The 144,179-nt window shown below is 45.2% G+C and overlaps 1 long non-coding RNA gene across 1 annotated transcript in view; it reads left to right on the top strand.

Annotated features, from left to right (window-relative positions):
- LOC142929157 (uncharacterized) overlaps nt 1-676 on the top strand; it is a 3,647-nt gene extending 2,971 nt beyond the window's left edge. Inside the window, exon 4 of the long non-coding RNA XR_012945371.1 lies at nt 53-676. This is a non-coding gene — a long non-coding RNA (uncharacterized LOC142929157). The remainder of the gene's footprint in view (nt 1-52) is intronic.
- The last annotated feature ends 143,503 nt before the right edge of the window (nt 677-144,179 follow it).

Raw genomic sequence — 144,179 nt, 5'->3', positions numbered from 1 at the left:
CCTTGATAATAAGTCAACCAAGTAATTTTCTCTCAATCGTGTCTCTTCTCAGGGCCGTGTACCACCTGTCGCATCTGAAAGAGCTGGTTGACACCATCAAGGAGAACAAGGATGGCTGACTACCCGTGATGTAGAAAGCCCGAAAGCATTTTATGGCGGTGGTCGAGGTTTCTACTCAGAAGGATACGTTCGCTTGGTCCTGCTAATTCATGGTTGTTAAACATCAATGGTACTTCAGGTGCTGTGGTGTGAATCGCAATTACTTGTGAACTTGTGGGGCCCATGGGGCACAGTAATTGCCCTGTTAATGGAAGTGCCACAACAAAGTATTGGAAAAATGTGATAAAGTTCGTTCAGGGTTGGAGTTATTGAATGGTTGCAGCAGTATTTTGCACAGCAAATCCATACAGACTCAAATGTCACTTGAAATAGAACGGATATGTGAACAATATTGTGAGCACAACTAAACTAATTTTGGTTTTAGCCATTTTGGAAGGAGACTACTTTATTGGGAACATACATGCTAGTATTTGTGTAGTTATAAACATTTGGGAAATCACTGTAAAAGTACATTTGCTTATTTAGATTGCACTATACCTGTATTGTAAAATTTCAGAACCTTTTATGTAATTTGTAATCAATAAACCAAAGTTGCATATTGTATGCAACCCATGACTTGGATTGTTTTTATCATGTCTTGTTTAGCATGGTTGGTTATGTACAGTGTGAAAGAAATTCAACATACATTAAATATTTTCTGATATTTGAATGTTTATATTGTACATGTATATTTATTTTACAATAAATCTGAGACAAAGGCTTATACACATGGAATTGAAAATATTCAGCTATGATTTGTATTTCTCAAGTATTTTAAGAAAAGTCAGCGAGTCTCGTGACATGTCTTCACATTTGGGAGTGATGATTGTGATGGATATACAGGCATTAACCTGCTTACATTCCTAGAGTATGTAAGGTGAATTTGGGCATTCTGGGTGATTGGGTTTTAGGCCAAACACAGGCAGATGGTGGGGGATAGATGTTTTCAAGCATCTATTATTCATCGGCATGTACTATCTTACTATGATGTAAAGTTAAAAAACATGGTTCATGAAGGGAATGGAATAAAAACTCAACTGTGCACAAGTATGGAGGAATTAATACTTGGAATTCAATGCAAAGATCTGGCCATATGGCGTTTACTGGGCACCAGGGTTGCCAAACAACACGTGAAAGATGTGTATCAGGCACAGCCTCTGCATTATGAAAAAAATATCACTTCCTGAAGAAGTGCATTTTGCTTCTCCTGTCTTAGGTCACCATCAAAATAAATTAGAGCAAATGTGACTCGACTGACACAGGCAGCATTTATACTTGTGAAGTGTTCTCCTTCCGACGTGTGGTGTGTGTCGCACACACTGTCGGAGACGAGGTAGTTGCAGGAGACATCGTCTCTTTATTATCTTGTTCACACCAACTCCGGCCTCACTCTCTCGACCACGTTGCCATAGAGCCCGGCCTAGACACGACCCTGTCCGTGTTGCACCGACGGCGTCGACCGAGAAGGCCAACGACTGTCTGGCCACGCAATGATTGGGCGAATGCGGTGGCAACGACAGCGACGTCGAGACGAGTCCACTCCCAGAACCGGCAGCCCGGAGCTGTCGCTCTCCGCTGCTTATATTATATTCTATATTCTACTCGGTGCGGCTTGGCTCTGCCCTATCCACGCCTCCCTTCTCGAACCGACCAGAGGGTTCCAGAGGCTTCCCTATGAGGTCTTCCATGACCCTTGCCCCAATTCCTCTGCCCGGCCGGCACACCCGTATATATGCTCAACGGCGTGTGCGCAAACTTTCCACTGCAGTTGCCGCTGCTGGACAGCAGTCAGCGCTGTGTCACTACACTTGTATGAACACAAGAATTACATAATCACATCTACACTTATATGTAATGGGCTGAGATAGGCGCACACAACTTCTTGGGAGGCAACACTATTTATTAACACCAACACATTACACTTAACATAAATTTCGATTTAAAGCTTTCGTGACTGCGGGCTAACACCAATCCCGAATATCCGCCCCCACAGCCCTTTAAATAACCTCCCATACAGCCCCCCAATCGGCTATGCGTGTATGAGTGACGTCCCTGCCCTCTAACCCCCGACCCCCCCGTCCCGCGCGTGCGATTGGTGTGTCGCTCTAAAACCGACTCCAAATCCCCGCCCCGCAGCCCTTTAAACAATCTCCATTGCCCGGCATCGGCGGCAACGCGTGTGCGAAGGACGTCATTGCCCTCTGACCCCTGACCCCCCGTTTAGTTCGTGTGAGTGGTGCGCGGGGTTGTGTGAGCGGAGACGTCGCGTTTGAGTGGCTGAGAAGCGACGGATTGATTCCAGGCAGCCACGTGCCAGCCCCGAGCTATGCCCCACAAACAGGACCCGCGGACCCGAGGGGCTGCGCCGTGAGGAGAGTAGCCGGAGAGCGGCAGCCCTCTCACCGCGAGCGAGGAGTCGAGTAGCGGCTGCTCTCACTCGAGCGAGGAGTCCGGAGCCCGCAGCCCTCTCGAGATCAGCCCTCCCCCAGGGGGGGAGCCGGGGGCCCGCATCCCCCACAACTGACAACCTGTGTACCAACTGGCCGAGCGAGAGTTTGTGTGTATTTGAGCGCGATCGTGCCAGTGTTTAGCTGTACCAGGGAGTTTGATGCAGCAGATTGTTTCGGTGTAGCAGGGTGTCCGGATTGTGCCGGCACACTATCCTTCTATCTGTAATGTCGTAGGGTGAGCTCCATTAAAAGTTTACTCGGACCCCAACCTGTCAAAGCGCCTAATCTCGGAACGTGGTTCTCAACCTCGTACCTCACCCATGCTACGTACCTTTGAGACGTCCTGCTTTTACAAATGTTGATGAACTGGAGGGCAAAGGTCTGGAGGACCCCACATGGAGTCTGGTTTCTCACACCCGAGCCTCCTGTGACATTTCTGGAGGCTTCTCTGGAATCTTTGTCCCATTTATTGAGTGCAGATTTGGCTTACTTCTAGCTTCATCCCAAGACGTCATCCAGTTTGGAAATACCCGAAGGTTGTGGGAGTCGCCCCGTGCTTCAGTTTCTTTCCAACCCTCGTAATGGCCGGATGCTCACCAGCCGGAAGTCTTTTGCTGCTTACACCACGACCGAGGTGTTGAGAGCAACCATCTCGTGGCTGGTCGGCAATGGAGATGGTATTGTCGATTTGGGGAGCGTGAGTCTGTGGCGTTCGTGGTGCTGCTGTCACGGAGGCGACACGAGTTTAGGAAATTCAGTTTTGTGGGTTTCCTGTAGCGAGCACTGAAAGATCCTCTCTTCCTCTTTCTCCACCCTTGTCTCTGCTGTCTCCATGTCCCCGTTCAACTCTTTCTACACCGCTTTCCTTGAATGTGCAGCTGCCTTTACGGCCTCCCCTCTCCCCTTCTCTCCACCTCCAACCCATCTCCGTCGTAATCTCCTCCCCTTTGTTCAGGCTCTTCCCTTTCTTCCTCAGTCTATGGATGGGGTTATTGTTTATCGGGCTCTTATACAAAAAATGGAGCTTATTTTAGCCTTTGAATAGGATTTTCTGTTTTCCTTCGGTAGCGTGTTGCGCACATAGGGAAGATCGAGCCACGCCACCGGTTCCCATGATCAAAATCTTTGTCAACTTGTCTCCCTCGGTAGGAATGCCTTTCCTTCTGCAGCAAGCAATTGTCTTCTCTCTCTCCTCCGGTATTTCTTCCGATGCGCTTTCTTAATCTCGCTTGCTGTGTGTATCGACTCTATCATTCAACAAGGGCAAATAAAAAAAAAATGCTTTTTTTTCCTCCACTGTTTTACCACTATACCTCCTGAGTGGGTACTCGGAGTTTCATCTAATGTACTATTTGATGAGTCGCTTCCACACAGCACAAAGGCGGTAGCTATCCGAACTGTAAATTTTTCTTCCAATTTCGATAGATTCTCGAATTATTCTTGGGCAGTAGTAGCTAGTTTTGCACAGAACTTCAACATTAGAATCAACTGAGTGTCCTTGTTGGCACGTGTGTTCTGCTACTGCTGAACACGGGTGCCAACAAATAATACATTATTTAAATGCATGCCTATAAAGGGCAGCATACTTCAATAGGGATTACCATTGGTACGGCTATTTTAATACACAATAGACAGGAAGGACAAGATCAAAGGGCTCTCATAATGCACATGCATAATGTACGTTGACTCGGTAATCTCCCCCCCCCACTTTGCGCGAGAGTGCCACAAATCTGGCTGTCGCCTGATGAAGCTAGTTGTAATTACTGGCAAAACGTCGTACTCCAATTGTAAATGTTGTGGCTTGGCTCTCCAAAGTACCAGTGACGAATTGGCTTGTTCTGTTTCCGTGACAACCCTTACTAGTTGGCTGTGTCGAGTGGTGGCGGGTTTTAACTACACGTTTATATATGTATGCGATCTAATCCAAAAAACACCTCTATGGATGATATTGGGCGCGAAAGCCTACATGTTAAACCAAAATTTAAAATATATACAAAATAACAATAATTTCTAGTTTTCCTCATTCACATCGTGATTCGTATGAACAGACATGAGATGATTGAGACATGTTAAATCATAAACGTATTTATTAATATATATATACAGATAGTCCTCGACTGCAATGTCCTTGTCCACGTGCAAACAGAGTTAGGATAGCAGCCTCCTTTAAAAGCCAGAGTAGATTTATACGCTGTAGAAGACAGTTGACGAATCCTCGTTGCTTGATTCCTCCTCGGATCCCTTCAGCAGTGAGTCGTCACCAGTCTTCTCTGCCTGCTCATTCTCCATGTGGCACGGCTGGGGTGGGTGCAATACGCCAGGAGACTCCTTATGCAGCGAGCAGCGAAGCAGGCCCATCTCTGCCTGCTCATCCTCAACGTGGAATTGAGGAGATGGCGGTGAGCTGGGGGCATCGGTGAGGAGGGTGTTACGGAGACGGCCCAGCTCTGCCTGCTGCAGAATCGTCTGTACGACGAAGCGCTCGCGGCGCCTGCAGGCGCGCACATGGGATGGCGTGTCCGGGATGATGTATGCAATGCAGGCCTTCGTGAGTAACACCACGTGCTGCACACGTCCACACACAGGTAAAGGATTTTCAGTTTCAGGATTTGCATGTAAAGGGTGCTTACTAAATATAATATGGCAGCATCTTAAAGTGCTTTACATCTCAGGTCAACTATTCCGGGGACCTGAAGCCCAGGGATATTATATTGTTACGTCGTTTTTCCCAATTAAATTAAGTCATTTGAGTAATTTTTGAACATTTGGCAAATTATACCGAGACACTTTTTTTGAATTACTTAATGGGTTTTTTACGTTCACTATGCAGCAGGCAACATTTATGATGTGCAGTTAATGCACCCACAGTATTCACCTGGGCAGCCGCAAATTACCGCAACAATCAGCAAACACTTACACTCGGCCATGTCACCACTACAAAGATTCCCTGTGTAGCCTTTCACAGACTGAGACAAGTGCATCTATGAAGGGTGGCACAGTGCCTGTGGGGGTGGTGTGCACCTTTATCTCGCCAGTGATGATTTTCACACACTTCATCAAGTACTCATTTTAAGACAGAATCAACTTAAGGGAAGCTCAACACTGGTTCTAATATTTTCCACTGTTGTTGGCTGTGGCCAGAAATAGTACTCCGGTCACACAGGATTGGTAGCGCAGTTCACAAACAACTACGCAGCCGCTCCCCTTCCCACACGCACACATGCTTACGTGTGACAAATTGCATCAACAACATGAATCGTCTGCTGCATGATGAAAGTGAGTATTGTATTACCACTATTATTTGTGATCTCAGAAATACTGTGCAATTGTGAGGTGTAATAGCATTACTGGCATTATCTGTAATGACCCATTGACAATGATCACGGTTTGCTCTGCTGACCTTAACAACTGCTCACAGATGAGTCTATACGATGGTGCAGTAGTGTAAGGCTTTGCACACTAGACTTGCAATCCAGAGGTCACGGGTGTGAATTGATCTTTGATCGTGGGAGTGTAAACAACGGTGAAAGGTTTTTTTTTACATTCCACTGCCTCTATCCACCAAGCAGTGTAAGTGGAATACATCCAGTCAATTGGTCGGCTGAGTTTGGTGCTGTTCAGTGCGGGAACTCCCAGCTCTTCCCAAGACGTCTGTCCAGTGTGGAAGAGCAGTTCAAATACATCTTAAGGGTCTCTCTTGAGCTCCCTATAGCAGGAGCCCTTTTGCCATCAGTGACATGAGCAAGTAATTGGAGGGCTGTACCTTTATCTTTCAATGGGTTTATGAATGTGTGTGTGTGTGCATGTTGATGTGTACCTGCATGGCAATGACGAAGGCCAGCTTTGCCGTCAGTACTTTCCAGTACTGCTTGGTGACGGAGTAGGCTTGGGGATGATCCGGCGGGTAGCGATGACCTGGATACCTACACACATACAACCACAAGCACGCATGGACTATATTGAGCAAAGTGCCTAGAAAGTAGAGTTGGCGCTAAATTGAACAAGTATGGTTGTGCACAAACGGTATATGCGTTCACAGCCCTTTAAAAAATCCGCTTCTGAAAGAGGGCCTTCCCACAACGTGCAGCTTGTGGGGGCTCTATTGACCATGGTTCACGCTGGTCCGTACCAGGTTGGTGAAGGTAGGGAGTACAGATAATGGGAGAACAATATAGCACAACTATTAATTTTTCTGATCTACCCACTGCTGACAACCTAGCTCCAAAGTCGCCTACTGCACCTGCATTGTGCATGGTGTTCATCAATCTAAGCACGAACAAGGCTCAAGCCTGCTTGACTTCTGGAATCTAAGATTAGCTGTATTCGTGGTGATTTGGTCATAGTCAAGTAAGGTTATATTAAATATCGATCAATATGGTTATATTGATTATAGTTGTGTATGCCAGCAATTCAAAAACGTTACAGAAAAGGGTTGGTAGATCGCATCAATTTCCTAACTAACTGTGCTGTGAGGTGACCAGAAGATGGCTGTAGAGCAAGTGGTTTCATGTCTGTGTGGACCTTTAAGCTTCATTTCATTATCATGGGTTCTCCAGGACCTCTTATTGCATCCCACATGCATAAGACCACCTTAAACTGGAATCCCAATGCACGGTCTTCCTGAAAAGGGAGCTTGAGACTCAATTAAGCAGTCGTGGATCGATAGATAAATAAATAACATTACTCTTTAGCAAGGAAACAATGAGCTGTAATTTATATCAATCTATTATTATATTTCTCTAAGTGGGACTTTGGTTGTGAAGCCATCCCACCCGTACCCACTGCTCCCCCCCTCCAATTCCCCCCCCACCCCCTTTACTGTCCCCACCCACCATGCACACTCTTCCCCCAACCCTACCACAACCCCTTACTACCCAACTAAGCCAAACCCTGTGTCCACGGTAAGGGGCAGGGCATAAACAGAGGTGGGGCCTAGGGGAAGTGTGGGTCTTAAAAGGAAAGTCACGGAGTGAAAAGAGGAAGAAAACGAGCCTAATCAGGAAGGGGCGGAGCCAGGAAGACGCCACACCCAGACATCAGTGCATCACATTCGCAGGGACGGCACCCCCGATAGCTGGGCATGACACTGAATGGCACAAACCTGCAGGTTGTGTGGATTGCCGGATCAAACCAGGCTGGCAGGATGTTGGGATAATTTTGCTCCTTGAAGTTGCTGATCTTGAAAATTGAAAAGCTGTCCTCCGTGTACCCATGCATTGTAGGCGAACCTGTGCCATACTCTGCTGAGTATCCATAATAATACACCAGGCGTGGGATGATGTCCGTTGTGAATGCCAAGATGCATGACTGTGGAATTAGCATACGGAGGCACAGCGATAGCGGTCACTTAGCATGCAATGATTTGACCAAGGCTTCTGAACATCTTACCTTGGCAATGACATTAATTTTCACAAATACAATTTGGGGGGTTGCTGCCAGAGTGAAATGGTTACCATATAAGGACTTGCAATCTGGCAGTCGTCAGTTCATTCTCCTGACACAACAGTTGAAGCAATGGATCATTTTCTTAAATCTCCCCCACCTCTGTCCAATTAGCAATATAAATGGGTTCATCACTGTTTTAGCGCAGGTAATTCCACATCTTACAACATGTCTGGTCATCATGGAAGAGTAGGCCAAATACCGTGTAGAGGGGTTCTCTAGAGCTACCTTTAGTTGAGGCCCTTCTGCCAGCAGTGACATGAGCAAGCAATTGCAAGGCTTTACCTTTTGCGATTTTGGGAGAGAGTGGATAGGAGCGGTGGTGCAGTGATTCGTGCACTGCACTTTGAATTCAGCACACATGCAATTGACTTCCAGCTACGACTAACATCAGTGACGAGTGATACCCGAACCGCTCCTGGTCCCCCACTACACCTCTTCTCAAACCTGCCAGGACCAGAATGGTGAAGTATGGTAAAAAGAACCCACACGGCTAACATGACATGTTATGTCACTCATAAGATGGGATATTGAGCGAGAAAGCGAGCGGACAATCTGGCGACTTACATTGGTGATTACAGAGAGGGTGGCAACGATACTCAGAATGTCGGCCCAGGCTCCAATTCCTCTTGCTCGTGAAACCACAGGCCTCCTCATCTTTGTTACGAGCTTCCACGCGTCGACCCGCACTTCGATGATGTTGTTGAGCAGTGCGAGCAATGGCGCAAGTGGAAATGATGCCACGAAGAGAGTGACAAACCCGAATTGGATAACTGGGGTATATTTTGAGAATGGGTAGGGGGGCAAGGATAGGATAATGAGTGAAACAGGATATAGACATACACTCTTAATGCTGTTATGTTGTGATTACTTTAAGCAAACAAAACATGTTTTCAATGCATTGAATGTGTTTTAGTCAAAGGAGACCCCAAAATATGGTCACATTTTCGTGTCATTTGTTCACAAAATTATCGTGTCCATTACATTGGCCACTGACATGCGACCAGCCACTACCATCTTTAATGTTCAGCTCTGGTTCACCTGGGTTTCTTTTGCACCATTTTCCACCACTAGGTGGCTATAATAACTAGATCACATCCTGTATTGAGGACTCCATTAACCGTACCACACATTTTTAGGCATATGCACTGTGGCTGAAATGCCAACAAATCACAGCAGTTAACCACAGTGGACATGATGCACAAGAGTTTTAAATAAATAGTAAGGGGGAAAACCGTCAATCCAAGCTGACCAATGTAGCTGCATTGGTTAGCAGACAAGAGGAGCAAATATGTGCTCCTATTGTTTCTAAAACTTAACTCCGTACATATGCACATACGCGCATGCTCAAAGACAATTGTGTTACAGTATATCCATAGATTGGTGCCTATGGCCAAATCACCCAGTATGCGTCAGATTTAATCAGATCCCAGAAGTTAAGGAGAGCTGAGCCTGAAAATTGGTTGGATGGGTGACCATGCAATAGTTATTGTGGGGTTGTGAGCAGCAGAGGACAGTGCAGCAAATTACATTGTTGTATTGTACATCTAAGCTCTTACATCTGTGCTCCCTGCCTTCAACAACCCGAAGTGTGGGTAATTTCCCTCCCACAACAATGTCCGACAGATACACAGGGGCCGTACACACGTGCCTATATAGTCAAATGATACCCAATTGTGTGTGTTTTTTTTATAATAAAGTAAAACGCGTTGACTCCGTAGTGTGATCCTCTGAGCTCATTGTACCCATCTCGAGGTATTCATCAAAGAGTCCAAGTGGGCTCTGGGGCTGTAGGTTCAAGTGTTTGCTGGAAGAAGTGTTTGGTAACTGGATAAGACCATCAATGAGAAGCCAGTTTAATCGTGGTTCGGTGACAGAAAACCCAGAGTTTCACGGTTTAACCCAACATCCGAGCAGCACCACATCAGATCTCTAGACTCCTCAGCGCAGGCATACAGATATGGTCAACATATGCGTACATTAACTAATTTGTGAAATTATGAATTACATCCAAATGAAATGTAGTGTGTGCATTACTAGGACGTACCTAAAGGTGCCAGGTTGGGTTCATCCACCTTGGGGATGCTCTGCTCCACGCAGCCTCCTGCTTCCGTGCAGTCCATCCTCTTGATGTCCGAATTCTGGCTGTTGCTACTGCTGCAATTGGTGACACTGGTGGTGGTCTTCTTTCTTTTAATGGACTTAGGTCTACTTCGCTTTTCCTTCTTATTCTGCTGCAAGGTCATCAACACTTTCATGCTCGTAATAGGATCGAGAGCAGCGTATGGTTTATTCTCACTGACTGGTGAAGCAGTTTCTTGACGTGGAACTAGGCCAAAGCATTCAAGAAATTTGGATTTCATGTCATTTATCTTAATGCCGCTATCTTTTGTCGAAGTGTAATCATGTTCAGGCTTCGGTCTGAACAAGAACTGTGCGTGAAGACTTTCATGAGTTTTCAGGATTTCAATAGGACTTAAAAATCCGCAGACTGAGCACATCTCATAGGGCGATGGTGGATTCAACACCGCATTGGCAAAACTGCCGTTATTCACCAAACCTGGTGCACCCTTTATCATATAATCCTTTTCATGGGTCTTCATGTGCCTTTTAATTTTCCTGGCTGATTAAACCTTTGTCCACATATGCCGCACCATTGCTCACGGGTCTCCTTATGCGTTCTTACGTGGGCTTCTAGGCACCATGCCAGTTGGAATTTTTTTCCCACAGACGTCACAAGAGATAAGTTTTTTCGCTCTTGTAACTCTACCGGATTGAGGTGGGGTTGAGACGGGTGCTGGTGAAGTGCCATCGATGGTGAAGGCAATTCTCCCAGCACCACCATGACTCGCAGCGGAGTTGCTCTCGCACATCTGAAACAAAAGACAAAGGTCACGCACATGACACCCGTGTCACGAGTGTACTCACAAAGGCATACTTAAGGTGACATAAGATTCATATATACTACAACTCATTATACCAGAACTCCACAATATTGCAGTTCCTATCATGTACGATTTTACCCTCTTATCCACCCAATTAATATTTTGTTTCTAAACAACAATGACTAACTACCTCCAATTACCTAATGTTACCCACCCAATAGGCCTTTCTGTATATACACACCAACAATATAATGATGGCACCACACGTTCACTCCACTATTCACAACACTCTGACTGGCAATCTCCATATAAGATTGTAATATAATTTCTGTACGAGGGCCGGTCAAAAAGTTTTGAGAATGGACACTTTTTTACAAAAAACTACGCAAAATAGTCTTCATTAAAAGTACAGTATAGTACTATTAATGGCACTTATAAGTGAACGTCATTATCTCTCATGCTAATATTACAATGTTAACTAGTTACCCAGGAAAGCTTCATTGAGTCTAAGTACTGCATTTTCAGAAAGGTCCCATTGCATTGAGATGTTTGTGTGAGTGGAACCCAGAGAGACCCCACCTTGCATATTGGGAAATAACACAACTCCACACAGATGGATTCAACCCACAAGCTCAAAGCATTCCCTGTTCAACAAAGTACTCAGTGTAATGTTTAATATAATTTATTTGGTAACATATAGTATCGTAATTGTATAGTGAATCTACAGCAGTGTGGTATACAGTAGGGTTGGTAAAATAATACATAGTGTAATATTACAAGTCTAATATTATTATAATCTAACGTATAGGGTAGTGTATAGTAACTCAGTGTATAATTCAGTGTTGTGGTCTGTCTATGCCAGTTTATAATAAAAAATATTATTTGGAGGCATATTATAATATTTTTTGCGACATAGAAGTGTAATGTATAATAACTTATTGTTAGTAGCTCAGCTTAGTGGAGAATATATTGAGTACATTTATTAAATTGATGTAGTTTATATTTAGTTCTTTCACATCGGTTTGTTGTATGATAGTTGGGTAGTTGCAGTTCTTTAGCGTCAATATACTAAATGCCTCTGTTGATATGTAAACTCTGACTTTAACATAGCTACTTCCGTGACCAGTTACATGCTAATTCCTCACATTAACATCATGCTAATCTCCCAGTTACATGCTAATTTCTGACTTTAACATCCTACTAATATCTCACATTAACACAGCTACTTCAATGCTAAATTATTCTGTTGATATGTAAACTCTTTTGGCAAGGCGCTCTGCTCCTCCCACCCAGCTTAAAATACGCTGCCAAACTTAGCAGTGTTCATTGGAGCGCTGTCTTTCCGACAGTTCTGTTTCTTCACCTGAGGACGGCTGCTTGTGTTGTGGCCGAAACGTCGTGAGAATTTTATTTTATTATGTTTTATTTTAATATTTCCCTTCTATGTGACTTCACCGAAAGAACCAAGAAGATGAATCTCTGCAGTCACGAAAGCTTTAAATCGAAATTTATTCAAATCAAGTTGTTTTCTTTTTACCACAGTACTTTATGGAATCCTCAAGAATAAATGCATTTTTAGAAGTATTAAACTACACTTGAAGATGTGTGAGAATGTAATTCTGCAGATGCAAGCACAGGCAAACTCGTATCTGCAAATACAAGTTTCTGGGCCTCCTCACTTCACCAAACCCGCATTGACCGGCATGGTGAAGTATGGTTAAACAACTCCCACGAACGACATGGTGTGGGGGAGGCCTCTATCAAAACGCTGGATCGACAAAGGGCTGATACATGTCACGGCATTGTACGTTAAGATCGTTCTCTAGTCAGCACAAGCCGTCTATGTGGACAATAGAGGGCACGACACACGTGTACACGATGTTTGTGTGCGTATATTCAGCGTGTGTATCACGTCATAATTATATAAGGTCGCGATTATGCTCAAAACGAACCAAATGTATAACATCACGAATAACTTTGGAAGTCTCCAGAGCCTGAACAATATTTGAAGTAGACACTGACCCAGTTACTATTAATAGCTCAGATGTGTAGGCTTTGACTTTAACATATCCATTTCTGTGACCAGTCACAAGCTAATCACTCAGTTATTTCAATGCTAAATTCTCCTAGTTATTTCAATGCTAAATTTTCCTGTTTGATTTTTACTAGGTGCCTCTGTGAATGTGTATGCTTTGACTTTAACATAGCTATTTCTGTGACCAGTCACAAGCTAATCACTCAGCTATTTCAATGCTAAATTCTATGCTAATTCCTTTGTCAAGGGGTGCCTCTGTGGATGTGTATGCTTTGACTTTAACATAGCCATATCTGTGACCAGTCACAAGCTAATCACTCAGCCATTTCAATGCTAAATTCAATGCTAATTCCTTTGTCAAGGCGCTTTGTTCCTTCTCACACAGCTTAAAGGTCTCGATCTGAGCTTGGCTTTGTTCGCTCCAGCGCTGTCCTCCAGACAGTCTCGTCCCTTCACCTGATGAAGGCCGCTTGTGTTGTGGCCGAAACGTCGTGAGAATTTTATTGTGTTATTTTATTTTTCCAATTTATTATTTTATTCTCATGCTACGTGACTTTACCGAAAGAACCAAAGAAGATGAACCAAGAATATGGCGTGTAGATGCTGCCATCTGCCGGCCACCAATGTGGCGTGTAGATTCTGCAAATTGAAAAATTAAAATAATAAATTGAAAATAATAAGCAAAAATCCAGATTCATATTCTTGGTTCTTTCGGTAAAGTCACGTAGATTTAAAAATAATGAAATTAATTAAATAAAAAAATAATCGTAAATAATAAAATTACTTTTATTTGTAATTTTGAAATTGACATAATCTACACGCCATAATCTTGGTTCTTTCGGTAAAGTCACGTAGATTTGAAAATAAAAAGAAAATAATTAAACGAAAATCATGAATTGTTATTATTATATTTTGATTTAAAGCTTTCGTGACTGCAGTGATTCATATTATTGGTTCTTTCAGTAAAGTCACGTAGAAGGGAAACAATAAAATAAAATAAATATTTTTTAAAATATTATTTACATTTTAACTTTTCTTTTATTATTTATATTTTCTATCTACGTGACTTTACCCAAAGAACTAAGAATATAGCGTGTAGATTCTGCCAATTTAAAAATACAAAAAAATAAATGGAAAATAATAAAAGTTTTTATTATTTTCAATTTATTATTTTAAAATAAAAATTTTGTTTCATTTCTTTAATCTCTGTGACTTTACCGAAAGAACCAAGAATATGAATGTGGGTTTTTGCTTTTATTATTTTCCATTTCACACTTTTTATTTGATTTGATTTGATAATTTTTTTTATTTTCTATCGACGTGACTTTACCGATAGAACCAAGAATATGACGTGTAGATGCTGCCAATTTAAAAATTAAAATAGATTGAAAATAATAATCAAAATCCAGATTCATATTCTTGGTTATTTCGGTAAAGCCATGTAGGTTGAAAATAAAAATAATAAAATTAAATAAATAAAAATACAAAAGATAAATGGAAAATAATGAAAGCTTTTATTATTTTAAATTTATTATTTTAATTTGTAATTTTTTTTAAAATTGGCAGAATCTACACGCCATATTCTTGGTTCTTTCGGTAAAGTAACGTAGATTTGAAAATGAAAATAATAGAATTAAATGAAAAAATACTAAATCATGATTTTTTTTACTTTTCTTTATTATTTATATTTTACCCAAAGAACCAAGAATCTGGCGTGTAGATGCTGCCACCTGCCAACGTTGTTGGCCACCAGATGGCAGCATCTACACGCCATATTATTGCTTCCTTCGGTAAAGTCACGTAGATAGAAAATTATTTGTATTTTTAAATTAAATTATATTATTTTTATTTTAAAATCTACGTGACTTTAACGAAAAAAACAAGAATTCGGCGTGTAAATGTTGCCACCTGCCGGCCACCAACGTGGCGTGTAGATTCTGCCAATTTAAAAATTAAAATAATAAATTGAATATAACAAAAGCGTAAATAATATTAAAAGCTTTTATTCAATCGATTATTTTAAAATTGTATTTTTTTTTATCTCCGTGACTTTACCGAAAGAACCAAGAATATGAATGTGGGTTTTTTGTTTTTATTATTTAAAATTTCACATTTTTATTTGATTTGATATTTTTTTATTTTGTATGGACGTGACTTTACCGAAAGAACCAAGAATATGAATTCCTGAAGTCACGAAAGTTTTAAGTCACAATCTACACCCAACAATTGTGGCCAGCAGATGGCAGCATCTACACGCCAGATTATTGCTTCCTTCGGTAAAGTCATAATACTGGTAGGAACCAAGTTGTAAACTGAGTGTACCAGCCTGCAATAGATTAATGTGTCCGTCCGTGCCCTTTCAATACTTTAACGAAGTGAAATCTCGTGCTGTTGGGTGTAAAATCAGCAATAGGCAGTGCAGAGACTTGCCCTACCAGCCCACCCTCCAGGGACCTGTTAATAAAATTAAAATAATAAATTGAAAATAATAAAAGCTTTTATTTTCAATTTATTATAAAATAATAAAAGCTTTTATTATTTTCAATTTATTATTTGTATTTTATTTTTTTGTATTTTAAAATTTCAAATAATAAATTTAAAATAATCAAGCTTTTATTAGTTTAAATATTATTATTTATATTTTTAAATTAAATTTAATTATTTTTATTTTCAAATCTACGTGACTTTACCTGAAGAACCAAGAATATGGCGTGTAGATTCTGCCAATTTAAAAATTAAATAATACATTTTTTATAATAAAAGCTTACATTATTTCTAAAAAATTTGTATTTTTAATTTAAAAAGCTTTTAGTATAGCTTTTATTATAATATCATAATATTATAATCAAAGCTTTTATTATAATAAAAGCTTTTATTATTTTAGGATTCTCCTCCACGGCGGCCTTTGTCTCCCCCAGTAGCGATGTTTACGACACACCGCACCAGGTACTCATCTGAGGCTGAGTCGACCTCACACTCTCTTACTGTCTCAAAACAACAACCGCCATGCGCCACTAAGTGGCGGTGACGTCACCACGACGCTTATGCCAGGCTATGTGCACCTTGAGGCTACGTGAAGTGTCGATCGCCGGCTGGCAGGAGGTCACGGGGCAGACCCAGGTGCCACTGGTCGACTGACTGAGATGACTGAGATTACTGGCTGATGCACCACCTGTGCCCCCTACTGTGCCAACCTGCTGAGCTTTAGCCACCTGACGCTCCGCTCGTTTTTCTGAGCGTCGCTCCTCCGCCCTCCGTTGTTGTTGGAGGGCGACTGCCTCCAACTGCCCAGTAGAGACATCGCTGGTACCAGTCATTGGCAAGTCCACTCAGCTCCACATCTTCCTGTACCACATCACTCCATCTCTTCTCTAGTCCGTGCCACGCCCGTTTAGCTCCCTCGATCCGGCCAAACAAAAGCTGTTTGGGCATGCGGTGATTGGGCATGCGGGCTACATGGCCCAGCCAACGCAGCCTTGCCTGCTGGAGGAGCTCACCGATGGGACTTTGTCCAGATCTTTCGAGGATTTGTGAGCTCCTCACACAATCCAGCCTGGTTAAACCCAGGATTGATCGTCGGCAGGCCAGCCTAAATGTTTCTAACCGGTGAAGATGCTGCATTAGGGGGGTCCACGTTTTGCAAGCGTAGAGAAGGGAGGGAATGACTGTGGCCGAGAAGAACCGAAGCTTCATGCGGAGCGACAGACCAGGCAGCTTCCACACAACGTTACACAACCGATGAAAAGATAATGCCGCTCGACTAATTCGGAGTGAGACCTCTGCTGTTAAACCGGAGCCGATCATGAGCACACTGCCCAGGTATGGAAAACTCTCCACTCTCTCCCCAACTGCCCCATCACCGATTAGAAGTTGTGGGGGTAGAGTGCCCGATGGCACAAAATACCCAGGCAGGTGCTTCGTTTTGGTGGGGCTGATGGTAAGGCCCCACCTCTTAGTGGCACACTCCAGTTTCAGCAGCAGCGCCTCCAACTCCTCCTCTGAATGAGCAGCAATTACCAGGTCGTCGGCATACATAATGTGGTTGACCAATAGGGAGACATCCCTTGACCGCACCTGGGCATCGATCAGCCTCCCATTGTATCTGTACCAGACGTAAATTCCTCTGGTACAGCTACTGAAGGCTTCACGAACTATGTGGTCGAAATAGATGTTAAATAATGTTGGAGCCAGAGGACATCCCTGTCGCAGGGAATGGCTCTGACTCCCGGCTATGTAGTTTTACTCGGGTCTGCTCACCATCATGAAGGTCCTTAATGAGTGTGAGCAGAGGGTCAGGGACTCTGAAAGCACGAAGAACAACCCAGAGCCCAGGCCTACTGATGGTATCATAGGCCTTAACCAGGTCAATAAAGCAGAGATGTAGGTCTAGTTGGAATTCCCTCCACCTCTGCTGTAGCAGACGAACAGAAAATATGACATTTTTGCAGGACCGCCCTTTCTTGAAACCGCATTGGGACTCCGCAAGCCTCTCCTTAGCGTACCTAGCAAGGCGATGTGGAATAATCCTTGCCAGGACCTTTCCCGGCACACTGAGGAGTTAGATGCCCCTGTAGTTGTTACAGTCTGTGCGGTCCCCCTTCTTAAAGAGGGGGACCGCCAGGGCATCCTTCCAATCCTGCAGAACCCGTCCAGTGGCCCAGACTGTTGTTATGATGTCATGTAGGGCAGTCTGCGCACAAACGCAACCCTCCCTCAGCATTTCGCTTTGGAGATCATCTCTGCTCGGTGCCTTTCCTGTTCTCGGACTCTGGATCGCCCTCAGTACTTCCTCAACGGATGGTACCTCAGCCAGCCACTCACAGAGGGTGACTTCCTCCAATATTTGAGGCACCGCATCCTCAGCAGGGTCATCCCCACTTTGTCCCATGATGTTTTCCAGGCTGAGGGATTCCCCCTCCCCCAAGACCTCACAGAAATGCTCAGCAAATCTGCAAACCTGTCGCTGGGGGTCGGAGATTGGATCACCCTTCGTTCCCCTAATGATGGTGTAGTGGGTATAAATTGACGAATAAACTTCTGATGAGGCAACACGATATTTACTGTCTTGGCCCCTTTTTGGGCCATGGACATTAGCCCTGGCGTGATAGCGCTTCCGCCCCCTATTGACGATAAGGGGAAGCTACCAGCCCACAGAGTGGTGAGTGACGATTACCTCTACAATGGTAATAGGTGTGGCGCTGTAGGTTACTTTTTTAATGGAGTTAAATAGGGATTTGTGATCGCGGGCCATTGAGGCAGACTCCATCTCCCAGCAACCCGCGACCACCACCCATCCTTGCAGCGCCTCACGTCTCTCCGAACCTCCGAGCGAAGGCTGCGGTAAGCCTCCTCATTCTCTGACGTGGGATGCTGTAGACGATTAGAATGGGCCTGTTGCTTTTTCTCAACAATCCTGAACACCTCCTTTGTCAGCCAGGGTATCTGGGGAGGTCTGGACCGCGTACACAAAGCAGCCATTGCAGCTGCATGAGTCACAGGCCTAAACCTCGCCCATTTACCCTCGACATCAGGAGGAGTGGGGGACGATGCTGTCTCACTCACACTCACTCACAGCGCGAGGACGACTCATTACATCTCGCGGAGGATCGCGCTGCCGAACAAAAAAAGTTCCGTGGTTTCAGTTTGCAAGCGCGAGTTCGCGTTTTAAGGCGATGGGGGCCGTCCATAAATGACATCACGCACCTGGGGAGGGGGGGGTCAGACATTTGTGACGAGGGGGGGGGTTGAGAAATGTGACGTCACATCGAAATGCGCAACTTAAAATAAATATAGACAACACGTTCTATTTAGTTAAATAGACTTTTTAATTAATGTTTTCTCCTACAACATCAGAGTGCAGCGCCACATAAAATACAATGACAATAGTTTAAAGCGATTTGAAGCATGTTTTATTTTCAAAATGGAAATGTGGTTTTGGGGGGGGGGGCAGAGCTTTGTGACGTCAGCGAGCTCCGCGGCGGGAGCGAGCTCCGTAACGGGAGCGAGCTCCGCGGCGGGAGCGAGCTCCTAGCGGGAGCGAGCTCCGTGACGGGAGCGAGCTCCGTAACGGGAGCGAGCTCCGCGGCGGGAGCGAGCTCCTAGCGGGAGCGAGCTCCGTGGCGGGAGCGAGCTCCGTGGCGGGAGCGAGCTCCGCGGCGGGAGCGAGCTCCGCACCCGAACGCGTTGGCACGGCCATCTTTTGGATCGCTAACACGGCTGCTTTTGTCACACGTGGACATGCTACCACCGGCATGACTGCATCGACTTGCTCATCTCTCATTGCCTTCAACATGATATTCTCATTGACTTCGTTCATGTACTTTTACATGCTTTTCTCTTTAACTTTAACATGCCACTCTTGGTTACACATAGACTGACATTAACTTACTAATTTTTTCATTAACTTTTACATGCTTCTCTCATTAAAACACATTCTCTCTCTCTCCCGCCAGCCGTTCTTATGCTAAGTTCATTAACTTTAACATACCACGCTATTTATTACACGTAGACTGACATCGACTTGCTCATCTCTCATTGACTTTAACATGATATTCTCATTAACTTCGCTCATTGACTTTGACATACTTTTCTCATCAACTTTAACATGCTATTCTTGGTTACACATAGACTGACATTAACTTGCTATTTTTTTCACTAACTTTTACATGCATCTCTTATCAAAATACATATGCTAATCCTACATGCTAATCTGAACTCTTATGCGCTACGGAAGCAAATTGACTTTGCACTATAATCCAACATGCTCATCTAAGTTCATTTCCTTTAACATGGCACGCTATTTATTACCTTTACACTATAATACCCCATTAGCACTACTTTGGCTACCTTTGTTCTCAAAAACTTATATAAACTCTTGCTGGTAACAGCTTCTCTTCACAAGGCAGCAGACATCGTGCTGCTCGCAGCAGACATCGCGGCTGTCGCGATTTTCACCTGAAGACGGTGGCTTGTGTTGCTATCGAAACGTCGTGATTTATTTTGTTTTATTTCTACCAAAGTGACTTTACCGAAAGAACCAAAGAGTAAGGATTCCTGCAGTCACAAAAGCTTCAAATCAAGATCGGTTTTAATTATTTATCGAGTGTGGTTAGAATCTGTGCAGAGTTGTGCTGTTTCCCCATGTGCAAGGTGGGGGTCTCTCTGGGTTCAACTCACACAGAGCCAAACGCTCATTAATATAATTGTCAAATATCTCATTGCAATGAGAAACTTCTGAAAAAAAATCAGTCTTTAGACTCAATGAGGCTTTCCTGGGTAAATCGTTAATATTGTAATAATTAACATGAGGAATAATGAAGTTCACTTATGAGTGCCACGAAGAGTACTATACTGGACTTTTAATTAAGAATATTTTACGTAGTTTTTTGGAAAAAGTGTCCATTCTCAACACTTTTTGACGGGCCCTCAAGCAGAAATTATATTGCAATCTTACATGAGGATTGGGAGTCAAGTGTGTCATGAATAGGGACTGAACGTATTGTGCTATAATTCGCTTGCTGTTGTGTATATACAGAAAGGATCTCTGGTGGGTAACATTTGGAAATTGGAGATAGTCATTGTTGTTCATATACAAAATCTTATTTGGGTGATGATTTGAAGCTTCTGTGACTGCAGAAATCCATACTCTTTGGTTCTTTTGGTAAAGTCACGTAGGTAGAAAAATTAAATAAAAAATAACATATAACGATGTTTCTATCGCAACACAAGCGGTCGTCCTCAGGTGGAAAAAATAATCCGCTGCATCTCCGACCAGCGCCACCTAGCCAGTGAACTGGAGCACATATGAAGTGGGTAAATAATCGGCGGAGAACTTCTTGCGAGGCAACACGATATTTATTAACACTATTTTACAGGGTCCCTAACACAAAGGGGTAGCGGCCCCTTCACCCGATACCTGGGGAGGTATGGCCTCCGGACTACACGGGCCCTAACACTGGGAACCCGTTAATTCCCTGTCCTCTGGCTGGGGGCCCTAGGGGAGGCTATGCTGACCCGACCGTGCCAGGGTCTTCGGGTCCTGACCACTGGCCTCACTGAGCTCCGACCCTTGGAAGGACGACGGAGCTTGGGGTCCAGGGTATTAACTTCAGCCCAGGTCTACAGTCTTCGGCTTGGAGATGCCTGAGCCGGACCCTTGAGAGGTCCGGCTTATATACTGGTTCGTGGCTTGCTCCGCCCTAGCCACGCCTCCCTTACAGAACTTTCTGGAAGGTGACATCATCCCCCAGTCCCCCCTCCCGGGGTCTGGGGAATGTGTCTCAGGATCCGCTTCCCAGGGATTGTCGTTGGCCCCTTGGGCCATAGTCATTAACAGTGGCGTGATAGCGCTTCCGCCCCCTGTTGACGAGAAAGGGGAAGCTACCCGCTAACAGGATGGGGAGTGCCGATTAATGCCTCTACACATACACCAAGCCCTCAAGATGAATGGATACTCAGACCGCACAATCCGCAAAGCTGTATCTCCAACCATGGGGAGACAACCTTCTGAGAATCCAATAAAAACAATCACCTTACTGTACATAGCACGTGTCACCAAAAATATTTCCAAAACCTTAAACAAACACAAGATCCAGGTCCAATTCAATACAGTACACAAAATCCGTGATTTGATCCCACCTGTGAAGGATTTCATTCCTGACATGCAATACCCTGGTGTCTACAAACTAAGTTGTGTCCTGCGGCAGCAGTTACATTGGGGAAACGAAACGACATGTCTCGGACTGTGTTCGCGAACACAAGGCAGATTTGAAACACGGCAGAACCAATACCTCTGCCGTGGATGATCATTGTTATAACGCAGTGGGCTCGCACGATATTATTTTACCGAGACCAAGGTACTCTGCAAACCTTCGGGCTACCATCAAAGATTTGTCCATGAAGCCATCCAGAAAAATAAACACGGAGACAATTTCAACCGAGAAGATGGGTATAAGCTGAGCAATCATTGGAAGGACGTTATTAACCAAGCAAAGTCGTAACTTGCTGTGGCGCTCCCATTCTTCCCTGCCGTTTGGCTGTTATCTCCGACTCTCTGAGTTGCATTGCCCTGTTAGGTGCCTCTGCATTAATGGGCTGGGGTCTCACTAACATGGCCACCTCTGCTCCCTTAGCCTCGATGTATCGATGGTTCTGGCTGTGTGATGGGCTGTGTGTCTCACTGCGGTGGTTCTCTTGCTTGGACGTGCTTGCTTCTCACAGCGCAGTTGGCAGCGCCGCAGCTTGTGTTACACATAGACATGACATTAACTTGCTAATCTCCCTAATCTCTCTGCCTAATCTCTCCCATCAACACAGTGCTGATCTCCCATTAACACTGCTCTTGTGCCCATATGCGAGGACGATACTCTTATGCGGCGACGGAAGCTCATTTCATGCTAATCTTCTCCCTAATCTCCCCCATTAACACAACTGACGTGCTTGCATCCGGGGATGGAATTCCTTTCCAGCTCAGACCCCACCTGGTTGCCCTTCACCACGTATATAACCTCTTGTTTTAACAGCTCTCTCGCTGGTTCAGCAGTTCTACCGCTGGATTATTTTTTCCGCCTGACGACGAACACTTGTGTTGCGATCGAAATGTCGTAATGTTGTTTTTTATTTTATTTTTCTACGTACGTGACGTTACTGAAAGAACCAAAGAGTACTTATTTGGGTGGATAAGGAGCAAAATAGTACATGATAGGATCTGCACTATTGAGGACTTCTGTTATAATGAATCTGTTATAATGAATCTTGTCACCTTATGTATGCCTTTGTGAGTCCACATATGACACAGGTGTAATGCGCTTGACCTTTGTCTTTTGTTTCAGATGTGTGAGAGCAACTCCGCTGCGAGTCATGGTGGTGCTGGGAGAATTGCCTTTACCATCGATGGCACTTCACCAGCACCCGTCTCAATCCGGTAGAGTTACAAGAGTGAAAAAACTCATCTCTTGTGACGTCTGTGGGAAAAAAATTCCAACTGGCATGGTGCCTAGAAGCCCACGTAAGAACGCACAAGGAGACCCGTGATCAATGTTGCGGCATATGCATACGAAGCTTTGATCAGCAAGGAAAATTCAAAAGGCATATGAAGACCCACGAAAAGGATTACATGATAAAGGGTGCACCAGGCTTGGTGAATAACGGCAGTTTTGCCAATGCGGTGTTGAATCCGATAGAGTCACTAGAATCTGATAGTATCACTAGAGTGAGAAAACGAATCTCTTGCGACGTCTGCAGGAAAACATTCCAACTGGCATGGTGCCTAGAGTCCCACATGAGAATGCACAAGACCGGTGGTCAAAGCTGCAACATCTGCGATCAAAGCTTTGATCAGCCCTACAAACTCAGAAGGCATATGGAGACCCACGGAAATAACTCAAGGGGCGCACGTGGCATGGTGAATGACGGCAATTTTGCCAATGCGGTGTTAAAGGTGTGTCAGAGCTACTCGGATGCGAGTCATGGTGCTGGAAGAATTGCCTTTGCCATGGATGGCACCAGCAGCTCCAGCAGCAGCAGCTTGTCGAGTCCTGGTGGTGAGGAGGCAGAGTTGCAGACAATGCCACCTTCTGCAAAGGGCGCACCTGCGTGCAACGAAGTTATTGCTATCACAGCAACCGTGCATGGAACGAAGGCGCCTGCTGGGAAACGCCACGCCTGACCAGCGCCCGTCTCGACTCCACCTCACTCCCATAGTCACTAGAGTGAGAAAACAAATGTCTTGCCAAGTCTGTGGGAAAGCATTCCAACTGCCATCATGCCTAGAGTCCCACATGAGAACGGACAAAGAAACCCCTGACCAATGGCATCTGCGGTCGAAACTTTGATCAGCCAGGCAAATTCAGAAGGCATATGGAAACCTACGAAAATGCCTATTGGATATTTCTTTGCTGTTCTATTGCTGAAGCTATCAACAGAAGGTGTGTACCGGATTAATTGCACTTGTGGCAAATGCTATGGATGGCAAACAGGACGAATGATCAGCACGAGACTAAAAGAACACCACAGAAATATGAAATGCTCACAAATACAACTGTCAGCAGCAGCAGAACACGCGTGCCCACAAGGACACTCAATTGATTTTGATAATGTTGAAGTTCTGTGCAAAACTAGTTACTACGGGCCAAGACTAATTACAGAATCTATCGAAATTTAAAGAAATAAAAATAATTGTAATCGTTTGGATAGCTACCGACTTAGTGCTGCATGGAAGAGAATCATCAAATTACCGTTTGTACGGCTGTTTTAGTACACACAATGGACACTAAGTACAAGATCAATGGGCTAGCATAATGTGCATGTATAATGTACGTTGATTCATTAATCCCCCCCCCAACTTTGCGGTCAAAGAGCGCACAAGTGTTGTCACCACATCTATGCCTCTATATAAGGAATTAAACAGGTGGACTTCTCCCAAATCTTGTGTTGCCTGATGAAGCTAGTTGTAATTACTGAAACGTCATACTCCGATGGTTAATGTTGTAGCTTGGCTCTCCAACACACCACACACCGGTGTGCTGTACTAGTGATGAATTGGCATGTTCTGTTTACGTGACAACCCTTACTAGTTGGCTGTCGGGTGGTGGCGGGTTTAACGACATATTTACTTGATCCAACCCATAAAACCTGTATTATGGATATTTGTCGCGAAAGCCTACGTGTTAAACTGCCATGTATTTTTACGTCTATTGCTGTATTTTCTTACGTGCAATATATTTAATAAACCATCTTAATTTATTCATATTTTTGTTCATAGTTATATCATTGTTGCGCGTGCGGTGTGGTCAGTGGATATTGTTCAGTGGATCAAACCGAGACAAATATTTTTGCAGCAGCTGTGGCTGCACATTGCAACAGCGCATTCCGAATGGTGTAGAACGCATCGCCCAGAATCTGTATCTGTGTGCAAACACCAGGTATGGTTGGTAAGAAACACGTTTGGTTTTAAATGAATAGAACTCGAGCTTCAGCCATATTGTTCATTATAGACCCCACTTTGTAAGAATTAATCACGCAAACCTTGCGCCTGATTCATTTGAGTCGCTGTGCTCATGAGCAACAGGGCATTTGTGGCAAGGTGTTAATGTACCACAGATTAGCACGGTTGGCTGCGTACACTGCGAAAGAAGTTCAACACATATTATTTGGGTCTTTCCGTAAAGTCACGTAGATAGAACAATAAAATAATAAAAATAAAGTGAATGAAAATTAAAATAAATCACGACGTTTCGATCACAGCACAAGCAATCGTCATCAGGAGAAAAATGATAACGATTGCTTGTGTTGCGATCGAAATGTCGTGATATTTTTATTATTATTTTGTATTCACTTTATTTTTATTATTTTACTGTTCTATCTACGTGACTTTATCGAAAGACCCAAAAAATATTAATTCCTGCAGTCACGAAAGCTTTAAGTCAAGATTCAAGCACAACACACTTTCATACATTGTGGAAAGCGAGTATCCTTGCACGTACAATGCACTGGACCGCATGTTCGTGTTAAGTGAGTCAGGGGCTTTGTCACTGCCTACCCCATGATATAAATAATCTCAGGGAATTCAATTGCAAGTGTGCAATCTCCCTTCCGGTGGGCATCGAGGATGAGTCATACCCTGGCTTGCCAGGAGGCAGTGGATCACAACTGTGGAATCCTTTCCATCTGCACGGGATAGAACGTTGCCCCCTTGCTCACATTCGTTCGTTTTCTGCGAGTGTACTGGTTTCCCCCCACATGTAAACACTCAGTAAGTGGCTGCAAATATCGGAATGTAAAGAGAACCGCAGATCTTGGGCGATTGTTGGGAGTGCCGGCTCACCGCCTGGCTGCTGTCTCCCCGCTCGTCTGTGGGAGACATATAGAGGTACTGAATTAGATTTATATTCTCTACATAACATGATTCCTATCTACACAAAGCACTCACAGCGTAGAGTACAGCAAGTGATATTCCACGAAATAAAAAATAAACGTACATGACCAGAACAGAAGCCAATGGGTACAGCTGTGCATACACATACACACATATACACGATTCCTACTGGTGGTTGGAACGATTCACCACTGCCGGAGAGTCAAGGAATTGTAATGATTCAGGATCATTAATGCAAACTGTCCCCGTTCTCAAACCTGTGTACGATTTAAAAGGTCATAGAACGCCATTGTCGGAAGCAATTACTTCCCCATGTCACTGCGATGGGCAGATTCATGCCGTTGCAGTCGGCTTACACATTGTCAGTAGACCCCCCATACGCAAGCGTACACATTTGGTTAACCCCTCCTCCCCCCTCCATGCATACATACTAAATGGATGCCCCCTAACAGCTACACCACCACTCCCCACACGAGACAAGCATGTGACTCTCGGTGTAAATGGAGACGGAGTGCGAATACACGTGCCGATGCCCCAAGTACAGTTGCCACCATTTCCACGACAGAGCAAACCCAGGCACATTTCTCAGCGAGCCCAGGTCTATTGTTAAAACTGTGCAGTTCACGGTGATAAAATCAACCATAGCCATACCCGGGGTACCAGATCTCGACACAAATCAATTCCTGCTGCCACCCGAACACTGTCCGGGGGTCAAACGCGGACAGGTGGCAGCCCCAGTCGCGAGGCCACATCTGCACCGACTCACGGTAAATGTGTGCAGGGCCAGCAGGAAGAGCCCCGGGATCTCGGAGCGCAGCCACTGGTTCCACGCGCTGTCTCGGTCCACGTCCTCGCGTGACGACGACGATACTTCAAAATCACCTGACCGGAAGGAGGGGGGAGGGAGAGTAAGAAGGTACGAAGGGGAACCTTCTAACTCTTTCACAGGGACGCTTTCTTCGCATGCGTCACCCTGCAGCCAACCTCTCTGCTCTCGTGTGTGAACGTGGGTCAGTTTGGTTTAATCGTTCAGAATGAATGGGGCATGACCCTGGCCCTTGTGCAACTTTTTATTTTCCATGAGATAATACCAAACACATCATTCATGTGTGAGTGTGTCTGTGGCCTGCAAGCAAAACCTACATTCTCTCGAGTCATATATCGGGAGCAGTCACAGGTGGGAAAGCATTGCCGAATTCCTTGAAAGGCTCAACTCTCTCCAACTTATGTTGAAAGCATTTACAGTGAGGGAAAAAGTATTTGATCCCCTGCTGATTTTGTACGTTTGCCCACTGACAAAGAAATGATCAGTCTATAATTTCAATGGTAGGTATATTTGAACAGTAAGAGAGACAGAATAACAACAAAATCCAGAAAAATGCATGTAAAAAATGTTCTAAATTGATTTGCATTTTAATTAGGGGAATAAGAACTTGACCCCTCTGCAAAACATGACTTAGTACTTGGTGAAAAAACCCTTGTTGTCAATCACAGAGGTCAAACGTTTTTTTGTAGTTGGCTACCAGGTTTGCACACATCTCAGGAGGGATTTTGTCCCACTCTTCTTTGCAGATCTTCTCCAAGTCATTAAGGTGTGGAGGCTGACGTTTGGCAACTCGAACCTTCAGCTCCCTCCACAGATTTTCTATGGGATTAAAGTCTGGAGACTGGCTAGGCCACTCTAGGACCTTAATGTGCTTCTTCTTGAGCCACTCCTTTGTTGCCTTGGCCGTGTGTTTTGGGTCATTGTCATGCTGGAATACCCATCCACGACCCATTTTCAATGCCCTGGCTGAGGGAAGGAGGTTATCACCCAAGATTTGACGGTACATGGCCCCGTCCATCGTCCCTTTGATGCGGTGAAGTTGTCCTGTCCCCTTAGCAGAAAAACACCCCCAAAGCATAATGTTTCCAACTCCATGTTTGACGGTGGGGATGGTGTTCTTGGGGTCATAGGCAGCATTCCTCCTCCTCCAAACACGGCGAGTTGAGTTTATGCCAAAGAGCTCCATTTTGGTCTCATCTGACCACAACACTTTCACCCAGTTGTCCTCTGATTCATTCAGATGTTCATTGGCAAACTTCAGACGGGCATGTATATGTGCTTTCTTGAGCAGGGGGACCTTGCGGGTGCTGCAGGATTTCAGTCCTTCAAGGTGTAGTGTGTCACCAATTGTTTTCTTGGTATGGTGCCAGCTGCCTTGAGATCATTGACAAGATCCTCCCGTATAGTTCTGGGCTGATTCCTCACCGTTCTCATGATCATTGCAACTCCACGAGGTGAGATCTTGCATGGAGCCCCAGGCAGAGGGAGATTGACAGTTATTTTGTGTTTCTTCCATTTGCGAATAATCGCACCAACTGTTGTCACCTTCTCCGCAAGCTGCTTGGCAATGGTCTTGTAGCCCATTCCAGCCTTGTGTAGGTCTACAATCTTGTCCCTGACATCCTTGGAGAGCTCTTTGGTCTTGGCCATGGTGGAGAGTTTGGAATCTGATTGATTGATTGCTTCTGTGGACAGGTGTCTTTTATACAGGTAACAAGCTGAGATTAGGAGCACTCCCTTTAAGAGTGTGCTCCTAATCTCAGCTCGTTAGCTGTATAAAAGACACATGGGAGCCAGAAATCTTTCTGATTGAGAGGGGGTCAAATACTTATTTCCCTCATTAAAATGCAAATCAATTTTTTACATTTTTGACATGCGTTTTTCTGGATTTTTTTGTTGTTATTCTGCCTCTCACTGTTCAAATAAACCTGCCATTAAAATTATAGACTAGTAATTTCTTTGTCAGTGGGCAAACGTACAAAATCAGCAGGGGATCAAATACTTTTTTCCCTCACTGTATGCATTAGTTCTGCCCGTACCTCTTTGTGCCTGTGTAGTGGGCAGGCAAGTGTGGTGGAGCAGCAGGTCCAGCACACGGGGTGTCCAGCAGAGGAGAGGAACTCCCCGTGGCCGTGGCCGGGGAAGCAGAGGTCGGCGGCGCTGGGAGCGGCGTCAGTTGCGCGGCGTCTGTGGGAGAAGGCACAGGCCTCTGCTGAAGATTATCATCCGCAGACACATCACACGGCTTGCCGGACACGTCACACACTCGGCCCTGTGATTGTGGAGGTGAGACAGGTTCGCGCGTGGCAACGAATGGCTTGTCGCTGGACAAACATCGACGGCAACATCGGGAGAACGCGGCACGAACTCGTGCAGAGTTTCTGGCACCATATGAATTTACACTCCTTGTAGGTATGTACGTTGAACCTCGTTCGCGCCATACGTCAGCCAGCCGTGCTAATCGGAGGTGCAGATGGATGCAATTGAAGGACGTGGAGCAGAGGTGTCAAAATGAAAAAAATAATTGATACAGAAATTACACAAGTCCAGGGGACTTCACCAAGGCCGTGTTATCCCAGACTCTGACAGAGCACAAAGGAAGATTGGCAATGACAAAAAATGGCTTCATAACTTTCATTGTCAGATGGCACACTTGCATCTTCAGTCTTCAGTCGGCGTCAGTAATTTAAGAATGCACGCATGATGCGTGACACCAACTAAAATGGCATCGATGCTGACTAATCACATCCTCTCCAAGATGTGGAACTCAAGAGACGAGGATAGCCTCTTCCAAACAGGACTACCCTTGACAATTGAGTTGTCGCCTGGGTAAAAATAAAATGAACTAGGAGATTTCAACTTGAAAATCCAAACCATCGCACCAACAGTAATGGACGGAATCCTATATGAGGCGCACACTGCAGTAGCTTCAGGTGGACTCTGGTACCTGCTTTAACGTCTGTGTGAGAAGCATCTTCTCCCACTGAAATTCAAACAAAGTTGACAGTTAGACAGGACATGTTTTAAAACATCCGCAGTAAAATTCAAGTATGTATACCATTAAAGTAAACTATTTTTTATTTACCAGGTTAGGCCGATTGAGAGCTATTAAGCTCTTTTTCAGAAGCGACCTGGCCACAAATTATAGCTTAACGAAGTAGCTTATCACGTGGAAATTTATAGCAGCCAAATACTCTAAACGCATTACTTACAAATAGCTCACAAAGTGGTTATCCTCCCACTACCCTTGGGTTACCTCCTGTCCCGGTCCAGCCGAGACAGTCTGTGAATTGGCATCTGTATTTGGGTGGCATGAATTAATTTGTACCGAGATCTGGTACCGGTACTGTGCTGAACTTTACTACTGCATGGTTGTTGACAGACCTAGACCGACTGAAACATAGGTCTGGGTTTGATCTCCATAGTGGAAAAGGTGGTAACCCGAAAAATAACCCAAACCCTTCCACATTCAACGATAAACACTTTCAAACCGAGTTCGCTCGGAAATGACCCCACTAAACCGCACGTATGTAAACGTTTGACTTCAGTGGTTCCTCCGCCGCGTGCGAACGATGAAGTGCACGGCCTCTCGTGATGATGACCTCACACCCACATGGCTGCATGAAAGGCGGTGCTGACGAGCATGAGGCAGGTGGAAGAGGCAAAACGAGGAGGCAAGATTAGAGTGCTGTAGTTGGTGGGGTATAGTGGGGCCTATTTCCGAATGATTGATTTATGTGGAAATGAAATTGGTCAAGAGTCCGTTACTTTGTAAACATTAGCATGTATCTACTTTAAAACCAAGTCTGCAGGGGTGGGGAAGATGAGGTCTGTTCATTCTGGTGGGCAAAGAGAATTTAGACACTCCAAGTTAAGTCTGGTGGCATACGAATGAAATGCACCTTACAAATGTAAATAATAATGATTATTAATCCATCTTCTTCTTCACTCCCACGGTGTTTCCAACCAGGGTTAGGCCGTGTAATGATCTGACGTGCTGTACACTTGTACAGTGTTACTGAATTATTGTATCATTATGAATTCAGTGCCCCTTCTGCGACCTTTCCCTAGATCCCCCTCTGGTGTATAACCTGGCCTGCTGACGTTAGGGCTGTAAGCCGCAGATCCCTTTCCCTGCCAGCAGCCAGCGCAATACTGTTACATTACCATTCTATGCCACTACACAGGGACTCCTCTACTTACGAACATTCGACTTACGAACATACAGAGATATGATCAAACCTGTCCGTATGTCCAGTTTCCTGTTTGGACCGAGAGTCGCAAGTTCATGGTGGCATCTACATCTGCAGAACGTGAAGAACCAGAGGCAACTTTTAAAGCCATTCCCCGTGTTTAGTGTACAAGCCGTAAAACGTGTTTGAAATCGACGGGAGAAAAGTTGGACTCACGAACAAATCGACTTACGAACAGACATCTGGAACCGAACTCGTTTGTACGTACAAGAGTCTGTATATGGTGGTCACTCTGAACAACACAGACCCAGCCTCTTTTTTACTTTTTTTGGTCCATTAGGACATTACCAGACCCATCTTTCTGTGCTAACGACCACACAATACACATTAGACGAGTCACAACAGGTCACGTTTAATAGTCTAAACTTGTCTGGAGTAAGTCGCATACGGAAGACATTTCTGCACATTTGCAGAATTACATGTCTATGATAAAGGAACCATGTGCATTGCATTACACAGGGGTGCTTGATCATGTGTGGATGCAGATTCCCGCAGCAATACAGGGAATAGGTTGTTCGCAGCGCCACTGATTAATCAGAATCAGAATCTTTTTCATATCCTGGAAGAATCCGATGAGCTATGAAGATCTTTTTCACATATGTCCAGTAGGGGTGGGTCAGCGAGCTATTTCCAAAACCGATGAGAGGCAAGACGGAGAAAATGTAAGCAAATTGCTAAAAATACAAAGTACATAGATTCTTGCCAATTTGTCAACAAATGAAAGCTTAGGCAAGGTCGCAACACAACAACCATAGCTCCAGACCACGACAAGACTCTACAAAGTTCCTCAATTGCATTGCATTAAAATTGAACGTTTAATGAGCGACATTTGAAATAGCGTTACCAAATGACAATATTCCCTTCGAATACCTGACTAATGAATGAGGCTAAGACGCTTGCAATAATGTTCAAATATGCATCACAAGCCATTCAGAAGTGGTAGGCCTCACGTGACCACAGGGCACCACAGTGGCTATATGTTAACTACCTCGCCTGGTACGCAGGAGGCCGTGGATTCAATACGGACCCTGTCGCCTGCTGTATATTTTGAGGTTGTATGTCTCTCTCACTACATTTAGAATAAACATCACGCGTTTAGAGTATTTGGCCTATATAAATTTCCACGGGATAAGCCACTTCGTTGAAGATAACATTTGTGATAGCCAGGTTGCTTCTGAAAAATAGCTCCATAGCTCAGTGGGGCCTCAAACTGATAAAATAAAAAATATAGTTTATATTCTTGGTTATTTCGGTAAAGTTACATAGAAGGGAAACAATAAAATAATAAACATATAAAACAATAAAATTCTCACGACGTTTCGACTGCAACACAAAGCAATCATCATCACCTGATGATCATCACCTGATGATGATTGCTTGTGTTGCAGTTGAAACGTCGTGAGAATTGTATTGTTTTATATTTTTATTATTTTATTGTTTCCCTTCTACGTGACTTTACCGAAAGAACCAAGAATATGAATCCCTGCAGTCACGAAAGCTTTAAATCAATATATAGTTTAGTTTAAAAGGTATAGTTTGAGAATGGCGGTCCGATGGGAGGGAGTGAAGGGGTATTGTGAGGAGGCGTCATCGGGAGTGGAAGCTGCTGGTTGGAGCATGGGAGGTGTGGGGAGTGTGAGGTGCATCGGCATTGTGGAGAGGGAAGGGGTGAGAGTGTTGTAAGCGATGGGGCTGGGGGAGGAGTGGTGGATATGACGATGTGGAAGCTGTGTCGGTGATGAGGTGTGTGCTTGAAGTGAGGATTACATGGGGAGCGGTGCCGAAGTGGTTAGCGCACCGAGCGACGGGATCCGGCGACCCGAGTTCTATTCCCACTCACGGCCAACATCGGTGACGAGTATCTGAACCAATCTCGGTCCCATCCCAGGTCTATTCTGCCTTAAAATGAGTATCCAGGTTCAGTGAATGAGAGGAGACAAAGGCGGCCAGGCGTGGTGCTGGCTACCCATCCCATCTCAGCGTGTCACCCCATGGCACCTGGGTAATGGAGGTGGTGATGAAGATGGTGACGACGGTGATGATGATGTTGATGACGATGGTGATGACGAGTCACTCACTTAGACTCACAGAGCCACACTCAGAGACTCACAGTCACTCACTTAGAATCACAGAGCCACACTCAAGAGACTCACAGCCACACTCAAGAGACTCACAGTCACTCACTCAGACTCACAGAGCCACAGACTCACAGCCACACTCAGAGACTCACAGTCACTCACTCAGACTCACAGAGCCACACTCAGAGACTCACAGAGTCACTCACTCAGACTCACAGAGCCACACTCAGAGACTCACAGAGCCACACTCAAGAGACTGACAGTCACTCCGAGAATCACAATCACTCACACAGACTCACACTCACTCAAGGAGACCCACAGACTCACTCACACAGACTCACAGAGTAACTCACACACAGACTCACACTCACATACTAGTTCTGACACACACACAGACTCGCAGAGTAACACGCACTCAGAGACTCACAGAGTCACGCTCAGTCACTCACTCAGGGACTCACAGTCACTCACTCAGAAACTCGCACGCACTCACAAAGCCACACTCAGAGATTCAGACACTCACTCAGAGACTCAGAGCCACACTCAGAGACTCACGCTCAGTCACTCACTCAGAGACTCACAGTCACTCACTCAGAGACTCACAAAGTCACTCACTCAGAGACTCAGAGCCACAGACTCACAGAGCCGCATTCAGAGACGCACGGAGTCACTCACTCAGAGACTCACAAAGTCACTCACTCAGAGATTCACAGAGTAACTCACTCACCCAGACACTCGGAGACTCACTCAGACTCACACAGACTCAGAGTAACTCACACACTCACAGACTTACACAGTAACTCACAGTCACTCACACACAACTCAGTCTCACCGGGTAACACACTCACACAGACTCGGAGTAACTCACATGAACTCACAAAGTAACTCACTCACACAGACTCACAGACTAACAAACAACAACAAAGATCCCCAGTGAACCCTTAATAGACTGTAGGGACAAGTGCTGTTAGCGAGCACCTACGAAGGCCGGCACGGCACACGAGGGGGTGGGTGGCCAGCACCACGCCCGGCCGCCTTTGTCTCCCCCATTGGCGATGTTTACACACCGCAACCAGGTACTCATTTGAGGCCGAGTCGACCTAGGGGAGGCCCAAGACCTGTTCAGATAATCGTCACCGGTGTTGGTGGCCGTGAGCGGGAATCGAACTCGGGTCGCCGGGTTCGTAGCGCAGCGTAGCGCTAACCGCTGCGCCACCGCTCCCCACACCCTCGCTCACAAACACAACGCAGGCAGCGTGGGCAGCCCTGGTCCATCCACTGCTGGATGAGGGCCTTGCCATGCCGTGCGAGTTATTTGACCAGAAGCGCAGTGCGTGTTGTTAACATTCCCGTGTGGTGGATAGAATCGGAGGGCTTTCCCCAGCCCTCACCCACCAGGAATGGTGAAGTATAGTCAAATACTTCCTGTGACCAACACGGCGTTAGGAGACATTCATACAACCCACAGATGGACTAATAATTATTGTAAGTACTGTGGTGTACTTAAAATAATGTGTGGAGGAGGAGGAGGAAGAAGTTCCAGAAGTCGCACTTCAGCAGCCACCACTGCCCCTTCGCAGTATCAACAACCACGCAGACAAATGCACTGCCACATCCTACAACACGCGTTTGTTCCTTCAAAGTAGTGAATTAGCGTCCCAACACGCTGGTTCACGAAGATGGAGCGGTCATATAATGAGCTGGACAGCGACAACAACTTAAATCAGCGGTAATAATGCGGCAGACACGCAGGAAGCAATACTTAGGTAGGCCGCGATGAGACCACGGGGCTCGGATGGCGACCCTGCCTGGGAAGGTGCACACAAACTCCTCACAGAGTGAGCACCACAATGTTGTCCTTACAACACACAGTGGTCTCGCTTTTCTTTCATATCCACGAGCACAGCAACATCCAGCAACACATATCTCCTCACATTGTGCCCAGGACTGCTTTAAATAAAGATTTTAAATAAACTTTCCCGCCAAAAAATGTAATTGAGGCGTGTGTGGGTATCGATGTGAAACTTGTGATCACATTGCTAAGAGCCGAAACACAAGGCACCCACCACCACACACATCCTACTACTGCTGCTGTTGTTGCTGCTGCCTTGTGAAGTCTATGATGATGATGAGCAGCAGCAGCGAGATAATGAGGAGGTTGAATGTGATGATGATAATGTGGAGTAGAGCCAGGGGGGTTATGCCCAAAGTTCTCTGTCCTCACCTCCCCACCACCGCCACGTCCCAACTCTGAACATCCACACATCATCATCATCGACCAGCAATGACCAACAGCAGCTCACAGCCCATTAAATACACCACCAGTAGGACAATTGTATGGAGGAGGCCAAACAAACATCTAAAACTAACAAAATAACAATTGCCACCGAGAACTGTTTCACATAACTCGTGCACTCAAAGTCCTCAGACAATTGCAGTTATATTTCGATTTAAAGCTTTCGTGACTGCAAGGATTCATCTTCTTTGGTACTTTCGGTAAAGTCACGTAGAATGAGAATAAAATAATAAATTGATAAAATTAAATAACACAATAATATTATCACGACGTTTCGGCCACAACACAAGCGGCCTTCATCAGGTGAAGGGACGAGACTGTCTGGTAGGACAGCGCTGGAGTGAAAAAAGCCACGTTCAGAACACGACCTTTAAGCTGTGTCAGAAGAAACAAAGCGCCTTGACAAAGGAATTAGCATATAATTTAGCATTGAAATGGCCGAGTGATTAGCTTGTGACTGGTCACAGAAATAGCTATGTTAAAGTTAAAGCATACACATCCGCAGAGGCACCCCTTGACAAAGGAATTAGCATAGAGTTTAGCATTGAAATAGCTAAGTTAAAGCATACACATCCGCAGAGGCACCCCTTGACAAAGGAATTAGCATAGAATTTAGCATTGAAATAGCTGAGTGATTAGCTTGTAACTGGTCACAGAAATAGCTATGTTTAAAGTCAGAGCATACACATTCACCGAGGCACCTAGTACAAATCAAACAGGACAATTTAGCATTGAAATAACTAGGCGAATTTAGCATTGAAATAACTGAGTGATTAGCTAGTGACTGGTCACAGAAATGGCTATGTTGAAGTCAAGGTCTACACATCTGAGCTATTCACAGTAACTGGGTATACAATACAATGTATAATGAATACTGCATAGTGAACCAATAAAAAACTAAAATATAAATTACCTTAATGTTATCAATAAACTCTATATTCTCCAATCAGCTTAGCTACCAACAATAAGTCATTATATATGACAATGCTATATGGCGAAAAAAATGGGTGGATTCTTACCCTCAACTTTAGCAACACGGAGAGCTACGGGTCCCGTTCAGACGGACGAGTTCATCCAAGGTCGGAACAGAGGAGGGGGAGAGAGACAGCTGCGAGGCGCTATTATACTCCATGTTGTAAACCATACCATTAACCGTGGTGTGAGAGGTATTAAGAGTCAATGCTGGTGAAAGAGCTGCGGTCTGAAGGTCATCGTAAAATACAATTAATTAAGAACGGAAATGGTTTAAAACATCTTTCCAATGGTTACTAAGCCAGAATCCATCTTCTCGGTTGAAATTGTCTCTGTGCTTGTATATGTGAATGGCCTCATGAACGAATCTCTCATGGTAGCCGGTTGGTTTGCAAAGAACCTCCGTCTTGGAGAAGTCAATGTCACGTGAGCCCACTGAATTATAACAGTGATCTGCCACGGCAGAGGAGTTCGTCCTACCGTGTTTCAAGTCTGCTTTATGTTCACGGATGCGGTCCGAGATATGTCGTTTGGTTTCTCCAATGTAGCTACTACCACAGAGGCACTTTAGTTTGTAAACGCCCGGGTACTGTATGTCTGGAACAGCATCTTTTACAGATGGAACTAGATCACGGATTTTATGTATTGTGTTGAATCGGACCTGGATGTTTGTTTGGCCTCCTCCATACAATTGTCCTACTGGTGGTGTATTTAATGGGCTGTGAGCTGCTATTGGTCATTGCTGGTCGATGATGATGATGTGTGGATGTTAAGAGTTGGGACGTGGCGGTGGTGGGGAGGTGAGGACAGAGAACTTTGGGCATAACCCCTCTGACTCTACTCCACATTATCATCATCACATTCAACCTCCTCATTATCTCGCTGCTGCTGCTCATCATCATCATCATAGACTTCACAAGGCAGCAGCAACAACAGCAGCAGTAGTAGGATGTGTGTGGTGGTGGGTGCCTTGTGTTTCGGCTCTTAGCAATGTGATCACAAGTTCCACATCGATATCCACACACGCCTCAATTACATTTTTTGGCGGGAAAGTTTATTTAAAATCTTTATTTAAAGCAGTCCTGGGCACAATGTGAGGAGATATGTGTTGCTGGATGTTGCTGTGCTCGTGGATATGAAAGAAAAGCGAGACCACTGTGTGTTGTAAGGACAACATTGTGGTGCTCACTCTGTGAGGAGTTTGTGTGCACCTTCGCAGGCAGGGTCGCCATCCGAGCCCCGTGGTCTCATCGCGGCCTACCTAAGTATTGCTTCCTGCGTGTCTGCCGCATTATTACCGCTGATTTAAGTTGTTGTCGCTGTCCAGCTCATTATATGACCGCTCCATCTTCGTGAACCAGCGTGTTGGGACGCCAATTCACTACTTTGAAGGAACAAACGCGTGTTGTAGGATGTGGCAGTGCATTTGTCTGCGTGGTTGTTGATACTGCGAAGGGGCAGTGGTGGCTGCTGAAGTGCGACTTCTGGAGTTTCTTCCTCCTCCTGCTCCACACATTATTTTAAGTACACCACAGTACTTACAATAATTATTAGTCCATGTGTGGGTTGTATGAATGTCTCCTAACGCCGTGTTGGTCACAGGAAGTATTTGACTATACTTCACCATTCCTGGTGGGTGAGGGCTGGGGAAAGCCCTCCGATTCTATCCACCACACGGGGAATGTTAACAACACGCACTGCGCTTCTGGTCAAATAACTCGCACGGCATGGCAAGGCCCTCATCCAGCAGTGGATGGACCAGGGCTGCCCACGCTGCCTGCGTTGTGTTTGTGAGCGAGGGTGTGGGGAGCGGTGGCGCAGCGGTTAGCGCTACGCTGCGCTACGAACCCGGCGACCCGAGTTCGATTCCCGCTCACGGCCACCAACACCGGTGACGATTATTTGAACAGGTCTTGGGCCTCCCCTAGGTCGACTCGGCCTCAAATGAGTACCTGGTTTCGGTGTGTAAACATCGCCAATGGGGGAGACAAAGGCGGCCGGGCGTGGTGCTGGCCACCCACCCCCTCGTGTGCCGTGCCGGCCTTCGTAGGTGCTCGCTAACAGCACTTGCCCCTACAGTCTATTAAGGGTTCACTGGGGATCTTTGTTTTTGTTTGTTAGTCTGTGAGTCTGTGTGAGTGAGTTACTTTGTGAGTTCATGTGAGTTACTCCGAGTCTGTGAGTGTGTTACCCGGTGAGACTGAGTTGAGTGGGAGTGACTGTGAGTTACTGTGTAAGTCTGTGAGTGTGTGAGTTACTCTGAGTCTGTGTGAGTGAGTGAGTCTCCGAGTGTCAGAGTGAGTGACTATGTGAGTCTCTGAGTGAGTGACTCCGTGTGTCTCTGTGGCTCTGTGAGTCTGTGTGAGTGAGTTACTTTGTGAGTTCATGTGAGTTACTCCGAGTCTGTGTGAGTGAGTTACTTTGTGAGTTCATGTGAGTTACTCCGAGTCTGTGAGTGTGTTACCCGGTGAGACTGAGTTCAGTGGCAGTGACTGTGAGTTACTGTGTAAGTCTGTGAGTGTATGAGTGAGTGACTTTGTGAGTCTCTGAGTGTGAGTGTGCGTCTCTGAGTGTGGCTCTGTGAGTCTGTGGTTCTGAGTCTGAGTGTGCGTCTCTGAGTGAGTGACTGTGAGTCCCTGAGTGTGGCTCTGAGTCTGTGAGTGTGGCTCTGTGAGTCTGTGGCTCTGCGTCTCTGAGTGAGTGACTCTGAGTCTCTGAGTGAGTGACTTTGCGAGTCTCTGAGTGTGGCTCTGATTCTCTGAGTGAGTGACTTTGTGAGTCTCTGAGTGAGTGACTGGATCTCTGAGTGTGGCTCTGTGAGTGCGTGCGAGTCTCTGAGTGAGTGGCTGTGAGTCCCTGAGTGAGTGACTGAGTGTGACTCTGTGAGTCTCTGAGTGCGTGTTACTCTGCGAGTCTGTGTGTGTCAGAATTAGTCTGTGAGTGTGAGTCTGTGTATGAGTTACTCTGTGAGTCTGTGTGAGTGAGTCTGTGAGTGAGTCTGTGGGTCTCCTTGAGTGAGTGTAAGTCTGTGTGAGTGACTGTGATTCTCTGAATGACTCAGTGAGTCTCTTGAGTGTGGCTCTGTGAGTCTGAGTGAGTGACTGTGAGTCTCTTGAGTGTGGCTGTGAGTCTCTTGAGTGTGGCTCTGTGATTTTGTGTGAGTGACTCTGTGAGTCGCTTGAGTGTGGCTCTGTGAGTCTGAGTGAGTGACTGTGAGTCTCTTGAGTGTGGCTGTGAGTCTCTTGAGTGTGGCTCTGTGAGTCTGAGTGAGTGACTGTGAGTCTCTTGAGTGTGGCTGTGAGTCTCTGAGTGTGGCTCTGTGAGTCTGAGTGCGTGACTCGTCATCACAATCGTCATCAACATCATCATCACCGTCGTCATCATCTTCATCACCACCTCCATTACCCAGGTGCCATGGGGTCGACTCGCTGAGATGGGATGGGTGGCCAGCACCACGCCTGGCCGCCTTTGTCTCCTCCCATTCACAAAACCTGAATACTCATTTTAAGGCAGAATAGACCTGGGATGGGACCGAGATTGGTTCAGATACTCGTCACCGATGTTGGCCGTGAGTGGGAATAGAACTCGGGTCGCCGGATCCCGTCGCTCGGTGCGCTAACCACTTCGGCACCGCTCCCCATGTAATCCTCACTTCAAGCACACACCTCATCACCGACACAGCTTCCACATCGTCATATCCACCACTCCTCCCCCAGCCCCATCGCTTACAACACTCTCACCCCTTCCCTCTCCACAATGCCGATGCACCTCACACTCCCCACACCTCTCATGCTCCCACCAGCAGCTTCCACTCCCGATGACGCCTCCTCACAATACCCCTTCACTCCCACCCATTGGACCGCCATTCTCAAACTATAACTTTTAAACTAAACTATATTTTGATTTAAAGCTTTCGTGACTGCAGGGATTCATATCCTTGGTTCTTTCGGTAAAGTCACGTAGAAGGGAAACAATAAAATAATAAAAATATAAGACAATTAAATTCTCCCGACGTTTCGACTGCAACACAAGCAATCATCAGGTGATGATGATCATCAGGTGATGTTGCAGTCGAAACGTCGTGAGAATTTTATTGTTTTATATTTTTATTATTTTATTGTTTCCCTTCTACGTGACTTTACCGAGAGAACCAAGAATATAAACTATATATTTTTTTATTTTACCAGTTTGAGGCCCCACTGAGCTATGGAGCTATTTTTCAGAAGCAACCTGGCTATCACAAATGTTATCTTCAACGAAGTGGCTTATCCCGTGGAAATTTATAGAGGCCAAATACTCTAAACGCGTGATGTTTATTCTAAATGTAGTGAGAGAGACATGCAACCTCAAAATATACAGCAGGCGACAGGGGCCGGATTGAATCCACGGCCTCCTGCGTACCAGGCGAGGTAGTTAACATATTGCCACTGTGGTGCCCTGTGGTCACGTGAGGCCTACCACTTCTGAATGGCTTGTGATGCATATTTGACCATTACTGCAAGCGTCTTAGCCTCATTCATTAGTCAGGTATTCGAAGGGAATATTGTCATTTGGTAATGCTATTTCAAATATCGCTCATTAAACGTTCAATTTTAATGCAATGCAATTGAAGAATTTTGTGGAGTCTTGTTGTGGGCGGGAGCTGTGGTTGTTGTGTTGCTACCTTGCCCAAGCTTGCATTTGTTGACAAATTGGCAGGAATGTATGTACTTTGTATTTTTAGCAATTTGCTTACATTTTCTCCATCTTGCCTCTCATCGGTTTTGTAAATAGCTCGGTGACCCGCCCCTACTGGACATATGTGAAAAAGATCTTCATAGCTCATCGTATTCCTCCAGGATATAAAAAAGATTCTGATTCTTATTAATCAGTGGCGCTGCGAACAACCTATTCCCTGTATTGCTGCGGGAATCTGCATCCACACATGATCAAGCACCCCTGTGTAATGCAATACACATGGTTCCTTTATCATAGACATGTAATTCTGCAAATGTGCAGAAATGTCTTCCGTATGCGACTTACTCCAGACAAGTTTAGACTATTAAACGTGACCTGTTATGACTCGTCTAATGTGTAGTGTGTGGTCGTTAGCACAGAAAGATGTGTCTGGTAATGTCCTAATGGACCAAAAAAAGTAAAAAGGAGGCTGGGTCTGTGTTGTTCAGAGTGACCACCATATACAGACTCTTGTACGTACAAACGAGTTCGGTTCCAGAGGTCTGTTCGTAAGTCGATTTGTTCGTGAGTCCAACTTTTCTCCCGTCGATTTCAAACACGTTTTACGGCTTGTACACTAAACACGGGGAATGGCTTTAAAAGTTGCCTCTGGTTCTTCACGTTCTGCAGATGTAGATGCCACCATGAACTTGCGACTCTCGGTCCAAACAGGAAACTGGACATACGGACAGGTTTGATCATATCTCTGTATGTTCGTAAGTCGAATGTTCGTAAGTAGAGGAGTCCCTGTGTAGTGGCATAGAATGGTAATGTAACAGTATTGCGCTGGCTGCTGGCAGGGAAAGGGATCTGCGGCTTACAGCCCTGACGTCAGCAGGCCAGGTTATACACCAGAGGGGGATCTAGGGAAAGGTCGCAGAAGGGGCACTGAATTCATAATGATACAATAATTCAGTAACACTGTACAAGTGTACAGCACGTCAGATCATTACATGGCCTAACCCTGGTTGGAAACACCGTGGGAGTGAAGAAGAAGATGGATTAATAATCATTATTATTTACATTTGTAAGGTGCATTTTATTTGTATGCCACCAGACTTAACTTGGAGTGTCTAAATTCTCTTTGCCCACCAGAATGAACAGACCTCATCTTCCCCACCCCTGCAGACTTGGTTTTAAAGTAGATACATGCTAATGTTTACAAAGTAACGGACTCTTGACCAATTTCATTTCCACATAAATCAATCATTCGGAAATAGGCCCCACTATACACCACCAACTACAGCACTCTAATCTTGCCTCCTCGTTTTGCCTCTTCCACCTGCCTCATGCTCGTCAGCACCGCCTTTCATGCAGCCATGTGGGTGTGAGGTCATCATCACGAGAGGCCGTGCACTTCATCGTTCGCACGCGGCGGAGGAACCACTGAAGTCAAACGTTTACATACGTGCGGTTTAATGGGGTCATTTCCGAGCGAACTCGGTTTGAAAGTGTTTATCGTTGAATGTGGAAGGGTTTGGGTTAGTTTTCGGGTTACCACCTTTTCCACTATGGAGATCAAACCCAGACCTATGTTTCAGTCGGTCTAGGTCTGTCAACAACCATGCAGTAGTAAAGTTCAGCACAGTACCGGTACCAGATCTCGGTACAAATTAATTCATGCCACCCAAATACAGATGCCAATTCACAGACTGTCTCGGCTGGACCGGGACAGGAGGTAACCCAAGGGTAGTGGGAGGATAACCGCTTTGTGAGCTATTTGTAAGTAATGCGTTTAGAGTATTTGGCTGCTATAAATTTCCACGTGATAAGCTACTTCGTTAAGCTATAATTTGTGGCCAGGTCGCTTCTGAAAAAGAGCTTAATAGCTCTCAATGGGCCTAACCTGGTAAATAAAAAATAGTTTACTTTAATGGTATACATACTTGAATTTTACTGCGGATGTTTTAAAACATGTCCTGTCTAACTGTCAACTTTGTTTGAATTTCAGTGGAAGAAGATGCTTCTCACACAGACGTTAAAGCAGGTACCAGAGTCCACCTGAAGCTACTGCAGTGTGCGCCTTATATAGGATTCCGTCCATTACTGTTGGTGCGATGGTTTGGATTTTCAAGTTGAAATCTCCTAGTTCATTTTATTTTTACCCAGGCGACAACTCAATTGTCAAGGGTAGTCCTGTTTGGAAGAGGCTATCCTCGTCTCTTGAGTTCCACATCTTGGAGAGGATGTGATTAGTCAGCATCGATGCCATTTTAGTTGGTGTCACGCATCATGCGTGCATTCTTAAATTACTGACGCCGACTGAAGACTGAAGATGCAAGTGTGCCATCTGACAATGAAAGTTATGAAGCCATTTTTTGTCATTGCCAATCTTCCTTTGTGCTCTGTCAGAGTCTGGGATAACACGGCCTTGGTGAAGTCCCCTGGACTTGTGTAATTTCTGTATCAATTATTTTTTTCATTTTGACACCTCTGCTCCACGTCCTTCAATTGCATCCATCTGCACCTCCGATTAGCACGGCTGGCTGACGTATGGCGCGAACGAGGTTCAACGTACATACCTACAAGGAGTGTAAATTCATATGGTGCCAGAAACTCTGCACGAGTTCGTGCCGCGTTCTCCCGATGTTGCCGTCGATGTTTGTCCAGCGACAAGCCATTCGTTGCCACGCGCGAACCTGTCTCACCTCCACAATCACAGGGCCGAGTGTGTGACGTGTCCGGCAAGCCGTATGATGTGTCTGCGGATGATAATCTTCAGAAGAGGCCTGTGCCTTCTCCCACTGACGCCGCGCAACTGACGCCGCTCCCAGCGCCGCCGACCTCTGCTTCCCCGGCCACGGCCACGGGGAGTTCCTCTCCTCTGCTGGACACCCCGTGTGCTGGACCTGCTGCTCCACCACACTTGCCTGCCCAATACACAGGCACAAAGAGGTACGGGCAGAACTAATGCATACAGTGAGGGAAAAAAGTATTTGATCCCCTGCTGATTTTGTACGTTTGCCCACTGACAAAGAAATTACTAGTCTATAATTTTAATGGCAGGTTTATTTGAACAGTGAGAGGCAGAATAACAACAAAAAAATCCAGAAAAACGCATGTCAAAAATGTAAAAAATTGATTTGCATTTTAATGAGGGAAATAAGTATTTGACCCCCTCTCAATCAGAAAGATTTCTGGCTCCCATGTGTCTTTTATACAGCTAACGAGCTGAGATTAGGAGCACACTCTTAAAGGGAGTGCTCCTAATCTCAGCTTGTTACCTGTATAAAAGGCACCTGTCCACAGAAGCAATCAATCAATCAGATTCCAAACTCTCCACCATGGCCAAGACCAAAGAGCTCTCCAAGGATGTCAGGGACAAGATTGTAGACCTACACAAGGCTGGAATGGGCTACAAGACCATTGCCAAGCAGCTTGCGGAGAAGGTGACAACAGTTGGTGCGATTATTCGCAAATGGAAGAAACACAAAATAACTGTCAATCTCCCTCTGCCTGGGGCTCCATGCAAGATCTCACCTCGTGGAGTTGCAATGATCATGAGAACAGTGAGGAATCAGCCCAGAACTATACGGGAGGATCTTTTCAATGATCTCAAGGCAGCTGGCACCATACCAAGAAAACAATTGGTGACACACTACACCTTGAAGGACTGAAATCCTGCAGCACCCGCAAGGTCCCCCTGCTCAAGAAAGCACATATACATGCCCGTCTGAAGTTTGCCAATGAACATCTGAATGAATCAGAGGACAACTGGGTGAAAGTGTTGTGGTCAGATGAGACCAAAATGGAGCTCTTTGGCATAAACTCAACTCGCCGTGTTTGGAGGAGGAGGAATGCTGCCTATGACCCCAAGAACACCATCCCCACCGTCAAACATGGAGTTGGAAACATTATGCTTTGGGGGTGTTTTTCTGCTAAGGGGACAGGACAACTTCACCGCATCAAAGGGACGATGGACGGGGCCATGTACCGTCAAATCTTGGGTGATAACCTCCTTCCCTCAGCCAGGGCATTGAAAATGGGTCGTGGATGGGTATTCCAGCATGACAATGACCCAAAACACACGGCCAAGGCAACAAAGGAGTGGCTCAAGAAGAAGCACATTAAGGTCCTAGATTGGCCTAGCCAGTCTCCAGACTTTAATCCCATAGAAAATCTGTGGAGGGAGCTGAAGGTTCGAGTTGCCAAACGTCAGCCTCCACACCTTAATGACTTGGAGAAGATCTGCAAAGAAGAGTGGGACAAAATCCCTCCTGAGATGTGTGCAAACCTGGTAGCCAACTACAAAAAAACGTTTGACCTCTGTGATTGACAACAAGGGTTTTTTCACCAAGTACTAAGTCATGTTTTGCAGAGGGGTCAAGTGCTTATTCCCCTAATTAAAATGCAAATCAATTTAGAACATTTTTTACATGCATTTTTCTGGATTTTGTTGTTATTCTGTCTCTCTTACTGTTCAAATATGCCTACCATTAAAATTATAGACTGATCATTTCTTTGTCAGTGGGCAAACGTACAAAATCAGCAGGGGATCAAATACTTTTTCCCTCACTGTAAATGCTTTCAACATAAGTTGGAGAGAGTTGAGCCTTTCAAGGAATTCGGCAATGCTTTCCCACCTGTGACTGCTCCCGATATATGACTCGAGAGAATGTAGGTTTTGCTTGCAGGCCACAGACACACTCACACATGAATGATGTGTTTGGTATTATCTCATGGAAAATAAAAAGTTGCACAAGGGCCAGGGTCATGCCCCATTCATTCTGAACGATTAAACCAAACTGACCCACGTTCACACACGAGAGCAGAGAGGTTGGCTGCAGGGTGACGCATGCGAAGAACGCGTCCCTGTGAAAGAGTTAGAAGGTTCCCCTTCGTACCTTCTTACTCTCCCTCCCCCCTCCTTCCGGTCAGGTGATTTTGAAGTATCGTCGTCGTCACGCGAGGACGTGGACCGAGACAGCGCGTGGAACCAGTGGCTGCGCTCCGAGATCCCGGGGCTCTTCCTGCTGGCCCTGCACACATTTACCGTGAGTCGGTGCAGATGTGGCCTCGCGACTGGGGCTGCCACCTGTCCGCGTTTGACCCCCGGACAGTGTTCGGGTGGCAGCAGGAATTGATTTGTGTCGAGATCTGGTACCCCGGGTATGGCTATGGTTGATTTTATCACCGTGAACTGCACAGTTTTAACAATAGACCTGGGCTCGCTGAGAAATGTGCCTGGGTTTGCTCTGTCGTGGAAATGGTGGCAACTGTACTTGGGGCATCGGCACGTGTATTCGCACTCCGTCTCCATTTACACCGAGAGTCACATGCTTGTCTCGTGTGGGGAGTGGTGGTGTAGCTGTTAGGGGGCATCCATTTAGTATGTATGCATGGAGGGGGGAGGAGGGGTTAACCAAATGTGTACGCTTGCGTATGGGGGGTCTACTGACAATGTGTAAGCCGACTGCAACGGCATGAATCTGCCCATCGCAGTGACATGGGGAAGTAATTGCTTCCGACAATGGCGTTCTATGACCTTTTAAATCGTACACAGGTTTGAGAACGGGGACAGTTTGCATTAATGATCCTGAATCATTACAATTCCTTGACTCTCCGGCAGTGGTGAATCGTTCCAACCACCAGTAGGAATCGTGTATATGTTGTGTACGTGTATGCACAGCTGTACCCATTGGCTTCTGTTGTGGTCATGTACGTTTATTTTTTATTTCGTGGAATATCACTTGCTGTACTCTACGCTGTGAGTGCTTTGTGTAGATAGGAATCATGTTATGTAGAGAATATAAATCTAAATTTTGATTTAAAGCTTTCGTGACTGCAGTAATTCATATTCTTAGTTTTTTCGGTAAAGTCACGTTGAAGAGAAACAACAAAATAACAAAATATATATAAAACAATAAAAAATTCTCACGACGTTTCGACCATAACTCAAACGGTCATTATCAGGTGTGTCGGTTTGCATAAATTTATTTTGAAAACGGCATATTTATTTATTTATATATATAAAAATAACGTTTGCGTCACGCGCAACGATTGGCTGTTTGCCAGGACTAGTCCATCTATTTTTTGAAAAGAGGAGGGGGGAGACGAAATTTGTTTTTATGTATGCTGTCTGAAAGGCACTGTAAGCGTGAGCAATCAATCAAGAACTGAAATGATTTATCAAATCTTTCCAATGATTGCTAAGATAGAATCCATCTTCTCGGTTGAAATTGTCTCTGTGTTTGTATATGTGGATAGCCTCATGAACGAATCTCTCATGGAAGCCAGATGGCTTACAAAGAACCTCAGTCTTGGAAAAGTCAATGGCATGTGAGCCTACTGAATTAGAACAATGATCTGCTACGGCCGAGGTGTTGGTCCTACCGTGTTTAAGGTCTGCTTTATGTTCACGAATGCGGTCCGAGATATGGCGTTTGGTTTCTCCAATGTAACTACTACCACAGAGGCAACTTAGTTTGTAGACACCAGGGTATTGTATGTCCGGAATCACATCTTTTACAGACGGAACCAGATCACGGATTTTATGTAATGTGTTGAAACGGACCTGGATCTTGTGTTTATTCAAGATTTTGGAGATCTTTTTTGTGATCCCAGCAATGTAGGGTAAAGTGATGGTTTTGAAAGGCTCCTCAAGAGGGTTTTTCTTCATGGTTTGAGTGATAGCTTTGCAGATTGTATAGTCGGAGTAACCATTAGCCCTAAGAGCTTGGTGTACGTGCTTGAGTTCACTGCTTATGTGTTCCTGGTCGGATATGCATTGGGCTCTATGATACAGAGTCTTGATGAGAGAATTCTTCTGTGATGGATGGTGGTGGGAATCCGGTTTCAGATAACCATCCGTATGGGTAGCTTTCCTGTAGACAGAGTGGCTCATTGAACCATCAGGTCTCTTTTTAATTAGGACATCCAAAAAAGGTATCTTGCCATCTATTTCGACTTCCATGGTAAATCTGATGGCTGGGTGTATGGAATTGATGTGGTCGAAGAATTGGTCTAGAGCAGGCCGGCCATGTGGCCAGATGACAAAAGTGTCATCCACGTACCTCTTCCATAAGGTTGGGCGCAGAGTGGCAGTCTGGATGGCGTCAGTCTCAAATTTCTCCATGAAAATGTTAGCTATAACTGGAGAAAGGGGGGAGCCCATTGGGGTGCCCTCAGTTTGTTTGTAGAAAGTTCCATTCCAAGTGAAGTATGTATTGGTTAAACAGTGTCTCACCAGGGGGGGTACCTCAGTGTTTAGTCCTTGATGAACCAAGTCTTCAATGATTGCAATGGTGTCAGGTACAGGAACCTTGGTGAATAAGGAAACTACATCAAAACTGACAAGCAGGTCGTCTGGGGACAGGGAAATACCCTTGATTGTTGATACCAGGTGAGTAGAATTTTGTACCGCAGAGGTGGTCTTTCCAGTGAAAGGATGCAGGATTTCAGACAAAAAACGAGCTAGTTTGTAGGTGGGGGAGCTGATAGTAGAGACTATGGGACGAAGAGGTGTATCAACTTTATGTATTTTTGGTAAGCCGTATAATCTTGGTGGCCTGGCAGCAGAAGGTTTCAACGAAAACTGTTTAGATTGATCAATTAATGCGGTTGAATCAGAAATTATTTTGTTGGTTTGTGTGACGAGGCTGTTGGTGGGATCTCTTTTTATTTTTGTATAACTACCATCGTCGAGTAATTCTTTAATTTTGTTGTTGTATTCTATTTTATCCATGATAACAGTAGCATTGCCTTTGTCAGCTGAGAGAACTACAATATCATTCCTCTTTTTTAATTTATATAATTCAAAACGCTCATCTTTGCTGAGGTTGCTAGCTGGCATCTTAGCGTTTTTGAGGGTTGCAGCGATTTCAGATCTTGCTACGTCTGCAGCGATGTGACCCAGGCCCCTGAGAGCAACGTCTACTTGGGCAATTATATCATTAACTGGTATGTGTTTAGGTGTGACTGCAAAGTTTAGACCTTTAGCTAAAACGGATTTCAGACCATCGGAAATAGAACTGTTACTGCGATTAATTACGACTTTATTAACGTCTAACTTTTTGGTGTGTGGGTCCGGTCTTTTGTTGAAGAGGAGGTTAAATTTGGAAATCAGGTTTTCCTTACATTTGGTCGACATAGTAGCAGCTGAAGAGGCAGTCATATTGTCTACATGTTCCCAATCCGATGTGGACATTATTGCCGTCAATGATAAGTGTGATTTGTAGAGTGTCTTGTCTAACTGATCTAGTTCTGTGCGTATAAGTCTGATTTTTTCTGAGATAAGAGCTAAGCTAGTTTTGAAAAGAATTCGTTTCGCATTAGAAGAAGTTACAGTAGCAGAGGTGAGTGTAAATGCGATTGGTATTACCCCAGAGTCGCGGCATCTCTTCAGGAAGGTGAGAGACTCGATCAGCTGAGCTTTCTTATCCCGGAGTTTGTTGAAGGATCTTAAAGTTATGGAAGTCGAAATAGATGGCAAGATACCTTTTTTGGATGTCCTAATTAAAAAGAGACCTGATGGTTCAATGAGCCACTCTGTCTACAGGAAAGCTACCCATACGGATGGTTATCTGAAACCGGATTCCCACCACCATCCATCACAGAAGAATTCTCTCATCAAGACTCTGTATCATAGAGCCCAATGCATATCCGACCAGGAACACATAAGCAGTGAACTCAAGCACGTACACCAAGCTCTTAGGGCTAATGGTTACTCCGACTATACAATCTGCAAAGCTATCACTCAAACCATGAAGAAAAACCCTCTTGAGGAGCCTTTCAAAACCATCACTTTACCCTACATTGCTGGGATCACAAAAAAGATCTCCAAAATCTTGAATAAACACAAGATCCAGGTCCGTTTCAACACATTACATAAAATCCGTGATCTGGTTCCGTCTGTAAAAGATGTGATTCCGGACATACAATACCCTGGTGTCTACAAACTAAGTTGCCTCTGTGGTAGTAGTTACATTGGAGAAACCAAACGCCATATCTCGGACCGCATTCGTGAACATAAAGCAGACCTTAAACACGGTAGGACCAACACCTCGGCCGTAGCAGATCATTGTTCTAATTCAGTAGGCTCACATGCCATTGACTTTTCCAAGACTGAGGTTCTTTGTAAGCCATCTGGCTTCCATGAGAGATTCGTTCATGAGGCTATCCACATATACAAACACAGAGACAATTTCAACCGAGAAGATGGATTCTATCTTAGCAATCATTGGAAAGATTTGATAAATCATTTCAGTTCTTGATTGATTGCTCACGCTTACAGTGCCTTTCAGACAGCATACATAAAAACAAATTTCGTCTCCCCCCTCCTCTTTTCAAAAAATAGATGGACTAGTCCTGGCAAACAGCCAATCGTTGCGCGTGACGCAAACGTTATTTTTATATAAATAAATAAATAAATATGCCGTTTTCAAAATAAATTTATGCAAACCGACACACCTGATGATGACCGTTTGAGTTATGGTCGAAACGTCGTGAGAATTTTTTATTGTTTTATATATATATTTTGTTATTTTGTTGTTTCTCTTCAACGTGACTTTACCGAAAAAACTAAGAATATGAATATAAATCTAATTCAGTACCTCTATATGTCTCCCACAGACGAGCGGGGAGACAGCAGCCAGGCGGTGAGCCGGCACTCCCAACAATCGCCCAAGCTCTGCGGTTCTCTTAACATTCCGATATTTGCAGCCACTTACTGAGTGTTTACATGTGGGGGGAAACCAGTACACTCGCAGAAAACGAACAAATGTGAGCAAGGGGGCAACGTTCTATCCCGTGCAGATGGAAAGGATTCCACAGTTGTGATCCACTGCCTCCTGGCAAGCCAGGGTATGACTCATCCTCGATGTCCACCGGAAGGGAGATTGCACACTTGCAATTGAATTCCCTGAGATTATTTATATCATGGGGTAGGCAGTGACAAAGCCCCCGACTCACTTAACACGAACATGCGGTCCAGTGTATTGTACGTGCAAGGATACTCGCTTTCCACAATGTATGAAAGTGTGTTGTGCTTGAATCTTGACTTAAAGCTTTCGTGACTGCAGGAATTAATATTTTTTGGGTCTTTCGGTAAAGTCACGTAGATAGAACAATAAAATAATAAAAATAAAGTGAATACAAAATAATAATAAAAATATCACGACGTTTTGATCACAACACAAGCAATCGTTATCATTTTTCTCCTGATGACGATTGCTTGTGTTGCGATCGAAACGTCGTGATATATTTTACTTTTTAATTTACTTTATTTTTATTATTTTATTGTTCTATCTACGTGACTTTACGGAAAGACCCAAATAATGTGTTGAACTTCTTTCGCAGTGTACGTAGCCAACCGTGCTAATCTGTGGTACATTAACACCTTGCCACAAATGCCCTGTTGCTCATGAGCACAGCGACTCAAATGAATCAGGCGCAAGGTTTGCGTGATTAATTCTTACAAAGTGGGGTCTATAATGAACAATATGGCTGAAGCTCGAGTTCTATTCATTTAAAACCAAACGTGTTTCTTACCAACCATACCTGGTGTTTGCACACAGATACAGATTATGGGCGATGCGTTCTACACCATTCGGAATGCGCTGTTGCAATGTGCAGCCACAGCTGCTGCAAAAATATTTGTCTCGGTTTGATCCACTGAACAATATCCACTGACCACACCGCACGCGCAACAATGATATAACTACGAACAAAAATATGAATAAATTAAGATGGTTTATTAAATATATTGCACGTAAGAAAATACAGCAATGGACGTAAAAATACATGGCAGTTTAACACGTAGGCTTTTGCGACAAATATCCATAATACAGGTTTTATGGGTTGGATGGCGTAAATATATAAATGTGTCATTATGAGACCTCCTTTGCCAGTCGCAAGATATAGTAATAGGTTTTTACCCTTTTATCTGGCACCAAAACTGACACCGTTATACAAGAGATCATGTTTGCAATAACCACAACACAAGCAGTCAAAATGCAAACAAAAAGAGACAACTCTGATAATGATATACACTGTCCTTGAAGTTGATTGGTCCACACCCGAGACAGCTTTTCTTAGAGCCTAGTCTCCACTGGTGTTGGACTAGATGACGCCAAAAGGCATACAACTCAAAAACAGCGCACTATCAGAGTATTGAGAGCTCGGGGTATGAATTTTCATTATGAGACCTCCTTTGCCAGTAGCAAGATATAGTAATATGTTTTTACTCTTTTATCTGGCACCTAAACTGACACATTTATACAAGGGATCATGTCTACATACAGGTGTCAGTTTTGGTGCCAGATAAAAGGGTAAAAACCTATTACTATATAAATGTGCCGTTAAACCCGCCACCACCCGACAGCCAACTAGTAAGGGTTGTCACGTAAACAGAACATGCCAATTCATCACTAGTACAGCACACCGGTGTGTGGTGTGTTGGAGAGCCAAGCCACAACATTTACCATCGGAGTACGACGTTTCAGTAATTACAACTAGCTTCATCAGGCAACAGCAAGATTTGGGAGAAGTCCACCTGTTTAATTCCTTGTATAGAGGCGTAGATGTGATGACAACACTTGTGCGCTCTTTGAGCGCAAAGTGGGGGGGGGGGGATTAATGAATCAACGTACATTATACATGCACATTATGCTAGCCCATTGATCTTGTACTTAGTGTCCATTGTGTGTACTAAAATAGCCGTACAAACGGTAATTTGATTATTCTCTTCCATGCAGCACTAAGTCGGTAGCTATCCAAACGATTACAATTATTTTTATTTATTTAAATTTCGATAGATTATGTAATTAGTCTTGGCTAGTAGTAACAAGTTTTGCACAGAACTTCAACATTATCAAAATCAATTGAGTGTCCTTGTGGGCACGCGTGTTCTGCTACTGCTGACAGTTGTATTTGTGAGCATTTCATATTTCTGTGGTGTTCTTTTAGTCTCGTGCTGATCATTCATCCTGTTTGCCCAACATAGCATTTGCCACAAGTGCAATTAATCTGGTACACAACTTCTGTTGATAACTTCAGTAATAGAACAGCAAAGAAATATCCAATAGTCCTTTTCGTAGGTTTCCATATGCCTTCTGAATTTGCCTGGCTGATCAAAGTTTCGACCGCAGATGCCATTGGTCAGGGGTCTCTTTGTCCGTTCTCATGTGGGACTCTAGGCATGATGGCAGTTGGAATGCTTTCCCACAGACTTGGCAAGACATTTGTTTTCTCACTCTAGTGACTATGGGAGTGAGGTGGAGTCGAGACGGGCGCTGGTCAGGCGTGGCGTTTCCCAGCAGGCGCCTTCGTTCCATGCGCGGTCGCTGTGATAGCAATAACTTCGTTGCACGCAGGTGCGCCCTTTGCAGAAGGTGGCATTGTCTGCAACTCTGCCTCCTCACCACCAGGACTCGACAAGCTGCTGCTGGAGCTGCTGGTGCCATCCATGGCAAAGGCAATTCTTCCAGCACCATGACTCGCGGCCGAGTATGTCTGACACACCTTCAACACCGCATTGGCAAAATTGCCGTCATTCACCATGCCACGTGCGCCCCTTGAGTTCTTTCCGTGGGTTACTCCATATGCCTTCTGAGTTTGTAGGGCCGATCAAAGCTTTTATCGCAGATGTTGCAGCTTTGACCACCGGTCTTGTGCATTCTCATGTGGGACTCTAGGCACCATGCCAGTTGGAATGTTTTCCTGCAGACGTCGCAAGAGATTCGTTTTCTCACTCTAGTGCAGTGGTTCTTAACCTTGTTGGAGGTACCGAACCCCACCAGTTTCATATGCGCATTCACCGAACCCCTCTTTAGTGAAAAATAAAATGTGATTTTTTTCAAATTCAAGACATAGATATGTTTTTTACTGGTACACAAAATGAGCCGTGCATGAACATTACCTTGTTCAAAGAATAAAACCAACACAATGCATAAACTCACAACAAATTACATACCTGGAAATCAATGTGACTTCTGCTGTTGCCTTTGAGAGATCAGTTCAGATATGCGTGGCTTCACCTTGGCAAGTGCCACTCTCATGTCATTTTCACAGCAAAGTCTGTTCCTTTTCTTCGTTTTTATGTCCAGCATCCTCGAAAAGGATTGCTCACAAAGATATGTTGTAACAAATGGTATAAAAAAATCCAGGGCTTTCTTAGCAATAACTGGATACTTGTTCATTTGTCGACACCAAAACGTTGAGAGCGTTGTTGTTCTGAAGAGTTGCTGTTGAACCTGGCTCTGCTGAATTTCAATGATTTCGTCGAGGAATTCATCATTGACATCTGCTGTTTCAACAGCAAACGTGAACGGCTGTCTCACCCATGCTGGATATGACTCTCTTGTAGGGAAATATCCGTCGAGAGACTTTGCAAGCTCATCTAAGTGCGTGGCAATTGTTTGCTTCAGTTCCGTGGATACAGAAATATCTCCGATTCCAGACACATCTTCGATCTTACTTGCACAGTCGTCCAGAAGCGGGAAGTTTGCGAAGTTATTGTTCTCTGTTCGTCGTTTCCATAACGGTAGCTTTTTTTGAAAAGCCTTCAGGTGTTCTTCCGCTTCCATGATATTGACTCCACCACCCTGTATCTGCTGATTGAGATGATTGAGAGCTGCGAATATATCAGCCATGTACGCTAAAATGAGAATGAACTCAGGATTTTTGAAGCAATCTGCATGGCAGTGTTGGTGCTCTTGCAAAAACAGGGCTAATTCCACACGCATGGCAAAAACACGATTCAGCACCTGTCCCCGGGATAACCACCGAATATTAGAATGGAGCAGAAGTACCTCAAATTCAGAGCCCATTTCTTTACACAGCTCACTGAAGATGCGGTGCCTCAGAGCACTTTTTCGCACATAGTTCACACATTCCACCACAGTTTTTAATACTTCTGCCATTTTTGGAGGTAAGGTTTTTGTTGCCAACGCATGCCTGTGCAGAATGCAATGCGTCACAATGATGTGTGGTGCATCGGCCTTTACTAGCGCACCAAAACCAGACTTTCTTCCCAGCATGACTGGAGCTCCGTCCGTACAAACTGCAGAAACCATATCCCATGAAAGATTGTTGTCTCTGAAGAAGTCATCCACAAGCTTCTTCACATCGGCTGCCTTCGTTGTTGTTGTAAGAGGCTTACAAAATAAAAACTCTTCTTTTATCATGTCGTCTTTCACATAGCGTACAAAAACAGCAAGCTGGCTTAGATCAGAAACGTCTGTGGTTTCGTCGAGTTGAAGGCTGAATTTTGCCGGGCTTGAAATCAGATCCGCGACTACTTGAGCCAAGATGTCTTTACTCATGTCTTCTATTCTGTCACTGATGGTGTCATTTGAAAGGGGAATTTGGGATAATTTACCTTCGTCCGCTGTTCCGAGTATCAGATTCGCCATCTTTAATGCAGCTGGTTTCACAAGTGTTTCACCAATGGTGTGTGGCTTGCCCTGCTTTGCGATCAGGTAAGCAACTTCGTACGATGCTGTCAGGATCGGTTTGTTAACAGGTACAAATCCAAGAGCAGGCAGAGTGGCCCTTTCATCGAATCTGGCTCTCTTCACCCTGAATTCAGCAAGTGTTGTGTTCTTGTATTCCCCGTCTCCATGCAGCTTCAAGAAGTGTTCCTTTAGTTTTGCCGGTGCAAGACTAGAGTTGCTCAACTTGGCGTTGCAAATCATGCAGATAGGACTCTCACTCCAATCACGTTCCGTGATACATGAGAATCCATGTTGTACATATTCGTCCGACCACTTTCTTTTTTTGCCCGACATAGTTAGTATGGATAAAATATTAAAGAAATCACACGACGTACGACAACAACAGTCACACGTTGAGTACTGAGTACACACTAAATTCCCCGCAGCGCTGATTGGCCAAGCAGTGTAGCATGATCATCTGCAGCCAGTGATGGCCAAGCGGGCCGTGTGTGTCATCACAAATTTACACAATAATTCAAGTGTGTCCGGACCTCCGTGGCGGGGGCTCTGCCGAACCCCTGAGATCGACTCACCGAACCCCTGGGGTTCGATCGAACCCAGGTTAAGAACCACTGCGTACAACTCAAAAACAGCGCACGATCAGAGTATTGAGGGCTCGGGGTGAGTATTAACATTATGAGACCTCCTTTGCCAGAAACAAGATATAGGAATAGGTTTTACCCTTTTAACTGGCACAAAAACTGACACCTTTATTCAAGGCATCATGTTTGCAATGACCACAACACAAGCAGTCAAAATGCAAACAAAAAAGACAACTCTGATAATAATATGCACTGTCCTTGAATTTGATTGGTCCACACCCGAAACAGCTTTTCTTAGATCCTAGTCTCCATTGGTATTGGACCAGAAGACGCCAAAAGGCGTACAACTCAAAAACAGCGCACTATCAGAGTATTGAGGGCTCGGGGTGAGCATTAACATTATGAGACCTCCTTTGCCAGAAACAAGATATAGGAATAGGTTTTACCCTTTTTAACTGGCACAAAAACTGACACCTTTATTCAAGGCATCATGTTTGCAATGACCACAACACAAGCAGTCAAAATGCAAACAAAAAAGACAACTCTGATAATAATATGTACTGTCCTTGAATTTGATTGGTCCACACCCGAAACAGCTTTTTTAAAGCTTAGTCTCCATTGGTGTTGGACCAGAAGACGCCAAAAGGCGTACAACTCAAAAACAGCGCACTATCAGAGTATTGAGGGCTCGGGGTGAGCATTAACATTATAAGCACTTTGCTCTGCCCTGATATGCCTCTCTTAATCATTTTCATTCCTCTTCCCATTCAACAACCGCCCTACGTGTCAATGCACTTCTGTGTTTTCAAGGCTGTGTCCCTGTTCTTTTTGCGTTCAGTTTGTCATTCCTCCGCACCTCCAATTAAAGCATGGTTGGCTGCGTACGGTGCGAAAGAAGTTCACCATGCAAACATACGCTGCGTTGAAAAATTATTCTACTGACTGCAGACCAATCCTGGACAGATTTCTCAATACGAGTGCAATATCGAAGGTACAGATCAATGCCACCTGAACACAGATGCTAATTCCCGGACGGGTGGCAACTCTAGCCATGCCCATGCAAACATAAACAACATCTTGACCATGAATCGCCTATGCGGCAGATTAAATGTCAAGCATTTAACATTGAATTCCGATCTACTTTTGTTCGTTTTGATTTATTTTGGCGCAGTTTCAAGTAAGTATGTTTGATAAAATTATTGTATTGTCATTTACTGTATAATTATGATAATAGACCACGCACTGAGACATTGCCCAGGAATGGTCTACAATCGAAAAGGTGGCAACCCCATAGCACACCCTAACGTGTTCCAGTGTTAACACATCGTATATTTGTATCTTGAACTTCTTTCGCACCGTACGTAGCCCACCGTGCTAATCGGAGGTATGAGGTAAGGACAAGAAACTAAACACAATAAGCAATTACTTAAGAAGAGTTTTCAATTGAGTATGGGATGGTTGCGAGTGCTGTCAATGTTGCTGTGTTGACAACAAGCATCCACTTGAAACGAACGCGCTTCCTAAAATCCGCGATTTTTCATTTCATGCCGATACGTGGAGATGAGCGGGTTCACCGCGGGTCTTAAACAGCCCTTCCCCAGCCAACATGCACTGGGGGAAATTCCATGAATATTCTCATTAATTATCTGCTTTGGAAGACGAAGAATAAAAAAGCTAATCCTGCAGGCATCGCGGATAATAAGATTAGATTTAAACTTCGCCCCACATCACGGCGGATACGCACGAATGTTGAACTTTTTGGGGCCGTTCATAAATGACGTCACGCACCTGGGGGGGGAGGGTTCAGACATTTGTGACGATGTGTGACGAGGGGGGGGGGGTTTGAGAAATGTGACGTCACATCATAATGCGCAATTTTAAATGAATATAAACAACACGTTCTACTTAATTAAATAGACTTTTTAATAAATGTTTTCTCCTACAACATCAGAGTGCAGCGCCACGTTAAATACGCACTACAATGACAATAGTTTAAAGCGATTTGAAGGATGTTTTATTTTTTTAGGGGGTGGGCAGAACTTTGTGACGTCACATTTGATGGGGGGTCTGACTTTTTGTGACGCCGCGTGACGATGGGGGGGGGGGGGTCAAAAAAGTCAGAAATCGCGTGACATCATTTATGGACGGCCCCATTGGCACCGTGCGTCGCCGAATCATTGCTCATCGGAGTGTCAGCTGTATGACAACGCGACGTGGCACGCAGTGCCAACGCACACCTGTCACCCCCTAACCATTGCCTCTCTTATTACAGACCAATTCAGACCTTATTGGTCACCCCGTGCCCCTTACAAATCTCAACGTTCATCCTACAAAGTCCCATCAAACAAAACATTGGTTTGCCCGTTTTGAAACGGCTGTAGTAAGCCGTATGGACCTGAAAACTCAATCTCCCTGTACACGAATACGGGGTAACCCGGTACGGGTTGACACGGCATGCCAACGTGATACTGGATCGCGCCTTCGGCTCTAAGAGATTCGTTTGTGACTGAACTGGAGATTAATGAATGATAAACCAGCCAGGGCTTCCCTCGCTGTACGCGGGTTCGGTTTGTTGCGCTATTTCACGCTGTGGAGGCGTCCATAAATGACGTCACGCGATTTTGGACGATTTTTGACCCCCCCTCCATCGTCACACGGCGTCACAAAAAGTCAGACCCCCCCCCGCAAATATGACGTCACAAAGCTGTGCCCCGCCCCTCCCCAAAAATATAAAACATGTTTCATATCGCTTTAAACTATCGTCATTGTAGTGCGTATTTAATGTGGCGCTGCACTCTGATGTTGTAGGAGAAACGATTTGTTAAAAAGCCTATTTAATTAAGTAGAACGTGTTGTCTATATTTAATTAAAGTTGCGCATTTTGAGGTGACGTCACATTTCTCAAACCCCCCCCCCCCCCCCTCGTCACACATCGTCACAAATGTCTGAACTCTCCCCCCCCCAGGTGCGTGACGTCATTTATGGACGGCCCCAGTGCAATGCGGCTACCTCTGACCCAAAAGTCGCTCTCTGGAGCTGCTGTGCGCGTGTGTGGTGGGGGGAGCGGTGGCGCAGCGTTTAGCGCACTGCGCTACGAACCCCGACTACACGAGGTCGATTCCCGCTCACCTCATACCTCCGATTAGCACGGTGGGCTACGTACGGTGCGAAAGAAGTTCAAGATACAAACATACGATGTGTTAACACTGGAACACGTTAGGGTGTGCTATGGGGTTGCCACCTTTTCGATTGTAGACCAACCCTGGGCAATGTCTCAGTGCTTGGTCTATTATCATAATTATACAGAAAATGACAATACAATAATTATATCAAAAATACTTACTTGAAACTGCGCCAAAATAAATCAAAACGAACAAAAGTAGATCGGAATTCAATGTTAAATGCTTGACATTTAATCTGCCGCATAGGCGATTCATGGTCAAGATGTTTTGTATGTTTTCATAGGCATGGCTAGAGTTGCCACCCGTCCGGGAATTAGCATCTGTGTTCAGGTGGTATTGATCTGTATCCTCGATATTGCACTCGTATTGAGAAATCTGTCCAGGATTGGTCTGCAGTCAGTAGAATCATTTTTCAACGCAGCGTATGTTTGCAGGGTGAACTTCTTTCGCACCGTACGCAGCCAACCATGCTTTAATGGAGGTGCGGGGGAATAACAAACTGAACGCAAAAAGAACAGGGACACAGCCTTGAAAACACAGAAGTGCATCTACACGTAGGGCAGTTGTTGAAGGGGAAGAGGGATGAAAATGATTAACGAGACATATCAGGGCAGAGCAAAGTGCTTATTGTTATCTTGACTTAATAATGAAACGTTAATAATGAAACGCTAATCACTCAGCTGTTTCAATGCTAAATTCTATGCTAATTCCTTTGTCAAGGCGCTCTGTTTCTTCTCACACAGCTTAAAGGTCGCGATATGAGCGTGGCTTTTTCGCTCCAGCGCTGTCCTCCAGACAGTCTCGTCCCGTCACCTGATGAAGGCCGCTTGTGTTGTGGCCGAAACGTCGTGAGAATTTTATTGTGTTATTTTATTTTATCAATTTATTATTTTATTCTCATTCTACGTGACTTTACCGAAAGAACCAAAGAATATTAATCCTTGCAGTCACGAAAGCTTTAAATCGAAATGAAACGTAACTGAGCCATATGCCTTAGGCAGAACGTTTTTTTTCAAACAGATGCATCACAAACGGAAAATAGAATCAATGTTTAGAAATGCACAAGGAAGCGTAGAGATGATGCACATCCTAAGAATTACACTGATACTGGAAGACGGACACGTCAATTGGACATCATATGCAAATTAAGGACGTAATTTTAGTTTAGAAAGGTGGGGTGAGGCAGGACACACAACTTGAAGTGATGAAGGCCGGTGGTCGAGACTAACGTGGGAATGGGAGCTAAGGAGGGAACACAACCGGCAGTGTCAACTGCGGAGATGGAGAGAATAAATCAACAGGATATGAATTTTGACATGTGAGAATTTTATTGTTTTATATCTTTATTATTTTATTGTTTCCCTTCTACGTGACTTTACCGAAAGAACCAAGAATATAGTATATGATTTAGATCATTTATTTATTTTGTTAACTTTACAATTAATCGTACATTTTAATTGTACTAGTTTAATGTCCTAAGGTTTAGTTTCTAAATCTCTAGGTTAAAACAAGTTATTTTTTCAAAAAGAATGACGTTAATTGGCGCATACATTGAAAGTGCATTTTTAAATTAACCGTGTCAGTCTTCAAATACTGTTCTGGTAATTCCCACCTTGTTGGTGTCCCTATTGTCTCCTGCACCCACTAACAACGGAGTTATTGTTGGGGTGGAGAGAAGCACAGCCAGCAGCCAGCCAGGAAACTCGAGACATAGAATATTTTAATAGCAGCGTGACTTACATTGCTACAGCAGCGATGTTGTCATGTAACTATTTGCATTCTCTGTGTCGCAAACATTAAACGGCAACTAATTTTTCTGTGGTAGGCTTGTCCCCACGATTTGAGGACAAATTCCTTAGCGAAGGATTAACTACTAATTGAAGGATAATACAAGTGAAATGTGAAGTGGTAAGATTGATCATAGACAATTGCAAGCCAATCCCAAATTCTGAGTGCGGAGTGACTCGGCAGGGCCGACGGCGTGAGCCTGGTACCTTGGGAGTTGTCACGGACAGGGACCAATGAGGCCGCGTTAACGGTTGTCTTAGTTTTGGGGAATTCTGTGTCCAGAACTCTGATCCACAGTAACGATGAAACAAACACAATGTAGAAAAAAGAACAGTTGCAACTGTTGCAGGAAATTGAAAGGCATTTTATTACAAAAAACAAACATCATTTACCATTCACACAAATAGTATAGTATTATAGTAGTTCGAAAATTAGACTGTGCAAAATAGTCATGTGTAATGATGAAAAATAATTGAAGATAACATTTATCATTATCTTATTGCAATATATGAACGTGTAATGGCAAATTAAACGAAGCGATACGATTTGACAATCCTTTACAGCGATACACTTAATCCAATGAAGGTGAATGTGAACGCTGAAACACGTAAATATTACTAAACATATCGTGAATAGAAGAAACTCATTTAACAAAATATCCACGCAATTAAAACATCAATAAAGTAGGCTGCTGGAATGGATGCTCCAGGCGCCACTCTACGCGTGAGTGGTGCCAGTGGACTGAGAGGCCGTGCCAGGAGTCGTTGTTGCTGGCTGCTCAATGACCACCACCCTCTCGGCCGCTGCAGGGAGGGCGCGGCGCTGAGCCTTGAACTTCAGCTTCCCGTCTTCAGTCAAGCAGCAGCTCACGCTCTGCGGGTCCACGTCCCTGGGCAGCTGCGTCTCCCTGTGGAACTCCTGGCAGCTGTGGCTGTAGCTGCCGCTGCTGACTTCTCCGCTCTTCACCTCGCGCCGTCCGGCCACCACCAGCTTGTCTCCAGACACCTTCACGGCCAGGTCCTGTGGGGAGAAGTCCTGCACGTCCAGGGACGCGACAAACCCGCCTCCCTGCTCCTGTGGATCTTCAATCTGGAACCCACTGCTCACGGCCGGCTGCTGCAGCAGTGCATCTCCGAGGCTGCCCGGGGCCCGCGTGTGGCTGCTGAGCTGATCGACTCCACGGAAGATTCTCTCCATCCTCTCGATCTCGCTCCTCATGTCTCGCTGCAGCTGCTGGAAGAGACTTTCACCGCGGGGGTTCCAGACCGGCCAGCCTGGCCAGACGCTCCTCTCCTTCACGTGCATCGCAGGGAAGTAAACACTCAGGGCCATGCTTGTTGATGTGCTAGTTTAGAGAAGGCGTCACACAGCTGAACCCCAGGTTTGAGTCACTGCTATTTGCTGTGGATGAGGGAAGCCCTACAACACTGTATTGTTTATAGAATTGTAATACAATACTAATTATTCACATCTGAGACACGAGTGACGCTCTAGATTCTGTGCGGATGGAGGAAGCCCCTGGGAGCAGCTGCGTCATTCTGGACGCTTCTGGCTCCCCTGGAATCTGCTCGTAGCTACTGCCAGGGCTATAAAAGCAACTCCTGTAGCTGCACTGGCAGAACATCGGCAGAGGAAGGAGCAGCGCTCACAGCTGAAGCGAGCCTCACTGTGAAGCACATCAACAAGCATGGCCCTCAGTGTTTACTTCCCTGCGATGCACGTCATGGAGAGGAGCGTCTGGCCAGGCTGGCCGGTCTGGAACCCCCGCGGTGAAAGTCTCTTCCAGCAGCTGCAGCGAGACATGAGGAGCGAGATCGAGAGGATGGAGAGAATCTTCCGTGGAGTCGATCAGCTCAGCAGCCACACGCGGGCTCTGGGCAGCCTCGGAGACGCACTGCTGCAGCAGCCGGCCGTGAGCAGTGGGTTCCAGATTGAAGATCCACAGGAGCAGGGAGGCGGGTTTGTCGCGTCCCTGGACGTGCAGGACTTCTCCCCACAGGACCTGGCCGTGAAGGTGTCTGGAGACAAGCTGGTGGTGGCCGGACGGCGCGAGGTGAAGAGCGGAGAAGTCAGCAGCGGCAGCTACAGCCACAGCTGCCAGGAGTTCCACAGGGAGACGCAGCTGCCCAGGGACGTGGACCCGCAGAGCGTGAGCTGCTGCTTGACTGAAGACGGGAAGCTGAAGTTCAAGGCTCAGCGCCGCGCCCTCCCTGCAGCGGCCGAGAGGGTGGTGGTCATTGAGCAGCCAGCGACAGCGACTCCTGGCACGGCCTCTCAGTCCACTGGCACCACTCACGCGTAGAGTGGCGCCTGGAGCAGCAACCTGCTGTATTGATGTTTCAATTGTATGGATATTTAGTTTGACCGACCCTCTGTGCTGCATATTATTGTTTCCAAACTTTACTAAATCTTGTTCAATTTGACGTGCTTCTCCATCTCTCTGTGTTTCCTCTCTCTTAAATTTAGCTATTCTATACCTGATGATGATTGCTTGCGTTGCAATCGAAACGTCGTATGCTATTCTGAAATTTTATTTTATTATTTCTTATTTCTACGTGACTTTACCGAAAAAACCAAAGAGCAGTTTCTTCTATCCACACTATGTTCAGTAATATTTACGTGTTTCAGCGTTCACATTCAACTTCTTTGGATTAAGTGTATCGCTGTAAAGGATTGACATTAAACTGGTACAATTAAAATGTACGATTAATTGTAAGGTTAGCAAAATAAATGATCTAATTCATATACTATATACTTGGTTCTTTCGGTAAAATCACGTAGAAGGGAAACAATAAAATAACAAAGATATAACACAATAAAATTATCACAAATCAAAATTCATATAACGTTGATTTATTCCCTCCGTCTCCGCACTTGACACTGCCGGTTGTGTTCCCTCCTTAGCTCCCATTCCCACGTTAGTCTCGACCACCGGCCGTCATCACTTCAAGTTGTGTGTCCTGCCTCACCCCACCTTTGTAAACTAAAATTACGTCCTTAATTTGCATATGATGTCCAATTGACGTGTCCGTCTTCCAGTATCAGTGTAATTCTTTGGATGTGCATCATCTCTACGCTTCCTTCTGCATTTCTAAACATTGGTTCTATTTTCCGTTTGTGATGCATCTGTTTGAAAAAAAAACGTTCTGCTTAAGGCATATGGCTCAGATATGTTTCATTATTAAGTTAAGATAACAATAAGCACTTTGCTCTGCCCTGATACGCCTCTCTTAATCATTTTCATTCCTCTTCCCATTCAACAACCGCCCTACGTGTCAATCCACTTCTGTGTTTTCAAGGCTGTGTCCCTTTTCTTTTTGCGTTCAGTTTGTCATTCCCCCGCACCTCCAATTAAAGCATGGTTGGCTGCGTACGGTGCGAAAGAAGTTCACCATGCAAACATACGCTGCGTTTGAAAAATTATTCTACTGACTGCAGACTAATCCTGGACAGATTTCTCAATACGAGTGCAATATCGAGGGTACAGATCAATACCACCTGAACACAGATGCTAATTCCCGGATGGGTGGCAACTCTAGCCATGCCCATGCAAACATACACAACATCTTGACCATGAATCGCCTATGCGGCAGATTAAATGTCAAGCATTTAACATTGAATTCCGATCTACTTTTGTTCGTTTTGATTTATTTTGGCGCAGTTTCAAGTAAGTCTTTTTGATATAATTATTGTATTGTCATTTACTGTATAATTATGATAATAGACCAAGCACTGAGACATTGCCCAGGATTGGTCTACAATCGAAAAGGTGGCAACCCCATAGCACACCCTCGTGTTCCAGTGTTAACACATCGTATATTTGTATCTTGAACTTCTTTCGCACCGTACGTAGCCCACCGTGCTAATCGGAGGTATGAGGTAAGGACAAGAAACTAAACACAATAAGCAATTACTTAAGAAGAGTTTTCAATTGAGTATGGGATGGTTGCGAGTGCTGTCAATGTGGCGGTGTTGACAACAAGCATCCACTTGAAACGAACGCGCTTCCTAAAATCCGCGATTTTTCATTTCATGCCGATACGTGGAGATGAGCGGGTTCACCGCGGGTCTTAAACAGCCCTTCCCCAGCCAACATGCGCTGGGGGAAATCTCATCAATATTCTCATTAATCATCTGCTTTGGCAGACGAAGAATGAAAAAGCTAATCCTGCAGGCATCGCGGATAATAAGATTAGAATTAAACTTCGCCCCACATCACGGCGGATACGCACGAATGTTGAACTTTTTGGGGCCGTTCATAAATGACGTCACGCACCTGGGGGGGGAGAGTTCAGACATTTGTGACGATGTGTGACGAGGGGGGGGGGTTTGAGAAATGTGACGTCACATCATAATGCGCAATTTTAAATGAATATAGACAACACGTTCTACTTAATTAAATAGACTTTTTCATAAATGTTTTCTCCTACAACATCAGAGTGCAGCGCCACGTTAAATACGCACTACAATGACAATAGTTTAAAGCGATTTGAAACATGTTTTATTTTTTTTAGGGGGTGGGCAAAACTTTGTGACGTCACATTTGATGGGGGGTCTGACTTTTTGTGACGCCGCGTGACGATGGGGGGGGGGGGGGTGAAAAATCGTCAGAAATCTCGTGACGTCATTTATGGACGGCCCCATTGGCACCGTGCGTCGCCGAATCATTGCTCATCGGAGTGTCAGCTGTATGACAACGCGACGTGGCACGCAGTGCCAACGCACACCTGTCACCCCCTAACCATTGCCTCTCTTATTACAGACCAATTCAGACCTTATTGGTCACCCCGTGCCCCTTACAAATCTCAACGTTCATCCTACAAAGTCCCATCAAACAAAACATTGGTTTGCCCGTTTTGAAACGGCTGTAGTAAGCCGTATGAACCTGAAAACTCAATCTCTCTGTACACGAATACGGGGTAACCCCGTACGGGTTGACACGGCATGCCAACGTGATACTGGATCGCGCCTTCGGCTCTAAGAGAGTCGTTTGTGACTTAACTGGAGATTAATTAATGATAAACCAGGCAGGGCTACCCTCGCTGTACGTGGGTTCGGTTTGTTGCGCTATTTCTCGCTGTGGAGGCGTCCATAAATGACGTCACGCGATTTTGGACGATTTTTGACCCCCCCTCCATCGTCACACGGCGTCACAAAAAGTCAGACCCCCCCCCTCAAATATGACGTCACAAAGCTGTGCGCCGCCCCTCCCCAAAAATACATGTTTCACATCGCTTTAAACTATCGTCATTGTAGTGCGTATTTAATGTGGCGCTGCACTCTGATGTTGTAGGAAAAAAGATTTGTTAAAAAGCCTATTTAATTATGTAGAACGTGTTGTCTATATTTAATTAAAGTTGCGCATTTTGAGGTGACGTCACATTTCTCAAACCCCCCCCCCCTCGTCACACATCGTCACAAATGTCTGACCTCCCCCCCCCCTCGGTGCGTGACGTCATTTATGGACGGCCCCAGTGCAATGCGGCTACCTCTGACCCAAAAGCTGCTCTCTGGAGCTGCTGTGCGCGTGTGTTGTGGGGGGAGCGGTGGCGCAGCGTTTAGCGTTTAGCACGCTGCGCTACGAACCGCGACTACACGAGTTCGATTCCCGCTCACCTCATACCTCCGATTAGCACGGTGGGCTACGTACGGTGCGAAAGAAGTTCAAGATACAAACATACGATGTGTTAACACTGGAACAGGAGGGTGTGCTATGGGGTTGCCACCTTTTCGATTGTAGACCAACCCTGGGCAATGTCTCAGTGCTTGGTCTATTATCATAATTATACAGTAAATGACAATACAATAATTATATCAAAAAGACTTACTTGAAACTGCGCCAAAATAAATCAAAACGAACAATAGTAGATCGGAATTCAATGTTAAATGTTTGACATTTAATCTGCCGCATAGGCGATTCATGGTCAAGATGTTGTGTATGTTTTCATGGGCATGGCTAGAGTTGCCACCCGTCCGGGAATTAGCATCTGTGTTCAGGTGGTATTGATCTGTATCCTCGATATTGCACTCGTATTGAGAAATCTGTCCAGGTTTGGTCTGCAGTCAGTAGAATCATTTTTCAACGCAGCGTATGTTTGCATGGTGAACTTCTTTCGCACCGTACGCAGCCAACCATGCTTTAATTGGAGGTGCGGGGGAATAACAAACTGAACGCAAAAAGAACAGGGACACAGCCTTGAAAACATAGAAGTGCATTTACACGTAGGGCGGTTGTTGAAGGGGAAGAGGGATGAAAATGATTAAGAGAGGCGTATCAGGGCAGAGCAAAGTGCTTATTGTTATCTTGACTTAATAATGACACGTTAATAATGAAACGCTAATCACTCAGCTGTTTCAATGCTAAATTCTATGCTAATTCCTTTGTCAAGGCGCTCTGTTGCTTCTCACACAGCTTAAAGGTCGCGATATGAGCTTGGCTTTTTCGCTCCAGCGCTGTCCTCCAGACAGTCTCGTCCCGTCACCTGATGAAGGCCGCTTGTGTTGTGGCCGAAACGTCGTGAGAATTTTATTGTGTTATTTTATTTTATAAATTTATTATTGTATTCTCATTCTACGTGACATTACCGAAAGAACCAAAGAATATTAATCCTTGGAATCACGAAAGCTTTAAATCGAAATGAAACGTAACTGAGCCATATGCCTTAGGCAGAACGTTTTTTTTCAAACAGATGCATCACAAACGGAAAATAGAACCAATGTTTAGAAATGCACAAGGAAGCGTAGAGATGATGCACATCCTAAGAATTACACTGATACTGGAAGACGGACACGTCAATTGGACATCATATGCAAATTAAGGACGTAATTTTAGTTTAGAATGGTGGGGTGAGGCAGGACACGCAACTTGAAGTGATGAAGGCCGGTGGTCGAGACTAACGTGGGAATGGGAGCTAAGGAGGGAACACAACCGGCAGTGTCAACTGCGGAGATGGAGAGAATAAATCAACAGTATATGAATTTTGACTTGTGAGAATTTTATTGTTTTATATCTTTATTATTTTATTGTTTCCCTTCTACGTGACTTTACCGAAAGAACCAAGAATATAGTATATGATTTAGATCATTTATTTATTTTGCTAACTTTACAATTAATCGTACATTTTAATTGTACTAGTTTAATGTCCTAACGTTTAGTTTCTAAATCTCTAGGATAGAACAAGTTATTTTTTCAAAAAGAATGACGTTAATTGGCGCATACATTGAAAGTGCAATTTTAAATTAGCCGTGTCAGTCTTCAAATTCTGTTCTGGTAATTCCCACCTTGTTGGTGTCCCTATTGTCTCCTGCACCCACTAACAACGGAGTTATTGTTGGGGTGGAGAGAAGCACAGCCAGCAGCCAGCCATGAAACTCGAGACATAGAATATTTTAATAGCAGCGTGACTTACACTGCTACAGCAGCGATGTTGTCATGTAACTATTTACATTCTCTGTGTCGCAAACATTAAACGGCAACTAATTTTTCTGTGGTACGCTTGACCCCACGATTTGAGGACCAATTCCTTAGCGAAGGATTTACTACCAATTGAAGGATGATACAAGTGAAATGTGAAGTGGTAAGATTGATCATAGACAATTGCAAGCCAATCCCAAATTCTGAGTGCGGAGTGACTCGGCAGGGCCGACGGCGTGAGCCTGGCACCTTCGGAGTTGTCACGGACAGGGAGCAATGAGGCCGCGTTACCGGTTGTCTTAGTTTTGGGGAATTCTGTGTCCAGAACTCTGATCCACAGTAACGATGAAACAAACACAATGTAGAAAAAAGAACAGTTGCAACTGTTGCAGGAAATTGAAAGGCATTTTATTACAAAAAACAAACACTATAGTATTCAGAATCAGAATCAGAAAGGGTTTTATTCGCCATGTAAGTTCACACCGACACGGAATTTACTTTGGCAGGATGGTGCATACATTCAACATATAGGAATCTAAAATCTTAAATAAGTTTTAAACAAGTCTTACTATAATAAGGGTTAAAAGTCTAACACTAAGGGGCTGAAGTATATAAAATTAAATAAATATCGAATATAAAATAGCTTTAAGATATAATTTAAAAATACAAATAGGGAAACATAGTTAATATCAGCAACGTGTCGTTATGTAGATCAAATGTTAAAAACAGTGTTAGCCCTTGGCCTTGTTTAACAGGCCAGCAGCAGATGGGAAGAAACTGTTTTTATGGCGTGAGGTTTTGGTCCTGATGGACCGAAGCCTTCTGCCGGAGGGGAGTAGCTGAAACAGAGAGTGACCAGGGTGGGAGAAATCGGCCATAATCTTCCTCGCTCGCCTCATAGACCTTGTCGTGTGCAGGTCCTCGAGGGTCGGTAGATTGCAGGCAATTACCTTCTCAGCAGTGTGGATGATACGCTGCAGTCTGCTCTTGTCCTTGGCAGTGGCAGCAGCGTACCAGACGGTTATGGAGGAGGTGAGGATGGATTCAATGATCGCTGTATAGAATTGCACCATCATTGTCTTTGGCAGGTTGAATTTCTTCAGCTGCCGTAGAAAGTACATCCTCTGTTGAGCTTTCTTGGTGAGGGAGCTGATGTTCAATTCCCACTTGAGGTCCCGGGAGAGAATAGTGCCCAGGAAGCGGAAGGACTCTACAATTTTTACTGGGGAGTCTAACAGGGTGATGGGGGTGAGTGGTGCTGTATTCTTCCTGAAGTCCACAACCATCTCAACTGTCTTTAGAGCATTTAGCTCTAAGTTGTTCTGGCTACACCAGGTCACCAGATTGTCAGCTTCCCACCTATAGTCAGACTCATCCCCACCAGAGATCAGCCCAATGAGGGTGGTGTCATCCGCAAACTTCAATAGTTTGACGGACAGATGATTGGAGGTGCAGCTGTTGGTATACAGGGAGAAGAGCAGAGGGGAAAGGACGCAGCCCTGAGGAGTTCCGGTGCTGATGGACCTGGAGCCAGAGACTTGTGTTCCCAGCTTAACGCACTGCTTCCTGTCAGACAGGAAGTCTGTGATCCATTTACAGGTGGTGTATGGCACGTTCAGCTGGAAGAGCTTGTCCTGAAGCAGGGCAGGGATGATGGTATTATAGTAGTTCGAAAATTAGACTGTGCAAAATAGTCATGTGTAATGATGAAAAATAATTGAAGATAACATTCATCATTATCTTATTGCAATATATGAACGTGTAATGGCAAATTAAAACGAAGCGATACGATTTCACAATCCTTTACAGCGATACACTTAATCCAATGAAGTTGAATGTGAACGCTGAAACACGTAAATATTACTGAACATAGCGTGGATAGAAGAAACTGATTTATCTAAATATCCATACAATTGAAACATCAATAAAGCAGGCTGCTGGAATGGATGCTCCAGGCGCCACTCTACGCGTGAGTGGTGCCAGTGGACTGAGAGGCCGTGCCAGGAGTCGCTGTCGCTGGCTGCTCAATGACCACCACCCTCTCGGCCGCTGCAGGGAGGGCGCGGCGCTGAGCCTTGAACTTCAGCGTCCCGTCTTCAGTCAAGCAGCAGCTCACACTCTGCGGGTCCACGTCCCTGGGCAGCTGCGTCTCCCTGTGGAACTCCTGGCAGCTGTGGCTGTAGCTGCCGCTGCTGACTTCTCCGCTCTTCACCTCGCGCCGTCCGGCCACCACCAGCTTGTCTCCAGACACCTTCACGGCCAGGTCCTGTGGGGAGAAGTCCTGCACGTCCAGGGACGCGACAAACCCGCCTCCCTGCTCCTGTGGATCTTCAATCTGGAACCCACATGCTCACGGCCGGCTGCTGCAGCAGTGCGTCTCCGAGGCTGCCCGGAGCCCGCGTGTGGCTGCTGAGCTGATCGACTCCACGGAAGATTCTCTCCATCCTCTCGATCTCGCTCCTCATGTCTCGCTGCAGCTGCTGGAAGAGACTTTCACCGCGGGGGTTCCAGACCGGCCAGCCTGGCCAGACGCTCCTCTCCATCACGTGCATCGCAGAGAAGTAAACACTCAGGGCCATGCTTGTTGATGTGCTTCACAGTGAGGCTCGCTTCAGCTGTGAGCGTTGCTCCCTCCTCTGCCGATGTTCTGCCAGTGCATCTACAGGAGCTGCTTTTATAACCCTGGCAGTAGCTACGAGCAGATGCTAGGGGCAGATAGAAGCGTCCAGAATGACGCAGCTGCTCCCAGGGGCTTCCTCCATCCGCACAGAATCTAGAGCGTCACTCGTGTCTCAGATGTGAATAATTAGTATTGTATTACAATTCTATAAACAATACAGTGTTGTAGTGCATCACGTGTTGATGTTCCATTGCACAGCCACGTTCCAAATGCTATAATGACGTAAAAGCCGTGGAAACCTCTGACGTCACGGTGACGTCATGGCCCGGTGACGTCACGGCAGAGGTCAGAGTGGAGTCGGCTCCTGGAGAGGCAACCACCTCGCCCCACGCTGCTCCTCCACTTCGAGTTCTTCAGAGAACTTCGCCACCACCACCACCATGGCGATCTTCACGGCTGTCCTCACTGTGGTTCTGCTGCTCACGCAGCCGATGGTGGAGCTCCTCGGAGGATCTCGGCGTGGGGGTTCGGACATTAACGGCTCCAACACCACCACCACCACGATCAACTACTCCGGACTCATGAAGAACGTCTCTCCACCAGCAGGGGTCGCCACCTGGGGACCGATGTTCAGTAGCCACAGTGAGGACATTGTGGACAGCGTGCTCCCTGCCCTCCTGCAGGCTATGGGTGAGCTGAGCAGCAGCTGCCAGGCCATAGTGGACAGCGCGCTCCCTGCTCTGCTCCACGCTGTGGGTCAACTGTACAGCGGCTGCAAGGAGGCCATCAGCTCCACCGTGCTGCTGAACACCCTGCACATCGCCGTGCATCTCTGGCGTTTCATACGTCGCCAAGTGAGTGAGCAACATCCATCATCATCACCACCATCAGCCATGGTCAATCCACTAGTGGGTAGAGACCAACACGACCCGTCGCCACCTCCCACGATGCCGCTGTGCAGTAATCCACCCAGCACCTGCACGTGGAGCGATTTCATTGCTTCATCTCCCCACTGGGCACCCTCTCGGATGACCCCCTCGCAGCCCGTCGGCATCACTCGCCGCCTTCACACCTCCACCGATCCCCCTCAACTCCACTCACGGTGTCTTCAACAGCCTGGTTGGGCACTGGAACAGTATCCCGGACAGTGTCGGATTAAGCTCGTGCGGATCCTGTAGCTTATATTATAAAGGTGTCCAGAATAAATGAAAAAAACACAATTATAAAGCACGAAGTTTTTAACTTGCATAGTAAAGTAATTGTAATTTTACTATAGTAATAGAGCAAGTACAGAATCACTGAACGGGGATTTATAGGGTGAGATCATTTAGCGCGGGGCGCTTGAAAGTGCGGGGCCCACAGCTAATGATTATTTTGTTCCGAGGATAATCCGGCACTGATCACGGATTGAGTATGAGGAGCAGTGATGAGATTTAAAGTATTTTTTAACATGTTATTAAAATGTTATGTTTAATAGAAAATATAATGTTGTTTGTCTCTTAGCTGTGATTCGTAAAAACACTGTTGTTACTCAATGGTCTTTCGGTAAAGTCACGTAGAAAAAATAAACAAAATAATAGAATACGACGTTTCGATTGCAACTCAAGCAGTCGTCATCAGGTGAAACTAAATTTGAGAGAGAGAGACCAAACACAGACAGGGAGACACAAAGATCCCCCGTATAGCCTGAACAGACTGTAGGGGCAAGTGCTGTTAGCGAGCACCTGTGAAGGCCGGAACAGTACACGAGGGGGTGGGTGGCCAGCACCACGCCCGACCGCCTTTGTCTCCCTAGTGGCGATGTTTACACACCGCACCAGGTACTCATTTGAGGCTGAGTCGACCTAGGGGAGGCCCGGGACCGGTTCAGATAATCGTCACTGGTGTTGGCCGTGAGCGGGAATCGAACCCGGGTCGCCAGGTTCATAGCGCAGCGTAGCGCTAACAGCTGCACCACCGCTCCCCACACACAGGGAGACACACAAGCAGAGAAGGACGGTGATCAACCAGGCAAAGTATTATTTGTTGTGTTGGCCGACTCAATGAGTTGCATTACATTTCTAAGTTTGCTGAGTTTGATCCTCTTTCTATCAGCTTGTACCCTCTGTAAATTTCACCCCCACTATCTCGCCCGTTACGGCAGCCCCTCCGCTCCCACTCCCCCTCGGAGTAGCCGAGGGATTAGCCGGGGTATGCTTGCTCTGCGATCTTACATTTACTTGCAAATCCCACCACAAACGTATATAGTGTAACCTTTGGTTGCAGTAGCTCTCTCGCTACATTTCTTCCTGTCTCAGCAGTCCGCCTGCTGTATTATTTCACCTGAAGACGATTGCTTGTGTTGTGACCACGTGTATACTGTTTACTACAGTACTATGGTGTTGTGACCACGTGTATACTGTTTAATATAGTACTATAGTGTTGTGACCACGTGTATACTGTTTACTATAGTACTATAGTGTTTTGACCACGTGTATACTGTTTATTATAGTACTATAGTGTTGGGACCACGTGTATACTGTTTACTACAGTACTATAGTGTTGTGACCACGTGTATACGGTTTACTATAGTACTATAGTGTTGGGACCACGTGTATACTGTTTACTACAGTACTATAGTGTTGTGACCACGTGTATACTGTTTACTATAGTACTATAGTGTTGGGACCACGTATATACTGTTTACTACAGTACTATAGTGTTGTGACCACGTGTATACTGTTTACTATAGTACTATAGTGTTGTGACCATGTGTATACTGTTTACTATAGTACTATAGTGTTTTGACCACGTGTATACTGTTTACTATAGTACTATAGTGTTGGGACCACGTGTATACTGTTTACTATAGTACTGTAGTGTTGTGACCACGTGTATACTGTATACTACAGTACTACAGTGTTGTGACCACGTGTATACTGTTTACTATAGTACTATAGTGTTGGGACCACGTGTATACTGTTTACTACAGTACTATAGTGTTGTGACCACGTGTATACTGTTTCCTATAGTACTATAGTGTTGTGACCATGTGTATACTGTTTACTATAGTACTATAGTGTTGTGACCACGTCTATACTGTTTACTACAGTACTATAGTGTTGTGACCACGTGCATACTGTTTACTATAGTACTGTAGTGTTGTGACCACGTGTATACTGTATACTACAGTACTATAGTGTTGTGACCACGTGTATACTGTTTACTATAGTACTATAGTGTTGGGACCACGTGTATACTGTTTACTACAGTACTATAGTGTTGTGACCACGTGTATACTGTTTACTATAGTACTATAGTGTTGTGACCACGTGTATACTGTTTACTATAGTACTATAGTGTTGTGACCACGTGTATACTGTTTACTATAGTACTATAGTGTTGGGACCACGTGTATACTGTTTACTACAGTACTATAGTGTTGTGACCACGTGTATACTGTTTCCTATAGTACTATAGTGTTGTGACCATGTGTATACTGTTTACTATGGTACTATAGTGTTGTGACCACGTGTATACTGTTTACTACAGTACTATAGTGTTGAGACCAAGTGTATACTGTTTACTATAGTACTGTAGAGTTGTGACCACGTGTATACTGTTTACTATAGTACTATAGTGTTGTGACCACGTGTATACTGTTTACTATAGTACTATAATGTTGTGACCACGTGTATACTGTTTACTACAGTACTATAGTGGTGTGACCACGTGTATACTGTTTCCTATAGTACTATAGTGTTGTGACCATGTGTATACTGTTTACTATGGTACTATAGTGTTGTGACCACGTGTATACTGTTTACTACAGTACTATAGTGTTGAGACCAAGTGTATACTGTTTACTATAGTACTGTAGAGTTGTGACCACGTGTATACTGTTTACTATAGTACTATAGTGTTGTGACCACGTGTATACTGTTTACTATAGTACTATAATGTTGTGACCACGTGTATACTGTTTACTACAGTACTATAGTGGTGTGACCACGTGTGTACTGTTTACTATAGTACTATAGTGTTGTGACCACGTGTATACTGTTTACTATAGTACTATAGTTTTGTGACCACGTGTGTAATGTTTACTACAGTACTATAGTGTTGTGATCACGTGTGTAATGTTTACTACAGTACTATAGTGTTGTGACCACGTGTATACTGTTTACTACAGTTCTATAGTGGTGTGACCACGTGTGTACTGTTTACTATAGTACTATAGTGTTGTGACCACGTGTACACTGTTTGCTACAGTACTATAGTGTTGTGACCACGTGTGTAATGTTTACTACAGTACTATAGTGTTGTGATCACGTGTGTAATGTTTACTACAGTACTATAGTGTTGTGACCACGTGTATACTGTTTACTACAGTACTATAGTGTTGTGACCACGTGTATACTGTTTACTATAGTACTATAGTGTGACCACGTGTATACTGTTTACTACAGTACTATAGTGTTGTGACCACGTCTATACTGTTTACTATAGTACTATAGTGTTGTGACCACGTGTATACTGTTTACTATAGTACTATAATGTTGTGACCACGTGTATACTGTTTACTACAGTTCTATAGTGGTGTGACCACGTGTGTACTGTTTACTATAGTACTATAGTGTTGTGACCACGTGTACACTGTTTGCTACAGTACTATAGTGTTGTGACCACGTGTGTAATGTTTACTACAGTACTATAGTGTTGTGATCACGTGTGTAATGTTTACTACAGTACTATAGTGTTGTGACCACGTGTATACTGTTTACTACAGTACTATAGTGTTGTGACCACGTGTATACTGTTTACTATAGTACTATAGTGTTTTGACCACGTGTATACTGTTTACTATAGTACTATAGTGTTGGGACCACGTGTATACTGTTTACTATAGTACTGTAGTGTTGTGACCACGTGTATACTGTATACTACAGTACTATAGTGTTGTGACCACGTGTATACTGTTTACTATAGTACTATAGTGTTGGGACCACGTGTATACTGTTTACTACAGTACTATAGTGTTGTGACCACGTGTATACTGTTTCCTATAGTACTATAGTGTTGTGACCATGTGTATACTGTTTACTATAGTACTATAGTGTTGTGACCACGTCTATACTGTTTACTACAGTACTATAGTGTTGTGACCACGTGCATACTGTTTACTATAGTACTGTAGTGTTGTGACCACGTGTATACTGTATACTACAGTACTATAGTGTTGTGACCACGTGTATACTGTTTACTATAGTACTATAGTGTTGGGACCACGTGTATACTGTTTACTACAGTACTATAGTGTTGTGACCACGTGTATACTGTTTACTATAGTACTATAGTGTTGTGACCACGTGTATACTGTTTACTATAGTACTATAGTGTTGTGACCACGTGTATACTGTTTACTATAGTACTATAGTGTTGGGACCACGTGTATACTGTTTACTACAGTACTATAGTGTTGTGACCACGTGTATACTGTTTCCTATAGTACTATAGTGTTGTGACCATGTGTATACTGTTTACTATGGTACTATAGTGTTGTGACCACGTGTATACTGTTTACTACATTACTATAGTGTTGAGACCAAGTGTATACTGTTTACTATAGTACTGTAGAGTTGTGACCACGTGTATACTGTTTACTATAGTACTATAGTGTTGGGACCACGTGTATACTGTTTACTACAGTACTATAGTGTTGTGACCACGTGTATACTGTTTACTATAGTACTATAGTGTTGGGACCACGTGTATACTGTTTACTACAGTACTATAGTGTTGTGACCACGTGTATACTGTTTACTATAGTACTATAGTTTTGTGACCACGTCTATACTGTTTACTATAGTACTATAGTGTTGTGACCACGTGTATACTGTTTACTATAGTACTATAATGTTGTGACCACGTGTATACTGTTTACTACAGTTCTATAGTGGTGGGACCACGTGTGTACTGTTTACTATAGTACTATAGTGTTGTGACCACGTGTACACTGTTTGCTACAGTACTATAGTGTTGTGACCACGTGTGTAATGTTTACTACAGTACTATAGTGTTGTGATCACGTGTGTAATGTTTACTACAGTACTATAGTGTTGTGACCACGTGTATACTGTTTACTACAGTACTATAGTGTTGTGACCACGTGTATACTGTTTACTATAGTACTATAGTGTGACCACGTGTATACTGTTTACTACAGTACTATAGTGTTGTGACCACGTCTATACTGTTTACTATAGTACTATAGTGTTGTGACCACGTGTATACTGTTTACTATAGTACTATAATGTTGTGACCACGTGTATACTGTTTACTACAGTTCTATAGTGGTGTGACCACGTGTGTACTATTTACTATAGTACTATAGTGTTGTGACCACGTGTACACTGTTTGCTACAGTACTATAGTGTTGTGACCACGTGTGTAATGTTTACTACAGTACTATAGTGTTGTGATCACGTGTGTAATGTTTACTACAGTACTATAGTGTTGTGACCACGTGTATACTGTTTACTACAGTACTATAGTGTTGTGACCACGTGTATACTGTTTACTATAGTACTATAGTGTGACCACGTGTATAATGTTTACTACAGTACTATAGTGTTGTGACCACGTGTATACTGTTTACTACAGTACTATAGTGTTGTGACCACGTGTATACTGTTTACTACAGTACTATGGTGTTGTGACCACGTGTATACTGTTTACTACAGTACTATAGTGTTGTGATCACGTGTATACTGTTTACTACAGTACTATAGTGTTGTGACCACGTCTATACTGTTTACTACAGTACTATAGTGTTGTGACCACGTGTATACTGTTTACTATAGTACTATAGTGTTGTGACCACGTGTATATTGTTTACTACAGTACTATAGTGTTGTGACCACGTGTATACTGTTTACTATAGTACTATAGTGTTGTGACCACGTGTTTACTGTTTACTATAGTACTATAGTGTTGTGACCACGTGTACACTGTTTACTACAGTACTATAGTGTTGTGACCACGTGTGTAATGTTTACTACATTACTATAGTGTTGGGACCACGTGTATACTGTTTACTACAGTACTATAGTGTTGTGACCACGTCTATACTGTTTACTACAGTACTATAGTGTTGTGACCACGTGCATACTGTTTACTATAGTACTGTAGTGTTGTGACCACGTGTATACTGTTTACTATAGTACTATAGTGTTGGGACCACGTGTATACTGTTTACTACAGTACTATAGTGTTGTGACCACGTGTATACTGTTTACTATAGTACTATAGTCTTGTGACCACGTGTATACTGTTTACTATAGTACTATAATGTTGTGACCACGTGTATACTGTTTACTACAGTACTATAGTGTTGTGACCACGTGTATACTGTTTCCTATAGTACTATAGTGTTGTGACCATGTGTATACTGTTTACTATAGTACTATAGTGTTGTGACCACGTGTGTAATGTTTACTACAGTACTATAGTGTTGTGATCACGTGTGTAATGTTTACTACAGTACTATAGTGTTGTGACCACGTGTATACTGTTTACTACAGTACTATAGTGTTGTGACCACGTGTGTACTGTTTACTATAGTACTATAGTGTGACCACGTGTATACTGTTTACTACAGTACTATAGTGTTGTGACCACGTGTATACTCTTTACTACAGTACTATAGTGTTGTGACCAAGTGTGTACTGTTTACTACAGTACTATAGTGTTGTGACCACGTGTATACTGTTTACTATAGTACTGTAGTGTTGTGACCACGTGTATACTGTATTTTTTATAGTACTATAGTGTTGTGACCACGTGTATACTGTTTACTACAGTACTATAGTGTTGTGACCACGTGTGTACTGTTTACTACAGTACTATAGTGTTGTGACCACGTGTATACTGTTTACTATAGTACTATAGTGTTGTGACCACGTGTATACTGCGGGATTGTGGGTAATCGTCTCCCATGCTCGGTCTCAGTCGGTGTGCCTCACTCGTATAGTCAACATCCGTGCGAACCTATCTTGTTTACTGTAGTACTATAGTGTTGTGACCACGTGTATACTGTTTACTACAGTACTATAGTGTTGTGACTACATGTATACTGTTTACTACAGTACTGTAGTGTTGTGAATACGTGTGTGCGTAAAGCATTTTTTTATTTTGTGTCCATGTGTAGTGACTGTTCTTTAGTAACTGTACTGCAAGTGAAAGTCGTCCTACACAATAACCATCCTCTATCTCGTCTCCCTCACACCAGCCACGATTAAATGTAATTAATAAATTTGATTACTTTATATTAAATAATAAAAATATAAAAAGGTATTTTGTATTAATATTTTTTATATGAATACGGTATTTTTGGTTTGTGGAACGAATCATCTGAGTTTCCATTATTTCTTATGGGGGAAATTCGCTTTGATATACGAGTGCTTTGGATTAAGAGCACGTTTCCAGAAGGAATTATGCTCGCAATCCAAGGTTTCACTTTATTAGTTATTTTTCTATCTACGTGATTTTACCGAAAGATACCAAAGAGTATGCTGTTGTTAGTTTAAATGTTTGGTAAGTAAGACTTAGTCTGTGCTGCTCTCCAGTTGCCTGGATGAAAAGTGGCCCAAGTTTTTCCCAATCCTGGCCTCCTGGCTCAAAAACGTAAAAAACAAACTCGCAAGTCTGTCCCCAGGGTCACAACGCACTCACAGACACGGAGCAGGGAGATTCAGCTAATGACGCCGTTGATGTTTTTCGTAACTTTTGCAGAGAGCGATGAGAATGAGGATGAGGACCGGAAGGAGGAAGATTTCCCGGGCGCTGCAGAGAAAGAAAGGTGGAGGTCTCGGCCGAGCACCGAGTCCCTGGGCTCGTATGGCCGCGGCGCGGAGACGAAAGCGGCGGGCGCAGGGGAGGGGAAACAGCCCCGGCACCAAGCAGAGCTGTGCTCCTCACCTGAAGAATCCAGCTCCACTCAGGCCATCGCTCCCACTGGGGCCATCGCCTCCACCTCCACTCGGGCCATTGCCTCCATCTCTACTCGGGCCATCGCCTCCACCGCTGCCATCGCCTCCCCCGCTGCCATCGCCTCCACCTCCACTCAGACCATCGCCTCCATCTCTACTCAGGCCATCGCCTCCCCCACTGATATCAACTCCACCTCCAATGCTTCCATCGCCTCCACCTCCACTCGGGCCATCACCTCCACCTCCACTCGGGCCATCGCCTCCACCTCCACTCGGGCCATCGCCTCCACCTCTACTCAGGCCATCGCCTCCACCTCTACTCAGGCCATCGCCTCCACCTCCACTCAGGACATCGTCTCCATCTCTACTCAGGCCATCGCCTCCCCCACTGATATCAACTGCACCTCCACTGCTTCCATCGCCTCCACCTCCACTCAGGCCATCGCCTCCACCTCCACTCGGGCCATCTTCTCCACCTCCACTCGGGCCATCGCCTCCACCTCTACTCAGGCCATCGCCTCCACCTCCACTCAGGCCATCGCCTCCACCTCTACTCAGGCCATCGCCTCCACCTCCACTCAGGCAATCGCCTCTACCTCCACTCGGGCCATCGCCTCCACCTCTACTCAGGCCATCGCCTCCACCTCTACTCAGGCCATCGCCTCCATCTCTACTCAGGCCATCGTCTCCACCTCTACTCATGCCATCGTCTCCACCTCAACTCAGGCCATCGCCTCCACCTCTACTCAGGCCATCGCCTCCACCTCCACTCAGGACATCGTCTCCATCTCTACTCAGGCCATCGCCTCCCCCACTGATATCAACTCCACCTCCACTGCTTCCATCGCCTCCACCTCCACTCAGGCCATCGCCTCCACCTCCACTCGGGCCATCTTCTCCACCTCCACTCGGGCCATCGCCTCCACCTCTACTCAGGCCATCGCCTCCACCTCCACTCAGGCCATCGCCTCCACCTCTACTCAGGCCATCGCCTCCACCTCCACTCAGGCAATCGCCTCTACCTCCACTCATGCCATCGTCTCCACCTCAACTCAGGCCATCGCCTCCACCTCCACTCAGGCCATCGCCTCCACCTCTACTCAGGCCATCGCCTCCATCTCTACTCAGGCCATTGCCTCCACCTCTACTCATGCCATCGTCTCCACCTCAACTCAGGCCATCGCCTCTACCTCTACTCAGGCCATCGCCTCCACCTCTACTCAGGCCATCGTCTCCACCTCTACTCAGGCAATCGCCTCCATCTCTACTCAGGCCATTGCCTCCACCACTGATATCAACTCTACCCCCACTGCTGACATCGACTCCACCTTCACTCCTGCCATTGCCTCAACCTTCACTTCTGCCATCGCCTCCACTGCCACTATCGCCACCACCGCCACTCGCACCATCACCTCCACCCATGAGTAATCAAGCTAACCCCCAGGATTGGGAGCTCCCTGCTTTCCACCTGCCTCCACCTCCACCAGAGCCCTGGGCTCCTCCACCCCACCGTGATACCAGACCGGGCCCGGCACACGAGTCTTTTGCTCCCTGTTCTTCACGGCAGCGTTACCGCAAGTCCCGCAACAGCCGCCTTCCTCCCCGCCTCCGCAAACCTCCTCTCGAATCCTCAACTCCACTGCTGCCATCGCCTCCATCTCTACTCAGGCCATTGCCTCCACCACTGATATCAACTCTACCCCCACTGCTGACATCGACTCCACCTTCACTCCTGCCATTGCCTCAACCTCCACTTCTGCCATCGCTTCCACTGCCACTATCGCCACCACCGCCACTCGCACCATCACCTCCACCCATGAGTGATCAAGCTAAACCCCAGGATTGGGAGCTCCCTGCTTTCCACCTGCCTCCACCTCCACCAGAGCCCTGGGTTCTTCCACGCCACCGTGATACCAGACCGGGCCCGGCACACGAGTCTTTTGCTCCCTATTCTTCACGGCAGCGTTACCGCAAGTCCCGCAACAGCCGCCTTCCTCCCCGCCTCCGCAAACCTCCTCTCGAATCCTCAACTCCATCCGCATTGATTCGTCCCATCCACCCGGACCGAGAGCACCTTCCCCCCGGCCTCGCTCCACCTGCAGGGCAGCGGATCCCCCCCCAGCCCAGGTGCAACGGCCGGGGTCCCGCGTACGGAGTCCCAGGTGCCCCTTCTGCCTGGCACCACTCCCACGAGTCGCGCTTCACGCGGCGTCCCGCCCTCCTCCCCACGCCTCCACCGGATCAGTGGATTCCTCCCCACCTTCGTCCCAGCCGAGCGGCTCCTGCTCCACACTGGGCCACCCGTCCCACTTTTGTTCCGTGCCGCTCCACAGATTTCCATGACAGACATCATCATCCGCCCCTTGTCCAACCCACACCACTGCATCACCATAGCCCGGCGACATTCACGGACTGCTCACACACGTGACTCCTGCTGGTCGGGTGACCGTGATGAACTATATGTGTCGCGTTGATGGCCATGTGATGGACATTGCTTTGAGTGGCAGAGCAGGTGGTTGTCATGATTAATACATTTGTGTTGTTATTGGACACTGCAGTGTGCGTGTGAGTTGCTGTGCGGTGCAACAGAGCACGTATTTGGTGTCGATCTTCACGTGTGTGTGATTGTGTGGAGCGGTAGTGTCATGGTTAACGCTACACCGCGCTTCGAAACCCAGGTTTGACCCGAGTTAGCTTTCCGCACACGGCCACAGCCGGTGCAAGCAGTTGCGCAACTCGGTTGCACACAACTGAAGTCACTCTACACGTGGAAGTCTCTGCAACCAATTTGCTTGGCGATTGGTGGCCAGAACCACGAGCGATCCACACAGCACAGGGTGCTGGTCAGTCTGACCAACCACCCATTTCACCTGACTTTCCACAAAATCACCATTAATGTTCCTTTCCCAGGCAGTGACACCAACTCTGCCAAAGTGTGTTAGGAACTAATGCTGTGTATGTTCGGCAGAAACTCTGCACGATTCTGCTGATAAGACACTTAATTTCGAAACCATTTGAGAATGTCGTATTTATAATAAACGTGCACCATTTTTTAGCTGCTTGCCGCCCCTGTACATAGTACCTCTGTATTGATTACAAGTCCTGTGTGCTCACCATTGTACCATGGCATGTGCCTAGGTGGCACTACCGGATGGCTCCCATCCATAGCTGCCAGGCCATTGGCCAGCGCGATAAATATTCGACGCCAACCAACAAATATTTATTCCCACGAGGGGTGACGGGAACCGAACCAGGGATGTCCAGAGCAATCAACTCGTTAATGCGGGAGACCTGAATAGTTCCCGGCGCGTGACACAGTAACGCTGTTCGGCTGGCGACAGCACTCTGCTGCCGTATGCAACAACACACTCCACCCCGTTGACAACCTGGGACAGAACCGCGCCAATGCTGGTGTTGGTTGCGTCAGTATCAAGGACGCACGGCATGGCAAAGTCAGAGTAGCGGAGGGGAATTGCGAAGCGCAACAAATGCGGCTTCCTCCTCCCCCCAATGAAACCTCTGACCCATAACCGTCAAGGCGTGGAGAGGTTTTGCGAAGGTAGCGAACCCAGTGACAAACCGGCGATAATAAGACGCAAAACCAATAAAACTCTGCACCTGCATCATCAACGTGGGGGTCGGCCACGTCCGAACACACGTGGTTTTGTCGGGATCTATCGCAATGCCCGATTTACTGACAATATGACCGAGATACCGCACGGATTTCTGAAGGGGGTAACACTTCTGCGGCTTGAATTTGAGATGGGCCGCTCGCATTTTAAGAAAGACAGCGCGTAACCAATCAAGATGTTCTTTGAACGTACGGCTGAAGACGATGACATCGTCGAGGTATTGTAAGCATGAGTCCCATTGAAGTCCAGCCAGCACCAGCTCCATCAGTCATTGGAACGTAGCCGGTGCTGCGTGGAGTCCCATGGGAAGCTGATTTAATTCAAACAGGCCTTGAGGTGTTCGAAAAGCCGTTTGGGTTTAGAGGCCTCATTTAGTGGCAAATGCCAAAATCCGGACAGGAGATCAAGGGTGGAGAAGTTCTGTGCTCCCGCCAGAGCGTCCAGGGAATCGTCCATCCGAGGGAGAGGATACGCGTCAGCCACCGATATCTTATGAAGCTTCCTAAAGTCGACACACAACTGCAAGCTACCATCGTGCTTCTTAATGTGGTGGGTAATTGTCAGGCGTAATACGCCGCCACCACTACTGGAAAATATGTAGCTGCAGTCAGGGCCCAACAGGCGGCAATAGCGGGTCCGGCCTGTACCAAGTAGGACTCGTAGGTAAGGCAATTTGGAGGGCGGTTTGGAACCGGAGGTGGACACCCCAGGCCCCCAGTGGGGGCTGGGGGATTGCGCCGACATCCCCGGGGCCGGTGGGTCGTCGTCCTCTTCATCTGGAGACCTGGTACGTATTGTTCGCCTAGTCTCCATAATCTATAGTTAATTAACTAACGTTTGGCCACTTCCAACACCAGTTGTAGTGGGCTCAAATGGAGACTCAGGCTTCTATAGGAGACAACACGTTTATTTAACATTAACACGCTAAAACTAGATTCAAAGTTTTCGTGACTGCAGGAATTACTCTTTGGTTTTTTCGGTTAAGTCACGTTGACAGAAAAAAAATTAAATAATAGAATACGCCGTTTTTCTAGTGTCGCTCCTATAATTTTGTTGACGGACAAATGGACAAAGGGCACAATAGCTTAGTGTTTGTGTATGTATATGTTATGTTTTTAAGAGAAGACAAGTTTGTAAATATATTTTTGCCCCGGGAAACGCTGGGTACTTCCCGCTGGTACTGATATTAAAATATATATTTTAAACTGTGCCAAAATCAATCAAAACGAACAACAGTAGATCAGAATTAAATCTACATTGCTTGATATTTTATCATCCGCATAGGCGAGTGATGGTCAGGATGTTGTGTATGTGTAGTCACATAGAATTGGTCACTACGTAGCATAGCGCTGGCTGCTGGCAGGGAAGGGGATCTGCAGAGTGAAGCAGCCCTGATTGACAGCAGACCACGTGATAGACCTGAGAAGGATCTCGGGTAGGACACGTCGAGATCCTGCTAGTAGATTCTAGAAGGGGAGCGTGGCCGGAGGGGAGCGAGGCCGCGCTAAGAGGATTAAAGGGGACCCCGAGCAGGGGATGAGGGCCATCGTTTGGAGTGGGATCGCCGTCGTCGTCGTCGTCGTTGCTGTTGAAGATCGTCGCCTTCGCCGCTGTCGTCATCCACTTGATAATTGTGCTGCTAGCAGTAGTAGCCTGTCTTAGTTCAGCGCCGTCAGTGTCAGATGGCGAGCGTTGTGTTGTAGGCTAGCCACGAGTGAGAGTTGCGTTTAAGCGAGGGACAGAGCGTTGTATTACAGCAGAGAGTGTGTAACAGTATGCTCGGTGTGTAATTAAAGAATTGCCTCGAAGAAGTTACGTCTCCAAGTTAGTCACTATATATTTTTTCATGGGCATGGCTAGAGTTGTCACCTGTCCAGGAATTACCATTTGTGTTTAGGTGGTGGGTATTCATTCTTACGAGATATAGCACCCGCATTGTGTCGTTTACTGTGTAGTTCTGATAATTCTAGACTGAGTGCTGACTGAGAAATCTGTCCAGGCTTGGTCTACAGTCAAAAATGTGGCAATCTCATAGCAGCACCCTCCTGCGTCTCCAGTGTGAATATGCTGTAGAGTAAGTTTTCAACGCAGCGTATGTTTGCATGCTGAACTTCTTTCGCACCGTACGCAGGCAACCATGCTTATTGGCGGTGCGGGGGAATAACAAATTGAACAAAAAGAACAGGGACACAACTTGAAAACATAGAAGTGCATTTATACGTGGGGCGGTTGTTGAAGGGGGAGAGGGATGAAAATTATTAAGAGAGGCGTATCAGGGCAGAGCACAGTGCTGATTGGAATCTGAACTTAAATCATGAAACGTAACAAAGCCATTTTCCTAAAGCAGAACGTTTTTTAATCAGTGGATATGACCTGCAACAACAGATGCATCACAAACATGGCCATTGACGAAGACAATGGAACCAATGTTGAGAAGTGCACAAGGAAGCATAGAGATGCACATGCTAGGAATTAAACTGAGAATGGAAGACGGACACGTCAATTGGACATCATATGCAAATTAAAGGCATAATTTTAGTTTAGAAAGGTGGGGTGAGGCAGGACACACAACTTGAAGAGATGACGGCCGGTGGTCGTGACTAACGTGGGAATGGGAGCTAAAGGAGGGAACACAACCAATAGAGCGTCCACTGCGAAGATGGATCGAATAAATCAACCGGTGGGCAGTAGCCAGACAGATTTTTGCATTGCAAATCCGCAAGAGATGGTGATGGCTTCGGACAGAAGTGGAGAAATCACGGCTGGAGATGGTGACGGCTGCATAAGCAGCTTTGGAAAACATTTACACGATATCACCTTCAAAAACAACCATTCACTAAAACACATTTTCATTAAATGTGTATTCAGAAAGATAAACTAAAACAGTACAGGAATTATATCGTCTTTATTTTGCAAATTTTACAATAAAGGGTATTTTTTTCATTGCACTAGTTTAAGATAAAAACATTTTTTGCCGAAATAATGACATTAATAGGCACATTAATTGAAAGTGCAATTTTAAATAAACCGTGTAATTATTCGATAGTTTTGGTTAGAGTCTGTGCCTGTGTTAGAGTGCCAGAAAAAGTCCTGGCAAGGATTATTCAACATCACCTTGCCAGGCATGCTGAGAAGAGGATTGGGGAGCCCCATTGTGGTTTCAGGCCAGGGCAGCCACAGATGCCACATCTTCCTTCCGTTTGCTACAGCAGAGGAGTGTTGAATTCCGACAGGACTTACAGCTCTGCTTTATTGACCTGGTCAATGCCTATGATACCATCAATAGGTCTGGACTCTGGGTTGTTCTTCATGCTTTCGGAGTCTCTGACTCTCTGCTCACAATAATTAAGGACTTCCATGATATTGAGCAGGGCCGAGTAAAGCTACTTGGCCGGAAGACAAAGCTATTCCCCGTTAACCTTGGGATTCGACAGTAATGTCCTCTGGCTCCGTACACTGTTTAAAATATTTTTGGTCCACGTCGTTCGAGAAACCTTCCATGTCCGTACCGGAGCAATCTATATCTGATATAGATACAATGGGAGGCGGATTGATGCCCGGGTGCGCTTGAGAGCTTGCTCCCGATTTGTCATCCATGTTACGTATGCGAATGATCTAGACCTGGAGCGTGCCACTAGACAGGGGTGGGGAACGTCCGGCCGGCCGGCCATGAGGCCTGCGAAATCATTTGGTCTGGCCCTGCCAAGGCAACCGCAGGCGGGACTCGAAATTCAATCAATCTTGGAGCAAACCTGGAAAAGCAGTTGCGAGTAGCAACATCATCAATACCAGCTAACATCATCAATGCCAGCTAATATCTCCACACGCCTCACCAAAGAGAAGCAGTTCCAGCCATCGCATTAGGGGTGAGTTAACTAAATGTTTGACCAAATATAATAGGCTCATTTTTAAGTTGATGATTTTGTATGGCCCACGAATGATGTTATAAATATCCAAATGGCCCTTGGCACAAAAAAGGTTCCCCACCCCTGCACTAAGAGGTGGGGCCTTAACCATCAGCCCCACCAAAACTAAGCACCTGCCTCGCTATGTTGTGCCATTAAACAAGGGGTGGGCAATTTTTTTTACTCGCGGGCCACAATGGGTTCTAAAATTTGACAGAGGGGCCGGGCAAGGAACAGATGGATGGAGTGTTTGTGTGAACTAATATAAATGACATGTAAAAATCATTACATGAAAGGATTTGGCCTTTAACAGGTAGCAAAGCATTTATTTGCAAGGCAATTTAACAAATTGCACGAACATGAACAATACAAAAACATGTCGTAACGTGACTGATCAAACATCATGAAAACATCTGAGGCCTGCGCCCAAACCAATTACCACATTCCCGGTCAAAGTGCTCCATCTAATGGGGAAATGAGGGCATTACAGGTGAAAGGTAAAATTTAATTTAATAATATTTGGACAAGTTCGGGGGGCCGGATTAAAAAGCCCAGCCCATGTCTGCATTAAACCCTCCACCCCTTAACTCCCCATTGGTAATGGGGCAGTTGTAAATTGGATGGTTTTCCACATCTGGATAGTGTGCTTATGACCAACTCCGGTTTGACAGAAGAGGTCTCACTCCGAATCAGTCGAGCGGCATTATCTTTTCATCGGTTGCATGACGCTGTGTGGAAGCTACCTGATATCTGTCGCTCCACAGCAGTCTTCGGATCTTCTCGGCCACGGTCATGCCCTTCCTTCTCGATGCTTGCCAAACGTGGACCCCCCTAATGGAACATCTTCGCCGGTAATAAACATTCAGGATGGCCTTCCTACGATCCATCCTGGGTTTAACCAGGCTGGATTGTGTGAGCTCACAATCCTTTACAGATCTGGACAAAGTCCCATCGGTAAGCGCCTCCAGCAGGTAATGCTACATTGGCTGGGTCATGTACCACGCCTCCCTAACCACTGCATTAAAGGGGTCTAAACAGGCGCGGCACGGGCTAGAGAAGAGATTAAATGATGTGGTACAAGAGGATGTGGAACTGAATTGACTTGCGAATGACTGGTACCAGCAGTGTAAAGAGCGGCCTATGTGGAGGAGACTCATGATGGACGATACTGGGCAGTTGGAGGTAGTCGCCCTCCAGCAACAACAGAGGGCAGCAGAGAGACGCTCACAACAACGAGCAGAGCCTCAGGCGGATAAAACACATCAAGTTGGCACAGTAGGGGAGGCACAGCTTACACATCTGCCACTCATCTCAGTCAAACCATGGCAGCTGGATCTGACCCGTGATCACGTGGCCATAAAGTGCACTTAGCCTGGCACAAGTGCCGTGGCAACATCACCGCCACTTAGTGGCGTTTGTTGTCCGTGTGTGTGTGTGTGCAATTGTGGTGACTCATTTCGCCCCTTACGACAAGCCAGCATCAGGATGCAAGGTATTTGAACATAAAATGTTTTTATAAATTTGTATGTATTTTATGTTTCACACAACGATCCCGACAGTCCTCGACTTATGAACTCAATTAGTTCCTGGGACCCGTTCGTGAGTCAAACGGTTTGTAAGTGGGAACACAATAATGTACACACGTGCGCGCACGCACACACGAGCACAAACACTGGAAGCGCGAGGATGACACAACTCGTGGAGGATCGCTCCGCTGAAAAAAGAATAGATCCTCGGTTCAGTTTGCAAGTGCGAGTTCGCGTTGTAATTCTCAATGTTAAAACATGTTTCATGGTAGCTGGTTCCTAAGTGCGGAAATTCGTAAGTCGAGTGTTCGTAAGTCGATGCCTGCATGTATGTGTAATGTTTATTTGTTACTGTAAACGGAAAAATCCGTGTAGCCAGTAACCCAGCTAGTTTCGGTGGAAACAGCTGGAACCCACTAACAGAGTTAATGTTGTGGTGGAGAGAAACCCAGCCAGTAAGGAAACTCGAGGCATAGATTATTGTAATAGTAGTATGACTTACATTGCTATAGCAGCGTTGATGAAAAATACTTGAATAACACATTTAGCATTATCTTATTGCAATATATTAAAGTGTAATGGCAAATTAAAACGACGCGAAACAATTTAGCAATCCTGTACAGCGATACACGTAATCAAATTAAGTTAATTGCAAACGCTGAAACACGTACATATTAGTCAACATATCGTGGATAGAAGAAACTGATTAAACAAAATATCCATACAATTAAAACATCAATGAAGCAGGTTGCTGGAATGGATGCTCCAGGCGCCACTCTACGCGTGAGTGGTGCCAGTGGACTGAGAGGCCGTGCCAGGAGTCGCTGTCGCTGGCTGCTCAATGACCACCACCCTCTCGGCCGCTGCAGGGAGGGCGCGGCGCTGAGCCTTGAACTTCAGCTTCCCGTCTTCAGTCAAGCAGCAGCTCACGCTCTGCGGGTCCACGTCCCTGGGCAGCTGCGTCTCCCTGTGGAACTCCTGGCAGCTGTGGCTGTAGCTGCCGCTGCTGACTTCTCCGCTCTTCACCTCGCGCCGTCCGGCCACCACCAGCTTGTCTCCAGACACCTTCACGGCCAGGTCCTGTGGGGAGAAGTCCTGCACGTCCAGGGACGCGACAAACCCGCCTCCCTGCTCCTGTGGATCTTCAATCTGGAACCCACTGCTCACGGCCGGCTGCTGCAGCAGTGCATCTCCGAGGCTGCCCGGAGCCCGCGTGTGGCTGCTGAGCTGATCGACTCCACGGAAGATTCTGTCCATCCTCTCAATCTCGCTCCTCATGTCTCGCTGCAGCTGCTGGAAGAGACTTTCACCGCGGGGGTTCCAGACCGGCCAGCCTGGCCAGACGTTCCTCTCCTTCACGTGCATCGCAGGAAAGTAAACACTCAGGGCCATGCTTGTTGATGTGCTAGTTTAGAGAAGACGTCACACAGCTGAACCCCAGGTTTGAGTCACTGCTATTTGCTGTGGATGAGGGAAGCCCTGGGAGCAGCTGCGTCATTCTGGACGCTTCTGGCTCCCCTGGAATCTGCTCGTAGCTACTGCCAGGGCGATAAAAGCAGCTCCTGTAGCTGCACTGGCAGAACATCGGCAGAGGAAGTAGCAGCGCTCACAGCGCTAGCAGGTGAAGCGAGCGTCACTGTGAAGCACATCAACAAGCAAGCATAAGATGTCCTTAATTAACGCTAAGACACATATTAATCAAAAACGCTAAGACACCTATTAGCAACATCAGTAAGGATGAGCGTTTTTTGCTTTCTCAATTAAAAAAGAGAGAGGACATCGTCATCATCTCAGCCGACAAGGGTAATTTCACTGTCCTCATGGAAAAAAAAAACACATACAATAACAAAATTCAGGACCTACTGAATGATGGTAGATTTACCAAAATCAATAGAGATCCCACCAACCGCCTTGTTACAAAAACCAACAATATCATCACTGATTCAACATCTTTAATCGAACCAACCAAGCGGCTTTCCTTAAAACCCTCTGCTGCTAGACCACCCAGACTTTATGGCTTACCAAAAATCATAAAGAAGATACACCCCTTCATCCTATCGTCTTCATTATTGACTCACTCACCTACAAACGGGCCCCATTTCTGTCTCAGACCTTACAACCATTCACTGGTAAGACCACCTCAGCTGTACTTAAATCAGCTCACTTGGTATCGTTAATTAATGACATCTCACTATTTCCAGGTGATTTGCTTGTCAGTTTCGATCTAGTATCGTTGTTTACTAAAGTTCCTGTGCCTTACACCATTGCAATCATTGACGATTTGGTCCAACAAGGATTGAATGCTGATGTACCGGCCCTGGTTGGACACTGCCTCACCAACACTTACTTCACCTGGAATGGAACACTATACAAAGAAGTTGAAGCTACCCCAATGGGTTCGCCCTTATCTCCAGTTGAAGCCAATTTTTAATGGAAACATATTTTGAGACAGATGCCATCCAGGCATCCACCCTACGTCCTTGTCTAAGAGGTACATAGATGACACGTTCCTCATCTGGCCACATGGCCTACCAGCTTTGGGCCAATTCTTCAACCACATCAATTCCATACACCCAGCGATCAAATTCACCATGGAGGTGGAAAAGGATGGCAAATTACCATTCTTGGATGTTTTCATCGTACAGAGACCAGATGGCTCAATGGGACAATCTGTCTACAGGAAAGCCACCCATACGAATGCCTAACAAAACCTGACTCCCACCACCATCCATCCCAGAAGAATTCTCTCATCAAAACTCTACACCATAGAGCTCGATGTATTTCCGACCATCACCACCTAGCCAGTGAACTGGAACACGTACACCAAGCCCTCAAAATGAATGGATATTCAGAATACACAATCCGAAAAGCTATCACCCCAACTGTTGGGAAAGAACCATCTCAGGAACCAATCAAAACCATCACCTTGCCATATATAGCAGGGGTCACCAAAAATATTTCTAAACTCATGAGGAAACACAAGATCCAGGTTCGATTCAACACAGTACATACAATTTGTGATCTGATCCCATCTGTGAAGGATATGATCCCTGACATGCAATACCCCGGCGTCTAAAAACTAAGCTGTGTCTGCGGCAGTAGTTACATTGGGGAAATTAAGTGACATGTTTCGGACTATGTTCGTGAACATAAGCCAGATCTGAAACACGGTAGGACCAATACCTCAGCCGTGGCTGATCATTGTTTTAATGCTGTGGGCATACACGAAATTGATTTTTCCAAGACGAAGGTACTCTGCAAACCCACTGCCTATCAGCAAAAGATTAGTTCATGAAGCAATGCAGATGTGTAAACACAGACACAATTTCAACCGAGAAGATGGGTAAAAAACTGAGCAATCATTGGAAGGACATTGTTAACCAGTTTAAGTCATAACGGGCCATTATGTTCCCAGCCTACCACCTTCCAATATTAGTTGTTTTTTTCGGCTCTCTGAGTTTTTTACATTAACAGATGTCATTTCTCACTAACACAGCTACCTCGTGTGCCATCCTCGAGGCTGCTGCTTCAGGATCTCCCATTAACATACTAATCTCTCACATTAACATAGCCACCTTGGCGCACTCGCCGTGAAGGAGTCTCGGCGATCTTGCATTGACATGCTAATTTCTGCCTGGCAGCCCTGTGATTGGTGGAAAGCCCACCACCGCCGCGGTCGCTACCCACCACTTGCAATGGCATTGGCTGCTGACATTTGGGCTATGCCCTTTTCAAAGCTTTATAAGCAGTTGTCTTTAGCAGCTAACCCCACTTTTCCTGATGACGACCGCTCATGTTGCGATTGAAACGTCGTGAAATTTTTATTATTTTTTTGGTTATTTTTTCTCTCTACGTGACTTTACCGAAAGACCCAAACAATATGAATTCCTGCAGACATGAACGCTTTAAGTCAAGGTTGATTAAATGGCAAGTATTGGAGATTTAATTCTGATACAATTATGTTCGTTTTTATTGATTTTGGTGCAGTTTATAATAATTATTTTTATATCAGTATTTACGTAACTACACTCATTTCCATTCGGCTGTACTCAGCTCACCATTCCTTTGAACTAATAAAAAACTTCTGCTTAACAATTATTAAACATCCTCAGTTGTGTGTCATTAGGTTCAGTATACAAACTGGACTAACAACATTTGGTTTTATGCAACAAAAACTTTATTTCAAAATGTATTTTTTTAAAAGTGTACTGACGAAAGCAACAAATTTGACGTTCTAAATTATATTGTACGTGTACTGCATACAATGTTAACAGTAAGAGCTCAAAGCAGGAACGTACATGTTCACCAAATAACTATATTCGTGTGTAAACAATAAATTGCTTACAATATTGTACTTAATGTTGCCCGGTGAAATGAATTCTAAATCTAATGAGTCGCATTGAAAATAACATCCTACAGGCTGTTAATATTACTGTTTAGATACGACACATTACATGTCTTTGTCTTTAACATTCTCATGAAGACAAATTACAAAATGCATGACATTGTATCACACTGAATTCCAGCACGAATACTGTTAAATAGTTAGACTACTGGAATGGATGCTCCAGGCACCACTCTACGCGTGAGTGGTGCCAGTGGACTGAGAGGCCGTGCCAGGAGTCGCTGTTGCTGGCTGCTCAATGACCACCACCCTCTCGGCCGCTGCAGGGAGGGCGCGGCGCTGAGCCTTGAACTTCAGCTTCCCGTCTTCAGTCAAGCAGCAGCTCACGCTCTGCGGGTCCACGTCCCTGGGCAGCTGCGTCTCCCTGTGGAACTCCTGGCAGCTGTGGCTGTAGCTGCCGCTGCTGACTTCTCCGCTCTTCACCTCGCGCCGTCCGGCCACCACCAGCTTGTCTCCAGACACCTTCACGGCCAGGTCCTGTGGGGAGAAGTCCTGCACGTCCAGGCTGGCCGGTCTGGAACCCCCGCGGTGAAAGTCTCTTCCAGCAGCTGCAGCGAGACATGAGGAGCGAGATCGAGAGGATGGAGAGAATCTTCCGTGGAGTCGATCAGCTCAGCAGCCACACGCGGGCCCCGGGCAGCCACGGAGACGCACTGCTGCAGCAGCCGGCCGTGAGCAGTGGGTTCCAGATTGAAGATCCACAGGAGCAGGGAGGCGGGTTTGTCGCGTCCCTGGACGTGCAGGACTTCTCCCCACAGGACCTGGCCGTGAAGGTGTCTGGAGACAAGCTGGTGGTGGCCGGACGGCGCGAGGTGAAGAGCGGAGAAGTCAGCAGCGGCAGCTACAGCCACAGCTGCCAGGAGTTCCACAGGGAGACGCAGCTGCCCAGGGACGTGGACCCGCAGAGCGTGAGCTGCTGCTTGACTGAAGACGGGAAGCTGAAGTTCAAGGCTCAGCGCCGCGCCCTCCCTGCAGCGGCCGAGAGGGTGGTGGTCATTGAGCAGCCAGCGACAGCGACTCCTGGCACGGCCTCTCAGTCCACTGGCACCACTCACGCGTAGAGTGGTGCCTGGAGCATCCATTCCAGTAGTCTAACTATTTAACAGTATTCGTGCTGGAATTCAGTGTGATACAATGTCATGCATTTTGTAATTTGTCTTCATGAGAATGTTAAAGACATGTAATGTGTCGTATCTAAACAGTAATATTAACAGCCTGTAGGATGTTATTTACAATGCGACTCATTAGATTTAGAATGTTTCATTTCACCGGGCAACATTAAGTACAATATTGTAAGCAATTTATTGTTTACACACGAATATAGTTATCTGGCGTACATGTACGTTCCTGCTTTGAGCTCTTACTGTTAACATTGTATGCAGTACACGTACAATATAATTTAGAACGTTTAATTTGTTGCTTTCGTCAGTACACTTTTTAAAAAATACATTTTGAAATAAAGTTTTTTGTTGCATAAAACCAAATGTTGTTAGTCCAGTTTGTATACTGAACCTAATGACACACAACTGAGGATGTTTAATAATTGTTAAGCAGAAGTTTTTTATTAGTTCAAAGGAATGGTGAGCTGAGTACAGCCGAATGTAAACGAGTGTAGTTACGTAAATACTGATATAAAAATAATTATTTGAAACTGCGCCAAAATCAATAAAAACTAACATAATTGTATCAGAATTAAATCTCCAATACTTGACATTTAATCAACCTTGATTCAAAGCTTTCATGACTGCAGGAATTCATATTGTTTGGGTCTTTAGGTAAAGTCACGTAGAGAGAAAAAATAAGAAAACATAATAAAAATATCACGACGTTTCAATCGCAACACGAGCGGTCGTCATCAGGAAAAGTGGGGTTAGCTGCTAAAAACAACTGCTTATAAAGGTATAAAGGTTTGAAAAGGGCGTGGCCCAAATGTCAGCAGCCAATGCCAATGCAAGTGGTGGGTAGCGACCGCGGCGGTGGTGGGCTTTCCACCAATCACAGGGCTGCCAGGCAGAAATTAGCATGTCAATGCAAGATCGCCGAGACTCCTTCACGGCGAGTGCGCCAAGGTGGCTATGTTAATGTGAGAGATTAGCATGTTAATGGGAGATCCTGAAGCAGCAGCCTCGAGGATGGCACACGAGGTAGCTGTGTTAGTGAGAAATGACATCTGTTAATGTAAAAAATCAGAGAGCCGAAAAAAACAACTAATATCAGAAGGTGGTAGGCTGGGAACATCATGGCCCGTCATGACTTAAACTGGTTAATAACGTCCTTCCAATGATTTGTCAGTTTGTACCCAAGTCGGTTGAAATTGTGTCTGTGTTAACCCATCTGGAAGGCTTCATTAACGAATCTTTGCTGATAAGCAGTGGGTTTGCAGAGTAACTTCGTCTTGGAAAAATCAATTTCGTGTATGCCCACAGCATTAAAACAATGATCAGCCATGGCTGAGGTATTGGTCCTACCGTGTTTCAGATCTGCCTTATGTTCACGAACACGGTCCGAGACATGTCACTTAGTTTCCCCAATGTAACTACTGCCGCAGACGCAGCTTAGTTTTTAGACGTCGGGGTATTGCATGTCAGGGATCACATCCTTCACAGATGGGATCAGATCACAAATGTTATGTACTGTGTTGAATCGAACCTGGATCTTGTGTTTGCTCATGATTTTGGAAATATTTTTGGTGACCCCTGCTATGTATGGCAAGGTGATGGTTTTGATTGGGTCCTCAGATGGTTCCTTCCCAATGGTTGGGGTGATAGCTTTTCGGATTGTGTAGTCTAAATATCCATTCATCTTGAGGCCTTGGTGTACGTGTTCCAGTTCACTGGCTAGGCGGTGATGGTCGGAAATACATCGAGCTCTATGGTGTAGAGTTATGATGAGAGAATTCTTCTGGGATGGATGGTGGTGGGAGTCAGGTTTTGTTAGGCATTCATATGGGTGGCTTTCCTGTAGACAGAGTGTACCATTGAGCCATCTGGTCTCTGTACGATTAAAACATCCAAGAATGTTAATTTGCCATCCTTTTCCATCTCCATCGTGTATCTGATCGCTGGGTGTATGGAATTGATGTGGTTGAAAAATTAGCCCAGATCTGGTAGGCCATGTGGCCAGATGACGAACGTGTCATCTATGTACCTCTTAGACAAAGACGTAGGGTGGATGCCTGGATGGCATCTGTCTCAAAACATGTTTCCATGAAAACATTGGCTATAACTGGAGATAAGGGAGAACCAATTGGGGTAACTTCACCTTGTTTATAGAATGTTCCATTCCAGGTGAAGTAAGTGTTGGTGAGGCAGTGTCTAACCAGGGCCGGTACATCAGCATTCAATTCCAGTTTGGAGCAAATCTTCAATGATTGCAATGGTGTCAGGCACAGGAACTTTGGTAAACAACGATACTAGATCGAAACTGACAAGCAAATCACCTGGAAATGGTGAGATGTCCTTAAATAACGATACCAAGTGAGCTGATTTAAGTACAGCTGAGGTGGTCTTACCAGTGAATGGTTGTAAGGTCTGATACAGAAATGGGGCCAGTTTGCAGGTGGGTGAGTTAATGATGAAGACGATAGGATGAAGGGGTGTATCTTCTATATGGATTTTTGGTAAGCCATAAAATCTGGGTGGTCTAACAGCAGAGGGTTTTAAGGAAAGCTGCTTGGTTGGTTCGATTAAAGATGTTGAATCAGTGATGATATTGTTGGTTTTTGTAACAAGGCGGTTGGTGGGATCTCTATTGATTTTGGTACAGCTACCATCATTCAGTAGATCCTGAATTTTGTTATTTTATGGGGTTTTTTTCCATGATGACAGTGACATTGCCCTTGTCGGCTGAGAGGATGACGATGCCCTCTCTCTTTTTTAATTGAGAAAGCTCAAAGCGCACATACTTACTGATGTTGCTAATAGGTGTCTTAGCGTTTTTGATTAATATGTGTCTTAGCGTTAATTAAGGACATTTTTCGATTTGAAGCTTTCGTGACTGCAAGGATTCATCTTATTTGGTTCTTTCAGTAAAATCACGTAGAATGAGAATAAAATAATAAAATATAACAATTAAATTCTCACGACGTTTCGGCCACAACACAATTGGCCTTCTTCAGGTGAAGGAACAAAAAACTGTCGGGACGACAGAGCTCCAATGAACGCTGCTAAGATTCGTAGCGTCTTTTAAGCTGGTTGAGAGAAGAGAGGCACCTTGACAAAGGGGTTAACATATCAAACAGGAGAATTTATCATTGAAATAGCTGATGTATTTAGCTTGTGACTGGTCACAGAAATAGCTATGTTAAAGTCAAAGCCTACACATCCACAGAGGCACCTAGTACAAATCAAACGGGAGAATTTAGCATTGAATAGCTGAGGGATTAGCTTGTGACTGTCGGGACGACAGAGCTCCAATGAACGCTGCTAAGATTCGTAGCGTCTTTTAAGTTGGTTGAGAGAAGAGAGGCACCTTGACAAAGGGGTTAACATATCAAACAGGAGAATTTATCATTGAAATAGCTGACGGATTTAGCTTGTGACTGGTCACAAAAATAGATATGTTAAATTCAAAGCCTACACATCAACAGAGGCATCTAGTACAAATCAAACAAGAGATTTTAGCATTGAATAGCTGAGGGATTAGCTTGTGACTGGTCAACGAAATAGCTATGTTAAAGTCAAAGCCTACACATCCACCGAGGCACCTCGTACAAGGATGCAAAAAGGGGGATGCAACAACTCAAATATCATACAGTAAACCGATGTGAAAAAACCTGAGTCCAAATTACATCAATATAATAAATGTACTCAATATATTCTTCAATAAGCAGAGCTCATAACAGCAACTGGGTATGCACTACACTATATAATGAATACCATATAGTAAACAGATAAAAAAAAAACTAAAATATAATCTACCTCAATGTTAACAATAAACTCTATATATTCTCCAATCAGCTGAGCTACCAACAATAAGTCGTTATATATCACGATGCTATATGGCGAAAAAATGGGTGGATTCTTACCCTCCACATCAGCACCACGGACAGCTACCAGCCCCGTTCAGACGGATGAGTCCATCCATGGTCGGTACAGAGGGAGGAGAGAAACAGCTGCGAGGCGCTGTTATAATCATGTTATAAACCATACCATTAACCGTGGTGTGAGAAGTATTACGAGTCAATGCCAGTGAAAGAGCTGCCGTCTGAAGATCACCATAAAATTATTAATTAAGAACCGCAATGGTTTAAAACATCTTTCCAATGGTTACTAAGCCAGAATCCATCTTCTCGGTTGAAATTGTCTCTGTGCTTGTATATGTGGATAGTCTCATGAACGAATCTCTCATGGTAGCCGGTTGGCTTGCACAGAACCTCCGTCTTTGAGAAGTCAATGTCATGTGAGCCCACTGAATTATAACAGTGATCTGCCACGGCGGAGGAGTTCGTTCTAATGTGTTTCAAGTCTGCATTATGTTCGCGGATGCGGTCCGAGATATGTCGTTTGGTTTCTCCAATGTAGCTACTACCACAGAGGCACTTTAGTTTGTAAACACCCGGGTACTGTATGTCTGGAACAGCATCTTTTACAGATGGAACCAGATCACGGATTTTATGTACTGTGTTGAATCGGACCTGGATCTTGTGTTTATTCAGGATTTTGGAGATCGTTTTAGTGACCCCTGCAATGTAGGGTAAGGTGATGGTTTTGAGTGGCTCCACAAGAGGATCCTTCTTCATGACTGGAGTGATGGCTTTGCGGATTGTGTAGTCGGAGTAACCATTAGCCCTGAGAGCCTGGTGTACGTGTTTGAGTTCACTGGTAATGTGTTCCTGGTCGGAATGCATTGGGCTCCATGGTATAGAGTCTTGATGAGGGAGTTCTTCTGGGATGGATGGTGGTGGGAATCCGGTTTCAAGTAAGCATCTGTATGGGTAGCTTTCCTGTAGACAGAGTGGCTCATTGAACCGTCAGGTCTCCTTTTAATTAAGATATCCAAAAAGGGTAGCTTTCCATCTTTTTCCACCTCCATGGTAAATCTGATGGCTGGGTGTATGGAATTGATGTGGTTGAAGAATTGGCCCAGAGCTGGTAGGCCATGTGGCCAGATGACGAACGTGTCATCTATGTACCTCTTAGACAAGGACGTAGGGTGGATGCCTGGATGGCATCCGTCTCAAAACATTTTTCCATGAAAACATTGGCTACAACTGGAGATAAGGGCGAATCCATTGGGGTAGCTTCAACTTGTTTGTACAATGTTCCATTCCAGGTGAAGTAAGTGTTGGTGAGGCAGTGTCTAACCAGGGCCGGTACATCAGCATTCAATCCTTGTTGGACCACATCTTCAATGATTGTAATGGTGTCAGGCACAGGAACTTTGGTAAACAACGATACTAGATCGAAAGTGACAAGCAAATCACCTGGAGATAGTGAGATGTCCTTAATTAACGATACCAAGTGAGCTGATTTAAGTACAGCTGAGGTGGTCTTACCAGTGAATGGTTGTAAGGTCTCAGACAGAAATCGGGCCAGTTTGTGGGTGGGTGAGTTAATGATGAAGATGATAGAACGAAGTGGTGTATCTTCTTTATGGATTTTTGGTAAGCCATAAAATCTGTGTGGTCTAGCAGCAGAGGGTTTTAAGGAAAGCCGCTTGGTTGGTTCGATTAAAGATGTTGAATCAGTGATGATATTGTTGGTTTTTGTAACAAGGCGGTTGGTGGGATCTCTATTGACTTTGGTATAGCTACAATCATTCAGTAGGTCCTGAATTTTGTTATTGTATGTGTTTTTTTTTCCATGATGACAGTGACATCGCCCTTGTCGGCTGAGAGGATGACGATGTCCTCTCTCTTTTTTAATTGAGGAAGCTCAAAGCGCTCATCCTTACTGATGTTGCTAATAGGTGTTTTAGCGTTTTTGATTAATGTGTCTTAGCGTTAATTAAGGACATCTCATGCTTCCATGTTGATGTGCTTCACAGTGAGGCTCGCTTCAGCTGTTAGCGCTGCTCCCTGCTCTTCCGATGTTCTGCCAGTGCAGCTACAGGAGCTGCTTTTATAGCCCTGGCAGTAGCTACGAGCAGATGCCAGGGGCAGCCAGAAGCGTCCAGAATGACGCAGCTGCTCCCAGGGGCTTCCTCCATCCGCACAGAATCAAGAGCGTGACTCGTGTCTCGGGCTGCAGTCTGTGAGCAGTTTACTGCCATGGAATTCGCTCTGCACTGATAATTCACTATGTAACACGATTTTTGTTCCTGGGTAGTAAGTGTTATTTTCTAATTGCTTATGCCTCAAAACTATATAAAATGGGTATTATTATTCCCCATAAACTTTGCTTTTGTGACCAGGACTTTACGTGAAGGAATTACACAAATGCACACCACGTTTTCTCATTGACAATATGTACATTTCAAAATATCACTGTCCTGGTGTACTATAGTGTATTAAAGTTGTGTCTTGCCTGCTTGTTTCCAATGGAAATATCATTTTTAGTTTAGAGAAGACGTCACACAGCTGAACCCCAGGTTTGAGTCACTGCTATTTGCTGTGGATGAGGGAAGCCCTGGGAGCAGCTGCGTCATTCTGGACGCTTCTGGCTCCCCCTGGCATCTGCTCATAGCTACTGCCAGGGCTATAAAAGCAGCTCCTATAGCTGCACTGGCAGAACATCGGCGGAGGAGGGAGCAGCGCTCACAGCTGAAGCGAGCCTCACTGTGAAGCACATCAACAAGCATGGCCCTCAGTGTTTACTTCCCTGCGATGCACGTGATGGAGAGGAGCGTCTGGCCAGGCTGGCCGGTCTGGAACCCCCGCGGTGAAAGTATTTTCCAGCAGCTGCAGCGAGACATGAGGAGCGAGATCGAGAGGATGGAGAGAATCTTCCGTGGAGTCGATCAGCTCAGCAGCCACACGCGGGCTCCGGGCAGCCTCGGAGACACACTGCTGCAGTAGCCGGCCGTGAGCAGTGGGTTCCAGATTGAAGATCCACAGAAGCAGGGAGGCGGGTTTGTCGCGTCCTTGGACGTGCAGGACTTCTCCCCACAGGACCTGGCCGTGAAGGTGTCTGGAGACAAGCTGGTGGTGGCCGGACGGCGCGAGGTGAAGAGCGGAGAAGTCAGCAGCGGCAGCTACAGCCACAGCTGCCAGGAGTTCCACAGGGAGACGCAGCTGCCCAGGGACGTGGACCCGCAGAGCGTGAGCTGCTGCTTGACTGAAGACGGGAAGCTGAAGTTCAAGGCTCAGCGCCGCGCCCTCCCTGCAGCGGCCGAGAGGGTGGTGGTCATTGAGCAGCCAGCGACAGCGACTCCTGGCACGGCCTCTCAGTCCACTGGCATTACTCACGCGTAGAGTGGTGCCTGGAGCATTCATTCCAGTAGTCTAACTATTTAACAGTATTCGTGCTGGAATTCAGTGTGATACAATGTCATGCATTTTGTAATTTGTCTTCATGAGAATGTTAAAGACATGTAATGTGTCGTATCTAAACAGTAATATTAACAGCCTGTAGGATGTTATTTACAATGCGACTCATTAGATTTAGAATGTTTCATTTCACCGGGCAACATTAAGTACAATATTGTAAGCAATTTATTGTTTACACACGAATATAGTTATCTGGCGTACATGTATGTTCCTGCTTTGAGCTCTTACTGTTAACATTGTATGCAGTACACGTACAATATAATTTAGAACGTTTAATTTGTTGCTTTCGTCAGTACACTTTTTAAAAAATACATTTTGAAATAAAGTTTTTGTTGCATAAAACCAAATGTTGTTAGTCCAGTTTGTATACTGAACCTAATGACACACAACTGAGGATGTTTAATAATTGTTAAGCAGAAGTTTTTTATTAGTTCAAAGGAATGGTGAGCTGAGTACAGCCGAATGTAAACGAGTGTAGTTACGTAAATACTGATATAAAAATAATTATTTGAAACTGCGCCAAAATCAATAAAAAACTAACATAATTGTATCAGAATTAAATCTCCAATACTTGACATTTAATCAACCTTGATTCAAAGCTTTCATGACTGCAGGAATTCATATTGTTTGGGTCTTTAGGTAAAGTCACGTAGAGAGAAAAAATAAGAAAACATAATAAAAATATCACGACGTTTCAATCGCAACACGAGCGGTCGTCATCAGGAAAAGTGGGGTTAGCTGCTAAAAACAACTTCTTATAAAGGTATAAAGGTTTGAAAAGGGCATGGCCCAAATGTCAGCAGCCAATGCCAATGCAAGTGGTGGGTAGCGACCGCGGCGGTGGTGGGCTTTCCACCAATCACAGGGCTGCCAGGCAGAAATTAGCATGTCAATGCAAGATCGCCGAGACTCCTTCACGGCGAGTGCGCCAAGGTGGCTATGTTAATGTAAGAGATTAGCATGTTAATGGGAGATCCTGAAGCAGCAGCCTCGAGGATGGCACACGAGGTAGCTGTGTTAGTGAGAAATGACATCTGTTAATGTAAAAAATCAGAGAGCCGAAAAAAACAACTAATATCAGAAGGTGGTAGGCTGGGAACATCATGGCCCGTCATGACTTAAACTGGTTAATAACGTCCTTCCAATGATTTGTCAGTTTGTACCCAAGTCGGTTGAAATTGTGTCTGTGTTAACCCATCTGGAAGGCTTCATTAACGAATCTTTGCTGATAAGCAGTGGGTTTGCAGAGTAACTTCGTCTTGGAAAAATCAATTTCGTGTATGCCCACAGCATTAAAACAATGATCAGCCATGGCTGAGGTATTGGTCCTACCGTGTTTCAGATCTGCCTTATGTTCACGAACACGGTCCGAGACATGTCACTTAGTTTCCCCAATGTAACTACTGCCGCAGACGCAGCTTAGTTTTTAGACGTCGGGGTATTGCATGTCAGGGATCACATCCTTCACAGATGGGATCAGATCACAAATGTTATGTACTGTGTTGAATCGAACCTGGATCTTGTGTTTGCTCATGATTTTGGAAATATTTTTGGTGACCCCTGCTATGTATGGCAAGGTGATGGTTTTGATTGGGTCCTCAGATGGTTCCTTCCCAATGGTTGGGGTGATAGCTTTTCGGATTGTGTAGTCTAAATATCCATTCATCTTGAGGCCTTGGTGTACGTGTTCCAGTTCACTGGCTAGGCGGTGATGGTCGGAAATACATCGAGCTCTATGGTGTAGAGTTATGATGAGAGAATTCTTCTGGGATGGATGGTGGTGGGAGTCAGGTTTTGTTAGGCATTCATATGGGTGGCTTTCCTGTAGACAGAGTGTACCATTGAGCCATCTGGTCTCTGTACGATTAAAACATCCAAGAATGTTAATTTGCCATCCTTTTCCATCTCCATCGTGTATCTGATCGCTGGGTGTATGGAATTGATGTGGTTGAAAAATTGGCCCAGATCTGGTAGGCCATGTGGCCAGATGACGAACGTGTCATCTATGTACCTCTTAGACAAAGACGTAGGGTGGATGCCTGGATGGCATCTGTCTCAAAACATTTTTCCATGAAAACATTGGCTATAACTGGAGATAAGGGAGAACCAATTGGGGTAACTTCACCTTGTTTATAGAATGTTCCATTCCAGGTGAAGTAAGTGTTGGTGAGGCAGTGTCTAACCAGGGCCGGTACATCAGCATTCAATTCCAGTTTGGAGCAAATCTTCAATGATTGCAATGGTGTCAGGCACAGGAACTTTGGTAAACAACGATACTAGATCGAAACTGACAAGCAAATCACCTGGAAATGGTGAGATGTCCTTAAATAACGATACCAAGTGAGCTGATTTAAGTACAGCTGAGGTGGTCTTACCAGTGAATGGTTGTAAGGTCTGATACAGAAATGGGGCCAGTTTGCAGGTGGGTGAGTTAATGATGAAGACGATAGGATGAAGGGGTGTATCTTCTATATGGATTTTTGGTAAGCCATAAAATCTGGGTGGTCTAACAGCAGAGGGTTTTAAGGAAAGCTGCTTGGTTGGTTCGATTAAAGATGTTGAATCAGTGATGATATTGTTGGTTTTTGTAACAAGGCGGTTGGTGGGATCTCTATTGATTTTGGTACAGCTACCATCATTCAGTAGATCCTGAATTTTGTTATTTTATGGGTTTTTTTCCATGATGACAGTGACATTGCCCTTGTCGGCTGAGAGGATGACGATGCCCTCTCTCTTTTTTAATTGAGAAAGCTCAAAGCGCACATACTTACTGATGTTGCTAATAGGTGTCTTAGCGTTTTTGATTAATATGTGTCTTAGCGTTAATTAAGGACATTTTTCGATTTGAAGCTTTCGTGACTGCAAGGATTCATCTTATTTGGTTCTTTCAGTAAAATCACGTAGAATGAGAATAAAATAATAAAATATAACAATTAAATTCTCACGACGTTTCGGCCACAACACAATTGGCCTTCTTCAGGTGAAGGAACAAAAAACTGTCGGGACGACAGAGCTCCAATGAACGCTGCTAAGATTCGTAGCGTCTTTTAAGCTGGTTGAGAGAAGAGAGGCACCTTGACAAAGGGGTTAACATATCAAACAAGAGAATTTATCATTGAAATAGCTGATGTATTTAGCTTGTGACTGGTCACAGAAATAGCTATGTTAAAGTCAAAGCCTACACATCCACAGAGGCACCTAGTACAAATCAAACGGGAGAATTTAGCATTGAATAGCTGAGGGATTAGCTTGTGACTGTCGGGACGACAGAGCTCCAATGAACGCTGCTAAGATTCGTAGCGTCTTTTAAGTTGGTTGAGAGAAGAGAGGCACCTTGACAAAGGGGTTAACATATCAAACAGGAGAATTTATCATTGAAATAGCTGACGGATTTAGCTTGTGACTGGTCACAAAAATAGATATGTTAAATTCAAAGCCTACACATCAACAGAGGCACCTAGTACAAATCAAACAAGAGATTTTAGCATTGAATAGCTGAGGGATTAGCTTGTGACTGGTCAACGAAATAGCTATGTTAAAGTCAAAGCCTACACATCCACCGAGGCACCTCGTACAAGGATGCAAAAAGGGGGATGCAACAACTCAAATATCACACAGTAAACCGATGTGAAAAAACCTGAGTCCAAATAACATCAATATAATAAATGTACTCAATATATTCTTCAATAAGCAGAGCTCATAACAGCAACTGGGTATGCACTACACTATATAATGAATACCATATAGTAAACAGATAAAAAAAAACTAAAATATAATCTACCTCAATGTTAACAATAAACTCTATATATTCTCCAATCAGCTGAGCTACCAACAATAAGTCGTTATATATCACGATGCTATATGGCGAAAAAATGGGTGGATTCTTACCCTCCACATCAGCACCACGGACAGCTACCAGCCCCGTTCAGACGGATGAGTCCATCCATGGTCGGTACAGAGGGAGGAGAGAAACAGCTGCGAGGCGCTGTTATAATCATGTTATAAACCATACCATTAACCGTGGTGTGAGAAGTATTAAGAGTCAATGCCAGTGAAAGAGCTGCCGTCTGAAGATCACCATAAAATTATTAATTAAGAACCGCAATGGTTTAAAACATCTTTCCAATGGTTACTAAGCCAGAATCCATCTTCTCGGTTGAAATTGTCTCTGTGCTTGTATATGTGGATAGCCTCATGAACGAATCTCTCATGGTAGCCGGTTGGCTTGCACAGAACCTCCGTCTTTGAGAAGTCAATGTCATGTGAGCCCACTGAATTATAACAGTGATCTGCCACGGCGGAGGAGTTCGTTCTAATGTGTTTCAAGTCTGCATTATGTTCGCGGATGCGGTCCGAGATATGTCGTTTGGTTTCTCCAATGTAGCTACTACCACAGAGGCACTTTAGTTTGTAAACACCCGGGTACTGTATGTCTGGAACAGCATCTTTTACAGATGGAACCAGATCACGGATTTTATGTACTGTGTTGAATCGGACCTGGATCTTGTGTTTATTCAGGATTTTGGAGATCGTTTTAGTGACCCCTGCAATGTAGGGTAAGGTGATGGTTTTGAGTGGCTCCACAAGAGGATCCTTCTTCATGACTGGAGTGATGGCTTTGCGGATTGTGTAGTCGGAGTAACCATTAGCCCTGAGAGCCTGGTGTACGTGTTTGAGTTCACTGGTAATGTGTTCCTGGTCGGAATGCATTGGGCTCCATAGTATAGAGTCTTGATGAGGGAGTTCTTCTGGGATGGATGGTGTGGGAATCCGGTTTCAAGTAAGCATCTGTATGGGTAGCTTTCCTGTAGACAGAGTGGCTCATTGAACCGTCAGGTCTCCTTTTAATTAAGATATCCAAAAAGGGTAGCTTTCCATCTTTTTCCACCTCCATGGTAAATCTGATGGCTGGGTGTATGGAATTGATGTGGTTGAAGAATTGGCCCAGAGCTGGTAGGCCATGTGGCCAGATGACGAACGTGTCATCTATGTACCTCTTAGACAAGGACGTAGGGTGGATGCCTGGATGGCATCCGTCTCAAAACATTTTTCCATGAAAACATTGGCTACAACTGGAGATAAGGGCGAATCCATTGGGGTAGCTTCAACTTGTTTGTACAATGTTCCATTCCAGGTGAAGTAAGTGTTGGTGAGGCAGTGTCTAACCAGGGCCGGTACATCAGCATTCAATCCTTGTTGGACCACATCTTCAATGATTGTAATGGTGTCAGGCACAGGAACTTTGGTAAACAACGATACTAGATCGAAAGTGACAAGCAAATCACCTGGAGATAGTGAGATGTCCTTAATTAACGATACCAAGTGAGCTGATTTAAGTACAGCTGAGGTGGTCTTACCAGTGAATGGTTGTAAGGTCTCAGACAGAAATCGGGCCAGTTTGTGGGTGGGTGAGTTAATGATGAAGATGATAGAACGAAGTGGTGTATCTTCTTTATGGATTTTTGGTAAGCCATAAAATCTGTGTGGTCTAGCAGCAGAGGGTTTTAAGGAAAGCCGCTTGGTTGGTTCGATTAAAGATGTTGAATCAGTGATGATATTGTTGGTTTTTGTAACAAGGCGGTTGGTGGGATCTCTATTGACTTTGGTATAGCTACAATCATTCAGTAGGTCCTGAATTTTGTTATTGTATGTGTTTTTTTTTCCATGATGACAGTGACATCGCCCTTGTCGGCTGAGAGGATGACGATGTCCTCTCTCTTTTTTAATTGAGGAAGCTCAAAGCGCTCATCCTTACTGATGTTGCTAATAGGTGTTTTAGCGTTTTTGATTAATGTGTCTTAGCGTTAATTAAGGACATCTCATGCTTCCATGTTGATGTGCTTCACAGTGAGGCTCGCTTCAGCTGTTAGCGCTGCTCCCTGCTCTTCCGATGTTCTGCCAGTGCAGCTACAGGAGCTGCTTTTATAGCCCTGGCAGTAGCTACGAGCAGATGCCAGGGGCAGCCAGAAGCGTCCAGAATGACGCAGCTGCTCCCAGGGGCTTCCTCCATCCGCACAGAATCAAGAGCGTGACTCGTGTCTCGGGCTGCAGTCTGTGAGCAGTTTACTGCCATGGAATTCGCTCTGCACTGATAATTCACTATGTAACACGATTTTTGTTCCTGGGTAGTAAGTGTTATTTTCTAATTGCTTATGCCTCAAAACTATATAAAATGGGTATTATTATTCCCCATAAACTTTGCTTTTGTGACCAGGACTTTACGTGAAGGAATTACACAAATGCACACCACGTTTTCTCATTGACAATATGTACATTTCAAAATATCACTGTCCTGGTGTACTATAGTGTATTAAAGTTGTGTCTTGCCTGCTTGTTTCCAATGGAAATATCATTTTTAGTTTAGAGAAGACGTCACACAGCTGAACCCCAGGTTTGAGTCACTGCTATTTGCTGTGGATGAGGGAAGCCCTGGGAGCAGCTGCGTCATTCTGGACGCTTCTGGCTCCCCCTGGCATCTGCTCATAGCTACTGCCAGGGCTATAAAAGCAGCTCCTATAGCTGCACTGGCAGAACATCGGCGGAGGAGGGAGCAGCGCTCACAGCTGAAGCGAGCCTCACTGTGAAGCACATCAACAAGCATGGCCCTCAGTGTTTACTTCCCTGCGATGCACGTGATGGAGAGGAGCGTCTGGCCAGGCTGGCCGGTCTGGAACCCCCGCGGTGAAAGTATTTTCCAGCAGCTGCAGCGAGACATGAGGAGCGAGATCGAGAGGATGGAGAGAATCTTCCGTGGAGTCGATCAGCTCAGCAGCCACACGCGGGCTCCGGGCAGCCTCGGAGACACACTGCTGCAGTAGCCGGCCGTGAGCAGTGGGTTCCAGATTGAAGATCCACAGAAGCAGGGAGGCGGGTTTGTCGCGTCCTTGGACGTGCAGGACTTCTCCCCACAGGACCTGGCCGTGAAGGTGTCTGGAGACAAGCTGGTGGTGGCCGGACGGCGCGAGGTGAAGAGCGGAGAAGTCAGCAGCGGCAGCTACAGCCACAGCTGCCAGGAGTTCCACAGGGAGACGCAGCTGCCCAGGGACGTGGACCCGCAGAGCGTGAGCTGCTGCTTGACTGAAGACGGGAAGCTGAAGTTCAAGGCTCAGCGCCGCGCCCTCCCTGCAGCGGCCGAGAGGGTGGTGGTCATTGAGCAGCCAGCGACAGCGACTCCTGGCACGGCCTCTCAGTCCACTGGCATTACTCACGCGTAGAGTGGTGCCTGGAGCATTCATTCCAGTAGTCTAACTATTTAACAGTATTCGTGCTGGAATTCAGTGTGATACAATGTCATGCATTTTGTAATTTGTCTTCATGAGAATGTTAAAGACATGTAATGTGTCGTATCTAAACAGTAATATTAACAGCCTGTAGGATGTTATTTACAATGCGACTCATTAGATTTAGAATGTTTCATTTCACCGGGCAACATTAAGTACAATATTGTAAGCAATTTATTGTTTACACACGAATATAGTTATCTGGCGTACATGTATGTTCCTGCTTTGAGCTCTTACTGTTAACATTGTATGCAGTACACGTACAATATAATTTAGAACGTTTAATTTGTTGCTTTCGTCAGTACACTTTTTAAAAAATACATTTTGAAATAAAGTTTTTGTTGCATAAAACCAAATGTTGTTAGTCCAGTTTGTATACTGAACCTAATGACACACAACTGAGGATGTTTAATAATTGTTAAGCAGAAGTTTTTTATTAGTTCAAAGGAATGGTGAGCTGAGTACAGCCGAATGTAAACGAGTGTAGTTACGTAAATACTGATATAAAAATAATTATTTGAAACTGCGCCAAAATCAATAAAAAACTAACATAATTGTATCAGAATTAAATCTCCAATACTTGACATTTAATCAACCTTGATTCAAAGCTTTCATGACTGCAGGAATTCATATTGTTTGGGTCTTTAGGTAAAGTCACGTAGAGAGAAAAAATAAGAAAACATAATAAAAATATCACGACGTTTCAATCGCAACACGAGCGGTCGTCATCAGGAAAAGTGGGGTTAGCTGCTAAAAACAACTTCTTATAAAGGTATAAAGGTTTGAAAAGGGCATGGCCCAAATGTCAGCAGCCAATGCCAATGCAAGTGGTGGGTAGCGACCGCGGCGGTGGTGGGCTTTCCACCAATCACAGGGCTGCCAGGCAGAAATTAGCATGTCAATGCAAGATCGCCGAGACTCCTTCACGGCGAGTGCGCCAAGGTGGCTATGTTAATGTAAGAGATTAGCATGTTAATGGGAGATCCTGAAGCAGCAGCCTCGAGGATGGCACACGAGGTAGCTGTGTTAGTGAGAAATGACATCTGTTAATGTAAAAAATCAGAGAGCCGAAAAAAACAACTAATATCAGAAGGTGGTAGGCTGGGAACATCATGGCCCGTCATGACTTAAACTGGTTAATAACGTCCTTCCAATGATTTGTCAGTTTGTACCCAAGTCGGTTGAAATTGTGTCTGTGTTAACCCATCTGGAAGGCTTCATTAACGAATCTTTGCTGATAAGCAGTGGGTTTGCAGAGTAACTTCGTCTTGGAAAAATCAATTTCGTGTATGCCCACAGCATTAAAACAATGATCAGCCATGGCTGAGGTATTGGTCCTACCGTGTTTCAGATCTGCCTTATGTTCACGAACACGGTCCGAGACATGTCACTTAGTTTCCCCAATGTAACTACTGCCGCAGACGCAGCTTAGTTTTTAGACGTCGGGGTATTGCATGTCAGGGATCACATCCTTCACAGATGGGATCAGATCACAAATGTTATGTACTGTGTTGAATCGAACCTGGATCTTGTGTTTGCTCATGATTTTGGAAATATTTTTGGTGACCCCTGCTATGTATGGCAAGGTGATGGTTTTGATTGGGTCCTCAGATGGTTCCTTCCCAATGGTTGGGGTGATAGCTTTTCGGATTGTGTAGTCTAAATATCCATTCATCTTGAGGCCTTGGTGTACGTGTTCCAGTTCACTGGCTAGGCGGTGATGGTCGGAAATACATCGAGCTCTATGGTGTAGAGTTATGATGAGAGAATTCTTCTGGGATGGATGGTGGTGGGAGTCAGGTTTTGTTAGGCATTCATATGGGTGGCTTTCCTGTAGACAGAGTGTACCATTGAGCCATCTGGTCTCTGTACGATTAAAACATCCAAGAATGTTAATTTGCCATCCTTTTCCATCTCCATCGTGTATCTGATCGCTGGGTGTATGGAATTGATGTGGTTGAAAAATTGGCCCAGATCTGGTAGGCCATGTGGCCAGATGACGAACGTGTCATCTATGTACCTCTTAGACAAAGACGTAGGGTGGATGCCTGGATGGCATCTGTCTCAAAACATTTTTCCATGAAAACATTGGCTATAACTGGAGATAAGGGAGAACCAATTGGGGTAACTTCACCTTGTTTATAGAATGTTCCATTCCAGGTGAAGTAAGTGTTGGTGAGGCAGTGTCTAACCAGGGCCGGTACATCAGCATTCAATTCCAGTTTGGAGCAAATCTTCAATGATTGCAATGGTGTCAGGCACAGGAACTTTGGTAAACAACGATACTAGATCGAAACTGACAAGCAAATCACCTGGAAATGGTGAGATGTCCTTAAATAACGATACCAAGTGAGCTGATTTAAGTACAGCTGAGGTGGTCTTACCAGTGAATGGTTGTAAGGTCTGATACAGAAATGGGGCCAGTTTGCAGGTGGGTGAGTTAATGATGAAGACGATAGGATGAAGGGGTGTATCTTCTATATGGATTTTTGGTAAGCCATAAAATCTGGGTGGTCTAACAGCAGAGGGTTTTAAGGAAAGCTGCTTGGTTGGTTCGATTAAAGATGTTGAATCAGTGATGATATTGTTGGTTTTTGTAACAAGGCGGTTGGTGGGATCTCTATTGATTTTGGTACAGCTACCATCATTCAGTAGATCCTGAATTTTGTTATTTTATGGGTTTTTTTCCATGATGACAGTGACATTGCCCTTGTCGGCTGAGAGGATGACGATGCCCTCTCTCTTTTTTAATTGAGAAAGCTCAAAGCGCACATACTTACTGATGTTGCTAATAGGTGTCTTAGCGTTTTTGATTAATATGTGTCTTAGCGTTAATTAAGGACATTTTTCGATTTGAAGCTTTCGTGACTGCAAGGATTCATCTTATTTGGTTCTTTCAGTAAAATCACGTAGAATGAGAATAAAATAATAAAATATAACAATTAAATTCTCACGACGTTTCGGCCACAACACAATTGGCCTTCTTCAGGTGAAGGAACAAAAAACTGTCGGGACGACAGAGCTCCAATGAACGCTGCTAAGATTCGTAGCGTCTTTTAAGCTGGTTGAGAGAAGAGAGGCACCTTGACAAAGGGGTTAACATATCAAACAAGAGAATTTATCATTGAAATAGCTGATGTATTTAGCTTGTGACTGGTCACAGAAATAGCTATGTTAAAGTCAAAGCCTACACATCCACAGAGGCACCTAGTACAAATCAAACGGGAGAATTTAGCATTGAATAGCTGAGGGATTAGCTTGTGACTGTCGGGACGACAGAGCTCCAATGAACGCTGCTAAGATTCGTAGCGTCTTTTAAGTTGGTTGAGAGAAGAGAGGCACCTTGACAAAGGGGTTAACATATCAAACAGGAGAATTTATCATTGAAATAGCTGACGGATTTAGCTTGTGACTGGTCACAAAAATAGATATGTTAAATTCAAAGCCTACACATCAACAGAGGCACCTAGTACAAATCAAACAAGAGATTTTAGCATTGAATAGCTGAGGGATTAGCTTGTGACTGGTCAACGAAATAGCTATGTTAAAGTCAAAGCCTACACATCCACCGAGGCACCTCGTACAAGGATGCAAAAAGGGGGATGCAACAACTCAAATATCACACAGTAAACCGATGTGAAAAAACCTGAGTCCAAATAACATCAATATAATAAATGTACTCAATATATTCTTCAATAAGCAGAGCTCATAACAGCAACTGGGTATGCACTACACTATATAATGAATACCATATAGTAAACAGATAAAAAAAAACTAAAATATAATCTACCTCAATGTTAACAATAAACTCTATATATTCTCCAATCAGCTGAGCTACCAACAATAAGTCGTTATATATCACGATGCTATATGGCGAAAAAATGGGTGGATTCTTACCCTCCACATCAGCACCACGGACAGCTACCAGCCCCGTTCAGACGGATGAGTCCATCCATGGTCGGTACAGAGGGAGGAGAGAAACAGCTGCGAGGCGCTGTTATAATCATGTTATAAACCATACCATTAACCGTGGTGTGAGAAGTATTAAGAGTCAATGCCAGTGAAAGAGCTGCCGTCTGAAGATCACCATAAAATTATTAATTAAGAACCGCAATGGTTTAAAACATCTTTCCAATGGTTACTAAGCCAGAATCCATCTTCTCGGTTGAAATTGTCTCTGTGCTTGTATATGTGGATAGCCTCATGAACGAATCTCTCATGGTAGCCGGTTGGCTTGCACAGAACCTCCGTCTTTGAGAAGTCAATGTCATGTGAGCCCACTGAATTATAACAGTGATCTGCCACGGCGGAGGAGTTCGTTCTAATGTGTTTCAAGTCTGCATTATGTTCGCGGATGCGGTCCGAGATATGTCGTTTGGTTTCTCCAATGTAGCTACTACCACAGAGGCACTTTAGTTTGTAAACACCCGGGTACTGTATGTCTGGAACAGCATCTTTTACAGATGGAACCAGATCACGGATTTTATGTACTGTGTTGAATCGGACCTGGATCTTGTGTTTATTCAGGATTTTGGAGATCGTTTTAGTGACCCCTGCAATGTAGGGTAAGGTGATGGTTTTGAGTGGCTCCACAAGAGGATCCTTCTTCATGACTGGAGTGATGGCTTTGCGGATTGTGTAGTCGGAGTAACCATTAGCCCTGAGAGCCTGGTGTACGTGTTTGAGTTCACTGGTAATGTGTTCCTGGTCGGAATGCATTGGGCTCCATGGTATAGAGTCTTGATGAGGGAGTTCTTCTGGGATGGATGGTGTGGGAATCCGGTTTCAAGTAAGCATCTGTATGGGTAGCTTTCCTGTAGACAGAGTGGCTCATTGAACCGTCAGGTCTCCTTTTAATTAAGATATCCAAAAAGGGTAGCTTTCCATCTTTTTCCACCTCCATGGTAAATCTGATGGCTGGGTGTATGGAATTGATGTGGTTGAAGAATTGGCCCAGAGCTGGTAGGCCATGTGGCCAGATGACGAACGTGTCATCTATGTACCTCTTAGACAAGGACGTAGGGTGGATGCCTGGATGGCATCCGTCTCAAAACATTTTTCCATGAAAACATTGGCTACAACTGGAGATAAGGGCGAATCCATTGGGGTAGCTTCAACTTGTTTGTACAATGTTCCATTCCAGGTGAAGTAAGTGTTGGTGAGGCAGTGTCTAACCAGGGCCGGTACATCAGCATTCAATCCTTGTTGGACCACATCTTCAATGATTGTAATGGTGTCAGGCACAGGAACTTTGGTAAACAACGATACTAGATCGAAAGTGACAAGCAAATCACCTGGAGATAGTGAGATGTCCTTAATTAACGATACCAAGTGAGCTGATTTAAGTACAGCTGAGGTGGTCTTACCAGTGAATGGTTGTAAGGTCTCAGACAGAAATCGGGCCAGTTTGTGGGTGGGTGAGTTAATGATGAAGATGATAGAACGAAGTGGTGTATCTTCTTTATGGATTTTTGGTAAGCCATAAAATCTGTGTGGTCTAGCAGCAGAGGGTTTTAAGGAAAGCCGCTTGGTTGGTTCGATTAAAGATGTTGAATCAGTGATGATATTGTTGGTTTTTGTAACAAGGCGGTTGGTGGGATCTCTATTGACTTTGGTATAGCTACAATCATTCAGTAGGTCCTGAATTTTGTTATTGTATGTGTTTTTTTTTCCATGATGACAGTGACATCGCCCTTGTCGGCTGAGAGGATGACGATGTCCTCTCTCTTTTTTAATTGAGGAAGCTCAAAGCGCTCATCCTTACTGATGTTGCTAATAGGTGTTTTAGCGTTTTTGATTAATGTGTCTTAGCGTTAATTAAGGACATCTCATGCTTCCATGTTGATGTGCTTCACAGTGAGGCTCGCTTCAGCTGTTAGCGCTGCTCCCTGCTCTTCCGATGTTCTGCCAGTGCAGCTACAGGAGCTGCTTTTATAGCCCTGGCAGTAGCTACGAGCAGATGCCAGGGGCAGCCAGAAGCGTCCAGAATGACGCAGCTGCTCCCAGGGGCTTCCTCCATCCGCACAGAATCAAGAGCGTGACTCGTGTCTCGGGCTGCAGTCTGTGAGCAGTTTACTGCCATGGAATTCGCTCTGCACTGATAATTCACTATGTAACACGATTTTTGTTCCTGGGTAGTAAGTGTTATTTTCTAATTGCTTATGCCTCAAAACTATATAAAATGGGTATTATTATTCCCCATAAACTTTGCTTTTGTGACCAGGACTTTACGTGAAGGAATTACACAAATGCACACCACGTTTTCTCATTGACAATATGTACATTTCAAAATATCACTGTCCTGGTGTACTATAGTGTATTAAAGTTGTGTCTTGCCTGCTTGTTTCCAATGGAAATATCATTTTTAGTTTAGAGAAGACGTCACACAGCTGAACCCCAGGTTTGAGTCACTGCTATTTGCTGTGGATGAGGGAAGCCCTGGGAGCAGCTGCGTCATTCTGGACGCTTCTGGCTCCCCCTGGCATCTGCTCATAGCTACTGCCAGGGCTATAAAAGCAGCTCCTATAGCTGCACTGGCAGAACATCGGCGGAGGAGGGAGCAGCGCTCACAGCTGAAGCGAGCCTCACTGTGAAGCACATCAACAAGCATGGCCCTCAGTGTTTACTTCCCTGCGATGCACGTGATGGAGAGGAGCGTCTGGCCAGGCTGGCCGGTCTGGAACCCCCGCGGTGAAAGTATTTTCCAGCAGCTGCAGCGAGACATGAGGAGCGAGATCGAGAGGATGGAGAGAATCTTCCGTGGAGTCGATCAGCTCAGCAGCCACACGCGGGCTCCGGGCAGCCTCGGAGACGCACTGCTGCAGCAGCCGGCCGTGAGCAGTGGGTTCCAGATTGAAGATCCACAGAAGCAGGGAGGCGGGTTTGTCGCGTCCTTGGACGTGCAGGACTTCTCCCCACAGGACCTGGCCGTGAAGGTGTCTGGAGACAAGCTGGTGGTGGCCGGACGGCGCGAGGTGAAGAGCGGAGAAGTCAGCAGCGGCAGCTACAGCCACAGCTGCCAGGAGTTCCACAGGGAGACGCAGCTGCCCAGGGACGTGGACCCGCAGAGCGTGAGCTGCTGCATGACTGAAGACGGGAAGCTGAAGTTCAAGGCTCAGCGCAGCGCCCTCCCTGCAGCGGCCGAGAGGGTGGTGGTCATTGAGCAGCCAGCGACAGCGACTCCTGGCACGGCCTCTCAGTCCACTGGCACCACTCACGCGTAGAGTGGCGCCTGGAGCATCCATTCCAGCAACCTGCTTCATTGATGTTTTAATTGTATGGATATTTTGTTAAATCAGTTTCTTCTATTCACGATATGTTCAGTAATATTTACGTGTTTCAGCGTTCACATTCAACTTCACTGGATTAAGTGTATCGCTGTAAAGGATTGTCAAATCGTATCGCATCGTTTTAATTTGCCATTACACGTTCATATATTCTAATAAGATAATGATAAATGTTATATTCAAGTATTTTTCATCATTACACATGACTATTTTCTACAGTCTAATTTTCGAACTACTATAATACTATACTGTTTGTGTGAATGGTAATGATTTTTGTAATAAAATGCCTTTCAATTTCCTGCAACATTTGCAACTGTTCTTTTTTCTACATTGTGTTTGTTTCATCGTTACTGTGGATCAGAGTTCTGGACACAGAATTCCCCAAAACTAAGACAACCGGTAACGCGGCCTCATTGCTCCCTGACCATGACAACTCCCAAGGTGCCAGGCTCACGCCGTCGGCCCTGCCGAGTCACTCCGCACTCAGAATCTGGGATTGGCTTGCAATGATCTAAGATCAATCTTACCACTTCACATTTCACTTGTATCATCCTTCAATTGGTAGTAAATCCTTCGCTAAGGAATTGGTCCTCAAATCGTGGGGACAAGCGTACCACGGAAAGATTAGTTGCCATTTAATGTTTGCGACACAGAGAATGTAAATAGTTACATGACCACCTCGCTGCTGTAGCAGTGTAAGTCATGCTGCTATTAATATATTCTATGTCTCGAGTTTCCTGGCTGGCTGCTGGCTGTGCTTCTCTCCATCCCAACAATAACTCCGTTGTTAGTGGGTGCAGGAGACAATAGGGACACCAACAAGGTGGGAATAACCAGAACAGTATTTGAAGACTGACACGGTTCATTTAAAATTGCACTTTCAATGTATGCGCCAATTAACGTCATTCTTTTTGACAAAATAACTTGTTTTATCCTAGAGAATTAGAAACTAAACCTGAAGACATTAAACTAGTACAATTAAAATGTACGATTAATTGTAAAATTAGCAAAATAAATAAATGATCTAATTCATATACTATATTCTTGGTTCTTTCGGTAAAGTCACGTAGAAGGGAAACAATAAAATAATAAAGATAATCCCTCAGCTATTTGCACAAACCAATCCCTTAGCTATTTCAATGCTAAATTACTAGTTGCCTCTGTGGATGTGTAGGTTTTGACTTTAACATAGCCATTCCTGTGACCAGTCACAAGCTAATCCCTTAGCTATTTCAATGCTAAATTACTAGTTGCCTCTGTGGATGTGTAGGTTTTGACTTTAACATAGCCAATTCCGTGACCAGTCACAAGCTAATCCCTCAGCTATTGATATGTAAACCCCTTTGTCAAGGTGCTTCACTTATCCCAACCAGCTTAAAAGTCTCTACGAATCTTAACATCGTTAATTGAAGCTCTGTCGTCCCGACAGTTACCTTTCACCTAAAGACGGCCGCTTGCGTTGTGGCCAAAACGTCGTGAGAATTTTATCGTGTCATTTTATTATTTTATTCTCATTCTACGTGACTTTACCAAAAGAACCAAAGAAAATAAAATAATAAAGATATAAAACAATAAAATTATCCAAATCAAAATTCATATACTGTTGATTTATTCACTCCATATCCGCAGTGGACACTGCCGGTTGTGTTCCTTCCTTAGCTCCCATTCCCACGTTAGTCTCGACCACCGGCCGTCATCACTTCAAGTTGTGTGTCCTGCCTCACCCCACCTTTCTAAACTAAAATTACGTCCTTAATTTGCATATGAAGTCCAATTGACGTGTCCGTCTTCCAGTATCAGTGTTGTTCTTAGGATGCGCATCATCTCTACGCTTCCTTGTGCATTTCTAAACATTGGTTATATTTTCTGTTTGTGATGCATCTGTTTGAAAAAAACGTTCTGCTTAAGGCATATGGCTCAGTTACGTTTCATTATTAAGTTCAGATAACAATAAGCACTTTGCTCTGCCCTGATACGCCTCTCTTAATCATTTTCATTCCTCTTCCCTTCAACAACCGCCCTACGTGTAGATGCACTTCTGTGTTTTCAAGGCTGTGTCCCTGTTCTTTTTGCGTTCAGTTTGTTAGTCCCCCGCACCTCCAGTAAAGCATGGTTGGCTGCGTACGGTGCGAAAGAAGTTCACCATGCAAACATACGCTGCGTTGAAAAATGATTCTACTGATAGCAGACCAAACCTGGACAGATTTCTCAATACGAGTGCAATATCGAGGGTACAGATCAATACGACCTGAACACAGATGCTATTTCTCGGACGGTTGGCAACTCTAGCCATGCCCATACAAACATACACAACATCTTGACCATGAATCGCCTATGCGGCAGATTAAATGTCAAGCATTTTACATTGAATTCCGATCTACTTTTGTTCGTTTTGATTGATTTTGGAGCAGTTTCAAGTAAGTATTTTTTATACAATTATTGTATTGTCATTTACTGTATAATTATGATAATAGACCAAGCACTGAGACATTGCCCAGGGTTGGTCTACAATCGAAAAGGTGGCAACCCCATAGCACACCCTCATGTGTTCCAGTGTTAACACATCGTATGTTTGTATCTTGAAATTCTTTCGCACCGTACGTAGCCCACCGTGCTAATCGGAGGTATGAGATAAGGACAAGGAACTAAACACAATAAGCAATTACTTAAGAAGAGTTTCAATTGAGTATGGGATGATTGCGAGTGCTGTCAATATGGCGGTGTTGACAACAAGCATCCACTTGAAACGAACGCGCTTCCGAAAATCTGCGATTTTATCATTTCATGCCGATACGTGGAGATGAGCGGGTTCACCGCGGGTCTTAAACAGCCCTTCCCCAGCCAACATGCACTGGGGGAAATTCCATCAATATTCTCATTAATAATCTGCTTTGGAAGACGAAGACGAAAAAAGCTAATCCTGCAGGCATCGCGGATAATAAGATTAGAATATTACTTCGCCCCACATCACGGCGGATACGCACGAATGTTGAACGTCTTTGGGGCCGTCCATAAATGACGTCACGCACCTGGGGGGGGGGGCGATCAGACATTTGTGACGATGTGTGACGAGGGGGGGGGGGTGAGAAATGTGACGTCACATCAAAATGCGCAACTTTAAGTAAATATAGACGACACGTTCTACTTAATTAAATATACTTTTTAATAAATGTTTTCTCCTACAACATCAGAGTGCAGCGCCACATTAAATACGCACTACAATGACAATAGTTTAAAGCGATTTGAAGCATGTTTTATTTGGTGGGAGGGGGGCCAGAGCTTTGTGACGTCATATTTGAGGGGGGGGTCTGACTTTTTGTGACGCCGTGTGACAATGGGGGGGTGGGGTCAAAAATCGTCAGAAGTCGCGTGACGTCATTTATGGACGGCCCCTTTGGCACCGTGCGTCGCTGAATCATTGCTCATCGGAGTGTCAGCTGTATGACAACGCGACGTGGCACGCAGTGCCAACGCACACCTGTCAACCCCTAACCATTGCCTCTCTTATTACAGACCAATTCAGACCTTATTGGTCACCCCGTGCCCCTTACAAATCTCAACGTTCATCCTACAAAATCCCATCACAAGGGGAGAAACACAAAACATTGTTTTGCCCGTTTTGAAACGGCTCTAGTAAGCCGTATGGACCTGAGAACTCAATCTCCCTGTACACCAATACGGGGTAACCCCGTACGGGTTGATACGGCATGCCAACGTGATACTGAATCGCGCCTTCGGCTCTAAGAGATTCGTTTGTGACTGAACTGGAGATTAATGAATGATAAACCAGCCAGGGCTTCCCTCGCTGTACGCGGGTTCGGTTTGTTGCGCTATTTCACGCTGTGGGGGCCGTCCATAAATGACGTCACGCGATTTTAGACGATTTTTGACCCCCCCTCCCATCGTCACGCGGCGTCACAAAGAGTCAGAGCCCCCCCTCAAATATGACGGTACAAAGCTGTGCCCCCCCCCCCAAAATAAAACATGCTTCATATCGCTTTAAACTATTGTCATCGTGGTGCTTATTTAATGTGGCGCTGCACTCTGATGTTGTAGGAGAAAATATTTATTAAAAAGTCTATTTAATTACGTAGAACGTGTTGTCTATATTTATTTAAAGTTGCGCATTTTGATGTGACGTCACATTTCTCACCCCCCCCCCCCCCCTCATTTATGAACGGCCCCAGTACAATGCGGCTACCTCTGACCCAAAAGTCGCTCTCTGGAGCTGCTGTGCACGTGTGTGGTGGGGGGAGCGGTGGGCTACGTACGGTGCGAAAGAATTTCAAGATACAAACATACGATGTGTTAACACTGGAACACATGAGGGTGTGCTATGGGGTTGCCACCTTTTCGATTGTAGACCAACCCTGGGCAATGTCTCAGTGCTTGGTCTATTATCACAATTATACAGTAAATGGCAATATAATAATTCTATTAAAAATACTTACTTGAAACTGCGCCAAAATAAATCAAAACGAACAAAAGTAGATCGAAATTCAATGTATAATGCTTGACATTTAATCTGCCGCATAGGCGATTCATGGTCAAGATGTTGTGTATGTTTGCATGGGCATGGCTAGAGTTGCCACACGTCCATGAATTAGCATCTGTGTTCAGTTGGTATTGATCTGTACCCTCGATATTGCACTCGTATTGAGAAATCTGTCCAGGATTGGTCTGCAGTCAGTATAATCATTTTTCAACGCAGCGTATGTTTGCATGGTGAACTTCTTTCGCACCGTACGCAGCCAACCATGCTTTACTGGAGGTGCGGGGGGAATAACAAACTGAACGCAAAAAGAACAGGGACACAGCCTTGAAAACACAGAAGTGCATCTACACGTAGGGCGGTTGTTGAAGGGGAAGACGGATGAAAATGATTAAGAGAGGTGTATCAGGGCAGAACAAAGTGCTTATTGTTATCTTAACTTAATAATGAAACGTAACTGAGCCATATGCCTTAAGCAGAACGTTTTTTTCAAACAGATGCATCACAAACGGAAAATAGAACCAATGTTTAGAAATGCACAAGGAAGCGTAGAGATGATGCACATCCTAAGAATTACACTGATACTGGAAGACGGACACGTCAATTGGACTTCATATGACTTCATATAATTAAGGACGTAATTTTAGTTTAGAAAGGTGGGTGAGGCAGGACACACAACTTGAAGTGATGACGGCCGGTGGTCGAGACTAACGTGGGAATGGGAGCTAAGGAAGGAACACAACCGGCAGTGTCCACTGCGGAGATGGAGTGAATAAATCAACAGTATATGAATTTTGATTTGGGGAATTTTATTGTTTTATATCTTTATTATTTTATTTTCTTTGGTTCTTTCGGTAAAGTAACGTAGAATGAGAATAAAATAATAAAAAACACAATAAAATTCTCACGACGTTTTGGCCACAACGCAAGCGGCCGTCTTTAGGTGAAAGGTACAGTACTGTCGGGACGACAGAGCTTCAATTAACGATGTTAAGATTCGTAGCGACTTTTAAGCTGGTTGGGAGAAGTAAGGCACCTTGACAAAGGGGTTTACATATCAATAGCTGAGGGATTAGCTTGTGACTGGTCACGGAATTGGCTATGTTAAAGTCAAAACCGACACATCCACAGAGGCAACTAGTAATTTAGCATTGAAATAGCTAAGGGATTAGCTTGTGACTGGTCACAGGAATGGCTATGTTAAAGTCAAAACCTACACATCCACAGAGGCAACTAGTAATTTAGCATTGAAATAGCTAAGGGATTAGCTTGTGCAAATAGCTGAGGGATTAGCTTGTGACTGGTCACGGAAATGGCTATGTTAAAGTAAAAACCTACATCTTCTTTGGTTCTTTCGGTAAAGTCACGTAGAATGAGAATAAAATAATAAATTTATAAAATAAAATAACACAATAATATTCTCACGACGTTTCGGCCACAACACAAGCGGCCTTCATCAGGTGAAGGGGGCGAGACTGTCTGGTAGGACAGCGCTGGAGTGAAAGAGCCACGTTCAGATCACGGCTTTTAAGCTGTGTGAGAGGAACAAAGAGCCTTGACGAAGGAATTAGCATAAAATTTAGCATTGAAATGGCTGAATGATTAGCTTGTGACTGGTCACAGAAATAGCTATGTTAAAAGTTAAAGCATACACATCTGCAGAGGCCCCCATTGTTAAAAGGAATTAGCATAGAATTTAGCATTGAAATAGCTAAGTTAAGGCATACACATCCGCAGAGGCACCCCTTGACAATGGGATTAGCATAGAATTTAGCATTGAAATGGCTGAGTGACTCGCTTGTAACTGCTACAGAAATAGTTACGTTGAAGTCAGAGCATACACATTCACCGAGGCACTTAGTACAAATCAAAACAGGAGAATTTAGCATTGAAATAACTAGGCGAATTTAGCATTGAAATAGCTAAGGGATTAGCTTGTGACTGGTCACAGAAATATATGTTAAAGTAAGGCCTACACATCCACAGAGCTTCAATGAACGCTGTTAAGATTCGTAGCGACTTTTAAGCTGGTTGGGAGAAGTGAGGAGTGAGGCTCCCTCCTCTGCCGATGTTCTGTCTCAGATGTGAATAATTAGTATTGTATTACAATTCTATAAACAATACAGTGTTGTAGTGCATCACGTGTTGATGTTCCATTGCACAGCCACGTTCCAAATGCTATAATGACGTAAGAGCCGTGGAAACCTCTGACGTCACGGTGACGTCATGGCCCGGTGACGTCACGGCAGAGGTCAGAGTGGAGTCGGCTCCTGGAGAGGAAACCACCTCACCCCACGCTGCTCCTCCACTTCGAGTTCTTCAGAGACCTTCGCCACCACCACCACCATGGCGATCTTCACGGCTGTCCTCACTGTGGTTCTGCTGCTCACGCAGCCGATGGTGGAGCTCCTCGGAGGATCTCGGCGTGGGGGTTCGGACATTAACGCCTCCAACACCACCACCACCACCACGATCAACTACTCGGGACTCGTGAAGAACGTCTCTGCATCAGCAGGGGTCGCCACCTGGGGACCGATGTTCAGTAGCCACAGTGAGGACATTGTGGACAGCGTGCTCCCTGCCCTCCTGCAGGCTATGGGTGAGCTGAGCAGCAGCTGCCAGGCCATAGTGGACAGCGCGCTCCCTGCTCTGCTCCACGCTGTAGGTCAGCTGTACAGCGGCTGCAAGGAGGCCATCAGCTCCACCGTGCTGCTGAACACCCTGCACATCGCCGTGCATCTCTGGCGTTTCATACGTCGCCAAGTGAGTGAGCAACATCCATCATCATCACCACCATCAGCCATGGTCAATCCACTAGTGGGTAGAGACCTCCACGACCCGTCGCCACCTCCCACGATGCCGCTGTGCAGTAATCCACCCAGCACCTGCACGTGGAGCGATTTCATTGCTTCATCTCCCCACTGGGCACCCTCTCGGATGACCCCCTCGCAGCCCGTCGGCATCACTCGCCCCCTTCACACCTCCACCGATCCCCCTCAACTCCACTCACGGTGTCTTCAACAGCCTGGTTGGGCACTGGAACAGTATCCCGGACAGTGCCGGATTAAGCTCGTGCGGGTCCTGTAGCTTATATTATAAAGGTGCCCAGAATAAATAAAAAACACAATTATAAAGCACGAAGTTTTTAACTTGCATAGTAAAGTAATTGTAATTTTACTATAGTAATAGAGCAAGTACAGAATCACTGAACGGGGATTTATAGGGTGAGATCATTTAGCGCGGGGCGCTTGAAAGTGCAGGGCCCACAGCTAATGATTATTTTGTTCCGAGGATAATCCGGCACTGATCACGGATTGAGTATGAGGAGCAGTGATGAGATTTAAAGTATTTTTTAACATGTTATTAAAATGTTATGTTTAATAGAAAATATAATGTTGTTTGTCTCTTAGCTGTGATTCGTAAAAACACTGTTGTTACTCAATGGTCTTTCGGTAAAGTCACGTAGAAAAAATAAACAAAATAATAGAATACGACGTTTCGATTGCAACTCAAGCAGTCGTCATCAGGTGAAACTAAATTTGAGAGAGAGAGACCAAACACAGACAGGGAGACACAAAGATCCCCCGTATAGCCTGAACAGACTGTAGGGGCAAGTGCTGTTAGCGAGCACCTGTGAAGGCCGGAACAGTACACGAGGGGGTGGGTGGCCAGCACCACGCCCGACCGCCTTTGTCTCCCTAGTGGCGATGTTTACACACCGCACCAGGTACTCATTTGAGGCTGAGTCGACCTAGGGGAGGCCCGGGACCGGTTCAGATAATCGTCACTGGTGTTGGCCGTGAGCGGGAATCGAACCCGGGTCGCCAGGTTCATAGCGCAGCGTAGCGCTAACAGCTGCACCACCGCTCCCCACACACAGGGAGACACAAGCAGAGAAGGACGGTGATCAACCAGGCAAAGTATTATTTGTTGTGTTGGCCGACTCAATGAGTTGCATTACATTTCTAAGTTTGCTGAGTTTGATCCTCTTTCTATCAGCTTGTACCCTCTGTAAATTTCACCCCCACTATCTCGCCCGTTACGGCAGCCCCTCCGCTCCCACTCCCCCTCGGAGTAGCCGAGGGATTAGCCGGGGTATGCTTGCTCTGCGATCTTACATTTACTTGCAAATCCCACCACAAACGTATATAGTGTAACCTTTGGTTGCAGTAGCTCTCTCGCTACATTTCTTCCTGTCTCAGCAGTCCGCCTGCTGTATTATTTCACCTGAAGACGATTGCTTGTGTTGTGACCACGTGTATACTGTTTACTACAGTACTATGGTGTTGTGACCACGTGTATACTGTTTAATATAGTACTATAGTGTTGTGACCACGTGTATACTGTTTACTATAGTACTATAGTGTTTTGACCACGTGTATACTGTTTACTATAGTACTATAGTGTTGGGACCACGTGTATACTGTTTACTACAGTACTATAGTGTTGTGACCACGTGTATACTGTTTACTATAGTACTATAGTGTTGGGACCACGTGTATACTGTTTACTACAGTACTATAGTGTTGTGACCACGTGTATACTGTTTACTATAGTACTATAGTGTTGGGACCACGTATATACTGTTTACTACAGTACTATAGTGTTGTGACCACGTGTATACTGTTTACTATAGTACTATAGTGTTGTGACCATGTGTATACTGTTTACTATAGTACTATAGTGTTGTGACCACGTCTATACTGTTTACTACAGTACTATAGTGTTGTGACCACGTGCATACTGTTTACTATAGTACTGTAGTGGTGTGACCACGTGTATACTGTATACTACAGTACTATAGTGTTGTGACCACGTGTATACTGTTTACTATAGTACTATAGTGTTGGGACCACGTGTATACTGTTTACTACAGTACTATAGTGTTGTGACCACGTGTATACTGTTTACTATAGTACTATAGTGTTGTGACCATGTGTATACTGTTTACTATAGTACTATAGTGTTGTGACCACGTCTATACTGTTTACTACAGTACTATAGTGTTGTGACCACGTGCATACTGTTTACTATAGTACTGTAGTGTTGTGACCACGTGTATACTGTATACTACAGTACTATAGTGTTGTGACCATGTGTATACTGTTTACTATAGTACTATAGTGTTGGGACCACGTGTATACTGTTTACTACAGTACTATAGTGTTGTGACCACGTGTATACTGTTTCCTATAGTACTATAGTGTTGTGACCATGTGTATACTGTTTACTATAGTACTATAGTGTTGTGACCACGTCTATACTGTTTACTACAGTACTATAGTGTTGTGACCACGTGCATACTGTTTACTATAGTACTGTAGTGTTGTGACCACGTGTATACTGTATACTACAGTACTATAGTGTTGTGACCACGTGTATACTGTTTACTATAGTACTATAGTGTTGGGACCACGTGTATACTGTTTACTACAGTACTATAGTGTTGTGACCACGTGTATACTGTTTACTATAGTACTATAGTGTTGTGACCACGTGTATACTGTTTACTATAGTACTATAGTGTTGTGACCACGTGTATACTGTTTACTATAGTACTATAGTGTTGGGACCACGTGTATACTGTTTACTACAGTACTATAGTGTTGTGACCACGTGTATACTGTTTCCTATAGTACTATAGTGTTGTGACCATGTGTATACTGTTTACTATGGTACTATAGTGTTGTGACCACGTGTATACTGTTTACTACAGTACTATAGTGTTGAGACCAAGTGTATACTGTTTACTATAGTACTGTAGAGTTGTGACCACGTGTATACTGTTTACTATAGTACTATAGTGTTGGGACCACGTGTATACTGTTTACTACAGTACTATAGTGTTGTGACCACGTGTATACTGTTTACTATAGTACTATAGTGTTGGGACCACGTGTATACTGTTTACTACAGTACTATAGTGTTGTGACCACGTGTATACTGTTTACTATAGTACTATAGTTTTGTGACCACGTCTATACTGTTTACTATAGTACTATAGTGTTGTGACCACGTGTATACTGTTTACTATAGTACTATAATGTTGTGACCACGTGTATACTGTTTACTACAGTTCTATAGTGGTGTGACCACGCGTGTACTGTTTACTATAGTACTATAGTGTTGTAACCACGTGTACACTGTTTGCTACAGTACTATAGTGTTGTGACCACGTGTGTAATTTTTACTACAGTACTATAGTGTTGTGATCACGTGTGTAATGTTTACTACAGTACTATAGTGTTGTGACCACGTGTATACTGTTTACTACAGTACTATAGTGTTGTGACCACGTGTATACTGTTTACTATAGTACTATAGTGTGACCACGTGTATACTGTTTAATACAGTACTATAGTGTTGTGACCACGTCTATACTGTTTACTATAGTACTATAGTGTTGTGACCACGTGTATACTGTTTACTATAGTACTATAATGTTGTGACCACGTGTATACTGTTTACTACAGTTCTATAGTGGTGTGACCACGTGTGTACTGTTTACTATAGTACTATAGTGTTGTGACCACGTGTACACTGTTTGCTACAGTACTATAGTGTTGTGACCACGTGTGTAATGTTTACTACAGTACTATAGTGTTGTGATCACGTGTGTAATGTTTACTACAGTACTATAGTGTTGTGACCACGTGTATACTGTTTACTACAGTACTATAGTGTTGTGACCACGTGTATACTGTTTACTATAGTACTATAGTGTGACCACGTGTATACTGTTTACTACAGTACTATAGTGTTGTGACCACGTGTATACTGTTTACTACAGTACTATAGTGTTGTGACCACGTGTATACTGTTTACTACAGTACTTAGTGTTGTGACCACGTGTATACTGTTTACTACAGTACTATAGTGTTGTGACCACGTGTATACTGTTTACTACAGTACTATAGTGTTGTGACCACGTCTATACTGTTTACTACAGTACTATAGTGTTGTGACCACGTGTATACTGTTTACTATAGTACTATAGTGTTGTGACCACGTGTATATTGTTTACTACAGTACTATAGTGTTGTGACCACGTGTATACTGTTTACTATAGTACTATAGTGTTGTGACCACGTGTTTACTGTTTACTATAGTACTATAGTGTTGTGACCACGTGTACACTGTTTACTACAGTACTATAGTGTTGTGACCACGTGTGTAATGTTTACTACATTACTATAGTGTTGGGACCACGTGTATACTGTTTACTACAGTACTATAGTGTTGTGACCACATGTATACTGTTTCCTATAGTACTATAGTGTTGTGACCATGTGTATACTGTTTACTATAGTACTATAGTGTTGTGACCACGTGTATACTGTTTTCTACAGTACTATGGTGTTGTGACCACGTGTATACTGTTTACTATAGTACTATAGTGTTGTGACCATGTGTATACTGTTTACTATAGTACTATAGTGTTGTGACCACGTCTATACTGTTTACTACAGTACTATAGTGTTGTGACCACGTGCATACTGTTTACTATAGTACTGTAGTGTTGTGACCACGTGTATACTGTATACTACAGTACTATAGTGTTGTGACCACGTGTATACTGTTTACTATAGTACTATAGTGTTGGGACCACGTGTATACTGTTTACTACAGTACTATAGTGTTGTGACCACGTGTATACTGTTTGCTATAGTACTATAGTGTTGTGACCATGTGTATACTGTTTACTATAGTACTATAGTGTTGTGACCACGTCTATACTGTTTACTACAGTACTATAGTGTTGTGACCACGTGCATACTGTTTACTATAGTACTGTAGTGTTGTGACCACGTGTATACTGTATACTACAGTACTATAGTCTTGTGACCACGTGTATACTGTTTACTATAGTACTATAGTGTTGGGACCACGTGTATACTGTTTACTACAGTACTATAGTGTTGTGACCACGTGTATACTGTTTCCTATAGTACTATAGTGTTGTGACCATGTGTATACTGTTTACTATAGTACTATAGTGTTGTGACCACGTCTATACTGTTTACTACAGTACTATAGTGTTGTGACCACGTGCATACTGTTTACTATAGTACTGTAGTGTTGTGACCACGTGTATACTGTATACTACAGTACTATAGTCTTGTGACCACGTGTATACTGTTTACTATAGTACTATAGTGTTGGGACCACGTGTATACTGTTTACTACAGTACTATAGTGTTGTGACCACGTGTATACTGTTTACTATAGTACTATAGTGTTGTGACCACGTGTATACTGTTTACTATAGTACTATAGTGTTGTGACCACGTGTATACTGTTTACTATAGTACTATAGTGTTGTGACCACGTGTATACTGTTTACTACAGTACTATAGTGTTGTGACCAAGTGTATACTGTTTACTATAGTACTGTAGTGTTGTGACCACGTGTATACTGTTTACTATAGTACTATAGTGTTGGGACCACGTGTATACTGTTTACTATAGTACTATAGTGTTGGGACCACGTGTATACTGTTTACTACAGTACTATAGTGTTGTGACCACGTGTATACTGTTTACTATAGTACTATAGTATTGTGACCACATCTATACTGTTTACTATAGTACTATAGTGTTGTGACCACGTGTATACTGTTTACTATCGTACTATAATGTTGTGACCACGTGTATACTGTTTACTACAGTACTATAGTGGTGTGACCACGTGTGTACTGTTTACTATAGTACTATAGTGTTGTGTCCACGTGTACACTGTTTGCTACAGTACTATAGTGTTGTGACCACGTGTGTAATGTTTACTACAGTACTATAGTGTTGTGATCACGTGTGTAATGTTTACTACAGTACTATAGTGTTGTGACCACGTGTATACTGTTTACTACAGTACTATAGTGTTGTGACCACGTGTGGTACTGTTTACTATAGTACTATAGTGTGACCACGTGTATACTGTTTACTACAGTACTATAGTGTTGTGACCACGTGTATACTCTTTACTACAGTACTATAGTGTTGTGACCAAGTGTGTACTGTTTACTACAGTACTATAGTGTTGTGACCACGTGTATACTGTTTACTATAGTACTGTAGTGTTGTGACCACGTGAATACTGTATTTGCTATAGTACTATAGTGTTGTGACCACGTGTATACTGTTTACTACAGTACTATAGTGTTGTGACCACGTGTGTACTGTTTACTACAGTACTATAGTGTTGTGACCACGTGTATACTGTTTACTATAGTACTATAGTGTTGTGACCACGTGTATACTGCGGGATTGTGGGTAATCGTCTCCCATGCTCGGTCTCAGTCGGTGTGCCTCACTCGTATAGTCAACATCTGTGCGAACCTATCTTGTTTACTATAGTACTATAGTGTTGTGACCACGTGTATACTGTTTACTACAGTACTGTAGTGTTGTGAATACGTGTGTGTGCGTAAAGCATTTTTTTATTTTGTGTCCATGTGTAGTGACTGTTCTTTAGTAACTGTACTGCAAGTGAAAGTCGTCCTACACAATAACCATCCTCTATCTCGTCTCCCTCACACCAGCCACGATTAAATGTAATTAATAAATTTGATTACTTTATATTAAATAATAAAAATATAAAAAGGTATTTTGTATTAATATTTTTTATATGAATACGGTATTTTTGGTTTGTGGAACGAATCATCTGAGTTTCCATTATTTCTTATGGGGGAAATTCGCTTTGATATACGAGTGCTTTGGATTAAGAGCACGTTTCCAGAAGGAATTATGCTCGCAATCCAAGGTTTCACTTTATTAGTTATTTTTCTATCTATGTGATTTTACCGAAAGATACCAAAGAGTATGCTGTTGTTAGTTTAAATGTTTGGTAAGTAAGACTTAGTCTGTGCTGCTCTCCAGTTGCCTGGATGAAAAGTGGCCCAAGTTTTTCCCAATCCTGGCCTCCTGGCTCAAAAACGTAAAAAACAAACTCGCAAGTCTGTCCCCAGGGTCACAACGCACTCACAGACACGGAGCAGGGAGATTCAGCTAATGACGCCGTTGATGTTTTTCGTAACTTTTGCAGAGAGCGATGAGAATGAGGATGAGGACCGGAAGGAGGAAGATTTCCCGGGCGCTGCAGAGAAAGAAAGGTGGAGGTCTCGGCCGAGCACCGAGTCCCTGGGCTCGTATGGCCGCGGCGCGGAGACGAAAGCGGCGGGCGCAGGGGAGGGGAAACAGCCCCGGCACCAAGCAGAGCTGTGCTCCTCACCTGAAGAATCGAGCTCCACTCAGGCCATCGCTCCCACTGGGGCCATCGCCTCCACCTCCACTCGGGCCATTGCCTCCATCTCTACTCAGGCCATCGCCTCCCCCACTGATATCAACTCCACCTCCAATGCTTCCATCGCCTCCACCTCCACTCGGGCCATCGCCTCCACCTCCACTCGGGCCATCGCCTCCACCTCCACTCGGGCCATCGCCTCCACCTCCACTCGGGCCATTGCCTCCATCTCTACTCGGGCCATCGCCTCCACCGCTGCCATCGCCTCCCCCGCTGCCATCGCCTCCACCTCCACTCAGGCCATCGCCTCCATCTCTACTCAGGCCATCGCCTCCCCCACTGATATCAACTCCACCTCCAATGCTTCCATCGCCTCCACCTCCACTCGGGCCATCGCCTCCACCTCCACTCGGGCCATCGCCTCCACCTCCACTCGGGCCATCGCCTCCACCTCTACTCAGGCCATCGCCTCCACCTCTACTCAGGCCATCGCCTCCACCTCCACTCAGGCCATCGTCTCCATCTCTACTCAGGCCATCGCCTCCCCCACTGATATCAACTCCACCTCCACTGCTTCCATCGCCTCCACCTCCACTCAGGCCATCGCCTCCACCTCCACTCGGGCCATCTTCTCCACCTCCACTCGGGCCATCGCCTCCACCTCTACTCAGGCCATCGCCTCCACCTCCACTCAGGCCATCGCCTCCACCTCTACTCAGGCCATCGCCTCCACCTCCACTCAGGCAATCGCCTCTACCTCCACTCGGGCCATCGCCTCCACCTCTACTCAGGCCATCGCCTCCACCTCTACTCAGGCCATCGCCTCCATCTCTACTCAGGCCATCGCCTCCACCTCTACTCATGCCATCGTCTCCACCTCAACTCAGGCCATCGCCTCCACCTCTACTCAGGCCATCGCCTCCACCTCCACTCAGGACATCGTCTCCATCTCTACTCAGGCCATCGCCTCCCCCACTGATATCAACTCCACCTCCACTGCTTCCATCGCCTCCACCTCCACTCAGGCCATCGCCTCCACCTCCACTCGGGCCATCTTCTCCACCTCCACTCGGGCCATCGCCTCCACCTCTACTCAGGCCATCGCCTCCACCTCCACTCAGGCCATCGCCTCCACCTCTACTCAGGCCATCGCCTCCACCTCCACTCAGGCAATCGCCTCTACCTCCACTCATGCCATCGTCTCAACCTCAACTCAGGCCATCGCCTCCACCTCCACTCAGGCCATCGCCTCCACCTCTACTCAGGCCATCGCCTCCATCTCTACTCAGGCCATCGCCACCACCTCTACTCATGCCATCGTCTCCACCTCAACTCAGGCCATCGCCTCTACCTCTACTCAGGCCATCGCCTCCACCTCTACTCAGGCCATCGTCTCCACCTCTACTCAGGCAATCGCCTCCACCTCCACTCGGGCCATCGCCTCCACCTCTACTCAGGCCATCGCCTCCATCTCCACTCAGGCAATCGCCTCCACCTCCACTCGGGCCATCGCCTCCACCTCTACTCGGGCCATCGCCTCCACCTCTACTCAGGCCATCGTCTCCACCTCAACTCAGGCCATCGCCTCCACCTCTACTCAGGCCATCGCCTCTACCTCTACTCAGGCCATCGCCTCCATCTCTACTCAGGACATCGCCCCCACTGCTGCCATCGCCTACACCTCCAATCGGGCCATCGGCTCCACTGCTGCCATCGCCTCCATCTCTACTCAGGCCATTGCCTCCACCACTGATATCAACTCTACCCCCACTGCTGACATCGACTCCACCTTCACTCCTGCCATTGCCTCAACCTTCACTTCTGCCATCGCCTCCACTGCCACTATCGCCACCACCGCCACTCGCACCATCACCTCCACCCATGAGTAATCAAGCTAACCCCCAGGATTGGGAGCTCCCTGCTTTCCACCTGCCTCCACCTCCACCAGAGCCCTGGGCTCCTCCACCCCACCGTGATACCAGACCGGGCCCGGCACACGAGTCTTTTGCTCCCTGTTCTTCACGGCAGCGTTACCGCAAGTCCCGCAACAGCCGCCTTCCTCCCCGCCTCCGCAAACCTCCTCTCGAATCCTCAACTCCACTGCTGCCATCGCCTCCATCTCTACTCAGGCCATTGCCTCCACCACTGATATCAACTCTACCCCCACTGCTGACATCGACTCCACCTTCACTCCTGCCATTGCCTCAACCTCCACTTCTGCCATCGCTTCCACTGCCACTATCGCCACCACCGCCACTCGCACCATCACCTCCACCCATGAGTAATCAAGCTAAACCCCAGGATTGGGAGCTCCCTGCTTTCCACCTGCCTCCACCTCCACCAGAGCCCTGGGTTCCTCCACGCCACCGTGATACCAGACCGGGCCCGGCACACGAGTCTTTTGCTCCCTATTCTTCACGGCAGCGTTACCGCAAGTCCCGCAACAGCCGCCTTCCTCCCCGCCTCCGCAAACCTCCTCTCGAATCCTCAACTCCATCCGCATTGATTCGTCCCATCCACCCGGACCGAGAGCACCTTCCCCCCGGCCTCGCTCCACCTGCAGGGCAGCGGATCCCCCCCCAGCCCAGGTGCAACGGCCGGGGTCCCGCGTACGGAGTCCCAGGTGCCCCTTCTGCCTGGCACCACTCCCACGAGTCGCGCTTCACGCGGCGTCCCGCCCTCCTCCCCACGCCTCCACCGGATCAGTGGATTCCTCCCCACCTTCGTCCCAGCCGAGCGGCTCCTGCTCCACACTGGGCCACCCGTCCCACTTTTGTTCCGTGCCGCTCCACAGATTTCCATGACAGACATCATCATCCGCCCCTTGTCCAACCCACACCACTGCATCACCATAGCCCGGCGACATTCACGGACTGCTCACACACGTGACTCCTGCTGGTCGGGTGACCGTGATGAACTATATGTGTCGCGTTGATGGCCATGTGATGGACATTGCTTTGAGTGGCAGAGCAGGTGGTTGTCATGATTAATACATTTGTGTTGTTATTGGACACTGCAGTGTGCGTGTGAGTTGCTGTGCGGTGCAACAGAGCACGTATTTGGTGTCGATCTTCGCGTGTGTGTGATTGTGTGGAGCGGTAGTGTCATGGTTAACGCTACACCGCGCTTCGAAACCCAGGTTTGACCCGAGTTAGCTTTCCGCACACGGCCACAGCCGGTGCAAGCAGTTGCGCAACTCGGTTGCACACAACTGAAGTCACTCTACACGTGGAAGTCTCTGCAACCAATTTGCTTGGCGATTGGTGGCCAGAACCACGAGCGATCCACACAGCACAGGGTGCTGGTCAGTCTGACCAACCACCCATTTCACCTGACTTTCCACAAAATCACCATTAATGTTCCTTTCCCAGGCAGTGACACCAACTCTGCCAAAGTGTGTTAGGAACTAATGCTGTGTATGTTCGGCAGAAACTCTGCACGATTCTGCTGATAAGACACTTAATTTCGAAACCATTTGAGAATGTCGTATTTATAATAAACGTGCACCATTTTTTAGCTGCTTGCCGCCCCTGTACATAGTACCTCTGTATTGATTACAAGTCCTGTGTGCTCACCATTGTACCATGGCATGTGCCTAGGTGGCACTACCGGATGGCTCCCATCCATAGCTGCCAGGCCATCGGCCAGCGCGATAAATATTCGACGCCAACCAACAAATATTTATTCCCACGAGGGGTGACGGGAACCGAACCAGGGATGTCCAGAGCAATCAACTCGTTAATGCGGGAGACCTGAATAGTTCCCGGCGCGTGACACAGTAACGCTGTTCGGCTGGCGACAGCACTCTGCTGCCGTATGCAACAACACACTCCACCCCGTTGACAACCTGGGACAGAACCGCGCCAATGCTGGTGTTGGTTGCGTCAGTATCAAGGACGCACGGCATGGCAAAGTCAGAGTAGCGGAGGGGAATTGCGAAGCGCAACAAATGCGGCTTCCTCCTCCCCCCAATGAAACCTCTGACCCATAACCGTCAAGGCGTGGAGAGGTTTTGCGAAGGTAGCGAACCCAGTGACAAACCGGCGATAATAAGACGCAAAACCAATAAAACTCTGCACCTGCATCATCAACGTGGGGGTCGGCCACGTCCGAACACACGTGGTTTTGTCGGGATCTATCGCAATGCCCGATTTACTGACAATATGACCGAGATACCGCACGGATTTCTGAAGGGGGTAACACTTCTGCGGCTTGAATTTGAGATGGGCCGCTCGCATTTTAAGAAAGACAGCGCGTAACCAATCAAGATGTTCTTTGAACGTACGGCTGAAGACGATGACATCGTCGAGGTATTGTAAGCATGAGTCCCATTGAAGTCCAGCCAGCACCAGCTCCATCAGTCATTGGAACGTAGCCGGTGCTGCGTGGAGTCCCATGGGAAGCTGATTTAATTCAAACAGGCCTTGAGGTGTTCGAAAAGCCGTTTGGGTTTAGAGGCCTCATTTAGTGGCAAATGCCAAAATCCGGACAGGAGATCAAGGGTGGAGAAGTTCTGTGCTCCCGCCAGAGCGTCCAGGGAATCGTCCATCCGAGGGAGAGGATACGCGTCAGCCACCGATATCTTATGAAGCTTCCTAAAGTCGACACACAACTGCAAGCTACCATCGTGCTTCTTAATGTGGTGGGTAATTGTCAGGCGTAATACGCCGCCACCACTACTGGAAAATATGTAGCTGCAGTCAGGGCCCAACAGGCGGCAATAGCGGGTCCGGCCTGTACCAAGTAGGACTCGTAGGTAAGGCAATTTGGAGGGCGGTTTGGAACCGGAGGTGGACACCCCAGGCCCCCAGTGGGGGCTGGGGGATTGCGCCGACATCCCCGGGGCCAGTGGGTCGTCGTCCTCTTCATCTGGAGACCTGGTACGTATTGTTCGCCTAGTCTCCATAATCTATAGTTAATTAACTAACGTTTGGCCACTTCCAACACCAGTTGTAGTGGGCTCAAATGGAGACTCAGGCTTCTATAGGAGACAACACGTTTATTTAACATTAACACGCTAAAACTAGATTCAAAGTTTTCGTGACTGCAGGAATTACTCTTTGGTTTTTTCGGTTAAGTCACGTTGACAGAAAAAAAATTAAATAATAGAATACGCCGTTTTTCTAGTGTCGCTCCTATAATTTTGTTGACGGACAAATGGGCACAATAGCTTAGTGTTTGTGTATGTATATGTTATGTTTTTAAGAGAAGACAAGTTTGTAAATATATTTTTGCCCCGGGAAATGCTGGGTACTTCCCGCTGGTACTGATATTAAAATATATATTTTAAACTGTGCCAAAATCAATCAAAACGAACAACAGTAGATCAGAATTAAATCTACAATGCTTGATATTTTATCATCCGCATAGGCGAGTGATGGTCAGGATGTTGTGTATGTGTAGTCACATAGAATTGGTCACTACGTAGCATAGCGCTGGCTGCTGGCAGGGAAGGGGATCTGCAGAGTGAAGCAGCCCTGATTGACAGCAGACCACGTGATAGACCTGAGAAGGATCTCGGGTAGGACACGTCGAGATCCTGCTAGTAGATTCTAGAAGGGGAGCGTGGCCGGAGGGGAGCGAGGCCGCGCTAAGAGGATTAAAGGGGACCCCGAGCAGGGGATGAGGGCCATCGTTTGGAGTGGGATCGCCGTCGTCGTCGTCGTCGTTGCTGTTGAAGATCGTCGCCTTCGCCGCTGTCGTCATCCACTTGATAATTGTGCTGCTAGCAGTAGTTGCCTGTCTTAGTTCAGCGCCGTCAGTGTCAGATGGCGAGCGTTGTGTTGTAGGCTAGCCACGAGTGAGAGTTGCGTTTAAGCGAGGGACAGAGCGTTGTATTACAGCAGAGAGTGTGTAACAGTATGCTCGGTGTGTAATTAAAGAATTGCCTCGAAGAAGTTACGTCTCCAAGTTAGTCACTATATATTTTTTCATGGGCATGGCTAGAGTTGTCACCTGTCCAGGAATTACCATTTGTGTTTAGGTGGTGGGTATTCATTCTTACGAGATATAGCACCCGCATTGTGTCGTTTACTGTGTAGTTCTGATAATTCTAGACTGAGTGCTGACTGAGAAATCTGTCCAGGCTTGGTCTACAGTCAAAAATGTGGCAATCTCATAGCAGCACCCTCCTGCGTCTCCAGTGTGAATATGCTGTAGAGTAAGTTTTCAACGCAGCGTATGTTTGCATGCTGAACTTCTTTCGCACCGTACGCGGGCAACCATGCTTATTGGCGGTGCGGGGGAATAACAAATTGAACAAAAAGAACAGGGACACAACTTGAAAACATAGAAGTGCATTTATACGTGGGGCGGTTGTTGAAGGGGGAGAGGGATGAAAATTATTAAGAGAGGCGTATCAGGGCAGAGCACAGTGCTGATTGGAATCTGAACTTAAATCATGAAACGTAACAAAGCCATTTTCCTAAAGCAGAACGTTTTTTAATCAGTGGATATGACCTGCAACAACAGATGCATCACAAACATGGCCATTGACGAAGACAATGGAACCAATGTTGAGAAGTGCACAAGGAAGCATAGAGATGCACATGCTAGGAATTAAACTGAGAATGGAAGACGGACACGTCAATTGGACATCATATGCAAATTAAAGGCATAATTTTAGTTTAGAAAGGTGGGGTGAGGCAGGACACACAACTTGAAGAGATGACGGCCAGTGGTCGTGACTAACGTGGGAATGGGAGCTAAAGGAGGGAACACAACCAATAGAGCGTCCACTGCGAAGATGGATCGAATAAATCAACCGGTGGGCAGTAGCCAGACAGATTTTTGCATTGCAAATCCGCAAGAGATGGTGATGGCTTCGGACAGAAGTGGAGAAATCACGGCTGGAGATGGTGACGGCTGCATAAGCAGCTTTGGAAAACATTTACACGATATCACCTTCAAAAACAACCATTCACTAAAACACATTTTCATTAAATGTGTATTCAGAAAGATAAACTAAAACAGTACAGGAATTATATCGTCTTTATTTTGCAAATTTTACAATAAAGGGTATTTTTTTCATTGCACTAGTTTAAGATAAAAACATTTTTTGCCGAAATAATGACATTAATAGGCACATTAATTGAAAGTGCAATTTTAAATAAACCGTGTAATTATTCGATAGTTTTGGTTAGAGTCTGTGCCTGTGTTAGAGTGCCAGAAAAAGTCCTGGCAAGGATTATTCAACATCACCTTGCCAGGCATGCTGAGAAGAGGATTGGGGAGCCCCATTGTGGTTTCAGGCCAGGGCAGCCACAGATGCCACATCTTCCTTCCGTTTGCTACAGCAGAGGAGTGTTGAATTCCGACAGGACTTACAGCTCTGCTTTATTGACCTGGTCAATGCCTATGATACCATCAATAGGTCTGGACTCTGGGTTGTTCTTCATGCTTTCGGAGTCTCTGACTCTCTGCTCACAATAATTAAGGACTTCCATGATATTGAGCAGGGCCGAGTAAAGCTACTTGGCCGGAAGACAAAGCTATTCCCCGTTAACCTTGGGATTCGACAGTAATGTCCTCCGGCTCCGTACACTGTTTAAAATATTTTTGGTCCACGTCGTTCGAGAAACCTTCCATGTCCGTACCGGAGCAATCTATATCTGATATAGATACAATGGGAGGCGGATTGATGCCCGGGTGCGCTTGAGAGCTTGCTCCCGATTTGTCATCCATGTTACGTATGCGAATGATCTAGACCTGGAGCGTGCCACTAGACAGGGGTGGGGAACGTCCGGCCGGCCGGCCATGAGGCCTGCGAAATCATTTGGTCTGGCCCTGCCAAGGCAACCGCAGGCGGGACTCGAAATTCAATCAATCTTGGAGCAAACCTGGAAAAGCAGTTGCGAGTAGCAACATCATCAATACCAGCTAACATCATCAATGCCAGCTAATATCTCCACACGCCTCACCAAAGAGAAGCAGTTCCAGCCATCGCATTAGGGGTGAGTTAACTAAATGTTTGACCAAATATAATAGGCTCATTTTTAAGTTGATGATTTTGTATGGCCCGCGAATGATGTTATAAATATCCAAATGGCCCTTGGCACAAAAAAGGTTCCCCACCCCTGCACTAAGAGGTGGGGCCTTAACCATCAGCCCCACCAAAACTAAGCACCTGCCTCGCTATGTTGTGCCATTAAACAAGGGGTGGGCAATTTTTTTTACTCGCGGGCCACAATGGGTTCTAAAATTTGACAGAGGGGCCGGGCAAGGAACAGATGGATGGAGTGTTTGTGTGAACTAATATAAATGACATGTAAAAATCATTACATGAAAGGATTTGGCCTTTAACAGGTAGCAAAGCATTTATTTGCAAGGCAATTTAACAAATTGCACGAACATGAACAATACAAAAACATGTCGTAACGTGACTGATCAAACATCATGAAAACATCTGAGGCCTGCGCCCAAACCAATTACCACATTCCCGGTCAAAGTGCTCCATCTAATGGGGAAATGAGGGCATTACAGGTGAAAGGTAAAATTTAATTTAATAATATTTGGACACGTTCGGGGGGCCGGATTAAAAAGCCCAGCCCATGTCTGCATTAAACCCTCCACCCCTTAACTCCCCATTGGTGATGGGGCAGTTGTAAATTGGATAGTTTTCCACAACTGGATAGTGTGCTTATGACCAACTCCGGTTTGACAGAAGAGGTCTCACTCCGAATCAGTCGAGCGGCATTATCTTTTCATCGGTTGCATAACGCTGTGTGGAAGCTACCTGATATCTGTCGCTCCACAGCAGTCTTCGGATCTTCTCGGCCACGGTCATGCCCTTCCTTCTCGATGCTTGCCAAACGTGGACCCCCCTAATGGAACATCTTCGCCGGTTATAAACATTCAGGATGGCCTTCCTACGATCCATCCTGGGTTTAACCAGGCTGGATTGTGTGAGCTCACAATCCTTGACAGATCTGGACAAAGTCCCATCGGTAAGCGCCTCCAGCAGGTAATGCTACATTGGCTGGGTCATGTACCACGACTCCCTAACCACTGCATTAAAGGGGGCTAAACAGGCGCGGCACGGGCTAGAGAAGAGATTAAATGATGTGGTACAAGAGGATGTGGAACTGAATTGACTTGCGAATGACTGGTACCAGCAGTGTAAAGCGCGGCCTATGTGGAGGAGACTCATGATGTACGATACTGGGCAGTTGGAGGTAGTCGCCCTCCAGCAACAACAGAGGGCAGCAGAGAGACGCTCACAACAAGGAGCAGAGCCTTAGGCGGATAAAACACATCAAGTTGGCACAGTAGGGGAGGCACAGCTGACACATCTGCCACTCATCTCTGTCAAACCATGGCAGCTGAATCTGACCCGTGATCACGTGGCCATAAAGTGCACTTAGCCTGGCACAAGTGCCGTAGCAACGTCACAGCCACTTAGTGGCGGTTGTTGTCTGTGTGTGTGCAATTGTAGTGACTCATTTCGCCCCTTACGACAAGCAAGCCAACATCAGGACGCAAGGTATTTGAACATAAAATGTTTTTATAAATTTGTATGTATTTTATGTTTCATACACGATCCCGACAGTCCTCGACTTATGAACTCAATTAGTTCCTGGGACCCGTTCGTGAGTCAAACGGTTTGTAAGTGGGAACACAATAATGTACACACGTGCGTGCACGCACACACGAGCACAAACACTGGAAGCGCGAGGATGACACAACTCGTGGAGGATCGCTCCGCTGAAAAAAAATAGATCCTCGGTTCAGTTTGCAAGTGCGAGTTCGCGTTGTAATTCTCAATGTTAAAACACATTTCATGGAAGCTGGTTCCTAAGTGCGGAAATTCGTAAGTCGAGTGGTTCGTAAGTCGATGCCTGCATGTATGTGAAATGTTTATTTGTGACTGTAAACGGAAAAATCCGTGTAGCCAGTTACCCAGTTAGTTTCGGTGGAAACAGCTGGAACCCACTAACAGAGTTAATTTTGTGGTGGTGAGAAACCCAGCCAGTAAGGAAACTCGAGGCATACATTATTGTAATAGCAGTATGACTTACATTGCTATAGCAGATTTGATGAAAAATCTTGAAGATAACATTTACCATTATCTTATTGCAATATATGAAAGTGTCATGGCAAATTAAAACGATGTGAAACAATTTAACAATCCTGTACAGCGATACACATAATCAAATTAAGTTAACTGGAAACGCTGAAACACGTACATATTAGTGAACATATCGTGAATAGAAGAAACTGATTTAACAAAGTATCCACACAATTAAAACATCAATGAAGCAGGTTGCTGGAATGGATGCTCCAGGCGCCACTCTACGCGTGAGTGGTGCCAGTGGACTGAGAGGCCGTGCCAGGTGTCGCTGTCGCTGGCTGCTCAATGACCACCACCCTCTCGGCCGCTGCAGGGAGGGCGCGGCGCTGAGCCTTGAACTTCAGCTTCCCGTCTTCAGTCAAGCAGCAGCTCACGCTCTGCGGGTCCACGTCCCTGGGCAGCTGCGTCTCCCTGTGGAACTCCTGGCAGCTGTGGCTGTAGCTGCCGCTGCTGACTTCTCCGCTCTTCACCTCGCGCCGTCCGGCCACCACCAGCTTGTCTCCAGACACCTTCACGGCCAGGTCTTGTGGGGCGAAGTCCTGCACGTCCAGGGACGCGACAAACCCGCCTCCCTGCTCCTGTGGATCTTCAATCTGGAACCCACTGCTCACGGCCGGCTGCTGCAGCAGTGCGTCTCCGAGGCTGCCCGGAGCCCGCGTGTGGCTGCTGAGCTGATCGACTCCACGGAAGATTCTCTCCATCCTTCGATCTCACTCCTCATGTCTCGCTGCAGCTGCTGGAAGAGACTTTCACCGCGGGGGTTCCAGACCGGCCAGCCTGGCCAGACGCTCCTCTCCATCACGTGCATCGCAGGGAAGTAAACACTCAGGGCCATGCTTGTTGATGTGCTTCACAGTGAGGCTCGCTTCAGCTGTGAGCGCTGCTCCCTCGTCCCCCGATGTTCTGCCAGTGCAGCTACAGGAGCTGCTTTTATAGCCCTGGCAGTACCTACGAGCAGATGCCAGGTGGAGCCAGAAGCGTCCAGAATGACGCAGCTGCTCCCAGAGGCTTCCTCCATCCGCACAGAATCAAGAGCGTGACTCGTGTCTCAGGCTGCAGTTTGTGAGCAGTTTACTACAATAGCATTTAGTTCACCCTGCCAATGTGTAAGTATCAAACTATAGCATAACGTATATTTTTAAAATAACCATTGTACAGAATTGATAGTTTTTTATTAAGTGAAATGTAAGGGACATTCGTTGTCTTTGTGTGACTCAGTCTTTCCTGATAAGGCTGATGATGTCATTGTGCTGTGTAAGCGAGAATTTAAGTTTCGGTTTGTATCACCTTCAAAGTGTAGTAATTTCAATTAAATATAGAATAGCGCATCACTCTGTTTTACATTCATTATCAGTGCTGAGTGAATTCCATGGCAGTAAACTGCTCACAAACTGCAGCCTGAGACACGAGTCACGCTCTAGATTCTGTTCGGATGAGGGAAGCCGCTGGGAGCAGCTGCGTCATTCTGGACGCTTCTGACTGCCCCTGGCATCTGCTCGTAGCTACTGCCAGGGAATATGCTATTCTGTAATTGTATTTTATTATTTCTTATTTCTACGTGACTTTACCGAAAAAACCAAAGAGCAGTTTCTTTTATCCACGCTATGTTCAGTAATATGTACGTGTTTCAGCGTTCACATTCAACTTCATTGGATTAAGTGTATCGCTGTAAAGGATTGTGAAATCGTATCGCTTCGTTTTAATTTGCCATTAAACGTTCATATATTGCAATAAGATAATGATAAATGTTATCTTCAATTATTTTTCATCATTGCACACGACTATTTTGCACAGTCTAATTTTCGAACTACTATAATACTATAGTGTTTGTGTGAATGGTAAATGATGTTTGTTTTTTGTAATAAAATGCCTTTCAATTTCCTGCAACAGTTGCAACTGTTCTTTTTTCTACATTGTGTTTGTTTCATCGTTACTGTGGATTAGAGTTCTGGACACAGAATTCCCCAAAACTAAGACAACCGGTAACGCGGCCTCATTGCTCCCTGTCCGTGACAACTCCCAAGGTGCCAGGCTTACGCCGTCGGCCCTGCCGAGTCACTCCGCACTCAGAATCTGGGATTGGCTTGCAATTGTCTAAGATCAATCTTACCACTTCACATTTCACTTGTATCATCCTTCAATTGGTAGTAAATCCTTCGCTAAAGAATTGGTCCTCAAATCGTGGGGACAGCGTACCACGGAAAAAAATAGTTGCCATTTAATGTTTGCGACACAGAGAATGTAAATAGTTACATGACAACATCGCTGGTGTAGCAGTGTAAGTCACGCTGCTATTAACATATTCTATGTCTCGAGTTTCCTGGCTGGCTGCTGGCTGTGCTTCTCTCCACCCGAACAATAACTCCGTTGTTAGTGGGTGCAGGAGACAATAGGGACACCAACAAGGTGGGAATAACCAGAACAGTATTTGAAGACTGACACGGTTCATTTAAAATTGCACTTTCAATGTATGCGCCAATTAACGTCATTCTTTTTGACAAAATAACTTGTTTTATCCTAGAGAATTGGAAACTAAACCTTAAAACATTAAACTAGTACAATTAAAATGTACGATTAATTGTAAAGTTAGCAAAATAAATAAATGATCTAATTCATATACTATATTCTTGGTTCTTTCGGTGAAGTCACGTAGAAGGGAAACAATAAAATAATATTTTTCGATTTGAAGCTTTCGTGACTGCAAGGATTCATCTTCTTTGGTTCTTTCGGTAAAGTCACGTAAAATGAGAATAAAATAATAAAATAACACAATAAAATTCTCACGACGTTTCGGCCACAACGCAAGCGGCCGTCTTCAGGTGAAAGGTACATAACTGTCGGGACGACAGAGCTTCAATGAACGATGTTAAGATTCGTAGCGACTTTTAAGCTGGTTGGGAGAAGTGAGGCACCTTGACAAGGGGTTTACATATCAATAGCTGAGGGATTAGCTTGTGACTGGTCACGGAAATGGCTATGTTAAAGTCAAAACCTACACATCCACAGAGGCAACTAGTAATTTAGCATTGAAATAGCTAAGGGA

This window comes from Petromyzon marinus, chromosome 25 (assembly GCF_048934315.1).
Source record: "Petromyzon marinus isolate PM22_M1 ecotype Great Lakes invasive population chromosome 25, UKy_Petmar_22M1.pri1.0, whole genome shotgun sequence".
NCBI classification, from domain to species: domain Eukaryota; kingdom Metazoa; phylum Chordata; class Hyperoartia; order Petromyzontiformes; family Petromyzontidae; genus Petromyzon; species Petromyzon marinus.
Note: the sequence above shows the minus strand (reverse complement) of the source record. Positions and strands in the feature narration are given on the sequence as shown.